The sequence below is a fragment of the Protopterus annectens genome, chromosome 1.part0, assembly GCF_019279795.1.
Source record: "Protopterus annectens isolate FY-2018-M chromosome 1.part0, PAN1.0, whole genome shotgun sequence".
NCBI classification, from domain to species: Eukaryota; Metazoa; Chordata; order Ceratodontiformes; family Protopteridae; genus Protopterus; species Protopterus annectens.
This window is the reverse complement of record NC_056725.1, coordinates 866,673,623-866,817,801: the sequence shown is the minus strand read 5'-3', so window position 1 is coordinate 866,817,801 and position 144,179 is coordinate 866,673,623.

Sequence of the window (144,179 nt, the reverse complement as noted above, 5' to 3'; positions counted from 1 at the left end):
TACATTACTTATTCAGAAAATTAAGTGACATGAAGACAGGAAATGAATGTACTCTTTAGCTAGTCCAATCTTAGCATGACAGAAATGAGGATTTTCAAGAATTGGAACAGATCTGATGTACATGTATAATGTGTACAAATGGACTGGGAAATGTGTGGCCTGTCAGAGATAACTTACTCTTCCCATAAATCCAGTATTCAGACATCATCAAGGCAGCGTAGAGATGCCAGTCATTTTCTGCTAAAATATATGGTATCATACATTCCGGCCACCTTGGAAATTAAGTAAAATACTGGAAATGCATTTGACTTCCTCGGTTAGGGAAGGAAATGTTGTACCCCTTAACTAGTCTGAACTAAACAAACCAGATTTCTACCTTCTCATCCCCAAAATAAACACTAAAGGTCTGTTATAGAGGACTCGTTACTCAAGACATTTATTTTTAAAGACCCATATGCTTGAGCGATAGGAATGTTTCATAAACATAATACTAACTAAATGCTCAGATCCCCCTTAAAATTTCTACTTTGGAGCAGAAACTATGCATTTATTCAAAACAGCTTTCCCAGAAAATCCCAGGAATGTTGACAGTTCAGTTATTTCTTTATTATTTTTTATTGTGAAATATAAGTTGAATGTGTCCATATCCATAAGTTATAATTTAATATGGGAGAAGAAAATGTTACGGAGGAAATACAGAGAGTCGTTATTCATGTAAAGAGTACTGGCTAGCTGGAACAACAAAACAACAACATAGCTAAGGATAAATGTAATCATTCATTTTAAAAACCATGAAATAAACATGTGATGATATCCAAGAAAGAGTAGGAGGCAGGAGGTAGAATAGAGATGGAATACTCCACTGGGAGAGGGGCCACTGAAAGAATCAAATGAAACAATCTATGGATGCTATAAAGTATGGCTTTAGAGGTAGACTGAATGTATCATGCAGTCAGTTTTTTGTCCCAAATGTTCCACTTCTCTGAATCTACGTTCATCTCCTCCTTCTGGAGAGCTTCCTTGTAATTTTAGAGAAACCAAATCCAAAACTGGATAAACATTTTAAATTATTTTTTATGAGTGAATAATTTAGTAAAATTTCCAGTACCTTTTCCTCCAACTAAAAAACAGACTACCACTGTCCTTTTCTTGATTAGTGTGCCATTTGCTGTCATTAGATGTGGCAACATAAGGGTCCTGTTTTGTTTGTGCACTAGTAGCACCTTCTTATGTCTCTTACTAAGTTACTTTATACTCCTTATGACACACTATTACATGTTTGTCACAGAAACTTTTCTGTTTCAAATCTTCTCTGGCAGAAGAGCACAGAAGGCTATGGCTATACTTTGCTAATGACTTCATTTTAGATTACTATGTCTCTTTTCTTAAGCATTTCCCTGCATTTTTTAGCATATTTTATGATTTTTGAATAAGTCATTCAACTAGGTTAATGCAATTCCATCATCCCTGAAGACAGACTCTCAGGTCTTTAACAATTAACAAATAAATAGTGCTAAAACATATATACATGTAGTCATCTGCTCCAAAATGATACATCCCTATTAAACACTCTGTACTACACAAATTATTTATCAGAACATACGTCTGAAGTGCTGTTTTGTAAAGGCAATAGACAAATAATCTTAGGAGGGTCACATTCGTGTGAGGTCTGTATCTCTAAGCAGTTGTGAGGGCTTAGTTTTAAGAAAAAAAGGAGCTTCAGTAACTTCTGCTTTGTGAACAAAGACCAGGGATTAGCCCAACAGTATAAGGAAGGTGTTGCTGATAAAGTGCATCCGAATGATTAAGATGGCCAGCCTGCAGGGGAGTGCAGTTGGTACAAGTAAAGATGCAGCTGTGATGAAAGGCAATGTGATTGGTTGAAGGCAAAGTATCTTGAGCTATTTGGTACAGGAGGAGTACACTGAGGTAAAGGTAAAAAGGAGAGAGATGTGTGTGCTCCACACAAAATATACTGTTTGTTGAGAATGAACATTTGGAAATGAATGGATATGGAGTTGCAATGTAAAGAGTGGATTTTGTAGATAAACTGCAAGAGTGCAGGTCTTGGTGATACAAGGGCCTTTATTTGCTCAATGTGCTTTGGTAATTATCCAGTGCCACAGTGTAGAGGAATAAAGTGCTAACTATAGCCCAGGTGACCTGAGCTTGGAAATTTGAGGTGCTGGCAGATACAGATCAGTGTGCTCATCCAAAGGACGGGGGAGGGCATTTGTGCTCCATAAGGGGACATGTGGTCCACAGAAGGGAGTAGCTCTCAGATACTGTCAATGAATCAGGGGTTAGAGGTAGGAAAATAAGGGCAGGTAATAATAACCCCACTCAGCAGGACAAGTAGTTGCCAGCACCCCCACCCTCCTACCCAATGCTTATAGCACTGTTTTTCAAACTCTATCACAGTGAGCCTCCCACAAATCACACAGAATTCCTTGAGCCTCTCCTGGCTATCAAAATTACTTTGGATCTCCCATACAAAAATGACTATCCAATAGCACAGAACACAGACTCAAAATAATCGCAGGTTTGCCTAGCACTTGATTTGCAATCAGATATACATGTTCATTGAGTGTGATCCTTCTGCATTTAGTGTTCTGATTGTATAACATTTTAAACTTGCTTGAACATCCACTAAGAGAAGCCAAGGTCCCCCCAGGGGGCCTGGCCTTAGCACCAGAGAAACAATGAATTGAAGGAATGGTGCTCCTCTTTGTTAACTCACTTGTTCCTTTCTCATCAAAAGAATAGCACCCATGAAGATTCTTCTTAAACATTCAAACAATACTCCAAGTTGTTAAAGGAAGTTCTTATACACATCAATTAGCATATTTTATACATAAAAGTATATTTTCAGTAAGCTGTTCACTCCATGATTATATACATCATTCATTGGACTTTGTTTCAGTTACAACTGTATGGTTTTGTAACATAACTATAATGAATTATGTTAGTTTTGTTCTCATGCTCCTATACTAATATGCAATTCCGTATCATGGACTAATTGATGGCTGGGTAGTGATACATCAGATACCTGCATGGCCATTTCTGGAACACATCACAAGACTAAATGAAGAGGTGTCAGCAGGAGTGAGACAGTTTTTGCTGATCCACAAATTGTATTTGCAATTAGCTCCTTGGCTCTGCACAGATCTGCCAGACAGTCTCCTCCTTGATATTGGTAGTTGCCATGTAGCTTTATGCACTTCTGGACTAAAGGACCCCTTCATTGTATCTTAGGAAAAGGAGAAGATAACTCTCACAATGCAGAAAGGTATTATGCCATAACCGGGGCATCTCAGAGATTTGCCATGGAATTTTTACCCCATATCGAAGTTATACACAGACAATACACTTTTAGAAAATCTCTGAGTTACTACAAGAAAAGATAATGGAAACTCTGATATTATTTCCACAGGCAGCATTTATCATATGGCAACAGTCCTCAAATAAGTGAAAAAAACAGAAGATAGTTTATTAGGTACATAAGCATGGAACGCTCTAGTAACATGCACACAAACACATTTGTCTTCATTTGGTAGATTGTGCTCCAGAAGCCACTGAGACACTCTTAAGGCTTAACACCATTCAGAAGAAAATTTATCTGACTGGTTCAAGGCTCCTGAGAGCACCCCAGCACTAGCACTATCAGGTTATACCTCATATCATGCATTCCGGCCCCAAAATCCGGACCGAACCACAAAAGGAGGGGGAGTATCCATATTCATAAAGGATACCCACACCTCCAGGTTAGTGGCAACGCACGAAGCATCGGAGACCATCCAGGTGCAATTAACCATAGGTAAAACTGCCCTACAGTTTGTAACATGCTATAGACCACCTTCTCAAACTCAGGAAACCCACACAGCCTTCCTGAAGACACTGGAGAGTATGAATGTCTCTCCAAACACCATCATATTGGGTGACTTCAACTACCCAAACATAGACTGGGAACATTACTCAAGCCCCAACACCCTAGCCCAAAGGTTCCTTGAGTTCATAAACTCAAATGCTATGGAACAACTAGTCACCATTCCCACAAGAGGAGAAAATATACTAGACCTGATCATCACAAACATGGGGACAAAATGCTCCACACGAAGTATATCCCTCATTGGTGAGATCAGACCATAAATTAATCTCACTGGACATCCACATCCTGCCCCCACCCCAGCAAAAGACCACAGTGAAGAACTTCTCAAAAGCAAACTTCACACTTCTTAAGACTGGAGTGGTATCCTTCAAGGCCCCGAGCCAGTGGTAACCACAACCCACACTGCTGAAACCCTTACAAATGCCTTCTACGAGCACCTCCAGGAATGTATGGATCAAGCAATCCCTAATAAAATCAAGACCCTTTCCACCAAAGGCAGGCGCCCGGTCTGCTGGACTCCAGCCATAAACAAACTCTACAACAAGAGGAGAAAGCTACTACATGACAGAGCAAAATCCCTAAATGGGAAGGCATCTCTGATCAATACTAGCAAAAAACTACGATCACTCATAAAATCATCCAAGGCCAACTTTGAGAGAAAAATCACTAATGACACAAAAGACAATCATAAAGCCTTCTTTAGTTATGTTAGAAACCTGGGTGGAAACTCCCAGATATGCTCAGAATTAGTCCAAAATGATAAAAAAATCACTGAACCCGCAGACATTGCCAACATACTGGCAGACAGGTTCAGTGCAAACTTCTCCCCTCCCTCCCCCCCAAAAGGAGAAATATCTATCCCACCAGAGTCTAGCCTCCCAAACATCTCAGATGCCCAGGTGAGAGCTGCTCTCTCTAAAGCAAAAAACACAGCATCAATGGGACCGGACGGTGTCCCCGGCTGTGTGCTACACGACCTCAATGAGGAACTAAACCCACACATAAGGCTGCTGTTTAATCTTAGCCTTACTACAGGATACGTGCCCAAAGAATGGCGTACGGCAACTGTGGTCCCACTCCATAAAGGTGGTGCTTCTACGGACCCTGGAAATTACCGCCCCATAAGCTTGACGAGCCTTGTCTGCAAAGCTATGGAGAGGATCATAATGGAACTCATAAATAAAGACATTGGGGACCTACAGACACTGGATCCTACCCAATTTGGCTTTGTCAAGGGCAGATCCTGCCTCTTGAACTTGGTTGACTTTTTTGAAACAGTCACTAAGGCCATTGATGAGGGTAAGGCAGTTCACACAGCCTACCTTGACCTAGCAAAAGCATTCGACACAATACCCCACTCGGGCATCATAGAAAAGCTCACCAGCTTAGATGTAAACCCATATGTCACAAGATGGGTTGCAAACTGGCTCAAGGACAGAACACACAGGGTTAGAGTTGCTGGTGCCATGTCAGACACTAAGCCAGTCACGAGCGGTGTCCCACAGGGCTCAGTCCTGGGCCCCCTCTTGTTCGGCATTTATTTTTCTGAAGTGCAGGCAAACATAGGGGGATTGTGGCTGACAAAATTTGCAGATGACTGCAAACTAGGCACCATAATTGACAATCCATCAGACACAGACATCCTCCAGAAAGGTCTCATAGAAATGGATAACTGGTGCCAGAGCCATGGCCTTAAGCTAAATGCCAAAAAATGTATAGTCATACCCTTTGGGAAAAACAAGGTAACCTCTAATTACCACATAGGTGGTAATCCATTAAACACGGAAGAAGTTATCAGGGACCTGGGGACCCAAGTTGACAGTAACCTCTCTTTTGACACTCACATTGCCAAAGTGGTTAGGAAGACCTTCTACATTGCCCACCTGATCATGAAGGGATTCACATCCAGATCAGGAGAGGTCATTGTACCCTGTACTCTTCACTTATCAGACCAATGATTGAGTACAACGCCCCATTCGAATGTACCTTACCCGACACCTGCAGCAGTTGGAAAGACCCCAAAAGTTCCTCACCAAAAGGATAAAGGGGCTCAAACATATGTCATACGATGCCCGACTGAAGAAACTCCAGCTCTATTCAGTCGCATACCGTCTGCTCAGAGGTGATCTGTGCCTGACATACAAGGCCATGTCCAACCCGGAATTAATGGACATGCTCCACCTCAAAAAATCCAAATCCACCAGAGCCACGAGAGCAAGAGACTTAAACCTCAACACGGATATAAATAGGACGTGCTGGAGGGACAGATTCATCACCCAGAGACTCCCTACACTATGGAACAGAATCCCAGTCCATGTGAGGCAGAGCCCCTCACTGACTCTGTTCAAGAGAAATCTTGATGAGTGGATGGGAGATCATAGGTTTACCCCGGGAATCATCTCTGTATCACTGCTTGACAGAGGCACAGCAAACTAATGGGTATAGTATTCTCATCCTAAGGGGTGGTGAAAGCCACACACACTCTGGCTTAGCTTTTAAATGCCCTAGGGCAGATAGCCTAGTATGAACCTATGAACCTATGAACCTAGTGTAGCTCAACCAAACCTGCAGAAATGTTCTTCAAAAGATAAGTGTTGGCCAGCATTGTTACTTACAGGGATGAAGTCCTTGCTTTTGACACAGAAAACCACGGTTTAGCCAGCTGCCTGGGTGCTGAAGGGGATGATACAGGGAGATGGGATTTGAGACACAAGACCCTTGCTCATCCACCTCTTGTGCATTCAGTGCAGTTGATACATGGGGAAGACAAAGACTCCTGTGCTTGCCATGAGGCACATAGATATGTGAACTGAATTCTACATTTATGGAAGCATGCCTGTGATGCATGGATTGATAGAATGAACAATATGTAGGTTTGATAGCTGTGTAGGGGGTTGAGACCCAAAAAAAATAAAAATAAAATGTTAAAGTGGTAGTTGATAGTCAAACTTCAGTTTTTATTGTAATTATTTCCATTGGGAACCTGGAGGACACTGTTGGGTGTAAACAATAGGAAATTAGGTAATCAAAAAAACTCTCTTTGTATGTCTTGGTATAAACTGCACTCACAGAGAACAGGGGAACATATAGAGAATTAAAAGATGTTGCTGCCATCTATTATCTATTATGACACCCATCCCACCTTACCTAATCTCCATTGTTCAATAAACTACAAAAGGCAATTTTAAGTATCATTTGGGAATGAGAAAGAATGCAGCTGATCAAAGTCAGAATGTAGTTGGGGTGAACCATGTCCAGTATTTAGTTCTATGTGATCAAGGACAGCCTGGTGATATAGGTTGAGGCTATATAGATTTCCAACCGAGTACAGTTTTGAGGAAGCCATCTCTTCACCAGAGCTATAGCTCCAATTGCTTCTACCCGCAGTGGCTGATTGAACTGTTCTGAGCAAGAAGACAACAGTAAGACTTCATAAAGGATAGCTACATATAGGCCATCTTTGTATGAGATAGAACACCCTGAAAATAAAGCAGTCTGCCCCTCAGATGCTTGTGTTTATGTCTCATGTCGCCAGACTTGTGTTTGTAAAGCAGTAGAAACAGCACTTTCCTTCTGCCCCGTATAATGCGGAGCGTAAGCCTACCTTGAATAACTCCACATGGACAATCATACAGACATGTACTTTAACATTTCTTACCACAAAATCCTAGCTTGGTAGATGACGTGACCATCCTGCATGACTTTGATGGATGCTGATAACAATCAGACTTTGATTCATCTTGAATGCTATCTAAGAGGGTCTCAATGCAGACAATGGACTGGAAATAAATAAGAGAAGTAGGTAATGTTTCTTATTCATATTTAGACAGCCACATTTGTACATGCTTTTGATCAGTGAGCAGCAGAATGCAAACTAAGAGCTCTGGAACTTCATGACGTAAGAGCATAATTCAAAGACATTGTCAGACACCAATCATGGGAGCAACCATGTGTCATACATTCCATACAAAGACGACACTGTGGAAAAAAGTACAACCAAAAGAGTATCAAGATGAAGGTCATGAACCCAGGACACCAGTAAGGTGCATCAATGGGTTTGAGATCCATGAGGTGGGCATCCGTGAATAAAGATAAAGTGCAGCCATAGCAACAATGAAGACCTGCGTCCAAACATGGACATACTGCAGAAGTGGTACAGTACACAGAAAAGCAGACAAAAGCAGAGACACACACACATGCCACATGCATGTGAGCACATAGTAGTGGCCACAAAAGTCATATCACAAATACAGGACAGTCCAATATAATACAGGATGCCTCATGAGCAAAAGAAAAAGGACGGTTGCACAAAGAGGCCTGAAGGGTTCACAAGCCTATGTAAAGTGAAAGAGGTATAGCTGACTGACAACAACAGGTAATCTTCTCCAACAGAGCATACATCCATAAAGATGCTAGCCACAAAGTGCAAATTCAACCCTTTCATATTTATGTCCCCACTAGCAGCAGTCACACCAGACACATGCACATTGGTGTCCACCATTATGCATCTCCCTTGCAAACACAATGGTATTCATGAATTGCAAAACAACACAGAACAGAACATGCTGTAAATGCTAGACGCCTAAACCAGCTTGTGAGACTTCAAACATTTCCTTACGACAAGGATCTCAAGTCTCACTACCCTTAGCTATTCTAATAGATTATAAGTCATATCCCCTCAACTCAGTGCCATACGGACTGCTGAGGGATGATATCTGCTTGGCTTTTGGGGCTGTAAATGATCAAACACTCTTTGAACTCATTCACTTAAGTAGAACCAGTGGTAAAGCAAATACCCATCCTAGAGACTTAAACCTATACTGTCACATCAACACCAAGTAGAATCCAACATAAACCCCATTTCTGGAATAGGATGCCCTCGCCTATCAGTGTTGTGCTTCACTGGCAACCTTTAAAGCTATTGAGTGACTGGATGGGTGATCACAAACTTTCACTAGATACATGTGGAGAAAGTGTACTTAATAGGGCACTCACCAGTATTGGGTGATATGGCTGAGCTTCTTAATGGTTTCCTTTGGCCATAAGGTTAGTAAGAACCTATGAACTCATGACTCTACAAGCCTATGAACCTATGACCCTATATAATGATCATCAACACTAATTAAAAAAAAAACTGCACACCAAAATCTACAATATGTTGTATCTGCAAGCTTCTCCAGCATATGAGTAGATCACATTCCACTCTGTGGCTTCAGTGTTGCACCCTGAGATGATAGCAACTGGCACCAGCTGGATTCCTCCTTTCAGTTTGTCACAGCAACAGCAGACAGGGGATGAAGCATGCTAATGTAGCCATGGGTGGAGACTGAGTAGGTGGTGCCGAGGAAGGCCTAGTGTTATCATGTAGATGTAGTGATATGGCAATGTGAGTGAACTGCAACTCTGATTGTTGGATGCCTGGAGGAGATCTGAACCACCCGACTTATCAAGCTATCTCCACCTACCTGGGCAGCAAGAAAACTTTGGAAGAGGGATGAGATGAGGCAAATCAATCCAACTAATATGGTATCCACAGACAAAATGTGCCATGTGGCAGATGCCTCCACAGATCAGTTCAGCATGACTGCTGCAGTAATCTTCTGGACCTAAGATACAGACATCAGGCCATGGACCATTTCTCTACCCTAGTCCTCCAAGCAATGTCCTAGCAGATCCAAAACCTAGTGGATAGAAGCCTGTACAACCCCAAGAAGCTGTTCCATCCAGGCCATGGTGACCTGAACAGCCACAGTCTATCTCTTTCTACAGCAAACTGATCCCCATGCCTCCTTCATCATCTCCTGTTGTTCACCCAGTTGATATGAAAGACACAGAACAACAAGACTGTTACCTCTTACAAGCACTTAATTCATTCTGTGTCATAACATGCTTTATTCATTATTGTTATACTGTCTTTTGGCTCAGGACTCAGGTCATGACTGTAAAAGGTCCTTGGACCAGTTCATCTAATCACTTAAACTGAATGAATGAATAAATAGTAATACAGCCATGTCACTCTGACTACAGTCACACATAGCAGATCAAAATAAAAAAACAGCACTGCAAAACAAGCCTGGCATACACTACAGTACACAAAAGGCCACATAAGCAACTTATAAATATTAAACTTACCAAGCAGTACTGACCCTACATACATGTGCCAAACACATCTCTAACACAAAACTGTATGTTGTTGACCTTACAGACTACAATGCATGTCCCTAACCTAGACCTGCAATGTAATAAATACTTCACCACCTAAACCAGTGTAGCAAGATAAAAGTGACCAAACAATTGCTCAACATTAGCTGCATGCAAAATAATGCAACAGAGCCCATGTTGTACAACACAAACTGCACATCAGAACTGGCACTGATGTAACTACACATATGCAAGAACAAGGTGAAATGGATGCCACATTATGCACAGTGCCACACATGAAAAACAGGAATATAAATAATCCCAGTGGTATCATGACAACCACAGAGCTCAGTGCAGCTTGAGGCATGCATCACGCCACAATCTGAGTTATGACTAAAGCAAAGACTAATGTGCAAAAGCACATCTAGTTAACCTCAACACAGTGGAAGGGTTATAGCACAGTGGCTTATGATACCTATATTATGCCATACTCAGTGGCAAACATAGTTTCTTAGACATTCCAATGGTGTCTACAGCACAGTGCATGATGGAGCCTCTGTCATGCCATGCTGACCTGCATACGTATTTACAAAACTGGCTCTAATGGGGGTATAGCACAGTGAACACTATTATTTACATCATGCCAAGCACACTGGCATACATATTTACATAATAAGTACCAGTGGTGACTATAGAGCTACGCAGTATGACATGCATTGAGAAACCTTCACTAGTGATAAATAACAATTGATAGTATATATCACTGTGTGTGTGTGTGTGTGTGTGTGTGTGTGTGTGTGTGCGCGCGCGCGCGTGCATGTGTATGTGTGTATATGTGTATTAAAGCTGCTTATCCTAAAGACTATACTTTTGGGCCATATCATTTGTATATGTAACACAAAAACACAAACAATTGTTATGGTTAGTATGATATAGGTGTTTTCTATGGGTACAGTTATCACCCATGATCACATATGTATGGGTGTTCTACTCTGTGGTTTCCAAAAGCTAATTCCAAAGACATGTGTGGAGCGTTTCTCCCCGGGTGTCCTCTGAAAATGGCCTCTGTCCCAGTCAGACTTCCTTGGTAAAAAATGTTAAATAAATAAGTAATAAATAAAATAAAATAATGTAGGCATGATAACCTTTTTCTGACTCTCTTTCTAACCTTTTTAGATTTCTTGCAACACTTGTCAGGTAATAATGCCTGTTGGAACCATCATGATGTTTCATACCAAAGTCGTCTAGATGCAAAACAGGATTCATCCTGCTGCAGTGATGCCTCGTCAGATAGAGGGTCACTGAATGGGATCAGTTGTTGTACAGACGATAATACAACACCCTCCAGCTGCTTTATGTGGCCCCTTGTTATGACTGACTACCCCATGGTCATTCTTGTGTTTTCTGTGTTTACCTGGACACATTATTACTACTCTGATATCTTACTACATGATCTGAAACAATCCCTTTGTTTCATTTTAAGCATATGACATGCTAGACATGTATTACCCACATGCAGCACTGCCTTCAGTACTTAACATCTCAATTTCTTTGTTGTGCTATGAACTTTAATGCCACAAAACAAGCTGTCATACTTGACCATGTAGCATGTTATGCATATTCAAATGGATATGTTGCATTGTACATTGCATTTTTATGCCTTCTAATCCCTCTTTACATCTCATTAGCAGCTGTGCTCCACAGGCAAATGTAAGCTAAATTACATTTGGAAATAGATGCACTGTGACAATGAGTAAGGCCAGAACATATCTAGCAGACATCAGAAAGCTAACGTCTACTAGGAAAACTGGCTCTCAATGGTATGTGTTTGTCAGGATGATAGCCTGTTCCTGTGCCATAGACACAGTAGAGAGAACAGCAAGCACAGGCAGTCAGTGTTCTTGGCTGATGTGAATGCCTGTGGTTGACATGTGTGGCTAATGACTGAGTGGCACTGGAGATTAACTGACAGGAAGGATAAGCTGGAAAAAAACAAAGGACATGCATGTATTGGTAGAATGTGGCTGGGTGGGAAGATTTACAATGATAACAGAAAGTTAAACAATTCCCGGTTCACTGGTGTCTATATTCTCCATCCATAGAGTCCAATGTGCGTTGGGCTCCTTCTTATTGCAGGTATTTATGTCTCTTTCTTGTACTGTGTTATGTGATGTTGATTTCACATGGCTATGCTGGCATTCCAAACGTGAAGCCAAAGATGGTGGCTAAACATAGAGTAAACACACATAAGACACTGATACCAGCAGCCTGTGCAATGCAAATGTGGAACGCAAAGAGTATGACATACATTGACATGGAGAGTATGACCATATTATTGCCATAAACTTAGTGACACTGCTGTATGTGAATAGGTGCCTACCAGACAGTTGTGCTATCTGCACGTCATGTACATAGGTCACTTGTGGCAGTAGTGGCAGGAACATTACAGGGTAAGAAATGTGGCTTTGACCTCTTTTCACTGTCTAGGCCTGATAAGGCCAACATACAGGAGGTTATATTTGACTTACTGCTGTTCATAGAATGAATATTGTATGACAGTTGTCATGATGGGCAGATATCACATGGTGAATCAGATTATGTAGTATAATATGCCATTGATCAGCATCATGCAGTAAATGGTGCCCAGGAACAAAGGGCTAACACTAATACTGCTCTCTTCCCATGGCACGTCTGGATGCCAGTGAGAGTGGCTGATGTTTATTAGTGTTTCTCGCTAGGGATGCAGCTTCACTGCACTGGGTGAGATATGCAGACAATGTTGCTGAAACAGTGGTCATTGCCAAGGGTGATGTTCTTCCACAAAAAGTAAATATTATCCAGGTAAATGTAGAGGCACAAATGTAGAATGGACTCTACTATGAGAGTACTGAGCAGAACACAGGCTGCATGCTGGATGTGACTTATGTGCAGCATGCAATGTTTAATAGTTGTAGGTAGCTGTGGTAGGATAGCTGAAAAGTCAAACACCCACCACCTCATAATTGTGCCATGAGGCCCATGGAATCAAATATTGTCTGACTTTAGCTAGCAAGTATCCTGTCTGGTACCTGAAGTCCAAATGGGAATTGATTGGGCTGGCACACACCCTGTAGTACATTTGAGTGGTCTACAAGAGGCATGGCTGAATCTTCCCATAACATGAATGTATTTGCAGCTGATGTTGCATCCATAGATGGTGTATCTGTGACCTGTGAAGGCTGTTTGTCAGGATGAATGACATGTCTATAGTGCATAACAATGAGACAATGTGAGACACAATGTGTGTTGTAGCCAGACAGCTATGCATGGCAGTGTCTGTCTTCAGATTCACTGGATCTAACAATCTCCACCTCCCAGGCCACTGGGGTTACATGCTCATGTCACAATACCTTGTTACCTTGCCATAGATGTGCTGAACCCTTTTGTAATCTTTATCAGTATCTCTGCGTCTGATAACACTTCACATCAATCATAATGTCTGTGCTCACAGTTCTGTATCTCACTGAAAACTCTGTGCATACATATATACATGCCTACACACATTTATGTTCATAGATTCATAGGTAGGTGCTAGGCTATTGGCCCTGGGGCCTACATAAGCCTAGCTAAAAAGGTACCCTGGCTTTTGCTACACAAGAAAATAATTTTCCTGTGCTCCTGTCAAGCAGAGCCACAGAAGTGATCCCCGGGGTGAATTTCCTATTTCCCATCCAATCATCAAGATTTTTCTCGAAGAGTGTTAATGAGGAGCTCTGTTTGACATAGATAGGTAGTCTGTTCCAGAGTATGGGAAGTCTCTGGGACAGGAATCTACCCCTCCAGCATGTTCTGTTTATTGTGGTGACAAGGTTTAGGTCCCTAGAGTGTGTAGCTCAGAGGGATTGGGATTTCTTTAAGTGGAGCATATCCTACAGCTCTGGGTTTGACATAGCTTTGTATGTTAGGCAGAGATTGCCTCTGAGTAGGCAATATGCGACAGAGTAAAGCTGGAGTTTTTTGAGACGGTCTGAGTAGGGCATCTGTTTGAGGTCAGTAATCGTCTGTGAGGTATTTCTGCAGCCTTTCCATGTTGTAGATGTCTTGTGAGGTACATTCCAAAAGGGGCGTTGTACTCTATAATGGGTCTAATGTGTGATGAGTAGAGGGGAACCTCTTTTTTTCTGGATGAGAAACTTTTTGTGATGAGGTGTGCCATGTAGAAGGATTTCCTGACCACTGTGGTGATGTGATTATCAAAGGAGAGACTACTGTCCACCTGTGACCCAAGGTCACTTATCACACTTTCAGCGTTAAGTAGACTACCGCCTATGTGGTAGTTCATGGGTACAGAGTTTTTACCAAAGGGGATGACAATGCACTTTTTGGCATTGTACTTGAGGCCATGACTTTGACACCAGGCATCTGTCTCAGTGAGGCCCTTTTGTAGGATGTCCACATCGTTAGGAGTTTCGATTATGGCTCCTAGTTTGCAGTCATCTGAAAACTTAGTTAGCCAAAGACCTTCTGTGTTAGCCTGTACTTCAGAGAAGTAGATACCAAACAGGAGAGGACCCAGGACTGAACCCTGCGGTACTCCACTTGTCATTGGTCTGAAGTCAGATTTGGAGTCTGCTACTTTCACAGTGTGGGTTCTGTCACTAAGCCAGTTGGCAACTCATCTTGTGACATAGGGATTTATACCTAGTTTAGTGAGTTTATCTATAATTCCAGAGTGGGGCATGGTGTTGAAAGCCTTGGCGAGATCTAGATAAGCTGTGTGCACCACCTTACCCTCATCTATGGCTTTGGTGACTGCTTCAAAGAAGTCTATCAAGTTTAGGAGACATGATCTGCCTTTTACAAACCTGAACTGTGTGGGGTCCGGAGTTTGGAGATTACCATTGTCTTTGTTTATGAGTTCCATGATGATACATTCCATGGCCTTGCAGACCAAGCTCATCAGGCTAAAGGGGTGGTAGTTCCCAGGGTCTGTCGTGGCTCCCCCTTTGTGGAGTGGGATAACCGTCGCAGTGCGCCATTCAATGGACACAACGCCTGAGGTTAGGCTATGATTGAACATGGTACTTAGGTGGGGTACCAGTTCATTCTGTAGTACGTGTAGAATGCAGCCTGGGATGTTGTCAGGTCCCATGGATGCTGTGTTTTTGGCCTTGGAGAGTGAGGTTTTTACCTGTGCAGCCGTGATTACAGGAACTTTGCATTCTTCCGGTATAGAGATGGGCCCTTTAGGGGGTGAGAACAAATGATAAAGAACATTATCTTAATTGTTTTTTTTTTCTGTTTGGCTTAGACTGTTGGTATACAGCCTGCCAAGCTACTGATGCAGTTATCTTAAATACTAATTTATAATAAGTGGTTTGGCTCTACAAGGCTGTGCATGTATTCCTGTGAGGTTTTATAGGGTCAAGCTGAGCAGTGTACAAAGTGCAATAAACATATTTCATGCTTTCTTGGGAAAACACTCTAGTATCCCTGCTGACTCATGAAGGCAGCAGAACTTCACCTTCAGATGCACAGACACATGCTCTTTAATACAATAATAACATTAGTATGGTTGGGAGTATCTCCTCAGCATTCCTGGTGGGTTCTCATACTAACATAAAGAACATGGGTTCAAGGGAGTATTCGGCATCCCCAGTTAGTCACCATGTGGTATTTCCCTGGCGTAGAAGCTGGGATGTAAGGCTGAGGAATACCAAATGAGGGCATCATAACATCATCCTGAATATTCTGTACATGAATGTATCATCCTTTCATTTTAGTCATGGACTACCTGCATGTTTACTGAGTAGCATCTATGCCTGTTTATGTATGACATGCTCTGTAACTGGTATTCAGCTATGCTACAGAAGGGGCTATATGGATGCAGTCTATTGTGCTGCAATAGACAGGAATCCATCTGCTACCTGCTTCATCATTAGTTTGAGGAACCTAGTGAGTAATCTGCTTGTAAATGCTTGAGCTGTGACAATGTTGTCCCTAAATGGTCGCTGGACGGTAACACGTTTTCAGGAGGGTTGCTACAGTGCAGATCCTGGTTGGGTATGGGATAAGTTCTCTATGAGTGCTAGCCACATCTATGGTCCTATACATCATATACCAGTTTGTCTTCATGGGTATCTGTCTCACTGTTTTTACATTATCACTTATAGTAGATGAGTTCTGAAATGCACTTATCAACAGTACCACTACTGGATGGTTAGCATGGCTGTAGCCACATGTTCACTATTATTGTTAGGTTGGTGCCATGCTGATGTTAAAAATGCACACATTCCACACTGTATTCTGCATAAGTTCAGTTGTACTCAGTGGTTCAGTTTTGTGAATCATGTATTGATATTTATGCATAGGTTTGGCGTGGGGCAGCTTCATTTGTATACAATGTATATATGTATAATGTTACTGACCAACATTTAGGCTTGCCTGTGACTTGAGTGCCACATTAGTCAGAAGTAAATAATAGATACATATAGATAACAGCTGGGCAGCACAATGGCACAGTGCAGAGTGTTTTCACTACACAGTAAAAGGTTCCCAGGTTCAATTTTTGGCCAGTGGGTCTTCTGTGCAGAGTCTGCATGTCCACCCTGTGTTTGAGTGGGTTTCTTCAGGTGTTAAAGTTTCCTCCCACATTCCAAAGACATGCAGTAGATGGACTGGATACTTTAAATTGGCCACAGATAGGAGTGTGTGTGTAGTGTGGAAGAACTAATGTGGCAGGGCTAACCACCAGGCAGTGTAAACCTTGGCTCTAAATGATTGTCACTGTTGAAGTGACACCTCAACGCCATGTGCAATAATGGGAAAAGGGGTTGTGAATAGATAGATTATAGATAATGCAGACCTTTTGGCATTTTTTTTCAGCATAATATCAATCGGTTTAAATCTGGTCACACCTTTCAGTTGCCCCTAGCTCTCACAGACATCCTTGATTTTGTCTAAAATGTTGTTACACATCAGTGATGTCAGGCATCACGGTTACAGGATCGTCTTCTGAAAATGTATGTTAACACAAATCTTTACTATTTTATCTAAATATTATCAGTACTTAAAAGAGTCCCTGATTTTAGACCTTCACAGCTGATTCTTTACAGCTTTGCCCCTTACTCTTGTTAGTCGGGGGAGATTTGATTCAATTCACTATGTAAACTGTTTTAGTTCTGTACCTAAGACCTGCTGAAGGTAGTCTATAATGATACAATTTTGGTGAATTCCAAAGTACAGTAAGATATTTACAGTTAAATACAAACATTAAGATTCAGTAATATTTTACTGATTATATGATTTGTATTGTGCCATACTATAGTTAGTACCCAAATCATGTAAGTTATGTGAAAGCACTAGGATCAATTTATCAGGCTGAATACAAACTGACCAGATAATGTTTCAATGAATTCAGCCAACTAAAAGGGCTGTTTTTTTTAATTTAACCTGTAGTTAAGAAAGAAAAAAAAGACTGTTTTCAATGTCATTAAATAACCTAATGCAATGTGCCACAGATTTGACACTACTAAATTTAAACTGCTTTAAGTTAATAGCACAAGCAACAATGCATCACATAAATGCAGCATCACATCTACTATATATCATTCATATTCTACACTTGCTGTTCTTACCTTTATGCCCCCTCATTTTCTGCCCTCCTGAACTTCATTAAGACATGGTGTCTCTGTACATTCGCATTCATCCATCTTTTTTTGATGAGCACCTCATTTATACCTCCTTTAATACAGGGACTGACAGGTTTCTGAAACAATTGTGTCCTTTTAAAGGTCCTCAATACTAAATGGACAAAAGAACAATTGGACTTCATCACTGTCCTTGAAACACCTCCTAATGTCTGACTCCAGCTGTAACCTGCACTTGCACTCCCTGGACATATACTGCCAAAATTAGACACCTTCTAATGATCTTTCTAAAGATTCATCATTGCTGAAGTAGGTAAGGACCTCTCTTTCATTTTGAATAGACCCTTATTAATCATATTAGATGCAAAGCTTGTAAATATTGTTATTACTTACTGGCTAATGTTATCTCCCTGTTCAACAACAGTAACAAACCTATATATATATATATATATTTTCACCCTATAGTGTGTATATCCCATTTTGCTCTGCTCTTAAGCACTCTTCCTTTACTTACCCTTCGTCTCTGTTTTTTTTAATTTCTTTTCCTTACCTCTTTAATGTACTTAAATCCCTTCATCTCCTCGATCTATTTTTACCTTCTATGTGAGATTTCCTCTGATTGTTTCCCACTAAAGGCAGTAGGCTAGCCTGCTCCTCTTCTCTATCCTACCCCACTCCCATTCCCACCCATCCCTCATACATTTCTTTTATACCCTGTAAACCCATCCCTTACTCTCTCTCTATCCTACCCACTCCCATTCCCACCCATCCCTCATACATTTCTTTTATACTCTGTAAACCCATCCCTTACTCTCTCTCTATCCAACACACATTTCAGCTAGTCCTGCTTTTTACTCATTTGCTATAAACATTCTCATTTATCTTTCTACCCTTCCTGTATCGCATTATTTTCTCCTCCCCTCTATTTATTCTCTCACAATTATATTTCATTCCTCCATCCCACTTACAAATATTTTCCTGCCCCACATAAAATTATCTACTTTACATCATCCCTACTACATCTTTCATGGAACTCCTTCCCATAACATAAAGGATGTCTATCAGTCTCATCATTGAAATCTAAGTACAACTCTTCCAACAAATTCAGTATGCATTCAAAGTTACTTCTGGTGGACTTACTCTATGCATTCAGCCACTTCTCTTAGTAAAAGGACAACACAGAGGACTAAAGGTCTGACTGGTTAATGAGCTGCTTCTTATGCCAAGGGTGCAGGTTTCAAATCTTTCTACATTCATTTACCCTTTTTACCTTTCATTGACCCTGAGCAAGTCACAACCGTATACCGATTTGCAGCAATTGGGAAACTGAGCTAAGCTCCTTGTTAACCTACTAAGAATCTAATTAGTCACCCTGACTATTATTTTCAGCAGCAATTTGCTTGTTTCTTTAAAAAAATCTACAACTGGCACTGCTTTTTCTTATCACTGTATTACTGCCACAAACCAGTGAATTATACTCTAACTCTGAGCCATTATTATATCCTTCCTCCTCACAGTCTCATTTCAAAAATCTTACTTTAAATTATTTCACCATATGCAGCATTAACAACAACTGACCCCAGTCTGAAGCCTGGACATTTCAACAACCTAGAAAAGTTATTGCCATTTCAGAATCTTGGCTAAAAGAAGCTTTACACATTCCTACGTATTTCACCACTTACTAGACTATTATTTATGACAATAGGCCTGGAACTCATCAAGGTAGTGGCTCAATATTACTGATTAAAATGATGATAATCTTTCTCCTACTCTACTACCCAAAAATGGCACCACATCTGATACTGACCCTAACCATTTACTAGTTCAATTGCTTCTAGATGGACATGCTAAACCTTTGATAGCATCAATTTATATGTCACACCTACTTCTGATATCCTTATTGAAGAAAAATTAAATGCCATCTTTCAACACGCAAAGCACCAGGAATGGGTGATTCTTGAAGAACTAACCCTATACTGGTTAGGCCTTCATAGATCAAGACTATGCAGACTAGCTTATTCCTCCACTAATCTTACTTATTTCATTAAGGAAGGCACCAGACCTAATTTTGCTAACTCTACATTCACACTCTTAGACATTATCCTAAGAAACAATGCAGAGAAACTGTATCACCTTCAAATTTTACTCAATTCCCTCAATGACCAGTATTCTATTTACAGTATCTCGTCCTTTAAAACTAAGAAATTCCCCTAACAAATTAACCAACCTAAAACCACCCCTCAGACCTCATCTAATAACTTTGTATCTGAACTTACTAACATTAATTAGTACATCTTCTACAACTGCACAGACCCAGTCACTGAACTTTCCATTTTGTACAGCCTTCTGCTCCCATGCAAGAGAAATAATCAGAAGGCATGGTCAACCACACCACTGAATCATAGATAATATCTGACAACTGAAACTAAGAGATAATGTATGGCCCTATAGAAGACTAACCCCTCCAGTGTAGGGAAATACAATACATACCATAGACTCAAAAAAGTAGTCAGACTTTCCATTAATACTGCTAAAACAAGGTACTCAAGAACTATTCAAGACTCCACTCTGGGCCACTCTAAGAAATCTAAAATGAAGACAAACTGCCCCCCCCCCCCCAAAAAAAAAGGGAGCAGGATAGAGCCAAACATAGCTTTATTCCAAAAAGAAATGGGATTAGCACCTTTGTTCTAATTTATTTACCAGGATAGTCTGATTTGGAACAAAACCAATTTTAAGCTGAGACCCTGGGAGAAATGCTCCAGACATGTCTTTTTAACATGGGAAGAACCCAGACCACCTGGATAAAACCCACACAAACACAGAGAGAACATACAGACTCTGCACAGAAGGCACCCCAGCCAAGAATTGAACCAGAAAACCTCTTATTGTGAGGTACCAATGCAACCACTGCACCACTGCACTGGCCTAACATTTTAAAACTTCATCAGCTAAAACAGCTTTCCTTAACCAAAGCTTTATATGCAAAATTCAGACACACAGTACACTGTTACATGACAGATGAGCCCTTCTTAAAGCTTAAATTTAAAGGGACAAGTTCTTTAAAACACAGCCCTATAACAAATGCATTATCTAAAAGTATATTGTAAAAGCATTATAAACCTATGTGCACACACACACACACACACACACACACACACACACACACACACACACATATAGCAATCCCATACAAAAACATAAAAATAATACTAAAAATATATGAATATATATATATATATATATATATATATATATATATATATATACATAGATATAGATAGATAGATATAGATATAGATATATATGCATAAGTACATGTGGAAAAACTTTTTTATCTACATAATGCTTTTAGTTTCAGTAAGCAGACAACTAAAGTTTGGTCATTTAATCCTGGAAAACTTCCAACATTAAAACAGAGTTGCCAATACAGCTCCCACATCCGCCTGCTAATTATATATATTAAGTCCAAGATCACAAAATCTCCTGGTTATTGATCCCACCTACATGTTGACCTTTGTTTTGTTTGACCAAATGATGTCAATCAAACAGATGTTGATATTGTATCTGTTCAACCAACAGTAACAAACCCATATATGTATATATGTGTGTGTGTGTGCGTGTGTGTGTGTGTGTGTGTGTGTGTGTGTGTGTGTGTGTGTGTGTGTATGTATATATATATATATATATATATATATATATATATGTATATATTTATTTATTTATTTATACTGCTATTGCCCCATAGATCTATCCACACCTAAACTGTATGCATTTTTTGGTAGCATCATATTAACCAGCTATATCTCTTCAATATGAGAACTTCAGAAAATGGCATATTGTTGTGCTGAACAGTGTACAAGTTTAGGTCCTGAGTATGGTCCAATGACTGGACTCAGTAACAGAGTCAGTTATTCAAAGAGCTGAGAGGGGGAAGGGGGGAGTGGTGAGTGTTCACTCATCCCCCCAAGGGAAGTGAGATAACAGAATAATACTGCAGGAGTGCCATTTGGAAGATGGTTCAAAAGCATACCTCCTACACGAGGGATCCAAGGAACATGCAGTAACCTAGCTGGGGTCATGCATATACAGAAGCAAGCACATTCAGAAGTCCAGTGTATAGGGGATTGCTTTCTAAACAACAGGTATGATGTTTAGTGCATTCAAAAATCTCCTAAACCATCCCAATATGATACCTTTACCCCCCCCCCCCCAGCTTTTACCTTTCATTCCTCCTGTAATACAGCTTGTAACACAAAGGGTTAGGAGAAATATGGACCATTACAGGACATGGACTTGGTTGCCATAGGGTGGAATACAAACCAAAAAAAAGTATTATTAAAAAAGTAAAAATATGTTGTGTATAATGGTGGTAGTAAGGTTCTGGAATATGGACCAAAGCAAAGATCTGGTCCAACATCAAACACCCCCTTCCAAAATGAACTAGGTTTATCTTCCAAAGAATCTTAGGCTCCTTTGTAGATCACTTTACTCTCATTTGCTCAGTGCTTCAAGAATCTAATACAACAGTTTCAACAACAATTTACGGATAAAAAATATTTATGTTAATATCAGATTAGTATGTGAAATCCTTATAACATGGTAGAGCTCCTGGTTCTGATGGCTTTCAGTCTGCATTGTATATATTTTCCCAGCTGTTTTATATAGCTCATAACGTCAACAGTGAGTAAAGCCTTAACTGAAAGGGGGTAAAGTATAAACTGGATTAAAATAAAGCAAAAGCTCACTCTCCCAGTTGTGTGATATATATATGTGTGTGTGTGTGTATATATATATATATATATACACACACACACACACACAGTCTATGAGTGATTTGACTAATAAGTCTAAGCCCCCCTCTCCCTTTAAGAAATATAATTCATAAGATATGACATGCATTTAGGCCAAACATGCAGATTGAAATGGAAAATAATATAAAAGCCCATTGCTTCTTCAAAAGATAATAAAAAACAGTACTTTTCCGTTATCGGGGCAGCACTTCGAAATGATTGCTTGGAATGTTACCAGGCTATCGCAGTGATCTCACAACTGCTGCTGAAGTGGCCAACACACACATTTACTGTCTGTCCTGTGAATGAGAATTATTACATGTGAGCCCTAACGCCAATGTACCCTGATGTGTGTCCTGGACAGAAAACTACCATTACAAAAAGATGTGAAGAAACGCATGCTGGGGATAATGGAAGTGATGCAAAGTTGTGTGTTTTATTGATCAGTGGTCGATGCACAATCACTTTAAGCCTCTGAGTACTCTGTCATTAGAATAAAAATCACTTAAAAGTACACAAAACAGTAGTTTAACTGTATCAGTACAATAACAAACACTTAAATGTATTCACATCAGGGTAGTTTTACTCTGTCGGTACAATAACAAACACAGTACACACATCAGGTTTACGGAATAAAATCAGAAAGTAGTGTGGTTGCGAAACAGTATTCATTCTGACAAATGAAATCTGTGGGAAATGAGCAATCCTAATTGAAGTTCAGAACAATCTCTATAACATCTACTAGGTTAGTGAAGGTCAACCCTACAACATAGCTGTCACCTTGAAAGATATTGTAAAAAAGCTATTTTCTGTAATTAACTGAGTCACGGACATTTGAACCTAACTTGTTTGTATGGCTAACATCACATGGGGATTATAAGCAGCGTTGCATTAAACAGAAAGCAATCATTACAAAAGTTGCCCCGATAACTCTCCGTGACCACTACTAGGTTAGTAAAAGTCAATGCTGCAACATAGCTGTCACCTTGAAGATATTGTAAATAAGCTATTTTCTGTAAGTAAATGAGTCTCAGAAGTTTGGACATAACTGGTTTGTACAGCTAACATCACATGGGGATTATAAGCAGCATCACATTAAACGGAAAGTGATCATTACATTACAAGTGTTGCCCTGATAATGGAAAAGTACCTAAAAAACAAACCAATCCTCATCATCAATCCATTACTGATCCTTACTCTTGATGTTAAGAAAGCTTTGGTAGAGTAAACTGTTTTTTTTTTTTCCTTTCAAATATTATTAAATCTTATTTCCCCATTTAAGTTGCAAATATTCTTATAGGTTCTTAGGTGAGTACTAGGCTAGCTGCCCTTGTGGGCCATTTTAATCCTAGCCAATTACCCTTTTTTGTGATTGAAATAACCTATTCCATTTGGTTATAGACTGGCCTTACTCATCGCATGATTGATGATTATATATTACCCCTAATAAGAATAACTGTCATCATATCATAGATAATTTGAGGGGACTCATGCATGAGATGAAACATTTAGGAGCTACCACTGTCCATTACTAGTACAGGGCAGTACTGTGGCAAATTTTATGTCACCCATCCATAGATCTAAGTTGTGCTTAAAACTGGACAGGACCAAATCAACTTTTTTATGTGGCTGGGGAGTCTGTTCCACAGCAGCAGTATTCTTTGTGAGATTTACCTGTCACTCCAAATCATTCTATTGATGTTGCAGAAGAGGTTTGGATCCCTAGACTGAGTATTTCTGATTCCATTCAGTTTACTGATATGCAGTAAATCCATCAGTAATGGGTCGTAGGATGTCTTGTATGCCAGATACAGGTCACCTCTTAGCAGTGTGTAGGATCCCAAGTTTAGTGACAGAGCTTTGAGGCGGACCATGTCAGACATTTTGTTTAAGCATTGTACCCTTTTAGTAATGTACCTCTGTGGGAATTCCAGTTGTTGCATGTGTCTGGACAGATACATGCCAAAAGGGGCATTATATTTAGTGATTGGCCTAATGAAGGCTGAGTAAAGGGGATCAATGACTTTCCTGGATCTAGAAACAACCCCCTTTGCTTATAAGCTGTGCAATGTAGAAGGACTTTCTTACAACAACAGACACATGTTGGTCAAAAGTTAGATTCACTCTCCACATATGCTCCTAAATCCCAAACAATCGGGTCAGCTGTTAGGGGCATATTGTCAATGTAGTAGTTCTCTGAGGTAGATGGCTTCCCAAAGGATACAAAAATACATTTTTTGGCATTTAGTTTCAGTCCATGATTTTGTCTCTGGTTATTTATTTGAGACAAACCTTCCCGTAGGATGGCTAAATCATTTGGGAATCTAATGACTGCCCATAGCTTGCAGGCCCCTACAAACTTAGTCAGCCAAAGCCCTTTGGTTCTGGCTTTTACTTCAGAAAAGTGGATGCCAAACAGGAGAATTCCCAGCATAAATCCCTCGGGGGATTCCACCAGTGACTCCACTGGTGACTGGTCTCTCTGTGGAGGTAACTTCTCCTATTTTGATTATCTGAGTCCTATCTGTGAGCAAGTTGCAATCCAGTGTGTAACATAATGGCGTATCCATAGTTTATTTAGCTTTTCTACTATGCCTGAGTGTGGAATTGTGTCAAAAGCTTTGAACAGATTGAGATATGTGGTGTGTTCCATTTTACCTTCATACGTTGCATTGGTGACCTTTTCAAACAATAATCCACCAGGTTGAGCAAGCATGACCGTTGAGGACTCCAAACTGAACCGGGTCCAGTGTTTGAAGTTCCAATGTCCTAACTGATTAATTCTATGATATGTCTTTCTAGGGCTTTGCATATGAGGCTGGACAGACTTATGGGTCTGTAATTGCCTACGTCTGTGAAAGGTTCTCCCTTATGCAGGGTAATGACTGTAGCTGTTTTCCATTCACTTGGTACAAAACCTGTATGGATGCTGAGACTGAACAGTGTTGTTAGGGGTGTGGCTAAATTATGCCTGATAGCTATTTAAGATGCATCCAGTGTTATTGTCAGGACCCACTGATGCAGTATTTTTAGCTTTTGAAAGAACTTTTAGGACTTTGTCTTTTGTGATAGTTGGAGGTGAGCCAGTTTCAATTATATCTTGAGGGACAGATGGAGGGGGAAGAGACGGGTAAAGTTAGAGTTAAATTTATCGGCCGGTAGGTTTGTTATATCTTCATCATCAGTACAGGTAACATGTTCACAATCAGCTCATCACATTGCTGTGTTGTACTTCCGAGATTACAGACATAACTAACAAATGCCTTGTGATTATCTTTGGCTTAAGTAGTTATTTTAGTCTCAAACTTGGCTTTGTTGGATTTTATTAAGCTCTGGAGTTGTTTGTTTATTTCACTGTCAAGGGATATATCATTCTGGGATTTAAAAATGAAAAAGAAATGTATAGCCAGGAACACGAAAAGCTAGAAAACTGATATTTAATCCAAAGTTAAGCGCTTTCTTCCCTATACAGATAAGGGACTTCCTCAGAACAAATTTGAAAAATACATACATTTTCAACATCAAACCCAGCCTTTTATAATGAGCCATCAATTAATACCTAATTAAACCTTAAAGAAATCTCATCCATTTGCATGCTGAAAACAAATACATAAACAAATATACATGGTTTTAATTTTTAATAATGTGTATGTGCGTTGTCTTATCATACACATTCTTTATGATGCATTTGTTTATGTATTTGTTTTTAGCATGCAAATGGATGAGATTTCTTTAAGGTTTAATTAGGTATTAATTGATGGCTCATTATAAAAGGCTGGGTTTTACGTTGAAAATGTATGTATTTTTCAAAATTGTTCTGAGGAAGTCCCTTATCTGTATAGGGAAGAAAGCGCTTAACTTTGGATTAAATATCAGTTTTCTAGCTGTTCGTGTTCCTGACTATACATTTTGTTTGTGTTTTTGGGTTACAATTTCGTTTGTTTGGCTGATTATGGGATTTAACTCTTCCTACTTTTGGTCAAAATTATTTTCCTTTTATTATAAAGCTTGTTGATATTATGGTTCCACAATGTGGGTTTGTTCCTAGGGTTTGTCCTGCACTTGTTCCTATAGGGTATAGCTGCATCTATGCAGCTATTTCTTTTCAAAATATACTCACGCTTTGCAGGTCAGTTCAGGATAGGGGCATACTTTCTCAACATTTCAGCTGGAAAGAAATTCTGAATTGCTGTCTTCTATATCCTTTTCCGTTTACCTTTTATCTAGAACCTTCCAACAAAGCTTTCAGGCACTTTGACATCAAGGGCATCGTGTGTGGTTCACAGGTAGTAATCATATGCTCGTCTTATGTTTGAAAATCCTGAGAGCATACCATTTTACTTTTTTTAGATACTTTTTTACCCAAGTCCAAAAATTCAAGGAAAATTTTCCTTTTTTCCTGGAAATATTGTCCTAAAATCTAGGGTATCATATACAGTCCTATCTGCAGAGCACAGTAATAATAGAACCAAAGATGGCAAACACTCCAAATAATGATGTCACTTGTAGTTTTATATGCAGTCTATACAACTGCTTTCCATCTTCCACTTAATATAGTGAACCATTTTCAACATCTAACTTCCAGTATGTCTTAATTTCTTGCAACCATTTCTCATCAACAGAAGTATACCATCACTCCATGAAAGACATACTTTAAAATACATTGCTTATTTTGAAATCAACCATCATTAAGTAATGATTTTCTAAGTCATATCTCCATGATTTATGACTTTACTTCTAGCTTCCAGTGATGGATGTGCAAGATACCTGTGGCATCTCTTACACTGTGATTAGTTTTAGTCTTTTAGATAGCAACATCATGTATTTTGACCAAGTAAAACACATTTGCAACCTTCTTAACAGCTACCTATATAAAGTTCTCCGCACATGGTGTTTCCTTACAAACTCCCAGAGAGAAGCATTCAATTTAAAGTTAATCCTATTATACCTGACTTATTTCACCCAAGAAAATGTCTCTTATAAAGTGAATGATTATGTTGTATACAATGCGGTTATGCTATTAGCTACTCTTGCTATTCACTGTGGGTCAATCAGAAAGCAAATCTAGAAATGTTACTCATCAAAATAGACAATAAGTGATCTCAACGACCATTCACATTACTTAGGTTTCAGCATGGAGATTAATTGGGTAATAAGAACCAAATACATTTTCTACAGTTGCTAAGTTAGCCGTGATGTCTTTTAGCAATACTTTAACATACAACAGATGCATTTCTATAACTGTATTAACATATTTTCTGGTACTATAACCACTCAAAACCATTTTAGCATTTGAGATCTTTAGAAAAGGGTAGAAGCAAATTGCATGGAAAAATGGGAATGATGGGAACAATACATGTTTTTTGGGGGAGGAATGGGGTTTAAGGGAAGGCAAAAATTGAGTGAGCTATCTAATAGTCTAAAGATATATATATATATGCGTGTGTGTGTGTGTGTGTGTGTGTGTGTGTGTGTGTGTGTGTGTGTGTGTGTGTGTGTGTGTGTGTGTGAAATATAATGTTTGGAACTGAAAATATGTCAATATGGTTTGTTTTCATTTGTTTAAATGTATGATTGCTGATAATTCGATAAAGTTGTTTCTTGTTTAAAACAAAAAAAAAACATTTTAGCATTTCTAAATCAGCATATCTATAAAATCTTGCTAAGATAAAAAGTAACATTTCCTTCATCTCTTTCTACTGTCCATATACTTATATCAAAATGTTCTAATTAATTTTTCTTCTAGCTAAGGAAAAACTATTACCTAGAAATGGAAAAAAGAACAGATAGCTATTAATAAATTAAATACTAAAGGAACATTACTTGCTGAGTATATTCTCAACTCAACTTTATTAAACACTAAAGCAAATAGTAATTAGTTTCTTTGCCTACTACTCTGAAATTGCATCTTGCCAGAGCATCTTCTCTGAAACAGAACCTTACTAATTTTGATCAGGTCGCCTTCTACTTTTTTTATATTATTTTCTTTTCAACACTTTTAATTATATCTAGGTAGTGTCCCCTGGATCACACATGATAACAATCATTACTTATAAAATTATATTAAATTATGTTTGTGAAACACAAGTGCAGTGATATTTATACATTTTAGTATGCTTGGCAAAACGTCATGTTTTACTGTGGGTTTGCATTAACCTTCTTCCGTTTGGTACCCCTTCCGCTTTTATTTAAGAAACCTATAAATCTTTTATCAAAAAAGAAAAACTTAGGTGAACAGAATATAGGTAATTTATGTCTCCCTGACATAATGCAGCATTCTCTGTTATCATGCATATCCAATTTTTTTTTACCCCTTAGGCAGACACTTGTAACTTTGTATAAACAAAGGTTTAATACTCAGGGCCATAAACTGTTTCTCAACATCATTAGATGACTGCTATGTGTGAAAATCCTATTTATCATTGTAACAGATGAGGTCCAGTACAGTACTGTATCATATTAGTACAAACTTGATTTTGATCCATGTTGCAGTGGTTGGAAAATTTGATATTAATTTGGCTAGCTGGCCTGTTAATTCTGTGATCAAGAAGTCACTAATGGAACTCAAGAGCCCAAGTGGTATGGAGTCTGATAACGTCTCCACTCAGTTAATACCCAAATAGGATGTATTAGCTGGCCACCTAACTGTCTCATTTAATGTAGAATGGGGTAATTTCACCATCTTAGAAAATAGCAAATATTGTCTTCATATATACGGAACAATGATCAGCCATGGACAGAATAAATACACCATAATCCTTGCTTCCAGTTTTGTGAACTATTTTGACATGTGATTAATATCATTACTAGAATGAGAGAATGTATATGGTCCTAAAATTAGATGCAACCAAACATGTATTTAAAAGGGGAGGGTTTACATCAATGTGTGCGACTGAGTTTTGTGAACCTCCCAATACTGATTTGGATGAGGGACTAGTATATATGTAGTTTATTTAATATTCTTTGTTATGCTATTAGTGTCTTCTATGAAGGAATTTAAATCCATGCATAGTAAAACAATTTCACATTTTTATTTATTCATTTTTTTCTAGAATGAATGGCCTTTTTCAAATCTGAATTCTAACAAACTTACTAATAAATACAATGTATCCTAGGATATTCAGAAAATGTTTGTCATAGATAGATCATACCTTTCAACTGTCCAGATTTTTTCAGAATGTCCAGATTTTTCTCTCATATTTTTGGTTTGTTTTTCATAAAATTGTGCTTTTCTGTCAAATCATTGAGGATTAAAGTCAGAAAATAATCACAGATATTTGAGTTTCAGACTTTGTATCCTTCATAAATTTTATACTAATGCAAAACCTGTTATTCTATCAACTTTTTAAGTTTGTAAGGGGACAATTTAAAATTGGTTCCTATTTTTGGGTCATTGTCCCCTCATTATTTATGGCTTTGTCAAGATTTCTAGCTTTAAGAAGTTGAGAGATGAGCTAGATTGTTCAGAAATGAAAGTCCAATTTACATGGGGCAATTCAGTTAGCAAGGTGATTTTTGGGGTAATTCACTTAACAAGGTGATTTTTTTTTAATTATGTTTCCAGGATCTGAATGTAAAAGTGGTATCACAGGCTATTAATGTCTGGGTAGAGACATATAACAGAGTGGTACTGTGGTCCTTAAATAGGTATATATTATTGGTTATAATTCTATCTAGGATGCTAGTCAAGCAATTGAGAAAGATATTCTTGCAGATTTTGATAGTGAATGTAAATTCAGACAAGCTTATTGCAAACTAGTCCACATTAAAGGACACCATTTTTAGTAAGTGTGATACACTGTCACACAGGAGATGGCAATGCATAAAGCAGCTGCTGAGGCAGCATTGTGAAATAACTGCAAGGAGTTAAATCGTCATCATGACAAATTCTAACTGTAATTAGCATGTCTTATATGGGGATTGGAGGAGGAGGAGGAGAAAGAGATGAGAAACTGCCCAATGACAACGTCAACTAGGTCATATAGAAATAAAGGGGGCTATTCAAGAAAATGGTGATAGTCTCAGTTTAGCAAAGGTTGCAAAGCTTAATCCTCTGGACATTCTAGTATAATTGTTTGGTGCATATTTAGGCTGTTATGGTTTTTCATCTCAGTAGCTGGTGCTCAAGAGTATGTCCCTAAAAGTATGTCAGTAAGAGTATGTCACTAAAAGTATGTCAGTAAGAGTATGTCACTAAGAATATGTCAGTGAGTGTGTCACTAAGTGTATGTCACTAACAGTACTTCAGTAGCAGTATGTCTCTAAAAATATGTCAGAGTATTTCCCTAAAAGTATGTCAGTAAGAGTATGTCACTAAGAATATATCAGTGAGCATATGTCACTAAGTGTATGCCACTAGCAGTACGTCAGTAACAGTATGTCTCTAAAAATATGTCAGAGTATTTCTGTAAAAGTATGTCAGTAAGAGTATATCACTAAGAATGTCAGTGAGCATTGTCACTAAGTGTATGTCACTAACTGTATGTCAGTAAGAGTATGTCCCTAAAAGTATGTCAGTAAGAATATGTCAGTAAGAGTATATCACTAAGAATATGTCAGTAAGCATATGTCACTAAGTATATTTCACTAACAGTATCTTAGTAATAATACGTCAGTAATAGTATGTCACTAAGTGTCTGTCACTAACAGTATGTCAATGAGAATGTATCGCTAAGTGTATCTCAGTAACAGTATAACAATAAGTGTACGTCACTAAGTGTATGCCAGTAATAGTATGTCATTAAGCATATGTCACTATGAGTACGACAGTAACAGCATGTCACTAAGAGTATGTCAGCAACAGTATGTCACTAAGAGTATGTCAGTAATAATATGTCACTAAGTGTATATCACTAAGTGTATATCACTAAGAGTATGTAAGTAACAGCATGTCACTAAGAGTACGTCAGTAACAGTATGCCACTAAGTGTATGTCACTAAGAGTATGTAAGTAACAGGTAGCCACTAAGAGTATGTTGCTAAAAGTATGTCACTAAGAATGTCAGTAACAGTATGTCACTAACAGTATGCCAATAACAGTATGCCACTACGTGTATGTCACTAAGAGTATGTCAGTAACAGTATGCCACTAAGTGTGTCACTATGAGTATGTAAGTAACAGCATGTCACTAAGAGTATGTCACTAAGTATATCAGTAACAGTATATCACTAAGAGCATGTCAGCAACAGTGTGTCACTAAGAGTAAGTCAGTAACAGTATGCCACTAAGTGAATGTCACTAAAAGTATGTAAGTATCAGTATGTCACTAAGACTGTCTCACTAAGTGTATATCACATAGTGCAGTTATTATTTGCTCTCATAATGTCATTTTCAAACACCAGCTAATCTCAGAATAATGCAATTGCCTAGGCTGGAGAAAGTAAAACAAAGAGTAAGAGGGTCACACAGAAAAACTAATCAGTAAAAACTAAATGAAAACCCCAGCCAAGCTAGAACTTCCACTGAGTGACCTCTCAAACCTCTTGTATCAGAGGCACATGGAATGTATGCAAATGACCCTTATGAACATCAGGGGTTTCAGCTATATGGCGATTCTGAATGCCCATGACTTATTTCTTTTTAAGTCATTTCAATGGACAATTTCAGGCCAATAAAGCCAAACCCCACTAGCTGTGGATATGCATATTTCAGCCTTGCTATGATCTCATCAGCCCAGCACAAGCAGAGTGTTTGGCTGGAGTTTTCATTTAGAGCAGGATTCACGATGGCTTGCACGTAGTCTAAGAGCCGTGTAAGACTAAATGCAGCCATCGCGATCCAGGAACAGCCCAAAATCCCGTGTAAGAGACAGCTAAAACGACTCTTACATGGGCAGGGCGTGGATATGCTAATCACCCCACTTGCAGCCGAAAGACATGCAAATGAGGTAGATTAAGCGATCCACAAAGCTGAAACCAGCCCGTGTAAGAGTCGTGTTAGTTGCAGAAATGTATTCAGTTGACGACTGTGTACGATACTGCAAATAACACAACGGAGCCATGACAGCTCCAAATAAAGTGTGAAAATGTTGCAGTCAGCATGCCAATGGCCAAATATGTGGCCATTGGCATGGTAACCCAATGCAAACATGAATTTTTTTTTTTTTCGGAGATCGGCGATGTTTAAATGCAGCGCAGCCCCGCACAAATGGGCTGCGCTATATAAAACATAAAAATGAAGGTTTGAAACCCAAAAATGTGGGTTTTATGTAATGCATGGATTTGCAATGCAGGGATTAGCAGACCAAAAACAACATGGCCACCGTGTAGTGGTTGCTAAGGGGGGGAAGCTGAGTGTAAGACATGTAACTAAGCATTAGTAGGCAATCCTATGTAAATGAATGGTAGGATAGTGAATCACACTGTCACATAGCAAATGAGCACAGTCCATGTAGTGTAAGAGTTAGATAAGGGGGAGTAACAGAGTAGGAGATAGGTGACATCACAGGGGGGAATGTCTGGAAGAAATCAAGCTCATTGGAGCAAAGTGGTATGTGAAACATATCAATCACACAGCAGAAAAAGAGGAGTGTTAAAAGATAAGCATGGGAAAGTCAAGAAATGGAAGGTGTACACTGTGGCCAACAGCAAAGTTTCTTGCTGAACATGCATGCGCACGTGTGTGCGCTGTGAGCCATGAGTAAGACAGAGTGCGCTCGTGTAAGCGTGAGTGCACGCGTTTAAGGCAGAGTAAGTATGTAGGAGCCTGTGTAAAGATCTGTAAACCTGTTTGCGCTGGTGTGCGTGTGTTTTAACCCGAATAAGCAGATTCTAGTCCGTGTAAGCATGTGTGCGCGCGTGGTAGCCACTGTGAGCGTGTTTACGCTGGTATGCGCACTGCTCCCCCCTGACAGGTGAAAACAATTAGAAGCAGGCAATTACAAAGGCAGAATACAAGCCCAGCCCAGCACTTAAAACACTGCAAACAGTATTGCAGTATGTTTCTCTCAAGAGACAGTGCAAGGCCAGCTTCGAGAGAAAAATTGCACAGGACACTAAGGATAATCACAAGACTTTCTTTAGTTATGTTAGGAACCTGGGTGGTAATTCCCAGATATGCTCAGAATTAGTCCAAAATGACAAAAAATACACTGAACCCACAGACATTGCCAACATCCTAGCTGACAAGTTCAGCGCAAACTTCTCCCCCCCCCCCCCACCAAAAGGGCAAATATCTATCCCAGCAGAGTGCTGCCCCCCTGACATCTCAGATGCTCAGGTAAGAGCCCTCTCCAAAGCAAAGAACACAGCATCAATGGGACCAGACGGTGTCCCGGCTGCCCCTACATGAACTCCAAGAAGAGCTAAACCCAAACATAAAACTACTGTTCAATCTCAGCCTTACTACAGGATATGTGCCCAAAGAGTGGCGTACAGCAACAGTGGTCCCTCTCCATAAAGGTGGTGCCTCAACGGATCCTGGAAACTATCGCCCCATAAGCCTGACTAGCTTGGTCTGCAAAGCTATGGAAAGAATCATCATGGACCTCATAAATAAAGATATTGGGGACCTACAGACACTGGATCCTACACAGTTCGGCTTTGTTAAGGGCAGATCCTGCCTCTTAAACCTGGTTGATTTCTTTGAAACAGTCACCAAGGCCATTGACGAGGGGAAGGTGGTCCACATAGCCTACCTGGACCTCGCAAAAGCCTTCGATACAATACCCCACTCTGGCATTATAGATAAGCTCACCAGCTTAAATATAAACCCCTATGTCACTAGATGGATTGCAAACTGGCTCAAGGACAGAATCCACATGGTTAGAATTGCTGGAGCCATGTCAGACTCCAAACCAGTTACAAGTGGTGTCCCACAAGGCTCAGTCCTGGGACCTCTCTTGTTCGGTATATATCTCTCGGAGGTACAAGCCAACACGGAAGGACTGTGGCTGACCAAGTTCGCAGATGACTGCAAACTGGGCGCCATAATCCCCTCTCCAGCTGACACAAGCATCCTCCACAAGGGCCTCATAGAAACAGACAACTGGTGCCAAGAGCCATGGCCTCAAGCTAAATGCCAAAAAGTGTATAGTCATCCCCTTTGGCAAAAACAAAGTGCCCACAAATTACCACATAGGTGGTAATCCATTAAGTACAGAAGAAGTAATTATGGACCTGGGGACCCAAGTTGATAGCAATCTCTCATTTGACAACCACGTGGCCAAAGTGGTTAGAAAAACATTTTATATAGCCCACCTAATCATGAAGGGATTCACATCTAGATCAGGGGAGGTCATCGTGCCTCTTTACTCATCCCTCATCAGGCCCATAATTGAGTACAATGCCCCTTTTGGGATGTACCTTACCAGACACCTGCAGCAACTGGAAAGACCCCAAAAATACCTCACCAAGAGGATCAAAGGGCTCAAACAGATGCCATATGCTGCCCGGTTAAAGAAACTCCAGCTCTACTCAGTGGCATACCGCCTGTTCAGAGGTGATCTGTGCCTGATGTATAAAGCCATGTCCAACCTGGAATTAATGGACATGCTGCACCTCAGGAAATCCAAATCCCATCGAGCTATGCGCTCAAGAGACTTGAACCTCAGCACTGAAATAAATAGGACATGCTGGAGGGACAGATTTATAACCCAGAGGCTCCCTTCACTCTGGAATAAAATCCCAGTCCAGGTTAGGCAGAGTCCCTCATTGACTCTCTTCAAGAGGAATCTTGATGACTGGATGGGAGATCGTAGGTTTACCCCGGGTATCACTTCTGTGTCACTGTTAGACAGAGGCACAGTATACTAACCTCAAAAAAGGGCATAGCAAAATAAATTTAAAATGGGTGGTGAAAGCCAAACACATTCTGGCTAGGCTTATAAATGCTCTAGGGCAGATAGCCTAGTATGAACCTATGAACCTATGAACCTAAGACAGGCATAAGCTAGTAGAAGTGAAAACTGAAAAAGCTGCACTCAGACCAAACATGCTAGGGGCTGCCATAGCTGTCATAAGGAGACATAGGAGACTTGCTGAGGGTGGTGACAATGCAAATGCTGCCAGACAACCCACAGTGAGGAGACAGAGAAGAGTGTACAGGTCCAGGGTCACCTACCAGGGGTTACATGAGCTGGAGATAGTGGAGCGCTATAGAGTGGACAGAGACCTCCTGCAGCAAATTGTTGAGCTGTGCAGGCCACGCCTCACACACAGAACCAACAGAGGGGAACCCATCCCAGTGGAAACCAAGGTATGTGTTGGCCTAAGTATACTAGCAACAGGTACCTTCCAGAGACCAACTGGTGATATGATGGGGATATCACAGGCATCAGCCTCCAGGGTACTGCACCAGTTCCTGGATGCCATGTCAGCACATGTCGGTGATCATGTATATTTCCCCAATGCCCGTGAGGTATTGGCCAGCAATATGAGTCTCTTCCAGCAAATAGCGGAATACCCTGAGGAAGTGGGTGCAATAGACTGCACGCACATATGCATCAAAGCACCAGCCGGTGAGCGGGGTAGGGCCTACATTAACTGCAAGGGCTTCGCCTCCATCAACTGCCAGGTCATGTGTGATGCCCAGGGCATAATAATGAATGTGTGTGCTAACTGCCCTGGGAGCTACCATGATTCCCATAACTGGCATTTGATGCAGACATTTGCCAATGGGGACATCCCACATGGTCACCTAGTGGGGGATGCAGGTTATGCATTGGAGCCGTGGCTGATGACACCCATCAGAAACGCACACACACCTGAACAGGAACGCCATAATGAGGCACACGCACAAACACGTAATGTAATAGAGCGTGTGTTTGGGCTGCTCAAGTCATGGTTCCGGTGCCTGGACACATCTGGTGGAGCCTTGCAGTACTCACCAACTACATGTACCCAAATTGTCATGGTATGTGCTATGCTACATAATATGATCCTGCGAAAACAGCTGCAGCAGGACCAGCATAGGGCAGAGACAAACAGCCCCCCACCATTGCCAAGGCCATCACAGGCAGAGCGTGACTCAGAGGAGGAACAACCTGACCCTGCCCCAGTAGGCAGAAGGAGGCATGCCCAGTATGCCCTGGCCTTGGCAAAGAGGCAATGCATAGTACATACACTGGCTCAGTAGGAACCCTGGGAATGATACCCCTCTCTGACTCACTCATATAGTAACAGGGATGCCTAACATGACATAACCTGCTCTCAAACATGTACAGGGAGTGTAGTATGTGCATCCGACAGAGGCAGCCCTGCAGCACCACCTGAGGCATGATTGCCATGTGTTAAGCAATGTAACACCATCTAGTATATGCAAACATGAAGACCCAACCTAACATCTCACCCTCACCAAGCATGATGCCACACTATGAAGACAACAAGATCAAGTACAATAATTGGCTGAGGTATTGCTGTTAGCAAGGGGGAACACATGGCTGACAGCCTGGGCTGACATGCCGAGCAAGACATGATGCCCCACCTGCTAGGGATGGCACGCACCCAGCACACCTGGCTGTGTAGATAGTGGCAAAGGCTGCTGTTACCCCCACTGTGCCTGGAATAGGTAAGTCTGGAAACACAAACCCACCACCATAGGTAGCACAAGGGATAATAACCTGGACGTAATGCTACCCAATGCCAGAAGTCTAACGTGCAAGGTGCATGCAGACCAAACCCACCACAGCATAGAGAATGGTAATATGTGTTCTGTAACAGAAACCTGGGCAAGGCCCAGAAGAGCATCCTAATACTACCCGGTTATGCCTCATACCATGCTCTACAGCTCCAAAACATGGAACACACGACAATAGGAGTGTGGCTACCAGTAATTATCAAGAATAACCACACCCACAGGTTGGTACCACAGCAAGAAGCAGCATGGACTATCCACGGGCAAGTAACACTGTCTCAAATTGTGTACCTGTTTGAAGCCTGCTACAGACACCACACACAAACCCAGGTACCCCAGCCAGCCTTCCTGAAGACACTTCAGAGTATGAATGTCCCAACAAATACCAAACAAGGCACACACAAAGTATGACATAGGTGGCAATCCATTATGTATGGAAGAAGTAATCATGGACCTAGGGACACAAGTGGATGGTAACCTGTCATGTGACACACACATTGACAAGGTGGCTAGGAAGACCTGCTATATTGCCAACCATAATATGGAAGTATGCACATGTAGAGCTACAGAGGTCACTGTGCCCCCATACCCTTCCCTTATCAGGCCCATACGTGACAACTATGCCCCAGTTCGGATGTACCTTACCTTACACATGCAGCAGTCAGAAAGATCCCAAATGTACCCCACCAACAGGATAAAGGGTCCAAACATTGGACATCTGCAGCCTGGCTGAAGAAATCACAGCCCAATTCGGAAGCATACTGCACAGTCAGAGGTGATGTATGCCTGATGTACAAGGCCATGTCCAGTCCAGAATGAATGGACATGCTCCACTGCAGAAACCCCAAATCCAGCAGACACACCACAGTGAGATATCTGAACCTCCCCACATAGATTAATAGGAGGCTACTGACACTCTGGAACAGAATCCAAGTCCATGATAGGCTGAGCTCCACACACAAACTCAACAAGAGAAATCCGGTGAAGTGCATGGGAGATAGTAGGTGCACACTGGGGGCCATCCCTGTCTCACATCTAGGAAAGTAAACCCTACCTGGGCATAATATGCACATTGCAAGGGGTGTTGATACCCACACACAGCCTGTCCGTGCTCAAACAAGGCCAGGGCAGATAGCCTAGTATGAACCTATGAACTTATGATGATACAAATTGTGCAGGACACAAAGGATTATCACACAGCTGTCTTACCTGATGGTAGGAACCATGGTGATAATCCACAGATATGCTCTACAGCACTCTAATATCACAAACAATACACCAAACCCACACACATTGCCAACAGCCTACCGAACAGATTCCTTCCAAACTCCCCACCAGCACCTAACTGCCAAATATCTATCCCAGGAGAGTGCTGGCCCCCTGACATTGCAGATGCTGAGGTAACAGCCAGCATCCACAAAGCACAGCACACAGCATCAATGGTACCAGATGGCGTCCTGGGTTGTGTCCAACAAGTACTGTAAGAAGAATGGTACAGCAAATAGCATTACTGCGCACTATCAGTCCTACCACAGGATATGTACCCAAAGAGCAGTGTACAGCAACAGTGGTCCCACACCACAAAGGGGGTGCCTGAATGGATACTGCAAACTATCACCCCTCAACCCCGACTATCTAGGTTGGCAAAGTAATGGAGAGGATGATCATGGATCCCATGAATAACAAGATTGGGTAGCTACTGACATTGGACCCTACCCAGTGTGGCTGTCATAGGGCAGATCCTGCCCCTTACACATGTCTGACTCATGTGAAACGTGCACCAAGCCCATTGATGTGGGGAATGTTGATCACACAGCCTATCTGGACCTTGCTAAACCCTTCCATACTATACCCTAGTTGGCAGTACAGATAAGCACAGCAGCCTAACTATAAACCCCTGTGCAAGTAGATGGGTTGCAAACCAGCTCAAGGACAGAACTGACCTGGCAGACATGCTGTAGCCATGGCAGACTGCAAACCAGGTACAACTGGCATCCGACAAGGCATGGTCCTGGGACCTCTCTTGTATGCTATATATGTCACATAGGTACAGGCCAACATGGACGGACTCTGTCTGAACAGGTTTGCAGAGGACTACAATCTGGCCACCATATCGGACCCTCCAGCTGACACAAGCAACCTACAAAAGGCACACATAGAAACACACAAGTGGTGCCACAGCGATGTCAACAAGCTAAATGCAGAATAGTGTATAGTCAACCCCTGTGGAAACACAGTACATGGCCAGAAATTACCACATAGGTGTTAACCCAGTAAGTACATCAGGAGCAATAAGAGACCTGGGGACACTAGGTGATAGATATCCTGCATGTGACAACCATGTGTCTGCAGTGGTTACAGAAACATACCATATACCCACCTAATCATGAAGGTAAGCACAGCTTGGTTAGGGTAGGTCAATGTGCCTCTCCAGTCATCCATCAGCAACCTCACAATAATGTACAATGGCCCTTCAGGGATGTACCGTAGCAGACACCTGCAGCAACTGGAAAGACCACACAAATACCCCACCAGGAGGATTGCAGAGCTGTAACAGATGCCATGTGTCGCCTGAGTAAAGAAACTGCAGCTTCACACAGTGCCATACTGCCTGGCTGGAGGTGAACTGTGCCTGATGTATAGAGCCATGACCAACCTGGTATCAATGGACATTTGGCACCATGTAAACACTGAATGCTGGTGACCTATGCAGCTGACAGGCCTGAACCCCAGCACAGACATAAACAGGACAGGCTGTACCGATTGGTCCATGACACAGAAGCTCACTCCACCCATGACTAAACACCCACTACAGGATATCCAGGGAGTCCCTCAGTGACTGTCATCCAGAGGAATCATGATGACTGGATGGGAGATGGTAGGTGTACCCTGGATAAAACCTGCATGTCACGGGTAGACAGAGTCACAGCACACTAACCGTGACATATGTCATGGCAAACACCAGTAAATGTTTGTTGAAGGACAAACACTCTCTGACTAGCATTACAAATGGACTAGGGCACATGGCCATTGTTTGTCACTGTCCACACAAGTTGTGGAATACATTAACAATGTCGGACAATCATGTACTATGCTGTCCATATCTGAACAAAATGCAACATGGTCATATCTCCACAACTGGCCCTCAACCAGTCTGGTGTGCTCACTATAAATATTACAAGCAGTGATAGAACTGAAACCGATTATACTGTCCACCACAGTGAAAGTTCTGCACCAGTACACGATACGACAATACAACTGTTTGGTCAGTAGGAAAGGATGATGACAACTGTATGCAAACTATCCCATGGTGACACTGCAGGCACAGTATAATGCCTGTTAGGTTCAGACACAAAGCAGTTGGGCAGTAAGAACACAACCTGATGTCCAACACTCAACTGTACATGTGATATATAGATGGCGTCCACACACAAACAGAAATGTGGTGGTCCACAGATCCCAACATAAGGAAAGGTCACACTGGGCATGCTTGCACACTTAGATAAATGAGACGTGGCAGTCAAGAAGCCAGAGAAACTGCGAACTGGGCATGCTCACACACTTAGGCCATGTCACAGTTCAGCAGTTGCACACACATATCTGGCATGTCTATGTGTTAACACAGGAACCTCCCACAATACAGACATCTGCCCAGTGCACACAGTGAAGTTACAACAGAGACATAAGTAAAGTACTGGATCCCACTCATATGCAAACATCTCCCACAGTACACATGTTGTCTATAGAGATAGGGAAGGCTATGGCAATAAAGACCCACAAACAGTATATGAGCAACAGATACTTGCATCTGACAGGTAAACATATGGCCGCAGAGTGCAATACTTGACTGTTGTCTCTAGGGAATACGGAAGGCTATCCACAGTGTATTTGGCGTCTGCCTCCACAGTACAGTAGGCCACTGTGCCTGTGAAAAGTTAATGCATAGATATGCTCTCCCCTGTACTGATGGATAGTCACAGATGTGCATACCTCTTCATCCATAATGATGTCAGCAAACTATACATATGTCAGGAGCAAATATTATACCCAGTAATGTGAATAGCGCACTCCGTGACTGCGTCTCTAACAAGTGTCATAACATAGTTAGGTAGGGGTTTGAATCCTGCAAGTGCCCAGTGTGAATGTGTGTGGGGGAGTTGCGTGTGCAATTCCATGTGTATGAGAAATGTCTCTTTCAGCAACCATTACTACACAACACATGCTGCATATTCCACTGTCTAAACACTGATTATGTCAGCACCCTATAAATACAGCAGGAGAAAGCAACCCCCCCCCCGTAGTAATGCAAATAGCACGCTCTGCTAATGTGTCTCACAAGTGTCATAACATAGTTAGGTAGGGGGTTGAATCCTGCAAGTGCCCAGTGTGTGTATGAATGTGTGTGGGGGAGTAGTGTGTGCAATTCCATGTGTATGAGAAATGTCCCTTTTGGCAACCATTACTACATGCTGCATATTCCACTGTCTAAACACTGATGATGTCAGCACCCTATAAGTACAGCAGGAGAAAGCAATCCCCCCAGTAATGCAAATAGCGCACTCTGCTAATGTGTCTCTCACAAGTGTCATAACATAGTTAATGCACAAATCCAAAACTCAGAGCTGCTGTTAGTTGAGGTAGGATACTCACGCTAAAACACTAGTAAAACTCAGTCCAAAAAGATGCGTGACTTTCCAATGAGCAATAAAATGAAAGTAGAAATTCAAACAAATAAATCCATGTAAGTTAGCAAATTGTTTATTCCAAACGAGTAAGCGCTTTCGCCAAAGGCTTCTTCAGACTCTTTACACAAACTAAAACTTTGAACATCACTTTTAAAACCAACAAAAGCTTGTGATAGGATCTCTATAATCACATGTTTCCTTCATTTAAAAATACAGTAACCCATTAAACTCAGTTCCATGAATGTTACCTTGTTCAGCTAAGAAAAATACTGGTATATTAAAAGTAAGAACTGAATAGTTCAAAATAAACATACATAAAAACATACATAAAAACATACATAAAAATGCATTGGTGCCCAAGCATACATTATATTATATTAAACAATTGAGTATATCTCAGAGCCTTGTCATATTTACTTATCATCTCATGGTGCTTTAGAAACATCTCGTACTGAACTTTCAGGCAGTATATATCAAAAAGCCATTTCAGACTTGGTTAGTATAACCCAAACTGCTTGTAATGCACATATTTACAAAGTGTGACATTAGATATTTCCGTGTTTTACTGGAAGTTCATATTATCCAGAGTAGACTCGTAAAACAGTCAACAATTACAGGTGGTTAAAAACTTGTATCACATTAGTTAGGCTATTCTCGTATAAATCAAAAGTTAAAACAGTTTTTCAAAATTACTTATTTTCTGTAGACTCTGAAACGCTTTTAAAATTCACAGCACAACAAAGTATTCCTTGGCGCGTATGTGCCTGGTTAATTCTTGAATGCAAAACAAAGAACGCCACTGTCCGTCCTTACGCACCATAGCGTTGATAAAAATAAACATTGTGTCTATTTAAAAGCCGATTAGGCTTACAACAGGCATAAGTACATGACGAGCTTTTCAATAGCTGTCCATTAGTTCATGCCTTAGTCTCTTCAATCTCCGTTATTAAACAGGGACATTTGACATTTCAGGATGTGAACGTAACTTACAAAAATGTGGGTGGAAGAATGCTTCAACAATAAACGAAGCAACAAAACGTCTATATGGAAACAGAGGAATATCTTAATAATTAACCTGACTCGTACAGATCCACAATGGTGGAAATAAGCACACTGACTTAAGCAACCATTAATTGCACTTTATAATTGTTACATCCTTGATACCCAAGTTTAAAATATAGACATTGTGAAATGTTAAAACTCTTATGTGGTGAAGCGGAAAATATAGGGAAGGAATACATGAGGGGAAAGGGAAAATGGGAAGTATTTTGGCACATATAATCTGTTAATCCCGAATGGCATCCTGAGGTGTCTTACATTAGTTTTTATAAACAGTACTTTTCAATACTAAAAATATGTGTGCAAAGATTCATTTCTTATGACAAATGTTGAAAGTGTATGAAATGCCTACAATATGTCTGAGTATATAGATGGGTCATCTACACCATGGTCATAATGTTGTGAGGAAAATGTACCTAACTAATGTGGAATTTAGAACAGTTAGTGGGAGATCTCTTTACCTGCGTAATCTTCTACTTTTCAAAAATGGCTTTATTTGGATTTTATCGTTAAGGCCTGGTGGTTTATCGGACCTTAATCTTATGATCCATCTTGTTTCTTGTTCTAAAGTTCTGTTAATTAGATCACCACCTCTGAATCCTTCATACACACATTGAATGGCACAGAACTTAAAGGAATGACTGGTACTGACTAAGTACAGCAGGAGAAACCAATCCCCCCAGTAATGCAAATAGCGCGCTCTTCTAATGTGTCTCTCGCAAGTGTCATAACATAGTTAGGTAGGGGTTTGAATCTTGCAAGTGCCCAGTGTGTGTTTGGGAGTAGTGTGTGCAATTCTATGGGTATGAGAAATGTCCCTTTTGGCAACCATTACTACACAACACATGCTGCATATTCCACTGTCTAAACACTGATGATGTCAGCACCCTATAAGTACAGCAGGAGAAAGCAATCCCCCCAGTAATGCAAATAGCACAGTCCGCTACTGCGACCCTCACAAATGATCTAACATAGTTAGGTAGGGGTTTGTATCCTACAAATGCCATGTGTATTTTTGTCACACAGTTTGTCCATGTGTGTGGGGTGTTGTTCCCAATATTGCACGACATACATTATATCAGTAATGTCAATGCACACATGATGTATGTGTGTGCCACCTACACATATGTACCTGTGAACTGCAGGAGATGCCATGTCCGAAGCCTGCCTCATGTGAATACATGGAATATGCATCAGACAACTGTATGACTGTGGTGTTCTGTGCAGGGGCTGCATGTGATATGTGACTATACAGTGTGGGTTGTAGATGGTGTCATCCCACCAGCGAGGGATACATGATTGTTCTGGAGCATATAGTCCACGTGTTGGTGATGAACAGGTGCAGCATGTTGTCACCACTTGTGGGAGTGGTAACAAGTTGTTCCATAGCAATGCAGGGAATGAATGATAAGAACCCTTCAGATAGGGTCTTGCAGCTAGAATAATGCTCACACTGTATGTTTTAGTAGTCGCAGTACAACCATATAATGGTGTGTGTAGAGACCGTCATATTCCTAGTGTTGTCAGGAAGGCCAAGTCAGTTTCCTGGGTATGGGAGTGTGGTGTGTGCCAGGCTATGAACCTGAAGGCAGTCTAACCCACTGTGTGTTGCACATAGAGAGGCTCTGATGCTTTGTGCAGTGCCACCAACCTGGGGGTGGGTGTATCTCAGGTGCCTTTGGATACATCCCCCCTGTTCTGGTTTGGTGCATGTGTAGGGGATGGCAAGCATGGTATCAGGAATGACCTGGCACTGATGGTGTGCACCTGGGAGCCTTGTACCAGGAGTCTGTTACTGCACGGATATTGCTGTACCCCATGCTAAGGACAGTTTCCACTGCATGCATCTTGAGGTTTACACTGCTGCTGTTGAGTAGCATTGCAATTAGTGTCCTATCCCATGTGTTACCTGTGTAGGTGGCTATGTAATGTCAACCTTGCATACAAAGGCACTATGTGTGTAGCAACAGCCTCTACCAATATACAATGGCCCATGGGTGACAGGTTCATGCTGTCCCAAGCAAAACAATGTGGCTTGTCCAGCATGTGATCCCACACTGACAGGCATTGGATCCCCTTTGAATGTCACTGAAAGATACGTTAATTGCAGAAACGGATGATCCTGTCTACATATTGTGGCAGCATTCTTGGTGAGGGTGAGATGCTACTCAAGGCCAGGGTCATACCAGCCTGTGCCACAAGCTCAGAGAGCCCCTCTATGTCCCCTAACATGTAGTCCAGGGAGGTGCGTCAGAGGTCGTACACACTGGCACAGACAATGACTGAGTCATACTTCTACATGCCTTGGAGTGACTGGTATGCTTGTGTTATGTGATGGATCATAGTGCCCGACGGGCAGCTCAGCGTGACCGTCACCTTGTTCAGCCTGTGAGCAGGACCTCAGTGTACGTGACGATAGAGGTACTTCATACAACTGTAGCAGGTGTGTTGTCAAGCCGTATGGTCTGTGACTGTTTGGCACACAGGCTTTGTGAGCTATGTGTTGCATGTGCTCCACTCTGGCTTAACGTTTGCTTGTGTGTCTGCTTTGCAGGTGTCAGCTGCTCAGGCAGGATGCTATTCTGAGAGCCCAATAATGTACCTGTGTTTGTCTGTGTTTGGATTGTGGTCATGGCAGGTCTATTGGAGACTGGTACTGTATTCACTGTAGTAGCCCACTCCACTCCACCTGACAGGGAATGCCAGTGCTGTGTTAACAGAGCTTATCCCCCAGTTTGGTTATGTGGTTGCATCTCTCACATGTGTTGTACGTGTATGGGAAGGGGAGAGGGTTGTCTGTGTACAAGAGGCCACTGTAATAGTGCCACATGACTCACAGATTCACCAACTGGACCTGAGAGTACATCGACAGGTGACCTATGCACATGCTACCATAGCATTGTGACTCCCATACTAAGTAACGACACATAGGGCCAGTGGGTAACAAGGTACTTAAGGTGACTATGTGAGGGTGTACTGCTCCTGATTTGTTAGTGCTGGCATATATGAATGCTGTCTTGAGCAAATGTGAGGTAAGTCATATGCAATGTGTTACAGGCAAGCTACATGCAAACAGGACAAACAGTGACGTTCTGTCAAGTGACACATGGATATCAGTACAGTAAGCAATACAGATGTCACTAGGGATCCACAGAGGCACTGTATATCTGCACTGCAGGTGGAAGCAATGTTTCAGGAACATAACAGGCAAACATGCATACAAACAAAGCTACAGTCAGCAGGCCTGTATGTAGACTATGCTACAACAAACAAGGTGTATGACTTCCAGTATGTAACAGTGCATATATGCAGGCACTCTAAGCCAGTACCCAGACATTCCCAGGTCAGACGGGCTGGGTCCAGCTGCACCCCCCACAAGTGTATAGACCACGTACCTTCGTAATGTTGAATAACTGGCCATACACAAGTGCTCATACCTGTAATGATACACATTTCAAATAACGGACACTGAGCCCTCACTCAGCAGTTCCAGACTTAGTATGATGTATGCTACCTGTCCTGGCACCACAGTATCCTTGACATGTATGGACCCTCTCCCTCTTGTCATAGTTAGTTCTGTGTTTTGGTGCTGTTATGCATGGTATGAGGTGTGACCTTGTAGTGCTAGTGTGCTCTTGTGAGCCTTGAACCTGTTGTGTAGTACTGCACAGATATCAACATCCTGAAACATCTGCATTGCAGAGTCGTGTGTGGACAGCATGCAACTCGCAGTTGACATGGCCATCATTGAGTATCGATATGTACATTGTTGTATCCCCTGTGCTACCTATGTAGGTGGCCATCCCTTCACAGCCTCACCACCAGTATGCAAAGATGTGCAGACAGAACACTGTGGTAATTACTATGGGTGTACAAAACAATACAATGACATTCATACTGTAACTGCATCAGGCATGCTGGTATATACCCACAATGCTATCATTACACTGTACTGTTGTCAACATCATACTATTACAATACATCTATGTAGTCACCCTGTGCATCAGCACCATGTTAACCTGTTCCTGCACCAATTTTACAGATTGCAGGAGGTGGCACAGTTTCATCATATGCACAGGGTGTGTACCTGGTATGCCTGAGTCTGCCACTGATACAACCAAATGACATGTCTGTGTGTGTGTGTTGGTGAGGGACAGCAGTACAAGATGGGGCAATGTTGATGCAGTGTGTGCGTGTATGCAGTAGCCCTAGGTGTTATTGCTTTGCATGTGTGTATGAATGCACACAGTCCCACCTCATGGCTGCCATTTACAGGTGTTTGTGGACAGCCACAGACTGTACCTGCCAGGTCCTACAAATGACTGTCTGTGGATACGGACACAGTGCCTGTGCCTGGCAGGGGTGCTACAGACCATATCAGGTGCCAAGCCAGACTGGGTACTGTCATCAGAAGCAGGTGATTGTTGACTGGAGACAGGTCCCTGTTGGGAATGTCCAGCGCCACATGCATGTGGTCTCCTGGGGCGGTCTGATGTCAGCACAGTCCCAGCATTGCTGGGGCTGCTGTTGGCACTATGTGAGCGGCCGCAGCCCTGTTGTCATCCGCGATGGCTGCCCGCTGTTGCTGTTGCTGGCATATGGCCACATCGACACCTTAACCGTCCACCATTGCCCTGGCTCATGGACATATAGTTGTGGAACAGATCTAATGTGTCCCCCCAATGTCTGTCAATGACCTTGGTGAAGTTGCGGATGGCAGCTGCAACATCACGCATACTGTCACTCATGGCTGTGTGATATGCTCTCAGCTCCCTTAGACCCTGTCTGGTGTACCGTTCCATACGTGACTGTGCCTGAATTACAGCCCGAAACATAGCTGGAGTTGAAAGACCTCTGTGAGCACGTCTGACAGGGGCGGTACGCCCACGGATGCTCCCACGAGAACCCATGGATATCTGCCTGTGTGGTACCGTATCAGGGCCCTGGCCATGGCTGCAATGTGGGGATGCATGTGCCCCTGGTACCACATTACCCTGGCCAATGCCCACTGTATCTTGTCCATCACCTAGGGGCATTGGTGACAAAGGATGTATTGGCAGGATGACTGTGCGCTTTGATGGGGTCGACAGCTGTGTAGTGTCAATTGGCTGACCAATGACAGACCCTGGCACACCTACCTGTGCCATTACACAAGTATCATCATTATCACTATCCACAGCAGCTGATTCAGGTTCCCTGCTGCACGACACCAGAGCAGCACCAGAACTTGTGGGAGTAAGACAGGAAACACAGTTTACAATGTGTACACAATGCCACCACTGATGCACACATGCACACATGGCCACATGCACACATGCACACATGTGCACATGTGCACATGCACACATGCACACATGGGCACATGCACACTCCTCAGTATATGAGATATCAACCCACTGACACAAACACACCTGCAATCAAACACATAGCACTACCGCTTCAGCCTATTATTACTATTAGTATACAGAGTATTGAAGGTAATGGTATTACACACTCACCAGCATGGATAGGCTGCCTTGCTGTTACACCAGAGGGACCTGCAGAAAAGAGACATTTATCGTCAGTGGGCACAACTGTGCCATTGATACTGTGGGCATGATACAGTGCAGTAGTGCAACAGTTAGCTTCCACAGGTGTACTGCAGATAATGAGGTTATCACTAATGCACAATAATTACCAAGATTACAGCTACAAATGGAGGACATACTTCACACATGCATAACCTAACAGTGTACAGAATGGTCAACTATACACATGGCATGTTACCTGCACGCTCTGTGCCCTGCTGCTGTGTGGCTCCGGCCTCCATCATTACACATGTATGCTGTTGTTGTTGCTGCTGTGCTGGAGCCACAACACTCAGGAGTAGTCCCTCCAGTCTGGTGAGGGGGGATGTCTAGCCACCCCACCACCTGTGGCAAGCTGCTGCCTGTGGATATCCGATGCACGCTGATGGACATTTCTAATTAAATCACTGCAGTGATGGAGTACCTGCTCATATGTCCGGTTATGTGTGCCTATGTCATTTACCCGACGGACCAGGTCTTGCCACAGTGCAGCCCTCTCCTGCTGGTTCTGGCTGGTGCGGGAAAACAGTACAGCGAAATCCCGCACCAGGCTCTGGTGTATCTCCTCCTCCTTTGCAGTGGAGTAGACTGGGTTCCGCTGGTAAACCATGGCCCTGAAAAGGAGAAGGGAACTATGTCAGCAATATCTGTCAGCAAACTATAGCACACATAATACACATAATACTTGACTGCAGTGATATAACTTAGGCACCATATATAGCATCTGTCTGTCTATTGGGGGATACACATGTACATGACCAGATATCAGTGCTCATCTGACAACTGTGCAACAGTACCTGGCACACTCCATACAACAGTCTAGTATACTGCAGCAGTCAACACACTCTTTCAGGTACAATACACAACCTCACACTGGTGGTTTGTATCAAGGTACTGTATGGGGAATATTATCAGCCCATGCACTGCACACAATGCACCTTGCATATTTCACTGGTAATGCACACTACTCTTACTTGCCATAACCCTACCTACACCACAGTGACATACATATGGCAATGTAGTATGTGTTGATTGCAATACCTCGCACACCTGGCGCTGGCCTCAGACCAAGGACACACACTACCATGACAGACAGACAGTCATGGTGAGCAATCACACCAGTACACAACATGCATCCAGTCACTAGCACACTCATTCCACCTCACATATTCCGTTTGCAATGTGTTCATGGGTGTGCATTGTGTCCTAGGTAGGTAGTGTGCTTTTGGCCCTGGGCCTACAGCAGCATACTGTTATGCTACCCTGCCCCTTGTGACACATGTGTTATGACCGTACCTGCTCCTTACAAACAGTTAAACAGGGTGACTCATATGGCATATTACCTATCAGCATAACATTCAGCAGGGGTATGTCTGACATCTACTCATGTGGAGCCTTGCTTCTTAATTCTGTGTGGTCTACTACAGGGTATGTCATATCTGTGGGTAGGGTCCCATACCTCCACCATGTGCTCTATACTGCAGTGACAAGGACGACAGACATAGGTAAATTGTGTTGTGGATGTTGGAAGTGTTACCATGGTTGTTAGACAACTGACATGGGTGCGACCGAACTGTATATATCCAGCAGTGGTAACCTCTATGTAGGTAGTCTGTGTGCGCTCTGTGGTGTTTGAGTGCATTGACACAGTTACTTGCATATGTCTGTGTCCTTCACCATATCTGTAGCTGTAATGGGAGGTACATACCATGTAGGACATTGTGGGGTGTGAAGGGGTACAGTGACCTACATGTCCATAGCTGACACATCATGTCCGCTGACACATTCCATGTACAGGTATTACAGGACTAGTTTGCCACTGTGTATATCGATGTGAAGCCTATTGTACACTTGTTGACCCTGTTCCCCCCTGACACATGCAGTGGTGGGCAGGCATGTACATATGTGGTGGTTACTGGTGTCAGTGTTTTTGAATGGGGTATGGTACTCCAGTATCCACACTGGTGTTCACTCCATGCCTGTGACACCAGGCACCTGTTGCAAGACATCTGCACACATGTGCCTCACACAGTCTATATATATATATATATATATATATATATATATATATGTGTGTGTATATATATATATATATATATATATATATATATATATATATATATATATATATATATATATATATATATATATATATATATATATATATATATATGGATCTACCTGACTACATCGAAACTTCAAAAGAGCGAAAACGACTTCACCGACACCAGAAGATCGACAAGGCAGAAGACCGATGGAGGAGAACACCGACGCTGAGAACACTGAGATGAGGAAAGGATGTATAAGTATGCGGTAGTGACGGACATTAGGGTGTAAGTAAGGTAAGTGTGCGATGTTGACGGTGTGTAGGGATAGGGGTGGGATAAGTGAGTTAGGGTTAGGGCGCGGGTTAGGTAAGGGTACGAGTAAGGTAAGTGTGCAATGTTGGCGGTCTGTAGGGATAGGGGTGGGATAAGTGAGTTAGGGTTAGGGCGCGGGTTAGGTAAGGGTGCAGTAGTGATAGTTTTTGGGTTAGGGGCGGGTTAAGTGAGTTAGGGTTAGGGCGCGGGTTAGGTGAGTGTGCGATAGTGATGGACCTTAGGGTAAGGGTTTGGGTTAGGGTTGTAGATAGTTATGTATGTATGGGTTAGTGTTGGTTTGTAAGGATTTTGGTGTACTTGTGTTGTGTGTGTGGGTTTTGGACAGGGGATTTGTTTTGTTTGTTGTTGTGATGTGTCGAGTGTATGCGGTGTCGTGTTTGTGAACTGTCGATCTTCTGGCATCGGTGAAGTCGTTTTCGCTCTTTTGAAGTTTCGATGTAGTCAGGTAGATCCATATATATATATATATATATATATATATATATATATATATATATATATATAGATATATGTACATCTGTATATGAATATATATCTGTTTGTGTATATGTATATATAATATGTATATATAGATGTAGATATATACATATAGATGTGGGGAGAGAGGGGGAGAGAGTGAGAGAGAGACACAGGGTGAGTGTGAGTGTGAGGGGGTGGGACAGAGAGTGAGAGATAGTCATATACAGACATATCTGTTGTCAGTCAGATCTATCTGTATATGTATAAGTCTCTACAGATATCTATATATGTATGTGTATATTACATATATCTGTACGTACATATTCTACCAATCTTGATGTCTGTGCAGTAAGTGAGAACCTGGTTCAAGGCTCCTGAGAGCACACCAGAGGTACCAGGCTATACCCCGTATCATGCGTTTTGGCCCCATGACTCGGGTCAAAACAAAAAGGGAGGGGGTGTGTCCATATTCATGGAGGACACACACACCTCCAAGTTAGTGGCAGCACATGAAGCATCACAGACCATCCAGGTGCAGATAACCATAGGCAAACCTGCTATACAACTGGTAGCATGTTACAGACCACCCTCTGAATCTCAGGGACCACAGTCAGCCTTCCTGTAGACATTGGAGGATTTGAATGTCCCACCACACACCATCATATTGGGATACTGCGACTACCCTAACATAAACTGGGTGCATTATTCTACCCCAAACACCCTAGCCCAAAGGTTCCCGGAATTCACTATGCCAAATGCAATGGAACAGCTAGTCACCTCTCCCACAACAGGAGATAATACACTGCTGAAGTGGCCAACACCCACATTTACTGTCTTTCCTGTGAATGAGAATTATTACATGTGAGCCCTAACGCCAATGTACCCTGATGTGTGTCCTGGACAGAAAACTACCATTACAAAAAGATGTGAAGAAACGCATGCTAGGGATAATGGAAGTGATGCAAAGTTGTGCATTTTATTGATCAGTGGTCGATGCACAATCACTTTAAGCCTCTGAGTACTCTGTCATTAGAATAAAAATCACTTAAAAGTACACAAAACAGTAGTTTAACTGTATCAGTACAATAACAAACACTTAAATGTATTCACATCAGGGTAGTTTTACTCTGTCGGTACAATAACAAACACAGTACACACATCAGGTTTACGGAATAAAATCAGAAAGTAGTGTGGCTGCGAAACAGTATTCATTCTGACAAATGAAATCTGTGGGAAATGAGCAATCCTAATTGAAGTTCAGAACAATCTCTATAACATCTACTAGGTTAGTGAAGGTCAACGCTACAACATAGCTGTCACCTTGAAAGATATTGTAAAAAAGCTATTTTCTGTAATTAACTGAGTCACGGACATTTGAACCTAACTTGTTTGTATGGCTAACATCACATGGGGATTATAAGCAGCGTTGCATTAAACAGAAAGCAATCATTACAAAAGTTGCCCCGATAACACTCCGTGACCACTACTAGGTTAGTAAAAGTCAATGCTGCAACATAGCTGTCACCTTGAAGATATTGTAAATAAGCTATTTTCTGTAAGTAAATGAGTCTCAGAAGTTTGGACATAACTGGTTTGTACAGCTAACATCACATGGGGATTATAAGCAGCATCACATTAAACGGAAAGTGATCATTACATTACAAGTGTTGCCCTGATAACGGAAAAGTACCTAAAAAACAAACCAATCATCAATCCATTACTGATCCTTACTCTTGATGTTAAGAAAGCTTTGGTAGAGTAAACTGTTTTTTTTTTCCTTTCAAATATTATTAAATCTTATTTCCCCATTTAAGTTGCAAATATTCTTATAGGTTCTTAGGTGAGTACTAGGCTAGCTGCCCTTGTGGGCCATTTTAATCCTAGCCAATTACCCTTTTTTGTGATTGAAATAACCTATTCCATTTGGTTATAGACTGGCCTTACTCATCGCATGATTGATGATTATATATTACCCCTAATAAGAATAACTGTCATCATATCATAGATAATTTGAGGGGACTCATGCATGAGATGAAACATTTAGGAGCTACCACTGTCCATTACTAGTACAGGGCAGTACTGTGGCAAATTTTATGTCACCCATCCATAGATCTAAGTTGTGCTTAAAACTGGACAGGACCAAATCAACTTTTTTATGTGGCTGGGGAGTCTGTTCCACAGCAGCAGTATTCTTTGTGAGATTTACCTGTCACTTCAAATCATTCTATTGATGTTGCAGAAGAGGTTTGGATCCCTAGACTGAGTATTTCTGATTCCATTCAGTTTGCTGATATGCAGTAAATCCATCAGTAATGGGTCGTAGGATGTCTTGTATGCCAGATACAGGTCACCTCTTAGCAGTGTGTAGGATCCCAAGTTTAGTGACAGAGCTTTGAGTCGGACCATGTAGGACATTTTGTTTAAGCATTGTACCCTTTTAGTAATGTACCTCTGTGGGAATTCCAGTTGTTGCATGTGTCTGGACAGATACATGCCAAAAGGGGCATTATATTCAGTGATTGGCCTAATGAAGGCTGAGTAAAGGGGATCAATGACTTTCCTGGATCTAGAAACAACCCCCTTTGCTTATAAGCTGTGCAATGTAGAAGGACTTTCTTACAACAACAGACACATGTTGGTCAAAAGTTAGATTCACTCTCCACATATGCTCCTAAATCCCAAACAATCGGGTCAGCTGTTAGGGGCATATTGTCAATGTAGTAGTTCTCTGAGGTAGATGGCTTCCCAAAGGATACAAAAATACATTTTTTGGCATTTAGTTTCAGTCCATGATTTTGTCTCTGGTTATTTATTTGAGACAAACCTTCCCGTAGGATGGCTAAATCATTTGGGAATCTAATGACTGCCCATAGCTTGCAGGCCCCTACAAACTTAGTCAGCCAAAGCCCTTTGGTTCTGGCTTTTACTTCAGAAAAGTGGATGCCAAACAGGAGAATTCCCAGCATAAATCCCTCGGGGGATTCCACCAGTGACTCCACTGGTGACTGGTCTCTCTGTGGAGGTAACCTCTCCTATTTTGATTATCTGAGTCCTATCTGTGAGCAAGTTGCAATCCAGTGTGTAACATAATGGCGTATCCATAGTTTATTTAGCTTTTCTACTATGCCTGAGTGTGGAATTGTGTCAAAAGCTTTGACCAGATTGAGATATGTGGTGTGTTCCATTTTACCTTCATACGTTGCTTTGGTGACCTTTTCAAACAATAATCCACCAGGTTGAGCAAGCATGACCGTTGAGGACTCCAAACTGAACTGGGTCCAGTGTTTGAAGTTCCCAATGTCCTAAATGATTAATTCCATGATATGTCTTTCTAGGGCTTTGCATATGAGGCTGGACAGACTTATGGGTCTGTAATTGCCTACGTCTGTGAAAGGTTCTCCCTTATGCAGGGGAATGACTGTAGCTGTTTTCCATTCACTTGGTACAAAACCTGTATGGATGCTGAGACTGAACAGTGTTGTTAGGGGTGTGGCTAAATTATGCCTGATAGCTATTTAAGATGCATCCAGTGTTATTGTCAGGACCCACTGATGCAGTATTTTTAGCTTTTGAAAGAACTTTTAGGACTTTGTCTTTTGTGATAGTTGGAGGTGAGCCAGTTTCAATTATATCTTGAGGGACAGATGGAGGGGGAAGAGACGGGTAAAGTTAGAGTTATATTTATCGGCCGGTAGGTTTGCTATATCTTCATCATCAGTACAGGTAACATGTTCACAATCAGCTCATCACATTGCTGTGTTGTACTTCCGAGATTACAGACATAACTAACAAATGCCTTGTGATTATCTTTGGCTTAAGTAGTTATTTTAGTCTCAAACTTGGCTTTGTTGGATTTTATTAAGCTCTGGAGTTGTTTGTTTATTTCACTGTCAAGGGATATATCATTTTGGGATTTAAAAATGAAAAAGAAATGTATAGCCAGGAACACGAAAAGCTAGAAAACTGATATTTAATCCAAAGTTAAGCGCTTTCTTCCCTATACAGATAAGGGACTTCCTCAGAACAAATTTGAAAATACATACATTTTCAACATCAAACCCAGCCTTTTATAATGAGCCATCAATTAATACCTAATTAAACCTTAAAGAAATCTCATCCATTTGCATGCTGAAAACAAATACATAAACAAATATACATGGTTTTAATTTTTAATAATGTGTATGTGCGTTGTCTTATCATACACATTCTTTATGATGCATTTGTTTATGTATTTGTTTTAGCATGCAAATGGATGAGATTTCTTTAAGGTTTAATTAGGTATTAATTGATGGCTCATTATAAAAGGCTGGGTTTTACGTTGAAAATGTATGTATTTTTCAAAATTGTTCTGAGGAAGTCCCTTATCTGTATAGGGAAGAAAGCGCTTAACTTTGGATTAAATATCAGTTTTCTAGCTGTTCGTGTTCCTGACTATACATTTTGTTTGTGTTTTTGGGTTACAATTTCGTTTGTTTGGCTGATTATGGGATTTAACTCTTCCTACTTTTGGTCAAAATTATTTTTCTTTTATTATAAAGCTTGTTGATATTATGGTTCCACAATGTGGGTTTGTTCCTAGGGTTTGTCCTGCACTTGTTCCTACAGGGTATAGCTGCATCTATGCAGCTATTTCTTTTCAAAATATACTCACGCTTTGCAGGTCAGTTCAGGATAGGGGCATACTTTCTCAACATTTCAGCTGGAAAGAAATTCTGAATTGCTGTCTTCTATATTCTTTTCCATTTACCTTTTATCTAGAACCTTCCAACAAAGCTTTCAGGCACTTTGACATCAAGGGCATCGTGTGTGGTTCACAGGTAGTAATCATATGCTTGTCTTATGTTTGAAAATCCTGAGAGCATACCATTTTACTTTTTTTAGATACTTTTTTACCCAAGTCCAAAAATTCAAGGAAAATTTTCCTTTTTTCCTGGAAATATTGTCCTAAAATCTAGGGTATCATATACAGTCCTATCTGCAGAGCACAGTAATAATAGAACCAAAGATGGCAAACACTCCAAATAATGATGTCACTTGTAGTTTTATATGCAGTCTATACAACTGCTTTCCATCTTCCACTTAATATAGTGAACCATTTTCAACATCTAACTTCCAGTATGTCTTAATTTCTTGCAACCATTTCTCATCAACAGAAGTATACCATCACTCCATGAAAGACATACTTTAAAATACATTGCTTATTTTGAAATCAACCATCATTAAGTAATGATTTTCTAAGTCATATCTCCATGATTTATGACTTTACTTCTAGCTTCCAGTGATGGATGTGCAAGATACCTGTGGCATCTCTTACACTGTGATTAGTTTTAGTCTTTTAGATAGCAACATCATGTATTTTGACCAAGTAAAACACATTTGCAACCTTCTTAACAGCTACCTATATAAAGTTATCCGCACATGGTGTTTCCTTACAAACTCCCAGAGAGAAGCATTCAATTTAAAGTTAATCCTGTTATACCTGACTTATTTCACCCAAGAAAATGTCTCTTATAAAGTGAATGATTATGTTGTATACAATGCGGTTATGCTATTAGCTACTCTTGCTATTCACTGTGGGTCAATCAGAAAGCAAATCTAGAAATGTTATTCATCAAAATAGACAATAAGTGATCTCAACGACCATTCACATTACTTAGGTTTCAGCATGGAGATTAATTGGGTAATAAGAACCAAATACATTTTCTACAGTTGCTAAGTTAGCCGTGATGTCTTTTAGCAATACTTTAACATACAACAGATGCATTTCTATAACTGTATTAACATATTTTCTGGTACTATAACCACTCAAAACCATTTTAGCATTTGAGATCTTTAGAAAAGGGTAGAAGCAAATTGCACGGAAAAATGGGAATGATGGGAACAATACATGTTTTTTGGGGAGGAATGGGGTTTAAGGGAAGGCAAAAATTGAGTGAGCTATCTAATAGTCCAAAGATATATATATATATATATATATATATATATATATATATATGTATGTGTGTGTGTGTGTGTGTGTGTGTGTGTGTGTGTGTGTGTGTGTGTGTGTGTGTGTGTGTGTGAAATATAATGTTTGGAACTGAAAATATGTCAATATGGTTTGTTTTCATTTGTTTAAATGTATGATTGCTGATAATTCGATAAAGTTGTTTCTTGTTTAAAACAAAAAAAAAACATTTTAGCATTTCTAAATCAGCATATCTATAAAATCTTGCTAAGATAAAAAGTAACATTTCCTTCATCTCTTTCTACTGTCCATATACTTATATCAAAATGTTCTAATTAATTTTTCTTCTAGCTAAGGAAAAACTATTACCTAGAAATGGAAAAAAGAACAGATAGATATTAATAAATTAAATACTAAAGGAACATTACTTGCTGAGTATATTCTCAACTCAACTTTATTAAACACTAAAGCAAATAGTAATTAGTTTCTTTGCCTACTACTCTGAAATTGCATCTTGCCAGAGCATCTTCTCTGAAACAGAACCTTACTAATTTTGATCAGGTCGCCTTCTACTTTTTTTATATTTTCTTTTCAACACTTTTAATTATATCTAGGTAGTGTCCCCTGGATCACACATGATAACAATCATTACTTATAAAATTATATTAAATTATGTTTGTGAAACACAAGTGCAGTGATATTTATACATTTTAGTATGCTTGGCAAAACGTCATGTTTTACTGTGGGTTTGCATTAACCTTCTTCCGTTTGGTACCCCTTCCGCTTTTATTTAAGAAACCTATAAATCTTTTATCAAAAAAGAAAAACTTAGGTGAACAGAATATAGGTAATTTATGTCTCCCTGACATAATGCAGCATTCTCTGTTATCATGCATATCCAATTTTTTACCCTTAGGCAGACACTTGTAACTTTGTATAAACAAAGGTTTAATACTCAGGGCCATAAACTGTTTCTCAACATCATTAGATGACTGCTATGTGTGAAAATCCTATTTATCATTGTAACAGATGAGGTCCAGTACAGTACTGTATCATATTAGTACAAACTTGATTTTGATCCATGTTGCAGTGGTTGGAAAATTTGATATTAATTTGGCTAGCTGGCCTGTTAATTCTGTGATCAAGAAGTCACTAATGGAACTCAAGAGCCCAAGTGGTATGGTGTCTGATAACGTCTCCACTCAGTTAATACCCAAATAGGATGTATTAGCTGGCCACCTAACTGTCTCATTTAATGTAGAATGGGGTAATTTCACCATCTTAGAAAATAGCAAATATTGTCTTCATATATACGGAACAATGATCAGCCATGGACAGAATAAATACACCATAATCCTTGCTTCCAGTTTTGTGAACTATTTTGACATGTGATTAATATCATTACTAGAATGAGAGAATGTATATGGTCCTAAAATTAGACGCAACCAAACATGTATTTAAAAGGGGAGGGTTTACATCAATGTGTGCGACTGAGTTTTGTGAACCTCCCAATACTGATTTGGATGAGGGACTAGTATATATGTAGTTTATTTAATATTCTTTGTTATGCTATTAGTGTCTTCTATGAAGGAATTTAAATCCATGCATAGTAAAACAATTTCACATTTTTATTTATTCATTTTTTTCTAGAATGAATGGCCTTTTTCAAATCTGAATTCTAACAAACTTACTAATAAATACAATGTATCCTAGGATATTCAGAAAATGTTTGTCATAGATAGATCATACCTTTCAACTGTCCAGATTTTTTCAGAATGTCCAGATTTTTCTCTCATATTTTTGGTTTGTTTTTCATAAAATTGTGCTTTTCTGTCAAATCATTGAGGATTAAAATCAGAAAATAATCAGATATTTGAGTTTCAGACTTTGTATCCTTCATAAATTTTATACTAATGCAAAACCTGTTATTCTATCAACTTTTTAAGTTTGTAAGGGGACAATTTAAAATTGGTTCCTATTTGTGGGTCATTGTCCCCTCATTATTTATGGCTTTGTCAAGATTTCTAGCTTTAAGAAGTTGAGAGATGAGCTAGATTGTTCAGAAATGAAAGTCCAATTTATATGGGGCAATTCAGTTAGCAAGGTGATTTTTGGGGTAATTCACTTAATAAGGTGATTTTTTTTTTAATTATGTTTCCAGGATCTGAATGAAAAAGTGGTATCACAGGCTATTAATGTCTGGGTAGAGACATATAACAGAGTGGTACTGTGGTCCTTAAATAGGTATATATTATTGGTTATAATTCTATCTAGGATGCTAGTCAAGCAATTGAGAAAGATATTCTTGCAGATTTTGATAGTGAATGTAAATTCAGACAAGCTTATTGCAAACTAGTCCACATTAAAGGACACCATTTTTAGTAAGTGTGATACACTGTCACACAGGAGATGGCAATGCATAAAGCAGCTGCTGAGGCAGCATTGTGAAATAACTGCAAGGAGTTAAATCGTCATCATGACAAATTCTAACTGTAATTAGCATGTCTTATATGGGGATTGGAGGAGGAGGAGGAGAAAGAGATGAGAAACTGCCCAATGACAAAGTCAACTACGTCATATAGAAATAAAGGGGGCTATTCAAGAAAATGGTGATAGTCTCAGTTTAGCAAAGGTTGCAAAGCTTAATCCTCTGGACATTCTAGTATAATTGTTTAGTGCATATTTAGGCTGTTATGGTTTTTCATCTCAGTAGCTGGTGCTCAAGAGTATGTCCCTAAAAGTATGTCAGTAAGAGTATGTCACTAAAAGTATGTCAGTAAGAGTATGTCACTAAGAATATGTCAGTGAGTGTGTCACTAAGTGTATGTCACTAACAGTACTTCAGTAACAGTATGTCTCTAAAAATATGTCAGAGTATTTCCCTAAAATTATGTCAGTAAGAGTATGTCACTAAGAATATATCAGTGAGCATATGTCACTAAGTGTATGCCACTAGCAGTACGTCAGTAACAGTATGTCTCTAAAAATATGTCAGAGTATTTCCGTAAAAGTATGTCAGTAAGAGTATATCACTAAGAATGTCAGTGAGCGTTGTCACTAAGTGTATGTCACTAACTGTATGTCAGTAAGAGTATGTCCCTAAAAGTATGTCAGTAAGAATATGTCAGTAAGAGTATATCACTAAGAATATGTCAGTAAGCATATGTCACTAAGTATATTTCACTAACAGTATCTTAGTAATAATACGTCAGTAATAGTACGTCACTAAGTGTCTGTCACTAACAGTATGTCAATAAGAATGTATCGCTAAGTGTATCTCAGTAACAGTATAACAATAAGTGTACGTCACTAAGTGTATGCCAGTAATAGTATGTCATTAAGCATATGTCACTATGAGTACGACAGTAACAGCATGTCACTAAGAGTATGTCAGCAACAGTATGTCACTAAGAGTATGTCAGTAATAATATGTCACTAAGTGTATATCACTAAGTGTATATCACTAAGAGTATGTAAGTAACAGCATGTCACTAAGAGTACGTCAGTAACAGTATGCCACTAAGTGTATGTCACTAAGAGTATGTAAGTAACAGGTAGCCACTAAGAGTATGTTGCTAAAAGTATGTCACTAAGAATGTCAGTAACAGTATGTCACTAACAGTATGCCAATAACAGTATGCCACTACGTGTATGTCACTAAGAGTATGTCAGTAACAGTATGCCACTAAGTGTGTCACTATGAGTATGTAAGTAACAGCATGTCACTAAGAGTATGTCACTAAGTATATCAGTAACAGTATATCACTAAGAGCATGTCAGCAACAGTGTGTCACTAAGAGTAAGTCAGTAACAGTATGCCACTAAGTGAATGTCACTAAAAGTATGTAAGTATCAGTATGTCACTAAGACTGTCTCACTAAGTGTATATCACATAGTGCAGTTATTATTTGCTCTCATAATGTCATTTTCAAACACCAGCTAATCTCAGAATAATGCAATTGCCTAGGATGGAGAAAGTAAAACAAAGAGTAAGAAGGTCACACAGAAAAACTAATCAGTAAAAACTAAATGAAAACCCCAGCCAAGCTAGAACTTCCACTGAGTGACCTCTCAAACCTCTTGTATCAGAGGCACATGGGATGTATGCAAATGACCCTTATGAACATCAGGGGTTTCAGCTATATGGTGATTTTGAATGCCCATGACTTATTTATTTTTAAGTCATTTCAATGGACAATTTCAGGCCAATAAAGCCAAACCCCACTAGCTGTGGATATGCATATTTCAGCCTTGCTATGATCTCATCAGCCCAGCACAAGCAGAGTGTTTGGCTGGAGTTTTCATTTAGTTTTTAACTGATTAGTCTTTCTGTGTGACCTTCTCGCTCTTTGTTTTAGTTTGTTAGTTGGGATATTTTGCAGTCACCCAAATGGTCATGGACATCAGCTGGATATAACAGCCCTGTGTTTCCTATGCTTAGTCAGGCACTCTGCTTATGCTGTGCTGATGAGGTCATAACAAGGCTGAAGTATGTATATCCACAGTTAGTGGGGTTTGAGTTTATTGGCCTGAAATTGTCCATTGAAATGACTTAAAAAAAATAAGTCATGGGCATTCAGAAGCGCCATATAGTTGAAACACCTGATATTCCTAAGGGTTATTTGCATATATCCCATGTGTCTCTGATAGATGAGGTTTGAGAGGTCACTCAGTGGAAGTTCTAGCTTAGCTGAAGTTTTCATTTAGTTTTTACGGATTGTTTTTTTCTGTGTGAACTTCTCACTCTTTATTTTAGTTTGTTAGTTGGGATATTTTGCAGTCACTCTAATGATAATGGACGGTATAACAGCCCTGTGTTTCCTATGCTTAGTTAAACACTCTGCTTTTGCGATGCTGATGAGGTCATAACAAGCCCAAAAATGTGCATATCTACAGCTAGTGTGGTTTGGCTTTATTGGCCTGAAATTGTCCATTGAAATGACTTAAAAAGAAATAAGTCATGGGCATTCTGATTCACAATATAGCTGAAACACCTGATGTTCATAAGAGTTATTTGCATATATCCCATGTATCTCTGATAGATGAGGTTTGAGAGGCACTCAGTGGAAGTTCTAGCTTAGCTGAAGTTTTCATTTAGTTTTTACTGATTGTTTTTTCTGTGTGACCTTCTCACTCTTTGTTTTAGTTTGTTAGTTGGGATATTTTGCAGTCACCTTAATGGTAATGGATATCAGCTAGGTATAACAGCCCTGTGTTTCCTATGCTTAGTTAAACATTCTGCTTGTGCTGTGCTGATGAGGTTTTAACAAGGCCAAAATATGCATATCCACCGCTAGTGGGGGTTGTCTTTATTGGCCTCAAATTATGCATGGAAATGATTTATAAAAGAAATAAGTCATGGCCATTCAGAATCACCATGTAGCCGAAACACCTGATGTTCATAAGGGTCATTTGCATGTATCCCATGTGCCTCTTGTACAAGAGGTTTGAGAGGTCACTCAGTGAAAGTTCTAGCTTGGCTGAGGCTGGGGAAGGTGGAAACTATATACTGAAGCTCCCTGCAACCTTGAAGGAAATAAAGCTGCCATTTTAGAACAGTCTGTTATCTTTCCAGAGGTGAAGTTGGCATATCACCATATACAGACATGCACATACAAAGGGCCCAAATGTTTTACTCTTTAGATTTTTAATGAATTATTTTACCTTACCAGTCAACTTCTTCCAGATTTGTTTAATGCTACAGACAAAGGTCAGTGTTCCTAGTACAAGTTGGCTATGTCAGACATCATTGCATTTCCTGAATCATATAATGCTGCTTATCCATTGGTGGGATGCTGGCTTCTCTCACTTATTAATAGCTAAAGGTTTAATCAAAGTTTTAGCACTGGGAATGGAGAAGGTAAAGCAACTTATTATGAGCAATTTTGCCATGAGGACCCTGTTACATGTTTTCTTTATCACATATGGCATACTAGAAATATATAGTGGTATTAAGTTCCTATTCGGCATCTCAGAGCAGACAGAGTACTTTGTAGAACTCATTACATTATCATTGAGAATTAATGGAATAATGTACCCTTGGTGTTGTTTGCAGTGCACTTGCTAAAGAAACATTTTTTTCCTGTATCTCCCTCTCTCCCTCTCTCTCTTTCTCTCTGTCTTGATACCTATTTAATTTTGGAATTGCTATATACAAGATGAAAACTGGACATTAAGGGGGTTGTAACTGAAGGGGTTACGAACAGTGTAATTGCCTCTCAGGTGACTCATTGCCATTGTAACTGATCCTGGTATACCTCTTGTGGCACCCTTCCATAACTGACAGAAATGCAATGCAAAGTGTAGAGACAAACTCGGGTTATCCGCAAGTATATTTTACTCCATCTATGTTAAAAGGTAACAGGGCAGCGGCAAATAACCTGGGGTTAGTGTGGTGCCAGGACAGTTTTGGATGTTTAGAGTTAAAAATGCCCATGAAGCTATCAAGATCAATGCAGACAATCTGGGCTATTACACAGTTAAGTAATTTGCATTGACAAAAAGCCATTTTGTCTAATAGTGGGGAAAGTAAACAGATTTTTTTAACAGAATCTTTCTATTTTTCTCTCAGGTTAATGAGGTCACCTAAATAAAATATTGGGCTAGTGTATATGCAGTCACAGGCAATGGAAGGGTCTGGGTGTCTCTGATTTTTTTCCCCATTTACTATTTTGCATGTCATATATCCAGCATGACTGAGTCATGGAAATAATGTGCTCTAAATTTCATAATTACTGTTAATTGTTTAACAAAGTCCATCTCTCATCAGAAGAACAGTGATGATCACCACATGCAAATGCATCAGCTGCCAAGATTAAATATGTATGGCTTAAATGGCAGAATAATGTCAATCATACAGGTCAGTGGACATCTACCAACCAACCTGTCAAATGAAACCAGTAGGTGTCCATAGTCTGACGGGGAAGCAGTAGGCCTAGAGCTTATGGCATGGTCATGCCGGATGACTTAACAGTTGTGGACTGTGGTACAGTACTCATTAGCTCCACTGCTGCAAATGGGTATTTTATTCTTTATGAGTTCTTTTATTCTATTTTCTTTTGCGGTTTCTTCCAAGCTCATGGCGAGGTATTTAAACCTATTTAGATAATCATTGCAGTACTGATGTAAAGAAAGCGTACTAAGTGTCCTTCATGGTAAGATTATAAAAATTACACTCTAGAGGACTGCAAGTCAGGCAGTATCCAAGAAATTTTAAGTTACAGCAGCAGTGGTAGTAATGTGTATGTCTGAAAATGTGTAGGCTCTTGTTCCAAAAAAGTATGTTCCTTGTATTAATTGTATGGTCTAACAAGAACATTACCAGGTGAGAGGAAGGTGGGTGGAACCTAAGATGCAGACAGAGTAACATCTGCAAGTTATTTGGATCTATGGGTGTTCTTTATATTGTTTCCTTTTTTTGGTTATTAATAACAAAGGGACCAATCACTAATAAAATAGAACAAAAGGACCAATCACTAATAAAATATTAGGCGTAGATTAAGATTTCAACGTGATTCTCAAAACACAGACATTATGCGTTTCAAAATGCAACCTGCATTCTGATTCTGTTGAATGGTTCCCTCTTACTGCCAATGTCTCTGCTGCCTGGAGTACATCAAGTTTATAAATAAGTCATATTAGAATGTCAAAACTATTATACCATTAACACCAGCTTACAATCAAGTTGTTTTAGTCAACTCCAGGCATATGTGTTTGTTTTTGTATGTTTGATTTTTTTGATTTTCTTTGTTTGTTTTTAAGCAGTTAAAACCACCAATACTGCAACATTCACTAATTACTACAATTTCTTCACTGGTCCTTTTTATTTTTCTTTAATAATCTGATAACAATAGACTGAATAAGGAGAAAGTCAAACTTTTTAGACAGCTGCATTTACAACACTGTTCTAATTACAATTCTTTAAGAATATTGCAAATGAAAACTGTTATTTTTGACTTTAAAAGGTCATTTTGCTTGTAAATCTAAGATTGATTACAACAAAAAGTGACTAAAATAGAATAAATCTATTTTCCTTCAGTTTTGTCATTGAATAATGGGAAAACATGTGTACAGCTGTTAACAGCTTCCAGTAACAAGTCTGGGCAGTTTACCATCTGTTACACCTTGCCATTTCAAAAAATCCATTACATTAGGTCAATACAGTAATTTTTTTACTGGATCCAAGCAACTATGGTGTGTGTACACTTTGAGATCAAACTCTTTTCCCATTTAAAGTCCTGGGAAATTACAGGATTCCCCCAATGACATTTAAGCTGCGGCTGTTGTGTAAATAGTGGGCTGTTTTATAGCCATGGCTGTGCAGGATTTGTTTAAGCATATATTTAAAGGTGTTTTTTTTATTTTTTTTATAACTTGACAGACTCAGACCAAAATTCCATGATTATTACTGCATATTAACTGAATTATTCTTCAGAAGAGAAGCAATATACACTTTCTTTAAAACTTTTCTTTACGTTCATTTATTCTAATGTCAGCATCATATCCTTGCAATTACATTTTTAATTACAAGGATATGACTAAATGTTTCAGATAAAAATAAGCTGTTTTTTTCTAAAAAGTTTTTATTAATTAAAAGTGATTATTTCTGTGAGGGACAGCACTGGAATTAGGGCCTTTTATCAAAGACAAGCCAATCAAAACAATGTAATGGAACCCACATAGTAAAAAAAAAAAAAAAAAACAGCTAGAGCTGTGACTGTGACCCAAGTAAGTGGGCTTTTGATTAACAGACCTGGTACTAGAGGACTCGGACAGGGAATGAAAGCAGTGAAGGAGCACGGTCCACTCACCTATCCCACTGGGGAAGGATGGGTGAAGGTACCCATTGAGCACAAAGGGTGGTATGATTTCTCCAGTGGAGACTGAAGAGCAACCACCTGTGCTCTACATGAGAGGGCAGGCCTGCTTGTTGGCAGCATCTGTTGCAGACGTGAGGGGTGAATAGCATGGTCAGTCCATGTCATGCCCCTTTCCCTCATAAACTGAGTGTGTACAGGTGACATAATACATAGAAAACAAATATGAACCACCCCGATGGCTTTCTAAATGATGGCCCCTCCCAGCTGACCTGTGCCCAATGATGGGGAACAAATGGTCCACTTGGCCACAAGAGGGGCTGATAATTAGCAGTCAAGGGAGCAAAAAAGCAGCAAAAAAATGAAAAATGAAAACCAAATTTCATCAAACTCACATTCATGAAAACCCACAATGCATAGTCATACATAATTATTTTTGCAGCACTTCTGTGGGAGGCAAAGCCCATGTCATCTTTCAAACAAGATGCGACACCATAAACATCTCCTTACCCTGACCCTCTCCCTAAGCCAGACATTGATCCTAACCCCAACCCAGTCCTCAGTTCTAAACCTAAAGTCGTTGACTTTTGCAAATGCTTCAGATGTAAAATTTAACCAACTAGCATTTTAGTGAATGTAATGTTCAAACAAATCAAATTCAACTAAAATGACATAATCAAACCATCTTTGATCAAACTGTTCTAGGACAGTTATTCTAATTTCACAAGAAACAAATGCCCCAAAACTGATTTCACTGGGTTTATGAAATACCTCTAGGAAGTACATACCAGGAATTTGATATACTTTAAAATACAGAAGCTTGGGGTGTTGCAATCTGGCTGTTTGGGCCTGTATTTCTGAAAACATAACTCTAACACCCAGTGAGCTTGTGTAATACACAAGTAAATATTAAAGAATACATTAAGCTATTTATACATGAGATTTTAGTGTACTATCTCTGAAGTCACCATTGCTTCAAGGCAGCGATAAGGTCACTATCACAGTTTTATAACTGGTCCTTTATTTGTAACCTCTATAGCATGAATCACAGAGATGCAATTCATGGCTTTGTGTTATGGCATAAAAGCCTATGAGAAAGAATTCCGCAAAAATATAACAATTACTAGAATTGCACATTCCAAGAGGATAATGCAGTTTAAATTAAAATCATGCAGAATTTAAAAAAAATCATTTTTGCAGGTAGTGGGAACAAGTCACATTGCACCTTTAGATCCCCCTTACTTAAATATACTAACTTATGCTGGTATAACTGTGAAGAAAGGACAATTAACACCTACAAAGAATGTATGTTTTACTCCTTGACTGCAAAACACTGATACAAAAAAGCAATACAATTAGAAATGTAGTTCAAACTGCACCACAACATTATAAAACTTTCTAAACTATGGTTATAGACATAATACATTCATTAAATGACACTTTTCAACAAAAACACATTTTTAAATGACATTCAGTTTAATTACCACTGCAAAAATGCTTTTGATGAAAGTGTGTTTTATAAGAATCTGCTTTAGATTTTGCAATAAATATTAAGTAATGATATTCAGCCAGCTATGATTTTTGAGTATGTGGTCTCGAGCAAATGTATCCTGACAAGTGGGAATGTAAATAATTGCCCCAAAACACTGCTCTTCCATTCCTGGTATGCTCTTGGCATCTCAACTCCAGCAATGCACTGTATGGGGATATGGGATCAGATAGTGTTCATGAGCACAGGAAGTACAGTGTCTGTATAAAAAGATATACATAACTCTGTAAATACAATGGTTAATGTTAAGAGAAAGTAAGTCCTACCATGAAGTGGTGGAAGTGTTCTACTTTGTGATACTGGAGACAGTTCAGTCCATTAATATCACTGCTAACCATTCATAACAAACATTATTGAAATGTACGATTCACCTATGGTAAAGCCAGACCATACTCCAATTTCTGAATGGAGCAGAGGCACACAAATGTTACTCTAGTTTTGTTAGTAACCATTATGACCATCTGGTCTGACATTTGTATGATCACAACTTTTAGTAAAGTAGGCAATACCCATATGTCCAACATCAAGCAGAAGTCAACTAGTACAAACCCTGTTTTTGTGCTATTAGCTTCTTATCTTGAAATGGCCATTTAAACTGCCATTAAATAACTGCAGTTACTCAGTTTACTTATATATGTAATGAGGTCTGCACATTAAGAAATTGGAACTAAGGTTCCCCAATGTAATACATAACATGTCTAGAGTACAGCTATGTCCACAGAGGTTCAAAGACTGTTACTAGGGTAATGACTATTAGGGACTTTATAAGCTTAACTGTGCACCCAACCCAATTATATCCCCAAGTACCTTGGGCATCTATGAGGAGGGAGGATATGTTATTAAGGAGGTAGCTAAGTGTTTAGTGGGGGAAAGGATGTTAATTGGAGAATATTTTACTTACTGACAGCCTCTGTCCATCAACGACATGGGAGCTAGACGTGGGGTGAATTTGCTTTTTCCCATCCAATGGTCAAGGTTTTATTTGAATAGGGTCAGGAATGAACTATGCTTCATAAGTAGGGATGGGGAGCCAGTTCCTTAATACAGAAATCATTTGGATCTCATATTTCCTCTCTCCGGCATGTTCAATTTATGTCACAAGTGAAATTCAAATCCTTGGATCTAGTGTTTGTAGTGCTGTATGTTTTGGTGATGTGCAAAAGATACATCTGGGCTGGATGCCTTATAAGCAAGGCAAAGATTTCCTGCTAGTTGCTTGCAGAAGACTGAGTGCAGAGATAGGGTCTTTAGGTGATCTGTGTAGGAAAAGATATACATCTGCTGGATTCTCCTGATGAGGAACCTTTGTGGGCATTCCACCTGTTGGAAGTATCTAGTTAGGTACATGCCAAGAAGGCCATGTACTCACTGATGGGTCTGATAAGGGCTGAGTAAATTTTTACTATAACTTCCTTGGATCTGGATGCCATACCTATATCTGTAAGTCAGGTGACATAGAAAGATTTTCTTACCATCTCAGCTATGTGTTAGTCAAAGGTCAGATTACTGTCTACATATATTCCCAAATCCCTAAATATTGGGTCAACTCTTAGGGGATTTTTAGCAATGGAATAATTAATTTGGGTGTAAAATTTCCAAAAAGGTGCTACAATGCATTACTTAGCATTTAGTTTTAAGCCATGACTTTGACACCATTCATTTGTCTGTGTTAGACCCTTTTGCAAGATGTTAGTGGAGGAATCTATGATAGCTCCCAATTTACAGTCATCAGCAAACTTTGTGAGCCAAAGGCATTTGACATTAGCCTTGACTTCCAAGAAGTAGATGCCAAACAGGAGCAGACCCAGCACTGAGCCCTGAGGTACTCCACTTGTGATCTGTATCTTGGTGGAGGTGGTATCATCAGTCCTGACTCCTAGGGTCCTATCTGTGAGCCAGCCAGCAATCCACCAAGTTATGTAGGGATTTATGCCTAGTTCAGAGAGATTGTTAACAACACCTGAGTGAGTTATTGTGCTGAATGCTTTGGCCAGGTCAAGATATGCAGTATGCACTGTTTTACCCTTTTCCATTGCTTTGGTGACCATCTTGAAAAAATCAACCAGGTTAAGTAGGCATGACCTTCCCTTAACAAAGCCAAACCAGGATGGGTAGAAAGTCTGTAGGTTGCCAACATCCTTGTTGATCATTTCCATGATAACTCATTTCATGACTTTGGAAATTAGACTTGTCAGGCTGACAGGCTTTTAGTTCCTGAGGTTGGTTAATAGTCCACCCTTATGAGGAGGGATGACCATTATGGTCCTCCATTCACTTGGTGCATAACCTGTTTTAAGACTGTAGTTGAAGATAGCCTCAAATGGTCCTGACACATTGTGTTGAGACTATTCAGGCAACCATAGATATTGTCAGGGCCCCTTTATGGCAGCATTTTTAGCCGTAGCAAGAGCTGCCAGAACCCGATTCCTGATAATAGTTGGGGGGAGTATGCTAGAAGGGATTTCACAGGGGGTAGCCAGGGGGAGTGGTGGTGAAGTTAGAGCTGAAATTATCAGACGGTAGATTTGCTATGCCTCCCTGACCAGTGAAAGTGGTGCCATTAACCACCAGATCAGCACACTGCTGCATGTTACCTTTAAGGTTCCAAACATAGCTGAAGAAGACCTTGTGATTGTTGTTAACTTGAGCTTGTAGTGCCCCTGTTGGGTTTAATTAGACCTCTTAGTTTCTTGTTTAGTTGACTCAGAGAACTGATTTCTTTACGGTAGTTGCTCTTTATGATTTTGCCCATGACTTTTTTCTTTTGTTATATACCCTGTTGAGGTGAGGATTCCACCAGTGGGGTTTGTTTTTGGAGTTTGTTTACTTCTGGTTGGTATGGCAGTCTCCCTGCAGCTATTTACTTGTTTGTACAAGGTTTATGTGAATAATTCTGCATAGATAGCTGTGGTTACAGGGTTAGGGGAGCCTTGAATTTTGACAAATTGTTGCTTACTACCTCATATTAAGCAGCAAAGTTCTCTTAGTAGGATGTACTTTGCTTTAGAATGGTTCCTAATGATCATAGGATCATAGGACCATAGGAGGTTACTGGGCTAATGGCCCTGGGGCCCTTACAAGCCTAGCCAAGGGTTTATCTCCAAAGAAGAACCTTCAGTCAGCACCTGTTGCCCCTGTCATTGAGGGACAAAGGTGGAACCCCTGGGACAAATTTGTGGTTTCCCATCCACTCATCAATGTTGCACTTGAAGAGGGTCAGTAAGGTACTCTGTTTGACATGTATGGGAAGTCTGTTCCAGAGACGGGGCAGCAGCTGGGAGACAAGCCTGTCTCTCCAGCAGGTTTTGTTGATGTCACATATTAGATTTAGGCCTATTGAGGGGGTAATTCGCAAGGAGTTACACTTACAGATGTGGATCATCTCTAGTAGGGCAGGATCTGATATTGCCTTGTAGGCGAGACACAGATCACCTCTGAGCAATATGTATGATACCGAGTAGAGTGATAGCGATTTGAGCCTGTCCGCATAGGTCATATGTTGGAGGCCATGGATTCTCTTTGTGAAGTATTTCTGTGGTCTTTCCAGTTGGTGCAGGTGTTTGGAGAGGTATACCAAATGGGGCATTATACTCAATTATAGGCCTAATGAGGGAGGATTACAGAGAGGTAATAACCTCCTTTTTTTCTGGATGCAATCCCTTTACTTATGAGATGAACCAAGTAAAAGGCTTTTCTGACCACTGTCACCACATGATGATCGAATGTGAGATTGTTGTCAACCTGAGTACCCAGGTCTCTCACCACAGGTTGCGTGCTTAAGAGTTGCCGCTGGTGTGGTAATCAGTAGGGACTGTGTTTCTGCTGAATGGTATGATAATACTTTTTTTTGCATTTAACTTAAGGCCATGACTTTGACCCCAGTTATTTGTAGCTGTGAGACCCTCTTTCAGTATGTTAACATAATTTGGGGAGTCAATGACAGCACCCAACTTACAGTCATCCACAAACCTAGTTGGCCACAGGCCCTTTGTCTTTGCCTGAACCTCTGAGAAGTAGATGCCAAACAGTAGGGGTCCCAGGACAGATCCCTGGGGAACACCACTAGTGACAGGTCTATTGCCAGAGATGGTGGTGCCTATTTTGACCTTGTGGGTCCTATCAATGAGCCAGATGACCACCCATCTGATGAGATAGGGATTTACATCAAGTTGTTTTAGCTTTTCAATGATGCCCAAGTGGGGGATTGTGTCAAAGGTCTTGGCCAAGTCAAGGTAAGCTGTATGTACTGACTTTCCCTCATCCAGGGCCTTGGTGACAGTCTCAAAGAATTCAACTAGGTTCAATAGGCAAGATCTGCCCCTGTGGAATCTGAATTGGGTGGGGTCAAGTGCTTGGAGATTGCCTATGTCCTTGTTTATGAGATCCATAATAATATGCTCCATGGCTTTACAGATCAGACTAGTCTAGCTAATGAGGCGATAGTTTCCAGGTCAGTAGTGGCACCACCTTTATGCAAAGGGATGAGAATGGGAATGAAGCCTGTACTTAGGCTTTGGTTGAACAGGGTGCTCAGTGGTGAAGCTAGTTCTTACTGAAGATGGTGCAGAATACAGCCTGGAATACTATCAGGTCCCATGGAAGCTGTGTTCTTTGCCTTGGATACGGCCTTTAACACCTGATCTATAGAGATGTGAAGTGCAGGACAAGTATCGGGGATGTCTGTTGGGCCTTTGGGGGAGATAGGGGGTGACGTTTGTGGTGAACCTATCAGCTAGCAGGTTGGCTAAGTCAACAGGATCAGTGTAAGTGGTACCATTAAGTACTAATTCAGAACAAACATGGGTTTTACCATGGAGGTTCCTGATGTAATTAAAGAAGGACTTGTAGTTTTCCTTTGTTTTGGAGGTTAGTTTAAACTCATAATTGGCTTTGGAGATTTTCACTAGTGATCTAATTTGCTTGTTGAGGCTGAGAAGGGAGTTTTTCCAATTTGAAATTTATAGGTTACAGGTTTAGTTGGGTTTTTTAAGCTGATTTTTATTTTGAAATAGACAGTGTTGTGATCTGACCTCACTACTGAGGACATGACGTGGAGGAGGGGACGTAATGCTCTACTATGTTGCTGAGTACTACATCCAGTATGTTCAAGCCTCAAACTGGAGCATGCAGTATCTGGTCCAGGATGTTTGTGTTAATAAAGTCCAGGAAGTATCATGCCTGTCAGTTTCAGGCAGTGTATGTTTCCTAGTCTATAGAAAGGTAGTTAAAGTCACCCATAAATCGGGTAGTTACTTGGATGGTGAGTGCCTCCAACAGGTCCAGGCAAGAGTTGTGAGACTCTTGTGGCATACATTGTGACCTATAGCTATCTAGGATATGGTAAGGGGCCTTATCTATAGTGACTTGCACATGGATGAACTCCATGGCATCATCCTGTTTAACCAACCTGGAGGCATATTTGTTACTAACATAGCTCGAGACGCAGCCACCTTTAGTCCATGCCTGTGCTGTTGTTGATCTAAATGTGTGGAAGGCACTGTATCCTGGGACCATCTGAATACTTTCTGCAGCTTTAAACCAAGTCTTAGAAATGGCACATGTGTCTACATTCTCCAAGAGGGAGAAGGCTTTAGGGTATGGATTTTTTTTTTTTTGCTTGTGTGTTTAGGCTCCTAGCATTGAGCAATAACACATTAAGGTTGCTTTGAGTCTTTTATGCTATGTTAGTAGTTTTCTCATTTTGGCATTGCCTAAAAAAGGCTCTAAGTGGAGTGGATAAAGTTTTAACCAATATCTGAAAGCCTAGGAGAGACAGGTGCCGATCGTCCTTGGCAAAGCAGTGTGGTCTGTTATCCCTGTCCTCCTATACAATCAGATATTTGATTCCCCTGGAGTGACAACAGAAACTAAGCCAATTATTAAAATCATTCATTTTATGTTCAAACTGTGGCATCATCTTTGGTGAAGGTAGAATACTGCTCAATGCAAGGTCCATACCAGTCTGTGACACATCTTCAGAGCGATCCATAATGTCTCATTTTCCATCTTCTTCTAAATCCTGTAGACCACTTTACCAAAGACGAAAATCCAGAGACAAAAATCAGGAAGTCTCATAAATCTGAACGTTAGCATTTTACCATGTTAAGTAAACAGTTGGCCATTGCTAAAAAGAACACACGCCGAGTCCAACATGCCCTTTTCTCTACTATAGTTCAATCCCGGAGTTGGTATATTAATTTATGGGGGTGGGGGGGCCTCCCTTACATTGGGGGGATGTGGGGGCATAGCCCCCCGCCTAGGTGGATGTTACTTACCTTGGTGTGTTTTCCATTTCTAATTGGACAAGTATGCACTTACCATGGTCAAACGCAGATGTGTGGGTTTTTGCGGTTTCATGATTCTGGTTTTGGGATGTTGAACATTGGTATTCTGGGCATTAGGACTTAGAAGTAGACCCCTCATTTCATGTACTCCAGTGAAGTATGTCTCAACACATTTACACCAACGTGGACTGGTGGGATGCAGTGACTTGAATGCATGCATGATATTGCAGATTCTGGCTCCACATGGGCAACTAACCATTATCTTTTCCTTGTCTAACATGGTGAGTGGGGCATGTGTGTGCCATACAATGGAATCCCCAATGACAAAGTATTAGGTAAAGTATTTACTTGCCTTATGGACTTTGTTCTTTGAAGAGGCTTATGTGTGGTGTTGCTTTTATTGTGTGCTTTAGTGATTGCTGAGGAAAGGTGTTGCCGTTAGATGGCTTAGGTGGACTTTGAGGTTTGGGAAGTTTTCTTTTAAATGCCTCAGAATAAGAAAACCTATGTATGTGGTGGGCAGAATGTGTGAGGATTGTAGTGTGCATGTTCTTGACAACCTTGTTTGTAAGTGAGATTTTTGCCTCCAAGGAAGATGTGTATTTACATCTCGCACATACTGTGTTAGTTTCTTTAAGGATTAACTGGTTATCTGAAAACATAAGGCTATTGCTACATTGTCTCAAGTTGCCCAAATCTACCAACTTGACTACAAAAATATTTGGAAATTGCATATCCATGTTGTCTGGTCCTATATTAGAGTGGGCTATTATGATTTAAGGATTGGGTTTTTAACAGGCATCTCTAAGGGTGGTTTCTGTTAAGAGAAAGATGTTAGACAGTGTTAGGATATGGTAAGAATACAAGAAAATATGCTTATCTTAGCCTGGGATGAAACTGGGAAAAGTATTAGGGACCTTTAAAATTATTTAAAGTGCAAAATCAACAAATAATGCAAAAATTAAGCAGTACTACTCTCAAACATTTAACTGAAGTGTAAAATAACTAAAATTTCGTATCTGACAAGGCTGGAGCAGGATTAATTCAGGACCCTTTTAGCATGTGGAAAGGGCACCAAGCATATAGGAGCTCTGGGAAAATGAGCAGGAGACCATTTATATTAAGGGAGGTTTGCTACGTGGACACAGTATTATGGCGCTGTGGAAAAAGTGGAAAGTACTTAAGTTACACAACAGACAATTGCAATGAAAAAAGGGAGGGAAAGACTTTGGAAGTCGGATTACCATAAGAGGTAGAAGCCAGAGACACACCCCAGGATTCATGAAGCCCAGCGCAAGGATGGCGGTAGGCTTGCGTCGACAGTGCGGTGTGAAGATGGCACAGTAGCGCCAAATGCATATTAATGAAGGTGCGCTGCCGCCACAGCCACGTGCACAGGAAAGGAGCGCGAGTGCATAGAGCGTGTCAAAGTGCCGCACAGAGGCGTGGAAATGGCAGCTGTCGACGTGCAATCTAAAATGCTTGCATTTAACAAGTTGCAAGAAAGTAATCACATCTGTCAGTGCCCGTGGATACTGAAACATATGCAAAGCATGAAAGAAAGTTCCTGCAAACACAAATTGAAGAAGCAAACACAAATGCATGATAGGGAATAACAGGTCCCTATCCCGCAAACAAATGACATGGAAGATCGTGTGGCCGTAGTCCAACACAGTGTAGATTGCTATACCAAGTGGAAGTGAAACACATATTATATGTTAGCGAGCCACCAGTAGGTACGTCCAGCCCAATGGTGAGGGTCACCAGCTGACCCATAATGTGAGGGAGGGTACACAGCTGGGCAGATGTGTCCATAACAAAATACACAATAAATGTAGATATCTAGTGACCGTATGTCCGAATCATATCCCACAAGGCATGTAATAGTCACATACAAAAGGTATGTCCGTATTTCACATACCAAATGTGATAGGAAATAGAATAAGCATGTAAACGAAACAGAAGGAGCATATAAACAGCTACAACAATAAGGAAACATGTAGGCTGAAAGGAACAGTATTATCCATACCGTCGACTGTGGAGACGTGTTGTCCAGTACAGTCAGATATGTGTACGGAATATATCCCATCCTGGACATAGGAAAAGGTGGCATCCTACCAATGAGTAGAACAGGCTGCCAAATTCCGGAAATCAGCAGTACAACTCAAACTTGTCAGGATGTGTCACAGTTGAACAGATAGTACCCAGGTATGCCAACCATGTAATGAAAGTTAAGTATGGGTGTGTACCTATGTGCGTGAGGTATAGCATGTGGAAAGCAAACATGGCAGGGTAATCCACACAACCATACAGGTACCTGATACATGTAGGGTATTCAATGTGTTACTCTGGCTGTGTCATGGGCCAACAACCAAAGCAGTGATGTATGGGGTATGAGGAATCTGTGTGTGTGGGGGGATGGGTAATGGTACAATCTTCCAAGGCGATACTGTGTCGTATGCAGAATAGGAGAACCTGAGGTGTATGAGGGAGCAGCAGGTGAAGCTGAAAGAAACACAAACACATGTATAAACAGCTGCAATACAAGCAGACAGGCCATACTGTAGAACACAATCCCACAAACATATGAATATTGAAATGTGCAAGAAAAATGTATAGACATGTCACCGACACATACCCACAGATTGGTCCTGATGGAACTGGCCATAACAAATGCAACACACCTGGATGCATAATGGACTAACCAGCATCCCCTCCACATCGCACAACCTGCTCCCGTACCTGAACATCCACCAAATCCAGCCATACTTGGCCTACTGGTTTGGTGCAGACACAGCTACACATAGTGACCAGTACGCATATGTAGTAGGTAGTGTCACCCTAGGCAGTTGCAGGATTGCACACTATGTATCTCTTGCATGTAAAACCTCCAGCACATTTTTGTAATGCCAAAAAGGTGTTCGTTATTTCTCTTGTTGTGGATTGGTCCAGTTTTTGGATATCCCTCATGGGATACGTAACCTGTGTAAACATTAGAATGGAAGACATGAAGTCCAGTCCAGTAGATATCTGGACACAAGTTGGAATGTGCATTAGAGGTGCACGACACTGTCCAGCCCTAAGTGGTCATGCATAACCTACTACCCAGGATCAAACACCTGCCCGTGACGCACGTGTCCCGAAATGAATAAGCGGGAGAATATATTCCACACATTCGCATAGTGGCACATGGTATAAGGGTGATGAAGGCACTGACGTAAACAGGATACCCCTGATCCACTGTGTGAGGGACAATTAATGTGTGTGTAGGTGTGACCTGACCAACAATGGTACAATGAAAAATGTCTTGTGGCCGTAGGGAATAACTATGCACCATACTGCATGTAACAGTTGCCTAAAGCAGTCACGTCAGGATAGAATAAACGTAATTTGTACAAGAAACAGGCAAACAACAAAAGTGCCAAAGGTATAAGGCTTACAGATAGGAAACAAATGACTGTTCTAAACCTGCAGTGACCGTGGCTATGTGTTGGCCCAAACAATCTGGTGTCCACAGTAGGGTTGTCATCTGTCCCGCTTTGCGAGGGATAGTCCATCATTGGACAGTTGTGTCCTGACAAAAGACATTTCAAATGGCAAATGTCCTGGGATTGTAGGACATAAGTATGTCCCATATGTTATGTAATAGTAGCAGCAAATAATTATTGCAGTATCTACAATCCCTAAATGTTACAAAAAAACAGAATAAGCAAATAAACCACTACAACAATAGGCTTTTATGTAGGCAAATAAGTAAAGTTCTATCCGTTGTACTGACCATGGGTATGTGTCGGCTTGTAAAACCTGGTGTGTTCTGAAAATGTCCCATCTTGGCCATGTGAAAAGGTGCCAACCCTAGTCCCCGGAATACAGCACAACCCGTACATATGACAGTGTCAACGATACCAATGGTCAGAGCATTCGCACAATAACTGGCCAGACCCTTAAAAACTCACAAAGTCAGTGCCCTTTGGGGGAAAGGTGTTGAATGAGAATGACTACTCACAACAATGAAGAGTGCTAGATGCATTTAACTGCAGACAATTAGTAGTATTACGAATCTGTCAACATGTTCCAAGTTAATAGTACTAATATGGTAGAAGTCTCAGTGATTGTCCCTGAGTTGTCATAGCCTTGTCCCTGTCACTGTGAGTCCCCGAGTAACAGAGAGGTCCGTACACAGAAGTACACCAACCAACTGTCCCAGCTGTTGACTAGACTATTGCATACCTGTAGTGATTTCATAACAGATATCCAGAATAATATTCATTGTATGTATAAATGAATTAAATAGTCAAATGGGAAGGGAAACCACCCTCCCAACCTGCACTATGCAGTGGAACTACTCCCCGCCCTAAATTATGTAGTGCCGACCCAATAATGTGGTCAGAGGTGCACAAACACCTTTGTCTGTAAACACAGGTAGAATGTGAAACTCTGGACTAACTCTGTCCATGTGCTACATCTGATCTTTGAACACCCCCAGGGCAGTGCTAGTCACCAGTCGGCCGAGCCTAAACTAGGACTAGCACATGAAAACCCTGACTATCAAACAGGTGTATGTGCGAGGACTATAAGCGTCGGGGTTATGAATATCCTTGGAGTGAGTAAACTCGCAGCATGGGTCCAGAGCAGTAGGAAACAGGGAATGTCCTAATTGTAGTACTGCAGTTTTCCCAGCAGGAGAATGGATGCCTGCTGTGTAAGGGAAGCAGTGAGGCATATGTCAGAGTAGCTATGAACCATGGGTATACATATAAATGAGCCAGAACACCAATAGTGTACTGGTTACAGCATCCGCCCAATGTAAAGGCATTCCCGGTGCAAGTACGACTATAGCACATATTAATTGTGTAATGAATGCCTCTGTGCCATAAAGCCAACAGTTATACATGTAAAGGTGACCGCATTTGCATGGGTCCGTTAACCGGATTCCATCAAAGTGGTACTGTCATAAGGAATAAGGCACATGTAATCCAAAAGACGTGCCTGTAAACATATGTAACTCAGAATAAGTAGATGCAAGTGGGCCTGCACGGGTGTACGCAGCTATTAGCATAGCAAATGTATGTTGTCTTCTACAGCTGTAACTTTTATATATATATATATATATATATATATATATATATATATATATATATATATAGTTAGATAGATGTGTGTAAAGAGAAATATCCATAGACATAACAGAAATATGCAATTATATAGCTACATATCTATCTATATATACATATATATATATATATATATATATATATATATATATATGTGTGTGTGTTAGGAACGCTGAAAGACGAAAGCAAACCTAAGGGTTGTGAAGGGAATCCAGAGCAAGTTAGGAATTATGAAGTACTCGCAGCGTATGTCACATAAAGCTACACAAGTGTGGGTAGAGCACCGCTCAAAAACAAATAAACCAGCAAGTGTTGGCAAATGCCAAATACAAAAATGATTATTTATTCACATAGGAGGGACAAATCCCCCTATGCCTCTGATGTTATCAAAACAATCAAACCGGTTTCGGCTCCTTAGAGCCTTCTTCAGTGAAATACAAATGATAAAAAGAAAAAGTATCAGTACAAATACATTTATATGGTAAATCCACACATGAGAACCAATCAAGACACTTCATTCAAAATTGGTCATTGAGACCAGGTGCAAACAAAGCTCCAAGTTTTATAATCCATTTTCTCTCCTTGGAGCTAAGTAATTCATGCCAATAATATTTGTCTTTACATCTGCCCTTAATACAGTCAATAATAACAAATTTAAAAGAGGCTGATGCATGTTTTAAACTGTGTTTGTATAATGCATAGCTGATGCGTTTGTTTTTAATATCACTCAAATGTTCACAAATTCTGAAACGAAAAGCCCTAGAGGTCTGTCCAACATAGAAAGCAGAACAAGTGCAGGTCACCAAATAGATGACCCACTCAGTGTTACAATTAGCCCAAAATTTAATATCAAAGACCTCAGAGGTATTTCTACTACTAAATTCCCTAGTGCGTGAAACACGACTACAAAATGAACAATGTCCACATGGAATGCACCCTACAATAGGTTTGCCTGTAAGAGACAACTGAATGGAAGCACAAGAATCAAGACCAACCCTCTTGTAATGACTAAATTTGGTACCAATAGTCTGTCCCCTTCTGAATGAAAAAGAACATCTGTCAGGAAGAAAAGAGTTCAATTTCTGATCAGCTTTAAGCACATTCCAATGTCTATGTATAATATTCTTAAAGCCCTGTGTATTTCGTCCATAGGTGGTCACCAGACGTAGGGGCTGTGAACTCAAATTTTTATTCTTGTCTCTGTATGATAATAAATCCTCTCTATTGATATTGGAAGCCCACCGTTTGGCTGCATGCACAGTACCCGGACGATAACCTTTCTTGATAAATCTGTGGGTCAGATCATCCCGGACCTCAAAAAAGGACTGTTGGCTAGAACAAATTCTTCTGGCTCTTAAAAACTGAGATTTGGGTATATTCTGGATGATATGTTGTGGGTGGAAGCTGGTGGCATGTAGTAAAGAATTAAATTCCGGAAATTTCCTGAACATCCTAGTGGACAAAGTATTGTCCTCATTTCTGGTGATTTCAACATCCAGAAATACTATCCTAGATGTATGACAGGTCAACTTGAATTCAATCCCCCATATGTTGTTATTGAGGTATTCAAGAAACTCCATGAGATAATATTCATCAGCTTTCCACACCAACCAACAATCATCCAGATAACGACGCCAAATATCCATCTCACACATGTAAATGTTGTGATTATGATCATAAATCGTAATTTCCTCTATATATGCCATGAAAAGATCTGCATATATGGGTGCAAAAGACGCACCCATAGCAGTACCTTTGGTTTGCCAGAAACATTGATTTTGGTAGTAAAAAACATTACTGGTCAAAACATATTCTGTAAGACATACTAGGAATGTATTAAATCCAGGTTGATATAGACCTGATCTAGCCAACCAATAGTCCAATGCTTGTAAACCTGCCCAGTGTGGAATGTTAGTATAAAGAGAGGTAATGTCCAAAGTACACAATAGCCATTGTGGTTCAAGTTGGGTATTATTAATGATGTCCAAAAATTGGGTGGTATCTTGAATTCTAGCTCTAATGAATCCCAGTAATGGTTTTAAATACTGGGTTAAATATTCAGACAACGGTTCAGTTAATGACCCATGTCCAAAGACAATGGGTCGGCCTGGTGGATTACTAGCATGTTTATGGATCTTAGGTAACAAGTAAAGGTATTGTTTCTTGGGTGACAAGACCATTAATTGTTCTTTTGTAAACTGTGTAATAACGCCTTCCTCCACCGCCTCAGTCAAAAACTGACTAATTTTACGCTGAAAATGAGGAGAAGGATCCAAAGGCATCTGCATATAATATTCCTTGTCACCCAGTTGCCTCATAGCCTCTTTGTCATAAGCAACCTTATCCAGTACCACCACCACTCCACCGTTGTCAGCTTGAGTAATAACCAGATTTTTATTATTAACAAGCTCATCCAAACTCTGTATTTCTTCAGTGGACAGATTATTATGTGAAATAGAAAAAATCCCTAAGATGACAATGTATGTCCTGTAGGACATTTTTCTGAAAACCCCCCACTAGGTGTGTCATCGGTGGATTAAATGTGGATTTTTTGAACTTGAAATCATGAGATGTATCACAATCATTATTATCAAAAAACAATTTCAAATTCAATATTCGACAAAAATTTACCACATCCTGAGCCAAAGATTGTTCAGAGACAAAGAACCCAGGGACAAAATTAAGCCCTTTATTCAGTAGCTTAAGTTGTGCATTGGTTAATTCAACAGAAGAAATATTATGGACATTGAAATTAGAAATTAATGTTGTGTCATGATTTTCAAGAGTGCCTCCAGACTCTGTTTCGATGTTTCTTTTCTTACGCTTCTGCCCCCCTCATCTGTATCTAAATTGGGAGGGTGTAATGAGTTGTCCCTTTTGGCTTTGGGTAACCCCTCCCTAGAATATTCATCAAGTTCACCTTCTGTGTTGGAGGAAGTATCCTCACCTGAGGTACCACTGGAAAAGCCAAGATTTCTCTTAAGAATGGATTTGGGCCTCTTTCTTTTAGGAGTTGACAACCTCTTATCATACTTGTTGTCCTCCCTAGGTAATCTAAAAGAAACATTTTTAGATGCGTCAAAGGGTTTACCCCTCTCGTAGTCACCTACATCCCTAAGAAATTTTTTAAGTTTCCTGTCCTTTAAGATAGTTTCCATTTTGGACAAATCAGTGGTAAGTTTTTTAACTTGTGTCATAAAAGAATCACAATTTTCAAACTCATTGGCCTCCAAACAAACAGTTTCCAAATCTATATATATATCTAGTTAGATAGATGTGTGTAAAGAGAAATATCCACAGACATAACAGAAATATGCAATTATATAGCTACATATCTATCTATATATATATATATATATATATATATATATATATATATATATATATATATATATATATATGTTAGGAACGCTGAAAGACGAAAGCAAACCTAAGGGTTGTGAAGGGAATCCAGAGCAAGTTAGGAATTATGAAGTGCTCGCAGCGTATGTCACATAAAGCTGCACAAGTGTGGGTAGAGCACCGCTCTCCACACCAGAGGCAGGGCTATACCAGTGGCCATAACATCGTTAAAGTGCTACGTCAACATTGTAAACAGACGGAATGTAGGACATGTTGCAACCACCTACAGTTGTAACCCGCAAATTGTTCGTAAGCCATAACACCAGGAAAGGCACGTATGTGCAAATATGAATGGATGGTGAGCCTGTGAATACACGAGGCGGTACAAAATGTGTGTAGGGCCCCAACGCTCATGAGAGGGCAATGTGTAAAGGTGTGTCATGGCTGCGATATCAGGTGTATAATGTCTGTTATGCGGGGAAACTCATCACGGGTGTGCAGGAGAAACCATGGATATGCAAGTATGGACACAGGAGTGATAGGGTATGTTGCGCCGGGTGCAATAGAGCGGCCTTTGGAGGTCAGTTAGTACTAGGGTTGCCACCTTTTCAAATGCACAAAGTGGGACATTTTCTGTAGAAATGTCAGATTAGCAGGACAAAACATACCTATGACCAGTACAAATGATAGAACTTCACCTTTCTGCCAAAATAAAAGCTTATTCATGTAGCATTTGAGTTGCTTATGCTATTTCATATAACATTTAGGTGTTTCAGAGAAAAAATAACTGTTTTATGAAACTATGAAAGAAAACTTAGGAAATATTTTCGTACAATAATCTCAGGACATCTGCCATTTTTTCAGTTTTTTCGCAGGACACAACTGTCCAAAGAGGGACTGTCCTTCACAAAGTGGGACAGGTGGTAACCCTAGCTAGTACATAGTTGTGATTCCCAGATAGAGCGTCATTTGCGTGGAGACGTGTGAATGGGCGTATCGTTGTCGGATGTTGTGCGTCAGGTCTGGCAGCACGGCACGTAAAACCTATACGCCACTAATGAGCGGAATGGAGTTCTGCTGTGACACACAACTACATGAAGACAACAATTTGTCGACATACAGTCACAGTAACACAAACACACATCCTATCAACAGTAATAATATGAATGTGTACAGAAACAAACACAGTAGCAGGAATAATAGGCTGCGCATACGAGGAATAGGTCGAATGACACTATCACAACCCAGCTAGCAGTGGCATCCCAGACATGAAAAACCTGCGACATCTGTCTGCTGCATAACATGCAATATACTGAGCACAAGTTCACCGGAGTGAAGTGTCGGTGTCAGAGTGACTATATGCTGTTGAAGCAGGGATAAAACCAATACACATGTGTAAGTGTCCATGTCCGGGAAATGTATAGGTTAACGGACACACAGATATATATATAGATAAAAACGTATATATACACATAGCTATAATAATTTACATACACATATATATCCATACGGATATATATATATATATATATATATATATATATATATATATATATATATATATATATTTGCACACAGTGCAGGCTGGAGAAGTTGTTTGACCGCAACTGAGCTACAAAATATAAGTATCTTTTGATTATTTTTACAGATTACTGTTTTTATAATTTAATATATATAAAGCACTTTGTCTATTCAGAATCTTCACAAATCCTTATCTGTTTAAAAACTTTCATTTGACTCTGTAGTGCTGTTATGTTGTCCCACCCTCCCTCGCTGTTGGTGTCTTGCTCTTATACTTGGTGGCTTTGCAGTTGCCCGCCCCTACTGTGACACACCTCCCAGTCTAGTGTCATTAGCTCATTCTTCTTAATACAGAGAGAACATTTGATAAGGCCTTCTGTTCCTCCTTTTTCCCTTTTCAAAAAGTAAAACAAAACTTTTTTTTTCTCTTTTTCGCCTGAACCTTCTTGTGTTCTGACTGTCCTTCTCAAACATATTGGAAATATACAGTATATTTCAGAGCATTTGTTATAACTGTATTTGCTATAACTGATTTAAGTATTTTTTCTGGCTTTTGAATATTTACTGCTTAGCAACTGCATCTTAGCCTGTTTATACAGCTCTGCATTCTATTTAAACTGTTTTGTGTTGATTAACTGTTTTGCACTCTTAAAAAGTTATTTGTTGCTTAATTTTACCTGTAGGCTAACACACTCAAGTGTGCTAGCCACTTAAAAGCATTTATAGCATTTACTGTCTGTTTTTTCCTTGTCTCTGTAAAAAAAAAAAAAAAAAAAATCTCTTGTTTTCCCACCTTACTGAACTAGAGTAGTCCAGTTTCAGAGTTGCTGATCCCTGGGCTTTGTTTTTAGTTCCTGTTACTGATCCATTGCCTTATTAGGAAGGAGGAAGTTTCTTTGCTTACCAGTGGGAGTGGGAAGCACTGAGCAGCCTTTTGTCCGAATTGGTGAAGTTTCAGCCAGAAACTAGTAGTCCATTGGTCGCTTTAGGCCAATTCCTAGCTCCTTTCAGCCACATGCTATTTAACACGCTAAACTCGCTTTTTCCAGCTTGTACCAACTCAGCACAGATCCTCGTGGTGGCCTGCAGAGTGATCCAAGCAGCAGAGAGCTAAAAGAGTGACTTTCTACCAGATATAAGTATTTTTGTGGCTTTCCCACTGTTAATAAGCTTGCGACTGCAATTCGGCTGTTTTACTGCTACTTTAAGTGATTTCTGCATTTTACACTGTTTATTGCACTTTAAGTTACTAATTGTTGCAAATTGTTTCTGTAGGCTACACACTAAAGTGCTAGCGATTTACAGCATTTATAGCATTTACTGTCTGTTTTTTCCCTTATCTCTGTAATAAAACAAAAAATCTCTTGTTTTCCCTTACTGAACTAGAGTAGTCCAGTTTCAGAGTTGCTGATCCCTGGGCTTTGTTTTTAGTTCCTGTTACTGATCCATTGCCTTATTAGGAAGGAGGGAAGTTTCTTTGCTTACCAGTGGGAGTGGGAAGCACTGAGCGCCTTTTGTCCGATTTGGTGAAGTTTCAGCCAGAAACTAGTAGTCCATTGGTCGTTTTGGGCCAATTCTAAGCTCCCTTCAGCCCCCTGCTATAAAACACGCTAAGCAGCGTTAGCTGAGTTGCCACTGTTGCACACAAGAGCAGCGGCGGTTAAACAAGGTTAAACTATTCGGCCATCTAAATTCCACTCTTCAAATTTTCCCTTAGAACTACCTTCCTCGAGCTGTACTGCTGATCTAACCAGCATATCCTATAACTGAAAAGTTCATCTCTACTTGATTCCCAAGTAGACTATTCTCTATCTGTAAAGCCTAGCACTTACTCCTACAGTACTTGCACCTTGATAAAGCACTCTTATTATAGATAGTACCCCACCAGCCTAAAACCCACTTCCCCGGAGTCCTTTGATAGTCTCTTTATCTACTACTTCTAGTATGTCGAGGGATCAGTTGCTAGTGTCCTCTCCAGCTCAACTGGTGAACCTGGGAATATTGAGGCAATGTTACAATTGCCTCATGTACACAGACAATCCTCTCCTTCTCCCACAAAACACAAATACATGCGAGAGATGCAACTATATGGCCAAACTGGAGGCTGAGCTCTCTCAACATAGGCCTGGCAAGACCAGACAGGAGGAGAAGGTAACCACACACAATACATACCCAGTCACACATGGTACCATCACAACTTTAAATCATACACATACTCACACAAAGACATACTGGAGGCTCTGATCAAAAATTTACCAAAACAGCAGAGGCCACCAAAGCAGACACCCAAACAACTACCACCTCACGACCCAACACATGCAACACATAGACCACACAGTCAGAGTGTCAAACAGTCACAGCCCTTAAGGCCAAACAAAATGCCAGACACACTTGTCATTGGTGATTCCATAGTCAGACACACTGACGTCCGCTCACCAGACTGAGTAAGGAGAAGGTCACAGTAAGCTGCCTGTCGGGCGCTAGAATCCACCACATAACGCAAGCACTCAGGTCTCTCAACAGCAGGTACAAGTATGACTCAGTCATTGTCCATGCTGGTGTCAACGACCTGAGACGCACTCCTTGGACTACATGAAAAGGGACATCGAGGAGCTCTCTGATTATGTAGCCCAGGCAGGTATGACCCTGACCTTGAGCAGTATCCTACCTTCACCTAGAATGATGCCACAATACAGTGATAAGATGATCAGCTTTAATAATTGGCTTAAATTCTGGTGTCATTCAAAGGGGATCCAATGTCTGTCTGCCTGGGATGACATGCTGGACAAGCCACGCTTCTTCGTAAGGGACGGCTTGCACCTGTCACCCCTGGGCTTCCGGATATTTGCAAAGGCTCTTGCCAACCCCATAGTGCCTTTTTTAGGCAAGGCTCAAATTCTAAACCTACCACCCTAGAACACCAAAAAGGAAAAAAACTAAGGGTAATGCTGCTCAATGCCAGAAGTCTCACTCTCAAGATGCACGCACTCGAGGCCCTTCTCAATATGGAGAACATCGATGTCTGTGCTGTGACAGAAACCTGGTTCAAGGCTCCTGAGAGCACCCCAGCACTAACAGGTTTCACCTCATATCATGCGTTCCGGCCCCAAAATCTGGACAACACCAAGAAAGGAGGGGGGGGTGTCCATATTCATAAAGGACACCCACACCTCAAGGTTGGTGGCAACGCACTATGCATCGGAGACCATCCAGGTGCAATTAACCATAGGCAAGACTGCTCTGCAATTTGTAGCATGTTACAGGCCACCCTCTCAAACTCAGGAACCTCACATGGCCTTCCTGAAAACATTGGAGGATAAATGTATCTCCAAACACCATCATACTAGGTGACTTCAACTACCCTAATATAGACTGGGAACACTACTCAAGCCCGAACACTCTAACCCAAAGATTCCTGGAGTTCATAAACTCAAATGCCATGGAACAACTAGTCACCATCCCCACAAGAGGAGAAAACATACTTGATCTCATCATCACGAACATGGGATCAAAATGTTCAACACCGGAAGTATACCCCTCACTGGTGAGATCAGATCATAAACTAATCTCGCTGGAGGTCCTCATCCCCCACCTGAAACAAAAAGACCACAGTGAAAAACTTCTCAAAAGCCGATTTCACACTTCTAAAAACTAGTGTGGTCTCCTTTAAGGCCCCTGAGCCAGTGGTAAACATTACTCAAACCGCTGAATCACTTACAAATGCCTTCTACCAGCACCTACAGGACTGCATGGATCAGGCAATCCCAAACAAAACTAAGACTCTCTGTACCAAAGGCAAGCGTCCAGTCTGGTGGACCCCAGCCATAAACAAGCTCTACAACAAAAGGAGGAAGCTACTACAAGATAGAGCAAAATCCTTGAAAGGTAAGACACCTTTGATCATTATAAGTAAAAAACTAAGAGCTCTCATAAAATCATCCAAGGCAAATTATGAGAGAAAAATCACCAAGGACTCTAACGACAATCATAAGGCCTTCTTTAGCTATGTTAGAAACCTAGGAGGAAACTCCCAGATATGCTCAGAATTAGTTCAAAATGATGTGAAAATTACTGAACCTACACACATTGCTAACATACTGGCTGACAGGTTCAGTGCAAACTTCTCCCCCCTCCCCCCCAAAAGGAGAGATATCTATTCCAGAGGATTGTAGACCCCCAAACATCTCCAACGCCCAGGTGAGAACTGCCCTCACTAAGGCAAAAAACACAGCATCCATGGGACCGGATGGTGTCCCCGGCTGTGTGCTTCATGAACTCAACGAGGAATTAAACCCACAGTTAGGACAGCTGTTTAATCTTAGGCTCACCTCAGGATACGTACCCAAGGAGTGGCGCACGGCGACTGTGGTCCCACTTCATAAGGGCGGTGCCTCCACAGACCCTGGAAATTAGCTTGACAAGCCTTATCTGCAAAGCCATGGAGAGGATCATAATGGAACTCATAAATAAAGACATAGGGAACTTGCAGACTTTGGATCCAACCCAGTTTGGCTTTGTCAAAGGCAGATCCTGCCTCTTAAACTTGGTTGACTTTTTCGAGACAGTCACCAAGGCCATTGATGAGGGAAAGGCAGTCCATACAGCCTACCTCGACCTGGCAAAGGCCTTCGACACAATACCCCACTCAGGTATCATCGAAAAACTCATCAGCTTGAATGTAAACCCATACATCACAAGATGGGTTGCAAACTGGCTAAGTGACAGAACCCACAGGGTCAGAGTTGCTGGAGCCATGTCAGACTCAAAGCCTGTCACAACTGGTGTCCCACAGGGCTCAGTCCTGGGTCCACTCTTGTTCGGCATCTACTTTTCTGAAGTACAAGCAAACACAGGAGGGTTATGGCTGACAAAGTTTGCAGATGACTGCAAACTGGGCGCTATAGTCGAAAACACATCTGACACAGATATCCTCCAGAAGGGCCTCACAGAAACGGATAACTGGTGCCAGAGCCATGGCCTGAAGTTAAACGCCAAAAGATGCATAGTCATACCCTTCGGGAAAAACAAGGTTACCCCTAGCTACCATATAGGTGGCAATCCACTGAGCACAGAAAAAGTCATCAGGGATCTGGGGACCCAAGTTGACAGTAGCCTTTCGTTTGACACTCATGTTGCTAAAGTAGTTAGGAAAACCTTCTATATCGCCCACCTGATCATGAAGGGATTCACATCTAGATCAAGGGAGGTCATCGTCCCCTGTACTCATCACTCATTAGACCTATGATTGAGTACAATGCCCTGTTTGGAATGTATCTGACCAGACACCTGCTGCAGCTTGAAAGGCCCCAAAAGTTCCTCACCAAAAGGATAAAGGGTCTCAAAAATATGTCTTATGCTGCCCGACTGAAAGAACTCCAGCTCTATTCAGTCTCATACCGCTTGCTCAGAGGTGACCTGTGCCTGACATATAAGGCCATGTCAAACCCAGATTTGATGAATATGCTTCACCTCAAAAATCTAGATCCCTCAGAACCACAAGGCGGGAGACTTAAACCTTGACACGGTTATAAATAGAACATGCTGGAGGGACAGATTCATCACCCAGAGACTCCCTATGCTGTGGAACAAAATCCCGGTACATGTGAGGCAGAGCACCTTGCTGGCCTTGTTCAAGAGGAATCTTGACCAATGGATGGGAGATCGCAGATATACCCCAGGGATTATTTCAGTGTCACTGCTTGACAGAGGCACAGAAAAATGATAGGCATAGTTTTTATTCAAACTAAAGGGGTGGCGAAAGCCACAAAACTATGGGCTAGGCTTATAAATGCCCTTGGGCAGATAGCCTAGTATGAACCTATGAACCTATGAACCTATATATATATATATATATATATATATATATATATATATATATATATATGTATACACACAAGGATATAGTACGGATATATATATATATATATATATATATATATATATATATACACACACACACACAAACAACAGGTAGTGATATATATACACATACACACAAAACAAAGTATATGTCAGTGTAGATATACACATTCACATAAATAGGTTACTTCACAGCAATTAGGGGTAACATATTTAAACATATTTACAGCCCGGGCATTTGTGACTGGGAGGTCCAATAAAGAAACGCTGTACCCCCCACATCGCCCAGCTAGGCCGGACAGACATACAGACAGGCAATACAGATCAATACACTGCCGCTGTCCAAAACACCAGTAGGAAAGGACCAGTGGGAGAGTTCTGCAAGGTCTACACTTTAAACATGGATAACGGTGTCCCTTGCTGGACCCCAAAAGGTCAGGTATGAAAGAATCTGCCGACACTAATACGAGCAGGATGTAGGTGTACATGGAACAGTAGGTTGTGCCAGTGTGATAATACATGGGTTGACAAAACGTACGACATGTGTCCCGAGATGGGGAGAGTAAGCAATGTGTAGGGGTGTGCTCATACCCCAGCTGCGCTCGCAGTAAGTATTTGTCACGACTGCTGTAGAGGGGTGCCAGGTAGGTGGACCATGGGTATACATTAATGGGCTTAAGTGTGCAGGTGCTGGTTGGCAGAGATGTAGTAGGCCCGCCCAGTTGAAGTCATTAATATTCCTATGTGGGCATAGCATATGCCTACATCTCCCAAACCTGAAGAGCACATCTACCGGATAGTTTGTAAACCATCAGGGAATGCATAGAGACCTACACAGTGCCGTGTACCTGAGTAGCATGGACGTCCATAGTCATGTATCAGAATGTATCAAAGTCCAAAGAAACACTGCCAGAACTATTGATATTAGGTGAACAGGTGGCGGAATACAGGTAATGACAGATGACAACATGTATGAGTCATAAGCAGCATGTACCTCGACAAATGTGAATGAATACATATGTTCTGTGACTGTGAATGTGTCTGGTTAATAGAACCAATCATCTAAATGTGTCCCACAGGGTGTTATGCATTGTTCCTGATACGGTGTTCAGTCACACCCATTTGTATGTGAGTTCTGCTACTGACAGAAAGTGCATAAGTTGCTGACCACTTCAGGTAGATGATAGCATAATAGAAGAGGTTAAACACCCATACGCCTACGAGGGACACAACCATCTGGGCAGTTGTGTCTTGCAAAACGAAAGTTATGGCACATGGCCTGTGCATACCTCTCAACTGTCCCTGATTTCGACCCAAATTTTAACTCTGTCCCTCTTAATCCCTCCTAAAACTAGTGACTTTTGGAGGAAAGGTGGTGAATTACACTTAATGAATAATGACAATAATTAAGAGTTGCAAACTTCTTTTACTTCAGAAAATGTGTATTAATTCATATGCTCTGATTCTGTCAATGTATCAAGTTAATAGCACTAATATTTTAAAAGTGTCCCTGATTGTCCCTGTTTTTTCCTGACTTGTCCCTGATTCTGTTGAAATTTGTCTCCAATTGGTTGAGACGTCTGGGCCTGTGAGTTCGGGAATGGAGGCTATATAGTGTGTGCAGTGGTGTCAGACATCAATTTGCTGTATCAGTAACAGCTACATGTAATAGGAAACAGTATTATCAATTATAATGCTACATGAATAACCTTAATGTATGCAAACCGTGGAGGTTGTCCGTGTACTACTGGCTGTGGCTCAGACCTCTCAACCAATTGGGGACAAATTTCAACAGAATCACGGATAAGTCAAGAAAACACAAGGACAATCAGGGACACATTTAAAATACTAGAGCTATTAAGTGGAAACATTGACAGAATCAGAGTATATGAATTAATACACATTTTCTGAAGTTAAAGAAGTTTGTAACTCTTACTTATTGTCATTATTCATTAAGTGTAATTCACCACCTTTCTTCCAAATGTCACTAGTTTTAGGAGGGATTAAGAGGGACAGAGTTAAAATATGATCCAAAATCAGGGACGGCCCTGAAAATCAGGGACAGTTGAGAGGTATGCTGTGGGTATGTGTTGCCTAGACACATGTGATAGCTCTACATATAGGGTCTATAGGGCCGCCACCAGTCTGAATGGCCAAAGTGGAACCTGGTCTGTAGAACTGTCAGATGTACCAGGGCAGAACATACTTACAGCCATGCATAGTACAGAAATATACATATCGGAGCAAATAAAAGCATAGTCTAGCAGCAGTATAGTTGCTTATGCTACTACATATGACATATTGACGTGTCAGGTATACAAGACCTGTAACAAGCAACCAGTACAGACACCTACAACATGAGAAGGTCCCCTAATCAGGACAGTTGCAATGGCTAGAGTATTGTCCATACCACTCAACTGTCCCTGAATGTCAGGTACGTCCCTGAGTTTGACTGAAAGTCTAACTGTGTCCCTCTTAATCCCTCCTAAATGTAGTGGCTGTTGAAGGAAAGGTGGTGAATTACACTTACTGACTAATGACAATAAGTAAGAGTTATATACAACTGTTACATCAGAATATGTGTATTATGTCATATGCTCTGATTCTGTCAATGTGTCAAGTTAATAGCACTACTTTTGTAAATGTGTCCCTGTTTTTCATGACCTGTCCCTGATTCTGCAGAAATGTGTCCCCGATTGGTGGAGAGTTCTGGTATTGCCACATGTGATGTATAATGAGGGACTGTCCCATGCAAAGTGGGAAAGGTGTCACTCCTACAGTCTCCTGTCATGCAATCTGAAATGTGGTCAACGTGCAGTTGGTATGCGGTAGCATGACTCGGCAGACAGCTGCGTTAACAAACTCAAGTCACATGTCAGCATTGCAAAGTATCGGTTCCCATGTATCAGGCAGATGGGAGCAGATCATATGAGGAACATGCATATAATATGATTACATCACTGGACAGGTCGCCGAGTCCGTACAGTCGAACGGCTGCCGTGGCAAAATGGTTACACGTACCCGATACTGTAGTCATATAGTCCGATGTAATACGCATCACAAGGGATCACACACACCCAGCGTGAGTGACAAATGTAAGTGGAAATGTCGGAGAGCGAGCGGCTGTAAGAGTGTTTGTCTACCAGTATGCCAGTAGTGCCCTGTCAAAGAAATGTGGAGTGTAAAGTGTATAAGATGCTGTGACCAGAGATCAGCAATGCTTAACACTGTGCAAACCCACGCACAACTGCTCCCACCTGCTGGAATGTGCCTTACCCAGTTTGTATCCAAAGGCGTTGGCCTGTCCGCAAACAAAGAACCGCCCTATACACGTAATGGTAGACGTACCCTGCACACATAGCTCATGTGAATGAACAATAGACCATGGCATATGTACAGACAATAGACCGCAAACACCATACAACACAGACATCCAACAGTATAGCATTGTACTGGCAGATATGTCTGGACCACTAGTGTATGCATGCCTGGCAGTCCTGTGTTTCAGTGTGTGAGCATGCCCAGTATGACTGTTGCGCATGTTGTAGACTAACAATACCATCATGTATGTGAGCATGCAAAGTATGGTCAACTGTATTGCATGTGTCACATGTCCAGATAGTACTGTGTTGCTGACCCCTCCGTTCCACACAGACAGGTGACATGCTGTGTCTGCAGAGTAGCTAATGGTCATGTGGCATTGACAGTTGCTACATGTCTGTATAGCGTGGGGGACATGCAACCACAGTCTTACACAGCACCGTGAGTGGTGCACATGACTCTCACATGTGTAGGTGTGATGGGGGGCACAGCCAACAGTTGTACACATCTGCCGCTACTGTACTGGTCTGCCGGGTACTCCATGTCAATGTGTGGACCTACCTAAATTGCTGGTTGGAGGGATACCAGGGTACATCAGTTCCTAGCATTAATTACCAGCACAGTGGTGTTGGACATCCTATTACACATCCTATATCAAACAGCCTGGCCTGCTGTCATCTGTGTGTGTCATACGGGGTTGGGGTCAGTCAATAGGCATATCCATAGGCCATCGTATATCATTTGTCTGTATTGGTCCACATCTGTCCAGCTGCATGGAATGTGTGTGGGCTGTACGGACACACATGATAGTCAGCCCATAATCTGCAGTGGGTAGGACACCCTGTGTACTACAGGCTACCATTGTGACCCCCGTATGTGCTACAGAGGTCATGGTGCCACTATGGATGTGTACTGTATGCTGCCCTAACATTTGGCCACCACAGTCACTTGTATGCTCATCTACATACCAGAGTAATGGGTAAGTACACATTCTAATACAACTGCCACTTGTTAGGTCAGTAGACATACCCTGGTTGTGTTACAAACCTGAGGACGGTGCTGGAGTGCTGCCTATTTCAGATGCACACAGTGCACCTCCCATACATGGCCGAGCACAGGTACTGTCATGTTTGGCATCCATTGTACTGTGTGCAGGTCAGTGAGGGGAAATCCGTGGGTACCTACTGTGTCAGTGCATATGCCGTGTGTTGCCTCTTTGCCAAGGGCAGGTCATACTGTACACAGGCTGTCGCCGACTGTGCCTTACACAGGTATTTCCTTCAACAAGTCACACTGTGCCTGTACAGGCCTTGGCAGTGGTGTTGGGCTGTGTGGCCCTGCCCCATGCTGTTTCTGCTGCAACTGTTACTGCAGGCTAACATTGTGTAGCATAACAAATAACATAACAACATGTATGCATGTAGCTTGTGAATACTGCAGAGCCCCTACAGATGTGTCCGGATACCAGAACTGTGAACCGAGCATCCCAAACACATGCACATGTATATGTCTTGCCTGTGCATCCACCTCAGTATGGTGTGAGTGTTCAGGTGTGTGTGCATTGCTGATGGGTGTTATAAGCCACTACACCAGTGTTTACCTAGCATCCCCCACTGGGAGACTGTAGGGGATGTCCACATAGGCATTGGTGTGCTACAGCTGTGTCAGACACCATATATTGGACACATCAAAGCTTCCAGGGCAGACAGCACACACATTCAATCTCATGCCCTGGCCATCGCATAGGGCCTAGCTGTTGGAGGGTATGCCCCTGCACTGACTGTAGGCCCTACCCTGCTCCCCGGGTGCTACTACATGTGCAGGCTATAGCATCCAGTACCAGGGTATTCATCCATGTGGTGGAACAGATTCATATTGATGGTCCACTAATCACATATGTGGAGGACCTGTACGTGCTCACTAGCATGTGTTGACATGGCATCTGCGAAGTGGTGCAATACACTGGATGCAGATGCCTGTGAGATACCCATGATATCCCCAGTTGTGCTGTGTGAGGTACCTGTGGCTAGTACACCTAGGACAACACATCCCATGGTATCCACTGTGATGCATTCCCCTCAGCTTGTGTGATGTGTTAGGCACAGGTCAACAAGCTGCTGTAGGAGGTCTCTGTCCACCCCATAGTGCTCCAACATCCCCAGCCCATGTAGACCCTGGTAAGTCACCCTCGGTCAATAAAGTCTTATGTCACCCCAGAAGGGTTGTTCGGTAGCATACACATCCGTACTGCCCCAGCCCCCTGCACATGTTGGTATATGTTTCCTGCTGCAGCCTGTGTCATTTGGTTGGACTGTGTCATGAAATGTCCCTGCAGTATACACCGGTGGTGTAGAGTGTGGATGAAACATGTGTATGCTGCTTGCTCGCATTAGTGTACTGTTCATGTGCAGGCTGGCCATGTCATCAGCTGATTGTGCTGATCAACACCTGTTTGTGCAGCCTGGACACCCTGACTACCCCACCACTGCTGTCATCCCTCCCAACATCACAAGGCAGATATAGACACACCCCTAGCTTAGGTTTGCCAAGGCAGGAGCACTCCCGAGGCAAAGTTCTGCAGTGTACATACAGTATGCCTGACCCCCCCTCCCATGCTATCAACTAACTGCGAGACCTGCACCTGGCTGACTACACACATACACTCCAGGGACCAGCAGCACACCTTGGTGATAAATGTGATACACCATAGTTAACCTCATCTGCATAGTATAGTCTTCTAATGAATAGTTATATGACCCATACCAAACCTCCAACATATTAACCACTGCTCAGTGTTGCTCAGATCCACACACAACTGGCAACAGGTGCCTTACCATCACCATATTCGATGTCCCATGGTCTTCCCAGCAACAAAATAATGGGTGTCTACACGACAACAACCCATGGCCCTGCACACCACAGACGATGTGCATTAACACCATGCCATGGCAGATATACATAGATCAGAGGTTATCATGTACAGATCATCCGGCACAAATAGTCAATAGTGCTGAAGTCCCCAGACATATGTTCACATATATGCCCACCTCTACATCTACATATATCACATATATTATTTGTAGACATATATACATAGGCATATATATATGTATATATACATACACACATATACATGTACACATATGTAGATATGGCATTTATGTCACAACAGCGAACCACATGAAAGCAATGCATTAGACAGGAATGGAAAGGAAACCACATGTGCCACCTGCATCATGTAGTGTTGTTAATATCAAGGCACGTGTGTTATGTTGCGTCATACAGGTCAGACCGTAACAAGGGTAAGAGTAGGGCTGCTGACAGTTACTCACCAGACCTATTGTGACTGTATGTGTTGACAGCCCAGTGTCTTGGCAGAATATGTGGGCTGTGGACATTAAATAGGTCAGCAACAAAAAAAAAACTGGACACATCCTGCAGCTAGCCACCCACAGATACCAACACATACAGTATAACGGCCAAACACACACCTGCCATGCCCTGGAATTGAGAATCTACCTGTCTAGTCTACCACACTACAGCATTATGCAGTAACAGAATGTGCTACCAAGTTCAGGCATCACCGCACTCCCAACAGGCATACTTCTAGGTGGATGACATCATCCGCAAAGGCAAAGATGCCAATACGGAATGTATGTGGTGTGAGCCATCTAAAAGCATTACTCTGTCCCCAGGCAGCTGAAATCACACACACACACACACACACACACACACACACACACACACACACACACACACACACACACACACACCTGGCAGGGCTGGGAGTCAAACATACACCTAACTACCTTATCACCCTACAGCAATACGCAGTTACAGAATGTGCTACTGAGATTACTGAACACAGCACTCCCAGAGGCATACTTCTAGGTGGGTGACATCATTCACAAAGGCAGAGACGCCGATAGGGAATGTATGTGGTGTGAGCCATCTAAAAGCATTACTCTGTCCCCAGGCAGCTGGAAACACACACACACACCTGGCAGGGCTGGGAGTTGAACATACACCTAACTACCTTATCACACTACAGCATTACGCAGTTACAGAACCCACTACCGAGATTACTGAACACAGCACTCCCAGAGGCATACTTCTAGGTGGGTGACATCATTCGCAAAGGCAGAGACGCCGATAGGGAATGTATGTGGTGTGAGCCATCTAAAAGCATTACTCTGTCCCCAGGCAGCTGGAAACACACACACGCACGCACACACACACACACACACACACACACACACACACACACACACACACACACACACACACACACACACACACACCTGGCAGGGCTGGGAGTTGAACATACACCTGGCTACCTTATCACACTACAGCATTACGCAGTTACAGAACGTGCTACCGAGATTACAGAACACAGCACTCCCAGAGGCATACTTCTAGGTGGGTGACATCATTCGCAAAGGCAGAGACGCCGATAGGGAATGTATAGAGAGTGAGCAGTCTGCAAGCATATTCCTGTCCCAAGGTAGACGTAGACACAAACACGGCAGTGGTGTGATCGGGGCAACTGAATATCTACGGAGCACTAAAATAACACTACATGGATACGGGATGTGCCACAGACAGTACACCCTTCAAGACAGTCAACCAGTGTGTTCAATGTAGGCATCCATCGTGATGTTGTAAATGGACATCTGTTGCCTAGATGACCACCATCGCTATACAGGATGTCAATGGCCATGCCCATACACAGAGGCACATCACTGACACAAGATGTCACTGGACATGCCCACATGCTTAGTATCACACGTCCGTTTGGAATGTACTGTGTGTCCATCTACACAATGGCATACTGGGCATGCTCACACACTTAGCAGTTGCAAAGGGCCATCTTGCATGCACACAGATTCTAAACACAGAAGGGCGTGGTTTGGAATGTACCGTGTGTCCATCTACACAATGGCGTACTGGGCATGCTCACACACTTAGCAGTTGCAAAGGGCCGTCATGCATGCACACGGATTCTAAACACAGAAGGGCGCAGTTTGGCATCTTGCATGCACATGGATTCCAAATACAGAAGGGCACAGTTTGGAATGTACTGTGTGTCCATCTACACAAAGGCGTACTGGGCATGCTCGCACACTTAGCAGTTGCAAAGGGCCGTCTTGCATGCACATGGATTCTAAACACAGAAGGGCGCAGTTTGGAATGTACTGTGTGTCCATCTACACAACGGTGTACTGGGCATGCTCACACACTTAGCAGTTGCAAAGGGCCGTCTTGCATGCATACGGATTCTAAACACAGAAGGGCGCAGTTTGGAATGTACTGTGTGTTCATCTACACAACGGCGTACTGGGCATGCTCACACAGCAGTTGCAAAGGGCCGTCTTGAGTGCACATGGATTCTAAACACGGAAGGGCACAGTATGGTGTTACTGTCCCCATGTACATGAAGGCCACTCACATGTACTGACCAGTACACACTCAGGAGCCATCACAGATGTCTCAGATGCAGATCACAGAGGTACACACTGCAGTCTACAATGTAGCCCTCAGACATCACCATGTCGTTGGACCAGCAATACACAGCCATACATTACCACAACACTGTGTGACTTATGACCAGTGGACTGTACATAGGTCTACAGCAACTGTGCAGACTGCACATGTACTTGCAGGGTTCCATCATGTGTTATGCATTGCAATGATACCACTGTAATAACCAGGTTGGCTCTACACATACCAGGGGCCCTGGGTCTTACACAGCTGTGACAGATGACTGTCGCTGTACACCCAAGTACACACATGTTTGGATATGACATGCATGTAATTGCAGTGGATATGTGCATGGACCACACACACAACACATATGTACATAGCATAGCGTTTGCTGTCCTCCATGCAGACAAGTGGCTACAGCAATCACACGCACGTAAATGGAAGGTGGGTCCATGGCTGTTGAATGCTAACAGTACATGAGGTAGCAATGTTGACCGAGGACACATTCCCTCTGTACTAGTTACCCATGGCACCCATCATATCATACAACAGTCCATGTGTTATGTATGTCCTCACACATGTCCACCAATTGCAATGCATACAAACATGACTACATGACAGGCATGTAGGACCAACACATATGTACAACTTGTAGTGCACATGCAGCTACCATGCATGTGCAGTAGCTGATGTATGTAACTCATCTGTGCCTAACTACAACATGCAGTTGCAATGCAGCCCCATCATTGACACCTGTATATGGTGACATACTGACAGTACGGTAGGATGTACATCAGATATGGATGGATGTGTACATAAAGTGGTGATCCACCTGTGCAGATGGATGTTTGCCGGGGACGGCTCACAGGTGTGTCACATGCCATCCTACTATTACATGTGCAAACAGTACGCTATGTTACTGTTACTTGACGTTGAAGACATAAAACCTACACAACGGTCGGGTGTTACTGACTGTATGTCACTTGACACCTGTAACACTTACATCCTCCCGTGTGCATATAGCAGCACAATTGCCGGACGTAGCGTTGGAACACATAATGCGGCCAATACTGCTGCATGTCTGTCAGACGTATCATCATATAGCAGGTGTATCATTCACAGTACTGCCAAGTGTGTTCACTTGTGTGACCATATATGCCACATATGGTGCGGAATACATCCCAATTGTTACACACTCCTGTACACTGTTGTAGATCGTATGACTACCTAAGGGGCCTGGAGATGTCACGAACTCAGGGAGGTGAACTGCACAGCACCATCCCTTACACAGTGTCCATAATGTTGACCGCAGCCTAGGTGGTAGTTAATGGGTACAGGGGTATTCACCTAGCGGTGACAATGCTGATATCATCCATCAGAATGTGCACATGTGTCACACACCTCACCCACAAAGCCCATTCTGTATGTTGTTCACAACATTGAGACAGCTATTGCTCATAGGTCATGGCCGTTCACATCCTTACATACACAGATGCCTCACATTTGTCTGTGTGGTATGGGCTACAATGAGGGTGGAGTACAACACATTAACCCTGCTTTACTGTAGCAGGCAGTGGTGTGATATGCACCTGTCACTCTGGCACCTTTTGTAGTGTTGATTCTGTCAACAGGCCACTGGTAGAACACTCCTGTGACATACAAAGTTATATGTAGTCAAACATCCGTACTGTCATGTACATCTGTACTGCTAACATCTACATTGATAATGGTTCATGGACTTGCAGACCATACTCAGCAGGGTTATAGTGCGGTGCCACCAATTATGACTGTCGTCACCACTTGTGGGTTGATATTATTCAACACCCTATCTGTATTGTATTTCCATGCTCAGCACTTGTGCAGAACTTGTGAGCACTTCATGAGCTACTGATTAATATAGCACCCATTCCATACCATTTCTCACAAGTACACTGTCTGTCCTGACATTTCCAGCTTGCTTACAGTACAACAGCTGTTGTACACATGTAACTCATATATCTTATGAGACATGGTTGTATATACAGGCATGTCCAACTGTCACGTACCAGTGCTATTGCCTGTCTACATGATGAATATGTCATACATGTAGCAATAGAGCAATTGTCTCATGTACACAGTCAATGCTCACCTCCCAACATGTGACACTACAGCCTGTGGGAGATGCACATATGCAACCCTGCTGGGGGTAATGCTGTCACCAACCCTGGCTGCACCTGACAATCATGTGGAGATGTGTAACATTCGCAACACACCCCACTCATCACATAGTCTCACAAGATCTCCACCACCACAGGCCACACATACGAATACAACTTGTGCAGTACCTCTCCATACACTGTGTAGGCACCAAAGGCAGCCCCCATCACCAAACACAACAACAATAACTTATAGCCCACAGACTCATGTGTGCCCATCACATACAGCCAATAGGGTGTTATAACATACACAACACACTTGTCATAGGTGACTCTGTAGGCGGTCACACTGATGTTTCCACTCAGCAGGCTACACAAGGTGATAGTCGCTTACATCTTGCTATCGGGTAACTGGTTCTGCAACATAACCTATGCACCCATGCCACACCTCACCAGGTACAATTTGACTGTCATTCTCCATGTTAGTGTGACTGCCCTGAGATGCAACTTCACAGACTACATGTGCAGGGACATGCAATAGCTCACCGGTCTTGTAGCCCTGAAGGTATGGGCCAAGCCCTGGGGAGCATTATGCAGTCATCCGGACCCAATACCACTGTACAATGACTGACTGTGTCACTTCAACAGTTGCCTATGCTTCTGCTGTCATTCCACAGGCATCTGTCCGCTTTGACTGATATGGTCAACAAAACACGATGCTTTGGCACAGCTGACCTGCACCTGTCAGCCCTGGGAGTACAGATAACGTGTAAGGCTCTTGCTGCTTCTATACTGCCTGTCTTGCACAGTTTCCAATAACATTCACCACCAGAATGGGAACAGGCAAGCAGAACATGGGGTCATGTGACACAATGCTTGACATCTTCATCTCTGATTCACGCAAGCAAGGCACTCCTTATAATGGTCCACTTCAATATCTCTGCAGTGACTGGGACCTGCCTCTAGGCTCTGCAGAGCACACCTGCAATGACAGGTTATACACAGACCATACCTTTTAGTCATGTAACCTGGACCAGCACACCCACAGCTGAGGTGTTCCCATATTCCACTATGTTGTACACACATCCTGGCTAGTTACTTAGCACAATGCATCAGAGATGCTCCAGGTGCAACTAACTGTGGCCAGAACTGCTATACACATTGTAACAAGCTATGGATTCAACAACATACCCCACGGTTACCAGACCTCATTTCTTGGTGTACTGGACAGTAGGGCTCAGACAGGTACTACTGATGTGAGACTGACACTACCCCACACTTAACTGGGATAGCCACTCATGTACCGACACATTAGGCCAAAGCTGTCCAGGATTCATAACCTCCACTCGGCTGGATCAACCCATACACACCACCTCCAAGGCCAACAATATCCTTGACATGGACACTACCAACATGTGACTGGTGTTCTACACCTGGGGTTATCCCCTCATTGGTGGATTCCAAACATATGCTAATCACCCTTGTTATTCACATCCTGGCACCACACCCTTCACGGCATACACAGTACAAGAGTACTACAACGTCTATTACAGACGTCTTATGACAGCAGTAGTTAACGTCATGACACGCGTGCAGATGGACAATGCACATACAAATGCTGAAACATACCCCAGTGCACTTCATTAGCACTTACATGACTGCATGGATCATGCTATTCCACACAGAGCCATGATGGTATCCACCAGATAATGGACGCCACTCTGGGGGTCCAGTTCCATGGACATAGTTTACAACAGGTGGAGGCTGTTGCAAAGTGGAGTACAATCCCATGGGTGGGGTAGCTCACTGGTCAGCCTTAGTAGGGCTACAGGATCCCTCATCACATACTCCGAAACTAGATACGTAAACATTACTGCGACACATTCCAGGGTGTACCACAAGGCATTATGGAGGTATGTCAGTAGTCAATGGCAATACCCACATCTTCTCTGACATACAACACTTACTCAGGAACATTACAGAACCAGGTGATGTTGGCAATATGCTGGCAGATGGGTTCAATGCTAACATTACACCCTCTCACTCCCTACAGGGCCACAATCCATGCAGGAACATTGCGGTGTCCCTGCGGTCATGCCTACACAGTACTAACCTGCACTCTATATGGCCTGGAACACTGGTCCCATGTGACCGTCCAACATCCCAGGCTGTGATTTACACAAACCTCTGAACGACATGTCTCCCCACTTGGCCACCATATTCAGTAATAGCCTTGTATCAGACATTGTGGCACCTGAATGGCACACAGCAACAGTTATCACACTCCACACAGGTGGCGCCACAATGCACGAGGGAGACTATTGCCCTACACACCTGACTGGACTGTTCTGCAAGGCTATGGGGCACATCATCATGGAAGTCATTCACAGAGACATTGGTGGGCTCTGGTCCTTTGATGCCACCCAGGTTGGACTTGTTAGGGCCAGAGCATGGCTCCTACACCTGGTGGACTCCTTTCATACAGTTACCAGGGTAGTTGATGATGGTAAGAGGGTCCACACAGCCTACATTGTCCTCTCATTGCCTTGCAGCACCGTTCTCCATTCTGGTATTGACAACATACACATCCACCTGCACATCGACCCCTATGTCTCAGGATGCTATGCAAAGTGGCTCACGGACAGGACACACACAATGAGGGTAGCATACCATAGTACCTACTGTATTTCAGTTACACTTGGCGTACCACAGTCCTCAGTCATAGGGCCCCTCATGTTCGGTATATGCTTCCCTGAGGTACAGGCTAACACAGAGGGACTTTCCCTGCCTAACTTTACAAACAACTGCATACAAAGTGCCATGATTGATCCACCAGCTGATACTGACCCCCTCCATAAGGATGTCACTGTGACGGATACCTGATATCAATATCATGGCCTCAAGCTGCATGACACAAGGTGCATGAACATCCCCTTTGCATTACACCATTCACCCACTGACTATCGCATAGGTGGTAGTCCCCTACATACATGTCTCATTGTACATGCTCATAGTACACACGTATGTTGCACCCACTCCTTTGATAACCATATTGCCACTGTAGCGTGGATATCCTTCTATGTGGCCACACTTATCTGTACTGGGTTTGTAGCTGGAACAGAGGCACCCATTGTATCTCTGAACTCCAGACATATACACACATTCAAGGGTACAACACCCCGTTTAGGGTGTACCTTACACAACAGCTACGGCTTTACATACCACAACATTAACACGCCATGACGTTTATTGAGTTCCAATGGTTGAAGTATGCGGCAGAACTACAGACACCATGGCTGTACACATTTGCATACTACATACTCAGGGGTGACCTCTGCTGAACAGACAGGGCCCATGTCCACAACAATATTTATGGATATACTCCACATACGTGACATAAGCAAAAGCCACTGTGAGCAACATGCTCATGGATATGTGCACACACGCAATGATGAGTGGGATCTGCTTGAGGGTTAGATTCCCAAACCAGACACTCAGCACGCTTTGGAACATGATTCCTATGTACATCATGCAGGGACACTCAGTAGCACTGTTCATGTGATACCTCACTTGGTGGATGGGAGACACATGTATGCCATGGATCACTGCAGTGGCTGTATTGTGCAGAGGTGTAGGTAACACATGTCTCTGCTGTTCACAGACAGTGCACTACCCTAACGAGGTGCTGCTGGTGTGAACACTGTAGTTGTGCTTACACAGACTTGCCAGACTGCATAGTACCCCACTATGAACCTGTGAAGCTATTACATGTCCTTTGTGCATGGTTAATTGAGTAGCCCTTCCATTTAGATTAGCTATCATGCTATTACAGTGTCCCGTGACTACAAGCCATATGTATACTGTTATTGTATATTGTACATGCCAATAGACAATACCTTTGGTATGCATGATATGCCTGTTATGCTGTGTAGAATATCTGGCATATCAACCTACAATACTGTATATTACACATATTTTACATAGTATCCCATAATGCAAAGCATACTTGCACAGCGGGACCACCTTCGACATGTCATTGTCGTTATATGCCCATACACATATCCCCTGCTATGGCACGTACTTGTTGGACATACCCTACCACTGATGGTGGGAGGTATGGAATTGTTCTGTTTAAAGCCCTCATGTAGCATCCCTTGTGGTGTCTGTGATGTTTACCTTGTGGCCCACTGCAGGACACACAATTTCTACAAGCATTACTATGCTCAGCAAGACATCACTACATAATACCTTTTCCCACTTTATGCATTGCGGACACTTTTAATTAATACAAAACAGGCTATACATACACTAACATAATTAATACATAACAGGCTATACATACACTTACATACCGAGTGTTCTACATACCTTGTTATCGTTCCGGACTTTCGTAACTATCTCTCTTACACTGTTTAAACAGCTGTATGGTATGAGCATATGGTTTGAATGTCTGGCAAGTCATCCTTATATACGTCGATACCTGTAACATGTGGTTTCCTGCCGCCAATTGCTGTTCCTGAGTGACTTATTACTTGCACATCAGCTGTGCAGCTACTCCATTCACCAATTATGCAGCAACAGTGAGGTATAATTTAATTCTCCACTTGGGCGTTGCCCATTTGCCCTACCTTCGGGGAGACGGCCTGTATTGTGTTTTGTTCTGTGTAATTGCAACTGCTATGTGTAGAGAAACGTATAGTTTGGATTCATGTCCCCCATGGATTGTGTGTGACAGCTATAGTATGTGGTTCTACATGTGAGTGTACCTGTCATACCAACTGTCTGATAAGGGACTATTGCAAACAAAACCTGTAACATCGCCATTTGTTCCATTATACAATGGCTACAATTTCACATGGCGCCTTTAAATGTGCCTCTCACAAGGTATGTTAACGCTTCTGCAGATGTAATTGACTGACTGGATGTTTGTGCTGTAATTACAGTCTGTATTGCTATAGTTTTGTGTGTGGGGGATGTAGATGGGTGTACGTAGCATATACAGGTTTGTGGGGCTTGCATTTCTACATATTCCATATATGTGTGTGGGCTCCTTCCCTAATTAAAGAGCTATCAGTTAGTAGACTTTTGTTACGGGATTATACATTGGGCCATTGTTAATTGGTTTCTATATAGTATGCAGGTGAGGTTGATACTTCCATACCTCTGGAATTACAGTGATATGTAAAGGGATGTTACTAACTGACAGCTGTCCCGTGTATTTCTGTCCCAGATATTTGCAGTCATTGCAGTTGTGTTGGTAATTGAACCTCTTTGGCATGGGTTGCCACCTTTTCAAATGGACATTGTGGGACCCTTGCGGGACACACATCGGTGTTTACAGGCCAACACATACCCATGGTCAGTACACAGGATAGCACATACTTTTATCCTCAATACATACCTATTGTTGTAGGACTTTGGCTACTTATCATATTGCATGTAACATTTACGTTTCTTACATACAGGCATAACTATTTAATGCAACTATTACATAATATATGGGACATAATAATGTCCTACAATCTCGGACAGTTGCCCTTTGTAATGTTTTATGTCAGGACACAACTGCCCAGGGAGGGGCTGTCCCTCCTAATGTGGGACAGGTGGCAACCGTATGCCTATGGCTAGCTATAACCACACCTACCGTAATGATCTACCTCTAAGTTAGCACTAACAGACACATGATGCAGACACACTCACACACATTACAGTCACACGGAAATGCACACAGCACCCTCAACACACACATACACAGACTACGGCAATCACAAACACAGTTGAACACAGTACCTATGTGGACCGCAACACCGGCAGCGGTAACTAAATGTCCCTTCTTATCGTGATAATATTACTCGTGGTTCTAGTGTTCTAGTACTGTGTTCTTTCAGTCTTTCAGCCTCATGGTTATGCGTGTCGGTATGTGACACATTCCATAGTTGGCGGTGTCCTATTTATTTGTACCTCCAAGGTTTTATGAATGTCGTTGACCTATCTATATATTTGCAGATATCGGTGAATCCGTATATATCAACATATATCTCTCTATCACCCTTTCTATCTGTATTATATCTATCTATCTATATATATGTATATATATATATATATATATATATATATATATATATATATATATATATATATATCTGACAGGGAAAGTGACAGGCAAACTACACCTTTCATTGTGCACTTGTCAGTGTATACTGTTTCCTGGACTCCGCACATTTGTGTCTGAACCTGTCACATTACACACCTGTCGTAGGTACATTGGCTACCATAGTGTTAGGTGATTGTATACATGATTGTGTGTTCTACTCCTGGCAGTGGTCGTTTTACCCCTCAGAGCAGACGCTATTAGTACAGAGGTGAATAATGCTGGTTTCACCTGTTTTGGACACCATTGTCCGTGATCTGTGCGATACTCAGAGAAGTTTGGCCCTGTTTCGCACATATCCGTATACTCATATTTAAACGACACTTACTAGCACTGGGCAACGCATATTCCCGCTAACATGTGCTAAACATGATCTGATGACCTGCATCCGACATGCATTACTCGTGCCTTCGGGATTACGTTACATCCCTTGCAGGACATGGGACCGGGAACATGCACAACAGTCACTGCATTTACCACTTGGCCATCTGGGATTTGTACACGTGTTATGGCGTTTTGTATGTGGAGTATACTACGGCTGTTACTCCATACTGCACTCACATGGGTAACTCAGTTAATTTACATATGGATGAGTCCAATTACTGGTATGTCCATGTGATGTTTACTGGATGTGCTCCAGCATTGGGTATGTATATCACAGTGAGCCACACACGATAATGTGCTATACCTTTGAACGAATGTAGGTGGAGCATGCTGGGGTGACGAATACCTGTTATGGGTGCACCCCATGCCTTGACACAACATCCATGATTACATTATGTGGAGCCCCTCATTAACGCAGCAGGGAATCCGTGCAGAGTGTGTGCAGAACAGTGCTTACACACATGTGATCAGGCGATTGCCTCTGCTCCACAGAGTGACAGTTGGTTACTCGATGTTGTGGCAACAGCAGACACTGTTTGCCTCGTTTGGTGTATGGCCTCTGACAATCGGGCGTGTACCTAGCAATGTACTTAGGAACCTATATACACAGCACCAACATCTGCTGATAGGCGCATGTACTGTTCAGGTGTTTACATTCCTTGTGAAAATAGCTGTTGTGTGTACAATGTTTGAGGGCTGCCTATGTAGGATTCACACAGTGGGCCACCTATACATTACAATTTACAAGTGGTCATGTGTGTGTGCCATCCATTTTACTGTGTGTGCAGGTGGAGAGGTGTGTCAGTCCGTAGGTGTGTCAGTCCGTAGGGGCCTACACTGTCAGAGTATGTGCTATACGTTCCCTCTTTGCCAAGGCATAGGCATATTGGGCATGCCTCCATCTACCTACTGGGGCTGGCACAGGGTGTTCATGGTCTGAATCCCTCTGTGCCTGTGATGGCCTTGGCAATTGCGGTGGGCTATGAGGGCCTTCACCATTTTGTCCCTGCTGCAGCTGTTTCCGCAGGATCATGTTATGTAGCATGGCACATACTATGAAGATGTGGGCACACGTGCCTGGAGAGTACTGCAAGGCTCCACCAGATGTGTCCAAGCAATGGAACCGTGATTTCAGCATCCCGAACACACACTCTATGATGATTCTGGTTTGTGCGTGTGCCTCATTATGGCGTTCTTGCATGGGTGTATGTGCATTTCTGATGGGAGTCAACATCCATGGCTCCAGTGCATAGCCAGCATCCCCCACAAGGTGGCCATGTCGGATGGCCCCCCTGACAAATACATAATACAGCTGTGAGGCATGCCAGATATGGGAGTCATGGTAGCTTCCAGGGCTGCCAGCACACACATCCGTGATAATGCCCTGGGCATTGCACATGACCTGGCAGTTGATGGAGTGGAATCCCTTGCGGTTTATGTAGCGCCTACCATGTTCACCGGGTGGTGACTTGATATGTATGTGTGTGCAGTCTATCGCAACCAGTACCTCCGGGTAGTGTGCCACATGGTGTAAGTGATGCATATTGCTGGCCAACTCCTCCTGAGTTCGGGGGAAGTATATATGCTCATTGGCATGTGGTAACATGGCATCCAGGAACTGGTGTAGTACCCTGGATACTGATGCCTGTGAGATCCCCATTATATCTCCAGTTGGCCTTTGAAAGGTACCTGCGGCTAGTATTGGCAAGCTTACACATACCTTTGTGTCCACTGGGATGGGTTCCCCTCTGTTGTTTCTGGTTCTCAGGTGTGGCCGGCACAGCTCAACTATTTGCTGCAAGATGTCCCTGTCCACCCTGTAATGCTCTACTATCTCCAGATCATGTAGCCCCTGGTAGGTTACCCTTGGTCTGAACACTCTTCTCCTCCTCCGGGGCCTGCGGTGGTTGTCAGCATCATCCTCCACAACACCGTCAGTCTCTAACACATGGTGATGAATCACAGCTATGGCAGCTCCCAACATGTACATTTTAAAAGTTCCCCGTGTGTTTACACCTATGGTGCAGTGTGTGGGAATACACAGGTGTGTGTAGGGTGCTTTCACACTTTATACTATTGTGCTGTGAACACCAATGATGTCATAGGGTGTGTATGTACGATCATAGCTACAGAGTATCTTATGTGTTTTACTACAGGGACTACCATTGTGGTGCCTTTGGTGTTGAATTACATTTGGCTGCCGTGGATTACCTCTTGCCCTTCCCTTTACATTTCTTCACATTTCACCAACAATTTTCTGGCATGCATCCAGCAGCCTGCTTTCATTTGTACTTTCCTAGACCTGGCTTATCTTGCTTAATGTGTTCTATTGCCGGTCTACTGTAGGTTTGCTTTGCTCTGCTATGACAGTTCTCCTTTCTTTGCAATCCGATGCCTCCCCTATCCTGTTTTGCAGGTTTCTGCGAGCAGACTTGTCAGCTGCCATCGATTGCCCGCTGTGAGTTAATAGATGTTAATTGCTCAGTTGTACTCCAATTACCCTACTGCGGCATTTCTTTCTTTTCTTCCCCTGATCTTCCTGTTTTGTGCTATGGTTCGCGGCGCGTACATCCGCTTACCGGGTTTTGGGCACGTTTTCATCCACGTAGACATGCGCTTTCGGGCACCATGTGTGCTCTCAGCTAAACGATTCTATACCTACATCCCCACCCCTGTCCTGAAGCTTTGCTTAGCAATGGCCAGGCCAGATTTGCATTGCTCCAATGTGCTTACAGCTATGGTGGCACACCCCACCACTGATGTCATGTATACCTCTGAGCCACTCCTCGGTGTTATAGCACTGCGCTGTATGGTACATCCTTAATCCGGTGGGATGTTTGCGATTTAGTATTACCTGCCTCATTTTCATGGCATTGACTACTAATTCATAGTTACCGCGCTGAATACGGTCACATGCCCTTAGCAACCCTTGCAGCCTGGTTGTGGTGTACCATTCATACCATTGCGTATTATGGTGAAATCCTGATTTGTATTACATTGCGATTTTATGACACTTGTATATATTTTCTTTGTGTTCCAGTTTGCGCACACATGCTCTGCGGTTGTACTTGGCATTGCTGTGGACATGACATTAAATTTTTTTTTAGGTGTTGTGCATCTTTTCTTATGCCATTGGCTGTGTATTTAGCCATTGGCATATGTTAACTTTGTAATACATGAGTCTGGTCCGCTTCCATAGCTCCGATGTTCTGTTTGGGAAAATGTAAACCGTGTTTTATGGTTTACATTTCTGTGGGCTTACGCTACACCTGCACCACTTCATGAATTGCTATTTACCTTCATTTGCATGGTGCTGCACTGCACATGGGGTGATTAGCATACCTAAGCCGAGGGCTGCACAGTTCTGGCATACGCCGGTAGTGCACGTGGAATTGGATCGTAACTGAATCGCTCGACGATCATATTTGGCGTTATACCACCTACGCTATGCCTGCACCTGGCGCAAGCTTCATGAATCCCGGGGACAGACTTTTAAAACCATAACAGGAAAAGGGTGGAATTGTTGGAGAAAAATTCAAGCTACAAAAAGCAGTTTTTACATTTCTGTTGTAGAGACACTCAGAAACTAGCAGGAAGTGCCACCACACCAATCAAGCCTTAATGACCACATTAAATTCCAGTAACAGTGACACATAGCATTAAGAAAGCAACAGTAATTCAACTGGCAAGCAGATCAGTAAAAACAGTTCTGACTAGGGCCCTAAGTCTGGAAACACAGCTTCACTCTCATTGAAGCTGTCTTTGACCCTGAGGCCTATTAGCTATTTTCAACAAAGCAGATTAATCAAAAGGTTCTTGTAATCTTAGCTGGCATATCCACTGAGAGCCCTAACCATCCTGTCAAGAATTCCTTACTACAGTTACTATATGCCATAACACCCCCTTCATTCCTCTGTCCATTTCAGAATTATGTTTTAGTATTATCCAGTCAATACATTTAGTTAATACTCTGTTAGCTTTAGTTTAGTCACCACACTTTGTATATGCTCTAGCAGTTTAATGTATTTATTAAGAAATACCTGATCAAAATCATACTGAAACATTAAGATGCACATTTATTGGTAGAAAGTACATAATGGAAAAATATATATTTTTTTGCATTATAAATACTTATTGCACCTCAACATGCATTTGATCTTAATAATATTCACTTCAAGTTGATATTTGCTCTTTAGCTTCTTATCTACTGTAGCACAAATATATTTTTCAAACAATTCTTTTGAACCTGCTTTACACTCATTATAATGCAATATAATATTCTGAAATGTATTTTCCTATCATGAGTTAGCTTATACTCAAACAAAATATTCCCCTGCACGTCAGGAACTGCACGGCTCAAAGTGAATAACTCCAAAAACAAGAAATGAGCCAGCAGCAGGTAGATTGTGTCAAAAAAAGAGCAGTTTATTAAAAACTACCCCAACAGCATATTGGCATCCAAAACAAACCGGTTTCGGCAATGGTTGAAAACCTAGCCTTCTTCAGTGTACAGCAAGGAGCCAAAACAGAAATGTTGTATTTAAACAGATAGAGACATGCTGATTGGTTACAAAAATTTTTAGCATGTGATGATTATCAAACAGCATAAAAATGGCAAAAAATTATTAGTATGATTGAAAATACATTCAAAAAGATGTATAAATCATTTTAAGGACTGAAGTACATTCATATTATGATTGACTATTTATATGTATGTATTATATAGAAAAAACATATACCTAATATGGTATTCCAAGTATTAAAACACCAATTATACATGATCCAATATTGAACAAAAATAGATATGCATATGTACAAAATGCATAACAAATCAGAGTACATAATACAATATTAGCATTAGCTATTTCAATATTTATAATTATATATATGTATTCTGAATATTGAAACACCATTTGTTCAACAATCATGTATAATGTATTTAATTTATAAATAGTCATTTAACCCAGGGCTGAATAATGCTCCTAGTTTCGTAATCCATTTCTTTTCTTTAAGGTTGAGTTTATTGTGCCAACCACTCTTTATGCTTCTGTCACCAATGATTTTGTCAATAATAGTAAAATGAAATTTAGCAGTGCGATGCATGAGAGTGTGTTTGTATAATGCATTGGTATTCTTATGGCATCTGATATCACTGAGATGCTCAGAGATACGTAATTTAACTGGTCTTGATGTCTGCCCTACATAAAATGAATGGCAGGTGCAACATGCCAAATAGACGGCCCAATCAGTGTTACAGTTAGCAAAGAATCTAATGTCAAAACAGTGTTGGTATTCCTACTGGTGAACTCCTTAGTTTTCAACATATGCTTACAGTTGACACAGTGGCCACATGGGAATGAACCAATAAGCCTATCCCCCAAAATGGTAGTTTGATATATTTGTGGTAAAGTGGACTCATGATGGTGTTTGTAATGATTAAAATGACCAGCCAAATTCTTTCCCTTACGAAAAGAAAAGGCATTTATTCGAATAATGTTTTGAATTTTGACGTCAGCCTCCAAAATGTTCCAATTATCCCTGATAATCTTAATAAAGTTGTTGGTGTTTCTGCCAAATGTTGTAGTAAATCTGAGTTTATTTGGCTTGGTATGTTTCTTTTTGTATGTTAGTAAATTAGGTCTATGTAGACCTAATGCATAGTTCTGAGCCATGGTCACATATCCTGAACAATAGCCCCGCTCAATGAATCTATTATACAAATCCTGAGCATGATTGACAAAAGTATTATTCTCAGAACAGTTGCGCCTAATCCTAAGAAATTGCGATTTAGGGATGTTCTTTGCAATATGTTTTGGATGAAAGCTGGATGCGTGGAGAATCGTATTATATTGGGGGAATTTTCTATGAGTTTCGGTTGTCAAGGTGTTATCCTTATTTCTAGTTACCAAGACATCCAAAAATGTAATGGATTCCCGATCATAGGTAATAGTGAATTGTATTCCCCATATATTATCATTCAGGTATTCCATAAATTCCTGAAGATATAAAATATCCGATCTCCACACCATCCAGCAATCATCCAAATATCTGTGCCAGATATCAATTTCTGGCAAAAACAAATTATGGGTGTCGTCATAAATCATAATTTGTTCTATAGCCATAAACAGATCAGCATAAATGGGGCAAAAGATGCCCCCATAGCTGTACCTCTGATCTGTAGGTAACATTCCTGGTTGTAGAAAAAAACATTTTTAGTCAAAACATGCTCAGTTAGATTCAACAGGAGAGTATTAAACCCAGGTTGATATAATTTAGATTCATTGAGCCAAAATTCAATAGCATCAAGTCCACCCCAATGTGGAATATTAGTATAGAGTGAACTTCGTCCAAGGTGCAAAGTAGCCAATCTGAATCCAACTGCATATCATTTACAATACTCAAAAATTGAGTAGTGTCCTGTATTCGTGATCTTACATATAGTAACAACGGCTTTAAATGCAAAGTTAGAAATTCAGAAAGAGGTTCAGTTATCGACCCCATACCTGATACAATCGGCCTTCCAGGTGGATGTGAAAGGTCCTTATGTATTTTGGTAGAAAGTAAATATATTGTCTAGTAGGATCAGTGATAGTTAAATGATAAAGTGTTTTCTTATCAATAATACCATTATCGACAGCAGAATTCAAAAGTCATCAATATCCTTTTGAAAACCATGGTGGGGTCCAGTGGCATTTTGGTATAATATTTAACATCATTGAGTTGTTTATGTGCTTCAATGTCATAGTCACACCAATTTAACACTACCACTGCCCCTCCTTTGTCTGCGTTGATAATTACCAAATCTTTGTTGTTAACCAGTTCCTCTAGACAAGATTTTTCACCATCAGTGATGTTATTAGGCATTGGTCTCTCATAATTATGCTTGAAATGTAGCTCACTTAATACACTTTTCAAAAATAGATTAACAGCTGGATGCATAGGAGGAGTAAATTTGGAGGTATGATATTTAAAACCTTCCATTTGTGAATGTTCAGTGTCCCCTTGTTCCTGAAAAAACAATTTTAAATTAATAAGTCTACAAAATGTAAATAAGTCATTAGTAAATGAGTCTTCTGGAACAAAAAAGCCAGGGATGAAGGATAGACCTTTATTTAGTAGAGATATCTGTTCATTTGTAAGTATAGTACTTGAAATGTTACATACATTATTTATTTTTTGGTCAGTATCTCCAACAGATTTTGCAAACTGGTGACTTTTCTGTGCTTCCTGCCCCCTCCTCCTCCCCTGTGTTCCTAAAGGGGATACATAGTTTTTCCGTTTGGGGTGGGGGAATCCATGGTAGACTGTGTGTCAGTATCTGTACCAGACGAGGTCTCCAAATCAGTGGACTCAATATTATTGCTGTGCCCCTTAAGTATGGAACGTGAACGTTTCCTTTTTGATTTAGTGACTTGCTTCTTAACATTCTGTCCTTCTTGAAATCGGACATGCCTAACATTCTTAAACGGTTGCCTTATCATAATCTGAAAGATCACGAGAAAACTTTTTAAGTTTTCTATCCTTCAGAATGGTATCAAAACTCAACAGTTCAGTACTCAATTTTGATAATAAAGCAGGAAAAAAAGTTTCATTTTGATAATGATTACATTCCTCAATGGAACTCAAAACTAGAGTAGTTTCACTCTCAATGATTCTAGTGTAATGCTCTGATAAAGCTTTGACAAACTTCATCGAACATTCCTGTTGTATAAGATTCCATTCCGAAAGTAAATTTTCATCTGGATTGGCCACCAAGGGCTGTATTTTCACTCTGAGACCCCTAGGGCAAATGCCCTTGACCAAATATGCTTTTAATAGTTTGTGGTGCCAAACACTAGATCTCAAAGCCTTCATATTTTTATTAAGTGAGGCAAATAGTTGTTCACATTTTTGTTCGGGTTTTAAAGAAATCAAATTTCCTGAAGCAGTGGTATCATTCCCAATACCAAATACTGCAATATCATCTTTATCTGATGATAGATCCAAAAGAAGCTTTTGGAGATCCATAGTATAAACCAAAATATTCTTGTAAAGAACCACGGCCTGTATATCAAGATCAAATGATCAAACAATAGTCAGACAATAATGGCAATATACCATAGAACTAAAAATTAGTTCATTATAGCCACGTCTGATACAGGTCAATAGTGGTATTATTGTAATAACATATTAAAAATGTAATCAAATATCATATGCTTGGCCCACAAATAACATATATTTATTAATATTAGAAGAGGATAATCCCAGAAGTGAAAAAATACAGCTCAAGAAACAAAAATACATCAAGAATCAGTGGAGTGAAAATACAAGAAAATTATTATTGTATATCTAAATATTGTTCGAATAATATCAAACATATCATGGGCAGATACTGACTTGGTCTATTAGTTATAAATAAATTGTTGGCTTATAGTAAATTGAATCAGTCATATGGGTCCCAAGAGTTATTTTGATATAAAGTCATATAGACTGAATACCTTATTGTGGAGATAGAAAGCAACATAAATCTACCATATCTTAATATAATAACAGAAAAATGGTCATAAATCAACTTAATTGTTTCTAAAATTTGTTCACATTAACCCTGAAATAACATATGGAGCTGGCACAAATTAGATTGTTAAGTCTTTTGAACAATGAAGAGACAATCAGAGAATATAACAAAACATAAACATAAGCCATATGTAACTATGCATCAAAAAGCACTGTTACTGTTTAAATTGTGTAGAGTAAGTCATAGACTAATACTCACTTTGTATGCACTAGGTATACCAAACAATGGTTAGATTATACTAATAATCATGAGTCAACCAGATTTACTAGTGTTCACCCTTAGTTAACATCTTAAACTTACAACAAATGTATATCCAATCAAAAAGTTAAAAAAAAAAACAATATTGAAATTGGATAATAAATGTATGCCCCAAAAGAAGGGGAATAATTGTTAAAGTCAGCCAGAGTAAAAGGTGAACACAATATGGAATCCAACAGGTTAACTCCAGCTAATAACTGGAAAAGTTGTCCATACATATAGACAAAAAATCCTGTGCTTTTTGAACATAAACAGGTGTTATCTCAAAAAATGAGAATAAAGTATAATCCAACCCTACTTACAACAAAGTGCAAAAGACTCAAAGCCTATATAGGCCGTAATGAGTTATACAAAGATCAAAAACATGACCTAAACACAAATCCTATGTTAATATGAAGTTGCACCATGAAAAAATTATCAAAACAGCTCACAACCCCTGAATACAGACGAGTTGTCGGCCAATATAACAATCATGTATGTGCCAAAAATCAGCCCCAAGGCGGAAAATATGAGTTCCGCCTACCAAAGAGTATGTGTAAACTGTTAACATAAAATTCAAAACAATAAGTCCCATCAGTTACATCAAAATAAAAATGAATGTAATATCTCGAACAATTGAATCCAAATCCCCAGATTTTACATTAGGATTGTTTAAACACTATTCCGATGTCATCCTCAGGTGGCAAGCCAAAAAATGAAAAATGTGGCTCCTGTCTTTTGTTTAAAAGTTGAATATATCAGTTGTTATAAAATGTTACTGAAGTTCACCAATCGTCATTAATCCAAACACCACCACATGTACATAATGTCCACAGCATCAATCGCCATGTTGAAAATAAGGCCACACACATATACAGCCGTTATAAATTGGAAAGGTGTTCATTAGGTTCCCCTGGTTTCATATCGTATAAATGTATACTTTAGAATGCCCCTGACAAAATCGCGATTCAACCAGTTTGTATATAAATGATCCGCTCACCTAAGGTCTGCACCAAACAGCAGAAAGGAAGTGTTGCAAACAAAGCATTCCCCTCCACATCCAGCTCTTAGTGAAATGGCTCCAAAAACCCGGTTTGCCCAATGGTCATCAAACAATGTTCAAACACTACTCACAAGTAACGTCCACAGCATCAAAAATAAATCGCCATAATAAAAATAAGGCCAGGTTAGTTAGTTAGGTTCCCCTGGTTCCATATATGCGATGTATATTCCAGAGAACCCCAAACAGAATCGCGATTCACCCAGTCCGTATGTAAATAGTCAACTCACCCTAAGATATACACAAACAGTGCCGGAAAGAATGTCCCTCGTTCTGCATGTAATGCAAATAAAGATAATCCAATGTTCGTGCGACAGTATAATGTAAATATTTTGTTTGTTACATTTCCTTTCTGCTCCTGCTGGGGGAAACTATGGTGGACTGTGTGATTGTATCTGTGACCATGCGGTTGGTTTACAGTTTTTGGACTTGAGTTCGTATTCCTTTTGGGCTGTTCTACATTTCATCTTTGAAGGAGTCTTTGTGTATATTGCTCTTTACATTATACTGTCGCACGAACATTGGATTATCTTTATTTGCATTACATGCAGAACGAGGGACATTCTTTCCGGCACTGTTTGTGTATATCTTAGGGTGAGTTGACTATTTACATACGGACTGGGTGAATCGCGATTCTGTTTGGGGTTCTCTGGAATATACATCGCATATATGGAACCAGGGGAACCTAACTAACTAACCTGGCCTTATTTTTATTATGGCGATTTATTTTTGATGCTGTGGACGTTACTTGTGAGTAGTGTTTGAACATTGTTTGACGACCATTGGGCAAACCGGGTTTTTGGAGCCATTTCACTAAGAGCTGGATGTGGAGGGGAATGCTTTGTTTGCAACACTTCCTTTCTGCTGTTCGTTGGTGCAGACCTTAGGGTGAGCGGATCATTTATATACAAACTGGTTGAATCGCGATTTTGTCAGGGGCATTCTAAAGTATACATTTATACGATATGAAACCAGGGGAACCTAATGAACACCTTTCCAATTTATAACGGCTGTATATGTGTGTGGCCTTATTTTCAACATGGCGATTGATGCTGTGGACATTATGTACATGTGGTGGTGTTTGGATTAATGACGATTGGTGAACTTCAGTAACATTTTATAACAACTGATATATTCAACTTTTAAACAAAAGACAGGAGCCACATTTTTCATTTTTTGGCTTGCCACCTGAGGATGACATCGGAATAGTGTTTAAACAATCCTAATGTAAAATCTGGGGATTTGGATTCAATTGTTCGAGATATTACATTCATTTTTATTTTTGATGTAACTGATGGGACTTATTGTTTTTTGAATTTTATGTTAACAGTTTACACATACTCTTTTGGTAGGCGGAACTCATATTTTCCGTCTTGGGGCTGATTTTTGGCACATACATGATTGTTATATTGGCCGACAACTCGTCTGTATTCAGGGGTTGTGAGCTGTTTTGATAATTTTTTCATGGTGCAACTTCATATTAACATAGGATTTGTGTTTAGGTCATGTTTTTGATCTTTTGTATAACTCATTACGGCCTATATAGGCTTTGAGTCTTTTGCACTTTGTTGTAAGTAGGGTTGGATTATACTTTATTCTCATTTTTTGAGATAACACCTGTTTATGTTCAAAAAGCACAGGATTTTTTGTCTATATGTATGGACAACTTTTCCAGTTATTAGCTGGAGTTAACCTGTTGGATTCCATATTGTGTTCACCTTTTACTCTGGCTGACTTTAACAATTATTCCCCTTCTTTTGGGGCATATATTTGTTATCCAATTTCAATATTGTTTTTTAACTTTTTGATTGGATATACACTTGGTGTAAGTTTAAGATGTTAACTAAGGGTTAACACTAGTAAATCTGGTTGACTCATGATTATTAGTATAATCCAACCATTGTTTGGTATACCTAGTGCATACTAAGTGAGTACTAGTCTATGACTTACTTTACATAATTTAAACAATAACAGTGCTTTTTGATGCATAGTTATGTATGGCTTATGTTTATGTTTTGTCATATTCCCTCATTGTCTCTTCATTGTTCAAAAGATTTAACAATCTAACTTGTGCCAGCTCCATATGTCACTTCAGGGTTAATGTGAACAAATTTTAGAAACAATTAAGTCGATTTATGACTATTTTTCTGTTATTATATTAAGATATGGTAGATTTATGTTGCTTTCTATCTCCACAATAAGGAATTCAGTCTACATGACTTTATATCAAAATAATTCTTGGGACCCATATGACTGATTCAATTTACTACAAGCCAATAATTTATTTATGATTAATAGACCAAGTCAGTATCTGCCCATGATATGTTTGATATTATTCGAACAATATTTAAATACACAATAATATTTTATTTGCATTTTCACTCCATTGATTCTAGATGTATTTTTGTTTCTTGAGCTGTATTTTTTCACTTCTGGGACTATCCTCTTCTAATATTAATAAATATATGTTATCTGTGGGCCAAGCATATGATATTTGATTACATTTTTTAATATGTTATTATAATAATACCACTATTGACCTGTATCAGACGTGGCTATAACGAACTAATTTTTAGTTCTATGGTATATTGCCATTATTGTCTGACTATTGTTTGATCATTTGATCTTGATATACAGGCCGTGGTTCTTTATAAGAATATTTTGGGTTATACTATGGATCTCCAAAAGCTTCTTTTGGATCTATCATCAGATAAAGATGATATTGCAGTATTTGGTATTGGGAATGATACCACTGCTTCAGGAAATTTGATTTCTTTAAAACCCGAACAAAAATGTGAACAACTATTTGCCTCACTTAATAAAAATATGAAGGCTTTGAGATCTAGTGTTTGGCACCACAAACTATTAAAAGCATATTTGGTCAAGGGCATTTGCCCTAGGGTCTCAGAGTGAAAATACAGCCCTTGGTGGCCAATCCAGATGAAAATTTACTTTTGGAATGGAATCTTATACAACAGGAATGTTCGATGAAGTTTGTCAAAGCTTTATCAGAGCATTACACTAGAATCATTGAGAGTGAAACTACTCTAGTTTTGAGTTCCATTGAGGAATGTAATCATTATCAAAATGAAACTTTTTTTCCTGCTTTATTATCAAAATTGAGTACTGAACTGTTGAGTTTTGATACCATTCTGAAGGATAGAAAACTTAAAAAGTTTTCTCGTGATCTTTCAGATTATGATAAGGGGCAACCGTTTAAGAATGTTAGGCATGTCCGATTTCAAGAAGGACAGACTGTTAAGAAGCAAGTCACTAAATCAAAAAGGAAACGTTCACGTTCCATACTTAAGGGGCACAGCAATAATATTGAGTCCACTGATTTGGAGACCTCGTCTGGTACAGATACTGACACACAGTCTACCATGGATTCCCCCACCCCCAAACGGAAAAACTATGTATCCCCTTTAGGGAACACAGGGGGAGGAGGAGGGGGGGCAGGAAGCACAGAAAAAGTCACCAGTTTGCAAAATCTGTTGGAGATACTGACCAAAAAATAAATAATGTATGTAACATTTCAAGTACTATACTTACAAATGAACAGATATCTCTACTAAATAAAGGTCTATCCTTCATCCCTGGCTTTTTTGTTCCAGAAGACTCATTTACTAATGACTTATTTACATTTTGTAGACTTATTAATTTAAAATTGTTTTTTCAGGAACAAGGGGACACTGAACATTCACAAATGGAAGGTTTTAAATATCATACCTCCAAATTTACTCCTCCTATGCATCCAGCTGTTAATCTATTTTTGAAAAGTGTATTAAGTGAGCTACATTTCAAGCATAATTATGAGAGACCAATGCCTAATAACATCACTGATGGTGAAAAATCTTGTCTAGAGGAACTGGTTAACAACAAAGATTTGGTAATTATCAACGCAGACAAAGGAGGGGCAGTGGTAGTGTTAAATTGGTGTGACTATGACATTGAAGCACATAAACAACTCAATGATGTTAAATATTATACCAAAATGCCACTGGACCCCACCATGGTTTTCAAAAGGGATATTGATGACTTTTTGAATTCTGCTGTCGATAATGGTATTATTGATAAGAAAACACTTTATCATTTAACTATCACTGATCCTACTAGACAATATATTTACTTTCTACCAAAAATACATAAGGACCTTTCACATCCACCTGGAAGGCCGATTGTATCAGGTATGGGGTCGATAACTGAACCTCTTTCTGAATTTCTAACTTTGCATTTAAAGCCGTTGTTACTATATGTAAGATCACGAATACAGGACATTACTCAATTTTTGAGTATTGTAAATGATATGCAGTTGGATTCAGATTGGCTACTTTGCACCTTGGACGTAAGTTCACTCTATACTAATATTCCACATTGGGGTGGACTTGATGCTATTGAATTTTGGCTCAATGAATCTAAATTATATCAACCTGGGTTTAATACTCTCCTGTTGAATCTAACTGAGCATGTTTTGACTAAAAATGTTTTTTTCTACAACCAGGAATGTTACCTACAGATCAGAGGTACAGCTATGGGGGCATCTTTTGCCCCCATTTATGCTGATCTGTTTATGGCCTATATAGAACAAATTATGATTTATGACGACACCCATAATTTGTTTTTGCCAGAAATTGATATCTGGCGCAGATATTTGGATGATTGCTGGATGGTGTGGAGATCGGATATTTTATATCTTCAGGAATTTATGGAATACCTGAATGATAATATATGGGGAATACAATTCACTATTACCTATGATCGAATCCATTACATTTTGGATGTCTTGGTAACTAGAAATAAGGATAACACCTTGACAACCGAAACTCATAGAAAATTCCCCCAATATAATACGATTCTCCACGCATCCAGCTTTCATCCAAAACATATTGCAAAGAACATCCCTAAATCGCAATTTCTTAGGATTAGGCGCAACTGTTCTGAGAATAATACTTTTGTCAATCATGCTCAGGATTTGTATAATAGATTCATTGAGCGGGGCTATTGTTCAGGATATGTGACCATGGCTCAGAACTATGCATTAGGTCTACATAGACCTAATTTACTAACATACAAAAAGAAACATACCAAGCCAAATAAACTCAGATTTACTACAACATTTGGCAGAAACACCAACAACTTTATTAAGATTATCAGGGATAATTGGAACATTTTGGAGGCTGACGTCAAAATTCAAAACATTATTCCGAATAAATGCCTTTTCTCTTTTCGTAAGGGAAAGAATTTGGCTGGTCATTTTAATCATTACAAACACCATCATGAGTCCACTTTACCACAAATATATCAAACTACCATTTTGGGGGATAGGCTTATTGGTTCATTCCCATGTGGCCACTGTGTCAACTGTAAGCATATGTTGAAAACTAAGGAGTTCACCAGTAGGAATACCAACACTGTTTTTGACATTAGATTCTTTGCTAACTGTAACACTGATTGGGCCGTCTATTTGGCATGTTGCACCTGCCATTCATTTTATGTAGGGCAGACATCAAGACCAGTTAAATTACGTATCTCTGAGCATCTCAGTGATATCAGATGCCATAAGAATACCAATGCATTATACAAACACACTCTCATGCATCGCACTGCTAAATTTCATTTTACTATTATTGACAAAATCATTGGTGACAGAAGCATAAAGAGTGGTTGGCACAATAAACTCAACCTTAAAGAAAAGAAATGGATTACGAAACTAGGAGCATTATTCAGCCCTGGGTTAAATGACTATTTATAAATTAAATACATTATACATGATTGTTGAACAAATGGTGTTTCAATATTCAGAATACATATATATAATTATAAATATTGAAATAGCTAATGCTAATATTGTATTATGTACTCTGATTTGTTATGCATTTTGTACATATGCATATCTATTTTGTTCAATATTGGATCATGTATAATTGGTGTTTTAATACTTGGAATACCATATTAGGTATATGTTTTTTCTATATAATACATACATATAAATAGTCAATCATAATATGAATGTACTTCAGTCCTTAAAATGATTTATACATCTTTTTGAATGTATTTTCAATCATACTAATAATTTTTTGCCATTTTTATGCTGTTTGATAATCATCACATGCTAAAAATTTTTGTAACCAATCAGCATGTCTCTATCTGTTTAAATACAGCATTTCTGTTTTGGCTCCTTGCTGTACACTGAAGAAGGCTAGGTTTTCAACCATTGCCGAAACCGGTTTGTTTTGGATGCCAATATGCTGTTGGGGTAGTTTTTAATAAACTACTCTTTTTTGACACAATCTACCTGCTGCTGGCTCATTTCTTGTTTTTAGCTTATACTCATCCACATAATTTAATGCTCCTATGTCCCCCTGTTTTACTGGAAATTAATGATCAACAGCCTAAAGAATGCTTTCTATGTAAATTAATTTGTTCCCCTAACAGTGACCAGGTGGTAGAGTCCCACTCTTTAAATTTCATTTACTTTTGTTTTGTTTTTTTCCTTAGTTGTGTTTGTCCCACTGTTAAAAAAAGGTTAATCTACAGAGAACACCCAAGTTAAAGTGGCCCTGTGGCACAGTGAGATAAACCACTTACTGTGCCCCAGATGAACCGTGTTCAATTAGTGGCATGGGAGATGGAGGGGTCGCAGGCAGAGTATGGGAGTAATCAACTGATGTCAGATCACTCATTCTGGGAGAGGGAGGCAGCCAAGCTTTGCTACAATAAGCAGTATATGAGCCTGGTGAGCTGCATGCTGTGCTTAGTCAGGAGGCTGTGCATGTGTGGAAGTGGGTATGTACCTCCTGAGGTCAGCGATTACTGACCTCATGAGGCTGCTGGGAGCATAAGGACAGGAGTGAAGGCACAGTCCCTCCAGAAGTATGGCACTGCACCAGCATCCATAATCTCCTCAATGGCTACAGACATGGGACACTTGTTCTTAGGGAAGGTTAACACAGGTCTGGTTGACCCACTGAACAAGAAGTAAAGCTGGTGGCGGAAGATGGTCAGGTGTGGAAAGGAAAAAAAAAGAAAACAGGTATACAGTAGATGTCTGCAGTTAATTAGAGTGGCCAATCTAAACATCCTGTTTTTGTTTGGTTGGATGAATTCCAAGTGCCCACAGATAAAGTACACAGGTAAAATGAAAGCTTCTAAACTCTATGCATTTACCATGTAAAGGCCAGGACTTAAATACAGACCTGGGTGCTGACAGGCAGCAACAGCAGTAATGACCACTCCAGTACAACTCCTTTGGTGTTCATCATATAGCCTTTCCAAGAGCATATGAGAGGGTTTTTTGCTTTTGTTTTCATTTTTTTTTATTAGACCCTTACACAGCCTTGCCCTGCTGCATGTAATAATGATATCATACTAAAAAAACATATGCATGCCACCCTGTGGACCACCCCAACTGCCATTGATGAGTAACAAGCAAGGAATTCCCCAAACTAGTGCTCTAAAAGAAGAAAACTGCTCACATGATTTTCCAATCTATCACAGATGTAAAAAAATACTTCTGTGCCATTTGAGTGGCACATACTTATCCACACATAATGTTAATCTGTGTTTTAGTCAATTCTTATTAATTCATTTCATTCCTTCTTTCATTTTCCAGTTACTAGCTTAATTTAATTCATGGTCATGATGAAGCCAGAGCTTACCCTGGTGTTACAGGACACACACACACACACACACACACACACACACACACACACACACACACACACACACACACACACTATGTTTAAGCCTTGAATTTCTCATGCCTAAAACCCATCAAGCCCCACCCCCAAATCCAGGTAGCCATGAACAAAGTTCTGACCTCAGTTATAAAGGACTTTATCTGGAAGAAATGGCAGGTAGTTAAATAAATAATAAGCAAAGCACCACAGTTGAGTCAGTACAGTTTATTAGCTAATAGTAGACTGGCAAATGTTACAACTTACTGTTATCAGTATTTATACAGTTCCAAAGTCTTGCCTCTCTGATTTACATAAAGGCGTGCAGGTCAAAAGTAAAATTTAACTCTTGTCATTTAATGGTGACATCATTCTGCTCTTGTCACAGAACTTCTGCTACAAAAATGCTGCCTGAAGCATTTTGTTCTTAAGCAAGGTGCAGAATTGCTATTGCTGCTACAAGTACTTTATTCATCTTGTTTTTCCAACTTTAATGCGACATCAGTCACTCATTTATTTGTATTATTTGGTGAGAAAAGATTATTAGTTTCATAGGTTCATAGGTAGGTACTAGGCTATCGGCCCTGGGGCCTATATAAGCCTAGCCAGAAAGGTTCCCTGGCTTTTGCCACCCAAGAAAATTATTTTCCTATGCCCCTGTCAAGCAGTGACCTGAATGCATGGGTTATGTGGTGGATCCTGGCACCCGACAGGCAGCTGACAGTAACCTTCTCCTTGTTTAGCCTGGTGAGTGGAACATCAGTGTGCCTGACTATAGAGTCACCTATGACTAGTGTGTTGGGTACGTTGTTTTGTCTTATTGGCTGTGGTTGAGTGTCACACTGAGTCTGCGGGCTATGTGTCATTTGAGCTGTGTTGGGGATGGAGGTTGCTTGCATTTCTGTTGCTTAAGCAGATTATTATTGAGAGCCTCCGCAAATGTTTTTGTGTTTCTATGTGTGGATTTTGGTGGTGTAGATTTAGTGAGACTATGTGATGAGTGTAGTGTGGTGCAAGTGTTCACCTTCTCCACTTGACTGTCAAGTTCAGTCTTGATTGGAGAGAGCTTTACCTCCAGTTTGGCTAGATAAGTGTATCTCTCACAGGTTGTAGTGTTATAGTGTTGGGTGGTAGGAGGAGAGGGTTGTCTGTGTACATGATGCAATTTCTACATTGCCTCAAAATGCCCAGATTCATCAGATAGACAGGAGAGAACACTGGAAGCTGACCCATGGACATGCCTGAGTAAAAAACTATTTTCCTCTAGATAAGTGAGGAAAGTGAATACAAGAGCAGTTTTTCTCTAAGCAAGTGAGGAAAGTAAGTACCAAAACTGTTTTCCTCTAGGTAATGAGGAAGGTTGAGTGCTGTAGTAATTAGTAGGTTATTTAGTGCTTACAAGTTCTGAACAAGTGCTGATCATGAATAAGCAAATTCAAGTGCTAAAACTAAGAATCTGTATCTGGACTAAACTAGTTACAGGAAAGGGGGGAAACAAGTGCAAATGTGGGCTTTTAAATCAGAAAGTTGAGAGAGATGGAAAAACTGTCCAAACGGCCAATAACTACAATTTCTGGACCAGAACCACTCCTTATGTGGTAGATAGGTTACCTAGTGCTTACCACTCCCACTCCCACTGATAAGCTAGAAGGCTTCCCTCCAACACAGAAAGCTTGGGGGGGGGCTCAGAAGCTTACATACAGTCCTGGATACAGCAAATCTGAATCTGGACTACACTAGTTACAGGAAAGGTTTATATATATATATATATATATATATATATATATATATATATATATATATATAAATATAAAAATAACCAAAACCACTCTAAGGATTAACGTGCCTGCTATGAATGAGTCCAAAAAATAAGTCAATACAATTCTCATGCAGGCACGAAAACAGCCAGTCACCTCCAAGTATCAGTACAATTCCTTTACATCCAGAAACGCTTAAAAAGTCCAAGAACAAAATAAACCAACTTGGTATATCGAAAAAAAAGACTTTAATTTCTAGAAACAGTGAGCGCTTTCACCCGAAGGCTTTTTCAAACTTCAACGCACACACATATCCATTAAAAATTTAAATACAGTGCAAATACATCTGATAGGTCAACACGTAAAACATAACTATCTCGCAAAGGAGTCCCTATTTAAAGAGACATATATATATAATGTAAGATAGCTGCAATTCATATCTTACTTAAAAATACAAATAAAATATATATATGTATGTATATATATAAAAACATATATATAAAACATCTATATTAATCATTAAAAATATACATATACATATATATTCATAAAATCAATGTTCAAACTAACCTACTGTTCAGTCACAAAACTGGACAGTAATGACCAGAATGGACATCCTAAACTCATGCAACAATAAAATAAACAAATCTAGCAACCCTAGCAAAAACTTATATTACTCAGCACGAGTAAAATGATGGTGCAAAAACATTCATCAAAAGAGGAATTAATATTTTTAAATTCAACCTAACAGTGATGAATGTGAAAAAGTCAAACTAACCTACTATCTATCATTGAGCTGGACACCTACTCAGCAAAGATAAAAAATAAAAAGATAATGCAAGACATTCATCGAAGAGGGGAGTTAATGTTTATAAATTCAACTTGATAGTGATGAATGTAAAACTCAAACTAGCCTACTATCTACTATTGAGCTGGACAGGAACAACCAAAATGCACATCCTAACTGAATTTGTGTAGCATCAGAATAAATGTATCTAGCATACCTAGCAAAAATCTACATTACACAGTACTAATAGAATAACATTATTCACACTCATGAAAAGGTAAACAAATATTACAAAACTTCTCACGATTCGGGGAAACTGGAGTTAGGGTTTCATTAACCTCTTTTTCCGTAGGATGGGTTGTAGCTGTATTTTATCATTAAGGCCAGGGAAATTTTTTTTTCTGCAAGAATGTGAACTTAGATGGATCATTAGGTTGAGGTCCGATCGCATTAGGCCCGGCAAGCCAGCATGTAAAAAATCTACTGCCAATCATGAACTGGAGTTCCGCTGTGGTGACCCCTAACCGGGAAAAGCCGAAAGACACAACAACAACAATTTCAATCAAGTAAATGTTCATTTATATTAGTAATTGTGCTTTTGATGCAAGCACTAGACATTTATAATCTGTCTTGACTGAGGCCTTTTTAGTCATAATATATTCTCTTGCAGCTTTTTCATTCCTTTACGTTTCATGTTTCATACTGACATTTCTGTCTTAAGCTTCCTACATCTATTGAGGGAAGATTTTGGAAGTTGGTATTTTATGTTTTGGATCCAATATTATAACAGTTTCCCCTGAACAAACATGAGGACTCATATTTGGTCCTTTTCAGTGGGTAACTTTATCAGTATTCAAACTTCATCACTGCAGTGCACTTTGTAAATCTTACTATTTCTTGGACAGTATGTACTTGGTCCACTTCAAGACTTGCGCTGCTTGATGCCTTACACACACACTCCATTCCACATTTTATGGCAACAAATTACTAGGCTCACACAATATAGAATACCAACTATAACCATGTTATTTTCCTCCACAGCCACTGACAGACCCACTCAGCTAAGAGAGCCATGCTTTTTCTCTATTTATGCTTTTTGAGCAATTTCCTCAATTAGCCTGAGGTAACTCCTGATCTCAGGTTATCAGGGATATTAAGTATAACATTCCTCTCTCACCAATATACAAGTTTCACATTAACTATCAAAAATATTTTGACTCAAGTGTAACACTGCTTAATTCCTCTAACAACAGTGCTAACTTCATAAATTGCTTTCCCTGCTCTACAAAAGGGATAGATTGATGCTCCTGCTAAAGCAATATCTTCTACACTCATTTTCACTATGTCAATATGTCTTTAAAGTCTAACATTTCTAATGCTGTGACTAGGCACATGTCCTAAATAACACAATCCATTCCAACCTTCAGGAGCCATGTATATGATCTTTTACACTTACGTAATATATATATATACCTGTTTGAAGTGGAACCATACATTTTAAATGCAGCACAGGCATAACATTATTAAAATGTTCATTAACATTGTTCGATGTGTTAACAGTCCCGTTTCTGGTGAACTAGCGATTATTTCTTCCTTCTCCTCATAGGCAAACATCAGCATTTTCATGCATAAGTCTTTCTACAGCATCTCCAGAAGCAAAATTGTCACTCTTAGCATCTTTGGCGATCTCCATTTAGGTTCATCACTGGCAAATGTTAACATCTCTGGCAGAAAGCTGCTTTCCTGATGAACTACTATGAGCATGGTTTTGACAATCTTCAAGATCCTCTTCTGTCAGGATTTTATTTTCAGGTGTATCTGAAAAAGAGTGAGAATCTTGATCTTAGTAGTTGTATCTAATAATAGTCCCCTATATAAATAAAAACAATAAATTCTTTTTTTCCCTTCCATTTTACAATATTATACATTTGTGGATTTAGCAACTGCTTGGCAGTTAATTTTTTTATACAATTAAGCTTACACTGCAAGTAATCCTACTTTTGTAATAATATAGGGCCCTACTCAATTTAGGCCCCACTTTTCTTATCTTGCCAAACTGATAGATCATTACAAGATCTCCTTGTTCTAATTATAACTCTCTCTTTTCCTGATTTAACTATTTTTATGAAGTTCTAAACTGTAGGTTTGTCCAGCTTTCTAGATTCCCTCTTTGTCTAACTGATTTGGTTTTGGACCTGGCACCACAATTTTAAATTTTCTTGACTAAAGGAGAATGAGTTCTTAACATTCTATGAAAGTCATCACCCTGTCAGCTGTTTGGAAGCCCCTTAGGCTATGATTTCTTCCAACATCAATCTCTAGGGTTTCTTAGGAATACTTTAGTAAGCAGGAGAAAGGTAAGACCTCACCCTATCAGCAGTGTGGAAGTCCCTTCTAAGTCAGTCTACTCAGGTGGTCATCCTCTCGGTCTTCCACCTCCATTCCCTAGACTGGGTCCCCTGGGAATCAAACTCTTCTTCATCCCTTCCTTCCTTTTTCTGGTTCTTGTGCTAGCTAACCTAATTTCCTATCTCCTTTAAATCTTTTTTTAAACGTTCTATTAGCTCTTCCAGTATTCCCAGTACCTTAGGGATAGTAATGGGTATGACACCTCAGTTTTCTTCTCCAAGTTTGACACACATTTGTTTTGTTACTTTTCCAGCAAAGTGGGTTCCGTGATCACTATGTATCTCACAAGGTACATACATCTGAACCCTTTCCTAGGATCTCATTGCTTGTGGGAGTCTATACTGTTTCCACCATGATGCTTTCCCTGCATTGTGCATTGCATAACTGTATCACTTATGCATTTAAATCTGGAACTAGCAATTTGTTGTAGCTTTCCCTTTCTGGATGACCTAAGAAACTATATTTTCCCCTTTTTTAGACTCATTTTGATTTTACTCTATGCAGAGGACCTTTTCTGAATTTTCATAATACTGACTAGAATTTTTGGAAATACAACCAATATCCATTCTTTCCTTTGCCCAAATTCTCAATTGTGTCTTTTTTGATAATATTTGGTTTTCTATTAAAGTTTTCAGTAAGCCAGCTGTTGGCTACCTTTGTGTGTTTTTCTATGTGGGTAAATGTGGATGTTTTGTTCAGATTTTGGACCTCGTAATGGTCTTGTTTTATCTGTCCCTAAGACTTTTATTCCGCATGCGCTAGGTGTTGTGATGATTCCATCACACTGAATCTGGATGACCCCATCTTGTCCTTCACTTTGTGTTCATATTCTATGCACTGGTCTTAACAAAAGTAAGTTGTACAATGTAAAGGTAAAAGATTTATAGCTAAATACATTTGTATCTTGCACTTACTGAACTTCTTCAGCACCATTTCTCTTGTTTGTTTTTCTTCCATGACACTTATCTCCCATGCCCAGTACTGTTTAACATTCTATACTTGATATGTTTGTATAGCACTGAGTGCTAGTTGATCTGTTGCTCGGCTGGTCTGAATATGCACTTCATCTTTAGTATGCACTTTGCCCTAGTTTATGCTCACTGTAGAATAATAATCCTTTATCAAGTACTAGACTTCCTTCAACACTTCCTAGTGGCTAATTAATGTACCATCTATTGTAATCAAATCCTCACCCAAATGAGAAGGGATGAGGTTGGGACTCACATTATATCTCACTATTTGTGTATATGTTCATAGGTTTAAGCAGTAGTAGAGCATACTTGACTACTTCCAGTTCAGCTCTTTTTGCTGAATATTCCCCTGAGAGACTTTTTTATTCCGTTGTTTTTGGGTTGTAGATTGCCCACCCTTTTACAAAACACAGCCTTCCAGGCCTCCAGTATCTGGAACCATCTGTGTACCAATTTGTGCTTACTCACTCTCACCCATAACTGCTGCTCATCATTTTTCAGGTCAGGACACTCGTGAGGTTTCCCTAGGTAGGAAAGACAATACCTTACCCTGTTAGCCCTGTTAGCCAATCACTAGGGCTGAGATTATTTAATCCAAGGGGTCTCTACTCTAATCCCTCCTGCCTGGTTTGCAAAACAAAACTTGCAGTAATTCTACCAAGTTGTGCCTTATCCATGGCTTTTGAATTCCCTTCTAGCATGTTTTAACTTTGCTATAACAGGTTGTTTCTTAAACACCCTCATTTCTTTCTCATCTGGACTCTGGATTCAGGAATAATAACCCAGCACCTGATACCAGAGGTGCTCATCCCCTTTTTTGTTCCAGTTCCTCTTGAGCATGTCAGTCAAGGGTCTTGTTTTACCTGCATATTCTGATATCCATTCCCTTGAGAATCTAAAGATCCCCAAGCTTGCCTTAACCAGAGTTATAGTAACTAGAACTGGTAACTAATCAATTGCTTTTTGTCCAGATTTTCACAGAATGTTCATATTTTTGAACAGCCAAATCCACGACCACCTCCACCAGCTCTAAGTGAAGAGGGAAAAAGAAAGAAAGAAAAAAACAGGACTTTGTTTTTTTAGTGTAGAAAGTTGATTAATCAGCTTCCTTCAGATCCACACCTCCCCACACAGTTCTTGAAGTACCTTTCTGTATCAGCTTTTTGGTACAGAAAAAAGGAAAGCAGGAACTCTCAATCAATAACCCCAGCACTTTATGCCCAGAACAGCACCCCCCCATTGCCCCACCTTTGCTACTCTACTGGGGAGAGCATCTAAGGTTGTTTACCTCAACTTGGGAAAGTGCAAGGTCACAGTCATATTTGGGGAAGTGGAAACATCTAAGGGGCCTTGTCACATCATGAAATCGGGTTCTAGACAGACAGTTAACAGTAACCCTGCCCTGTTCTAGTCTGGTGGGAGGGCCATCACAGTATAATGGTATCAAAGTATATTCTAGGCTAATGACCTTAAAGTGAATTTTTTAAGATTAGCCATGCTACCGAATAATATTAGATAGGTATTTGTCTCATAGGTTTTATGTGGGGCATATATGATTTAGGTATGTGTAGTAAAGCATTTACAAGCTTCCTCTCTCTAATAGAGATATTACTGCCTGGCTGTAGAATAACTGATAACTAAAGCATTTCTCTGGCTGACTGCAGGCTCTGTAGACATCATGGATGTAGGGTGACTCTTAGTGAGTGCAGAATAAGAGGGTGCAGGTTTAAGTATAAACAATGAAGTGTCCCTTTGTGGCTGAGGCTTATTAATATGGCATCTTGTAGGCTTGCATAATAATTTCTGTAAAATCTTAGCCTAAGTGGGTTTACTGTTGACTTATTGTGAAGTGGTGGTGTGCTATTTATTGACACGTGAATTAGTAAAAGTCTGCCCCCCCCCCCCATGTTTAGGAGGAAAGGTTTGTCAGTAAACATGATGTAGATACTGCATAGGCTAAGTGTCCCAAGTGCTAAAAGGCTAGAAACACAAGGTGCCACAACAGTCATTGATCTTGTAATGACTGGGAGAGATAAGCAGACAAGTTGGAGTTCAAGTTACCTAGATAATTAAATGAAGACAGGGAAATTTGTGGTCAGATATATGGTGTTGGTCAGATATCAATATTGTGCTAAGATTTCCTAAGTTCCATCTTACATCTTTGTTATTTATTTTGAAATTGTTAAATGTACCTTTTTTAAAATATACTAATGCAGACACACAGATACATGCACTCACGCACGCGCACACACACACACACACACACACACACACACACACACACACACACACACACACACACACACACACACGCACACACACACACATGCATGCACACATGCGCGTGCACACACACATAACCTTACCCTAAATATTTCCTAACAGTGCGACCTCACATGCAGACACACACACACACACACACACACACACACACACACACACACACACACACACACACACACACACACACACACACACACACACACACACACACACACACACACACACACACACACACACGATCACAGTTGTGAAGATATGTGAAGGCTGCCAGCATAGCTAGATAGAATTTTTAAATAATTCTATGTCATTGTAAATATGAATATAATCCACAGGCTTGTCCTCTTAAATGTAAGAAAACTGTGTTAAATGTTGAACTTCAAAAATGTAACCACAGTGCACTCTGCTGGAAGAAAGCTGATAAGTCAAGCATTGTATGACTGATCTCAAAGTTCGGAGACATAATGTCTGGACTGAGGAATTCCTTCTATTGTTTTGAGACCAGAGTTAAATGCTAGATTTTGCATATATAATGTTTTTTATTGCTGTAGTTTCCTGGCCAGGTGCAAGATCAAAGAAATGTTAACTCTGAGTTTCTGTTAGCCTGGGAACCAGAGAAGAATGATGTAATCTAAAATTATTTTTAAGACTTTCTCAGAGTGAGAAGTACATTGCGTGTATATAGTGATATTGTACAAAGCCACTCCAAATAAGCCTTGCTGTTCATCACACCTACTAATTGGATAATAATATTGCACAGTGATAATTGGACACCCTTTGGTAAGGGCCGTTTTAGTAGCTGATAAGAGTAGTTAGTGTCAGTGATTACTACCTTATGGCCTGGCAGGAAGGGGTATAGCTAGAGAACCTGTGCCAGCCTTCCCCATGAGATTATGTGTGTTTGTATATAAACCAAATCTCAAAGTGTGTGTGTGTGTGTGTCAGCTACTTGGGCAGGGACACGAAGCACTGGTTGGACAGATAGGGTACTGGAGGTTTTGGCTTGACTACTTGGCTGAGATCTGTACCCTATAGCTGTGCCAGTGGGGAGTCTTATTGGGGATCGAGAGAGAAAGGGAGAAACCAGCTCCAGACTGACTGTGATCTCTGTGTGGTCTTAAAGGAAATTGTACTTTACTGTGTGTGTGTATTTGTTATCCTTCCCAATGTGGACACCCCTCACTGGTGTTAGTGGTGAGGATTGAGGCTCCTTAATTACTGGGCCAGTGCACAGGTGTCACATATTAATTGGTTGGCAGTGGTGTAATATCCACACCACATATTAATTGTTTGGAAATTGGCTTGTAGTGGTGTGGTGTGGATAGTGAATTCCCATAGCTTGTGTATAGTGATCTCTGAAGGTGTTTTTGTACTCAAAATCAGCCACACAGTGAATATTCAGAGTTCAGATCACAACTGTTTTATTTCTTTTGTTAGCTTAGTTAGTCAGGGAGAGCAGGCAAGCATGTCAGCAGAGGAGTATAGCAAGTGGACAAGGAGCCAGTTGGCTGAGATGTGCCAGGCTAAGGGACTGGTGCATGGAAACCTGACTAAGGTAGACATGATTGCAGCTTTGGTCACAGCTGCATCAGAAAACAGCAATCAGGAGGGCAATCAGAATGTCCGTGGAGATGTATAACACTCAGAGAATGGACAGCTCAACCTTTCTGCAGAGGAATTAAAAATCCATCTGGAGATAAAGAGACTTGAGTTGGAGGCCAGGCATTTGGAAACGGGAGCAGCAGAGAGACCGAGATGTCTACAGGCTGAGGAGAATGAGAAACTGCTATGCCTGGAAGCTGAGGAGAAGGAAAGGCATAGGCAGCATGAAAAGGAGATGCTGACTCTTCACCAGAGTCATGGAGGTAATGGGGAAGGGAGTAACTGGACCCCAGAAGCAAAAAAGATCAGTAAATCTCTTCTGCAGTTTACAGAGGGGGATAATTTTGATAGTCTCATTCATATGTTTGAGAGGGTATGTAAACAGGATGATGTTGACCAAAGGCTCTGGGTATGGTTCCTGCCCCCCTTACTCCATGGTAAAGCTGTAAATGTACTTTCCAAATTATCTGATGTTGACTGTTTTAACTATAATGCTGTAAAGAATTTTTTGTTAGAACTTTTTAAGCTAACACCTGAAACCTATAGGAAAAAGTTCCGTGAGCATAGACGCAAGGCAGATGAAAGTGTTTGTGAATATGTTGCTGAACTGTGCACTTATTTTCATAGGTGGGGAACAAGCCCTTAGCACTTTTCTGAGGACATGAGGATCTGATTAGCTGATAGACAGTGTGCTACTTCAGATGAATTGGGGAAGAAGGGAGACCTATACCTAGCAAGCAGGGCATCCCTGCACAGGAAAGGGACCCCCAGTACTGCTCATGGGTCTAAAGGAACCCATGGTGGGCAGCCCAGACTGCCCCAACAGAATATGCCAGTAGCAGGGGTAGCTACTAGCCCAAGTACCCATCCAGGACCTAGGGTTAAATGTTTTGAGTGCAACCAGTGGAGCCATGTGACATACAGATGTCCACGGAGGCAAGGTGGGGAACAAAAAGTGAGGGAGCCAGTAAGTGGGAAAGACAAAATGCTAATAGTACGTTGTCATGAGACAACAGAGGTACCAAACTACCATCCTGCAGATGTCCTGATAGGGAAAGATCTTGATGAGGTGGTACTATGTGTTAATGCAGTTACACGCAGTCAGGCTTTAAGACAAGCATGTAGGTCTGGTAGCCCGGGGGAGACCCAGACAGACCACATACTTGCAGCCAGGACTGGTGAGGTGGTTACTTCAGGGAGGGGGCTACTCTGTGGCACTGAGACTAAAGGTGAGCCACAGCTGCTTGTGGGTACTGATGTTCCCTTGAACAGAGTGACTGCAAAGGTAGAGGTGAGTAGTAGTACCCAGGTTGACAATGAGGCACCACTGTCAGAGGATGCCAGACTTCCTGTGGAAGGGGAGTTACAAAGAGATAGTTGAGACAGGCTCAGCTCTCAGACCCTACATTACAAGACCTGAGGTAAGTAGCAAGTGAGGCACCTGATTTTCAAGGGAAGGGGGATTCTGTATACTGGGACAAAGAGTTACTGTATAGAGAGTGGACCCTGAGGGAGGGCTAGAAGGTGAGAGAATACAGCAGTTGATAGTGCCCAGAGGTTACTGTCTGGTGTTTCTAGCCATAGCACATGATATTCCCTTATATATATGTGTGTGACTGTAAATATACACATGTATATAGCTAGGATATGATACAGCAGTTATGAATTACAAATGTTCACAGGCTGTGCATATGAGGGTGAGGGGTCCAATCAACAAACGTGTAGCACGTAGCATCAACCCCTCCCCCAGCTAGGCCAGTGAGACATACAGACACACAATAAAAATAAACACACCACTGCTTTCCAGACCACCGGCAGATACTACCAGAGGGAGAGACCTGCCAGGTCTAAACATGAAACAAAGACATCAATGTCCCTTGTGGGACACCCCAAAAATTACCGATCATTGGAGTCAGTCCCTGTAATGATTCATCAAACCAGGCTGTAGATGTACACGGACCAATAGGTTGTGCAAGCCTGATAACCCATGGGTCGACACAACATATGACATGTGTCCCAACACATGAAGAGTGGGCAGTGTGTAGTTGTGTGTTTATACTCCACCTGCACCCACAGTAAGGATGAGTGCTGTAGAGGAGGGGCAGGTGGGGGAACTATGGATATGCAGTTATGGGCCTAGGCGTGCAGGTGTTGGTTGGTGCATTCGTATTAGGACCGCCCCAGGGATGTAAGTAATATTCCAAAATGGGCATAGCTTATGCCCATATCTCTCAACCCTAAGAGCAAATCCACTGGACAGGAAATAAACCATTGGGGGAACAAATAGGGACCATACCTCTCAACTGTCCCTGATTTCCAGGGATGTCCCTGATTTTGACTCAAATTCTAACTTTGTCCCACTTAATCCCTCCTAAAACTACTGACTTTTGGAGGAAAGGTGGTGAATTACACGTAATGAATAATGACAACAATTAAAAGTTATAAACTTCATTTACCTCAGGAAATGTGTATTAATTCATATGCTCTGAGTCTGTCAATGTATCAAGTTAATAGCACTAATATTTTAAATGTGTCCCTGATTGTCCCTGATGTCATGACTTGTCCCTGATTCAGTTGATATTTGTCCCCAATCATTTGAGAGGTCTGATAGGGACAGAAAGCATATATTCCACTTACAACCTTCAAAAGATGATAGAATAATAGGTATGGACAAACACCAACATGATGTTCCTAGATATTGTACTGTGTTTCCATGCGATTGGCTATGGGAACATCACCACAGCTGTTCCACATGCAATCAGCTAGAGGAAGACTGCAATAGGTGCAGAGGCTATCAACCGATCATGACCATCACTTACAAAACACAAGCTGCTGCTGAGCAGGTGTACAACTCCACATCCACCACAAAGTGTGTGGGAGGGACAGACAGAGGCAAAGTACATCAGAGAAGGGCTTGGAGACTAAAACCTAAGCATCGTCTGTCACACACCTACCAGTACAGGGGTTCAGATCCCTGACTGACTAGCCATTACTATTTCAAGTGCATGCATTTACTACATGTGCCACATAGCTGACATGTTGGTGTGCTGTAAGAACATATATGTGTGCTGGTGAGTGACATCTGCAACAGAGATATAGTAGACATACATTAGGTGTAGCACACATGGCTGTCCACATGAACGGATGTCATTGTCAACACAACCACACTCTCTAAGGGACTCAGACACATTGCCACACTTTGCCAGGCTCAAAATACACTTCCTAACTACTTAGTTTGCCACACTGCAGTAATGCACAGGTACTACATGCACGACAGGGGGATATCCTGAGGTTCTATGGGCTAGGGCATGTGAACGTGTCTGACATCAGTCATTATGCCAAAGGGAGTTATATTGGGTGTGACTGTGGTTGGGAGCATCATACCCCCCCCTTCAGACACAAGGTGCAAGCACTGACATGCATGTGTGCATTGCTTCATGGGTGTGTAGTGGTTGGCTGTGCAAGATGCCTGTACAAGGCTGGGTGAGGGGTAATCCTTGGCATCACACCACACGACAGTGGTGTGCAGTGGGATTCAGGGGTGTAGTGTCTGCAATGTCCCACACAGATGGGTATTGTATGAACTGTCCTGTCATCCTGGTTACCATTGTGTATGGTCATTGCTTTGCAATGCATGCCATGTCTGTATTTGATAGTCCTTGCCATGGACATTTTCTGGGATGTGCACGTCTCACAATAATGTACAATTACATGTACAAGTGTACCTGGTTTGGCTGGCGCATGTTGTGTACACAGACTATTATCCTCCAATATGCCAATACTGGCCTGGTGTGGCAGGACCTGCTAATAGACAGCAGGTTGACCATGCACCTGCATTGATAGCATGATACAGGTATTCCCTGGTGTCAGTGGCATCTGTCCATACAGAGCATGTGTGTAAGGCATTGTGTGGCCTTTGTGGATCACATTTGATGGCACCACATATGTTGCAGGCATCCAGTGGGGAACATAGTGAAGGCACATTGTCCGCAATTATGTGCCTATTGTACTGCTGGACAGGGTGCCATGCCCTCTGCAGCCCACTGCAATCACACCATGCCTACTATCTGTCATCAATGTGCAGGGTTCTAGCAACATAGCGGGATATTCTAGGCAGGTGTGTTTGTGTATGACACATGGGTTCAGAACATATTCCTGGTAATAGTAGGGTTGAATATTTTGTTCACCAGGCCCTTTTGCCAGATGTAGGGGTATGGCTTGCCAACACAGTCCCTTGTCTGACTCACATCTGTACTCCTCATGAGGTGGACATTATGACATATAATACGGACACCATATAGGAAAACTACAAAATCTGCTCCCCAACATGTCCAGTGGTTAGACACTCACAGCCACCTCCACACAGGCTCTGACTGTCAAACACACACACACACACACACACACACCTGTCATGTCTTGGAATAGGTTCATAGATCATAGTTCAGTACTAAGCTAACAGCCCTTGCGAGCCATTTCAAGCTTAGCCAATTATCCCTTGTGAGACTCAAACCCTGCACCTTGTGTTTGTAAGGCAAACACCTTAGCCATTAAGCCACCCTCCCAACCAATAGAACCCCTACCTAACTAATTTATCACACTACAGCATTACGCAGTTATAGCACTCGCTATGGAAATTACTGGGTTACAGCAGTCCCAGAGGTATATTTCTAAGTGAGTGACATCAGCAGGATTGCCAAAGGTGAGTATGTGAATTGTAAAGAGTGTGCATACTCTAAAAAGCATTGTTTCTTTCTCAGACAGGCACACACACAGTTGGCCTGTCTTGTAATAGAACTCCTACCTAACTAGTTTATCACACTACAGCATTATGCAGTTACAGCACGTGCAACAGAGATTACTGGGTTACAGTACTCCCAGAGGTGTATTTCTAGGTGGGTGACATCAGCAGGATTGCCAAAGGTCAGTAAGTGAATTGTAAAGAGTGTGCATACTCTAAAAAGCATTGTTTCTTTCGCAGGCAGACAGACACACACAGTTGGCCTGTCTAGTTTATCATACTGCAGCATTATGCAGTTACAGCACACACCAGGGAGATTACTGGGATACAGTAGTCCCGGAGGTGTATTCGTAGGTGGGGGACATCAGCAGGATTGCTAAAGAAGGGCATTTCACCTGTACTGTGACTTGTACATGTCTTGTTACCTGCGTGTACCCACTGCTTACTGTCATGAAAACACACTTACACCCGCTTACAACTGCTTAAAAGTGTCTTATTCAATCCTAATTGAAAGTATCAACAAGACTTGTAGGTTTTGAACTCTGGACCATGCACACTGAGGTCACTGGCCTTATCACTAAGCCATCTGGGTTGTATACATGGTTCATGGATTTTATAATGCACATCTTACTACAGGTATTCCACAGTACTGAAAACAAATGGGACAGTCACTTTGTGTACATATGTACAGTACCCTTGAATGTACTGTACTCTGTGAGACAACAAAGACAAGTCTACATCTGTACAAATGTCATAACTATATATATATATATATATATATATATATATATATATATATATATATATATATATATATATACACCTACAGGATGTGTACACACACACACACACACACACATATATATATATATATATATGTATATATACAGACAGACACAGCTATAGCCATATCCATATATATATATATATATATATATATATATATACACACATACACACACATGTCTGAACACCCTTTGTGACACAGAAGGGTTCCAAAGGAACTAACGTGTACACAAAACAGAGGCATCTCTTGTTTTATAATATTTAAATCTTAATCAGTTCACCAGAGAAGGGATGGTTGTTGTGTATGTGGAGTTTGGGGTGGGGAATGATGGCTAATGTAATCTACCTCGGGGATTATGGAGTTTGGGTGGGGTAATGATGGGTATGGACTTACGCCCCGGTGACCACTTCTGTGTCACTGCTTGACAGTGGCACAGGAAAATAGCATACCCAACTGTAGTTGTTCTTGACTGTGTGTTCTTTACCACTCCTAACTATGTAATACTTTGTAGACACCAGTCACCACAGATGGCTACCGTGGTGTGCAACATTTTAAAAGACATTACACATGTGTATGCCTGGCTACAGGGTAGTCACACACACACAAACACACACACACATGGCAGTATTGTGCATACATGTCTTGCCTATGTAAAGGTAAGTAGTACAGTGAAATGCATTTAGGGTATGTGCCACAGAACACATACAATTACACTTACTCTGATTCTACTTCTGAGCTGGGTGACATCACAGGACTGATTACTTGCAGTGGGGAGGGGGAGGAGAGAGGTTTAGTAGTTGACAAGGATAAAGGCCAGTGCAAAAGGTGGTATCTCTTTGGAATGCAGCAAAACCCACTGTCATTACAGGATGCAGACACAAATACACATGCAACCACACTCAGCCATTTGCTGACACACACTCAGGCATTTGCTGACACACACAACCACACTCAGCCATTTGCTCACACACACACACACACACACACACACACAGTTGCTAGTGGTGGGATCAGAACTCCTGCCTATCTACAGATCACTATTACAGTACTACACAGTTACGAGACGCACCGCAGAGATTACACATTCCAAGGCAGTCAGAATGCCCTTCTAAGATCGAGGACAACAGGGATACTGACAGTCACGATGTACATAGCAGTAAACCTGTGTGTTTAAAGTAGGTGTCTATTACAACCTGTATGCACAAACAAGACACATCATCTGCAGGTAGTACATAGGTAGGCCTGAGAGGTACAGTTGTAGCACAACAGGAACCTGAACTGGAGTATGCCCATCTGTGGAATGGACAACTACTATCACTATAGAGGGTTACAGTGGTCATGCTCATACACATAGAATCACAGAACTTGTTTGGATGCATTGACTCCAATTACACAAGGTGACAGTGGGCATGCTCATACACTTAGTAGAACAGGGCCGTTTGGGATGCACTATGGCTACAACTTCACAAGGTTATACTGGGCATGCTCATACACTTAGTAACAAAGGGCTTGTTTGGATGCACTGACTCAAATTACACAAGGTGGCAGTGGGTATGCTCATATACTTAGTAGCACAGGACTGTTTGGGATGCACTCCGATTCTAACCACAGAAGGCCACAGTGTGCATGCTCATACACTTACATGTACAGAACACATTATAATGGACTCCTATTGTAAACACACAGGTTTACAGCTATGTACATCTTACCTGTCAGTATATATTTACATCATACTGGTTTACTACTAGATACCTGTATGTGGCCCGTAAATGATATATCTGTGTCTGTGCAGTGTGATACACATGCATACATGTACATGAAGTACTGACATATATATATATTTATATATATATATATATATATATATATATATATATATATATATATATATATATACATATATCTTAAGTATACACAATCATGCATGTGTGGACGTGACAGACAATAGGTTAATTGGGACACACAGGCGGATGCTACCTATAGCATGTGTCACACACCTTGCTGCCCTGAAAAACATACATTGATAGCAGGTTGTGGACAGTGGCATTATACTTAGAACAGTGACATGTGCAAGCATAATGTGTGAGGCACATTGTGTAATGGTACTGAGGTGCAGGTGTCAAGATGACTTCTCCTGGCTGTGTTAGTAGTTGTCATTATTAGCAGGACTGCTATACTAAGTATATCTCACATTGGTTATATACACAATGTCTGCTGCTGTCCATCACCTTACATGTGTCGTTTGCTACCAAGCACATTTCTGCCACTCGCAGTGATGTCATGGTATGGGTGGCAACTGCTAGACCAAAACAATGAGCCAATGTCCTGCTGTTATTATGAGGTTGTCCAGTGTCTGTCATTCCGGGCTGTCATGACTAAATGACATGCCTTTGACAGAGCACATGCATCCATGTTTCAAGTGAGTATGGATAATATCTAGGTCGCATTTACCCATATAGTCAAATTCCAAGGCAAATGTCCTACACACAGAAGTAACACCCTGACACCTACAAGAAAATTGCATTGGATGCTTATGCTAATCAGTGCTAGATGTGTGGCTTTTGTAATCCATTTGCTCAATGTAGAACTAACAATGGGGAATACTGACATCTGTGCAGTGAGGAACACCTGGCTGAAGGCTCTGTAGTGCACAATTGCACTACCACCATATAACTCAGATCCAGACATGTGGACCATAACCCTGATTTGGACCATTCCAGGTGGTGGTGTCCACATATTCATAAAGGCTACTCACATGTAAAGACCACTACTCCGACATAACTCATCACAGATGAGTCAGGTACAAGTGACAGTGGCAAACGCTGCATTCTAGTTTGTATCCTCATATACATCCACCACCTTGTCCCCAGACTACCAACACACATCCATATGTGGTATGACATAGTATGGTAGACCACCAGATAACCTTTGATTGGTGGACTGTACCTAGGCCTACATCAACTGTGCAAAGTACCCATGTACAGACACAGCTGCATAATGTGTTATGCAATGCAATAATACCACTGTTTGTAACCTGCTCAGTTGTACACATACCAGGTTCCCTCAGATGTTGTCAGCATTAACACAGTCGACTGTTGCTGTATACCAGTAAACAACACCCTCATGTTTGGATATGACCTAACTGTACCTGCCCTGGATATGTACATCCCACACTCATACAACATAAATGACATTACCATAGCTTTCGTTATCCTTTCTACATAGGTGGCTACAGTCATTACACACACACACATGGCAGATAGCATGATAACAGTACATAAGGTTTGATATCTATGTTAACAGAGGTAATATTCCCTCTCTACTGGTCACCCATGACACCTATCATATCATACGACAACCCATGTATCTTGTATATCATTAGACATGTCCACCTAATGCAATGCCGACAAACATACCCAAATAACAGGATCATAGGACCTACACAAGGCCTGTATTGACAGACTCAGGGAAATCCAGCTCTGCTCTGTATGTTCCTGAGTAGTTACAGGTGATATGTTCATGACATGTACAACCATGTGTGCCCACAGCTTCTACCTATACCCCATGTCAACAATTGCAAGCCATGCATGCTGTGTGCTGTCTGGACATTAGCCTTAGTACCACAATAGCCAGTACGTGCTGGGGTGAGATATTTACAAGCCACAGACCTCGCACATGCTTGAATGAGTGTACTGCCTAGCTCTAACAGAGCACATTGCAAGAACTCTTCCAGTAAACATGAGGTGTGTGTGTGGCAAATATGATGTGCTCACTGTTGATCATTACATTGCCCTGGCTTCACCATGGCACTGTCAAGTAACAGTTTGTAGGAGCGTGACATGGAATAATGCTGTGTGTGTCTTTCTGATATGTGCTGTTGTCATATATGTACACTTGGCTACTCGGTGAAGGTGGTTGTGTCCTACCAGTACATGAATACAACATCCATTATGGTGTAACGCTCGGCTATGTTTCATACATGGCATGGGGAAGGTGTAGAATGTATCCTCTCGACCTGCTAGTCCACTTACTAATTTAGACCGCATATGTGTACATTTGATGTTTGTTTAGATTCCATGCGTGTGCAGTGTCTGATGTCTGAATGTGACTGTTGTCTTAGTACATCATGCTGTTGCAATACAGCCTCAACATTGCCAACTGTATATGGTGATATGCTCAAAGTACAGTAAGCTGTACATGAGGTATGGACAGATGTTTGGACATGACTACTAAGTGGTGG